This window comes from Macrobrachium rosenbergii, chromosome 32 (genome assembly GCF_040412425.1).
Source record: "Macrobrachium rosenbergii isolate ZJJX-2024 chromosome 32, ASM4041242v1, whole genome shotgun sequence".
NCBI lineage: Eukaryota > Metazoa > Arthropoda > Malacostraca > Decapoda > Palaemonidae > Macrobrachium > Macrobrachium rosenbergii.
The window spans coordinates 12,816,770-12,936,518 of NC_089772.1; the positions used below are offsets into that span (position 1 = coordinate 12,816,770).

The 119,749-nt window shown below is 39.8% G+C and overlaps 3 protein-coding genes across 8 annotated transcripts; 2 read left to right on the top strand and 1 right to left on the bottom strand.

The window, feature by feature from the left end:
* Positions 1-2,355: 2,355 nt before the first annotated feature.
* On the top strand, positions 2,356-71,615 carry LOC136855706 (uncharacterized). Of its 4 annotated transcripts, none has more exons than XM_067133025.1 (3): positions 2,356-2,492; positions 59,368-59,533; positions 68,770-71,615. In XM_067133025.1, exons 2-3 carry the CDS (start codon positions 59,415-59,417, stop codon positions 69,698-69,700), a joined length of 1,050 nt encoding a protein of 349 aa, XP_066989126.1. In that variant the 5' UTR covers positions 2,356-2,492; positions 59,368-59,414; the 3' UTR covers positions 69,701-71,615. The 4 variants fall into 4 exon arrangements, with proteins under 4 accessions (XP_066989126.1, XP_066989128.1, XP_066989127.1 ...); XM_067133024.1 differs by lacking the exon at positions 2,356-2,492 and adding an exon at positions 4,745-4,883; XM_067133027.1 differs by lacking the exon at positions 59,368-59,533 and having other exon boundaries at positions 2,362-2,492; positions 68,770-69,832.
* ND-ACP (NADH dehydrogenase (ubiquinone) acyl carrier protein) lies at positions 4,532-94,614 on the top strand. 2 transcript variants are annotated; one of them, XM_067133028.1, is made up of 5 exons: positions 4,532-4,581; positions 82,094-82,327; positions 86,268-86,378; positions 86,540-86,627; positions 94,079-94,614. In XM_067133028.1, exons 2-5 carry the CDS (start codon positions 82,169-82,171, stop codon positions 94,168-94,170), a joined length of 450 nt encoding a protein of 149 aa, XP_066989129.1. In that variant the 5' UTR covers positions 4,532-4,581; positions 82,094-82,168; the 3' UTR covers positions 94,171-94,614. The 2 variants fall into 2 exon arrangements, 1 of the variants encoding a protein (XP_066989129.1); XR_010858107.1 differs by lacking the exons at positions 4,532-4,581; positions 94,079-94,614 and adding an exon at positions 88,638-89,581 and having other exon boundaries at positions 82,125-82,327; positions 86,540-88,397.
* Positions 94,615-95,828: 1,214 nt separating this feature from the next.
* On the bottom strand, positions 95,829-119,138 carry LOC136855705 (E3 ubiquitin-protein ligase rfwd3.L-like). Of its 2 annotated transcripts, XM_067133022.1 has the most exons (6): positions 118,927-119,138; positions 112,373-112,550; positions 108,537-108,574; positions 105,703-105,870; positions 101,094-101,636; positions 95,829-98,769 (listed from the first exon to the last, which is right to left on the bottom strand). In XM_067133022.1, the coding sequence occupies exons 2-6, from the start codon at positions 112,485-112,487 to the stop codon at positions 98,764-98,766; spliced, it is 870 nt and encodes a 289-aa protein (XP_066989123.1). In that variant the 5' UTR covers positions 112,488-112,550; positions 118,927-119,138; the 3' UTR covers positions 95,829-98,763. The 2 variants fall into 2 exon arrangements, with proteins under 2 accessions (XP_066989123.1, XP_066989122.1); XM_067133021.1 differs by lacking the exons at positions 105,703-105,870; positions 108,537-108,574; positions 112,373-112,550; positions 118,927-119,138.
* Positions 119,139-119,749: the final 611 nt, after the last annotated feature.

Genomic DNA, 119,749 nt, shown 5'->3' on the forward strand with positions numbered 1-119,749 from the left:
ACTGAAGTTACGACGCAGTCTTTATCAAAAGGCTTGGCACCTAGGTGTTCCATCGTGCAATTTTCGTTTAAGCTGGTTTTCGAGAGTTTCGTCATCCTAAAATGATTATGTCTATCAGCAAAAGAATCTTTGACATACAGTTCAGGGAATTCCCCCTCGTGAATTTGAATATAAAGTAAATTTAACCAGACCACTGAGCTGATTACCACATGATTAGACTTAAGTTTACAGCTAAGAACCAATTGGTTACTAGCAACGGGACCTACAGCTTATTGTGGAATCCGAACCACAGTATACCAGAAGCCAATTCATCACCAGAAATGATTCTTCATTGGCCGGCCGGAGATCGAACTCGGGCCCTGCAGAAAGTTACCAGTCCAACGAGGAACTAAGTAAGTTAGGAGCTACATGCTCTAAATAAATATTACTCACAAACAGTCTAATTCATTGATAAGGATCTGTAAAAGTTACAGTATACAATAAGCAGAATAAATAATCACGACGCTTTTGATATTAAGCAGTTAAAATTTTCACCGACTGAAAATCCGTGCTTAAAAATCTTTAGGACAGCAGTCTTATGTGGATTCCACATAGGTTAGTGGAACATGGTTAGAGCCATGTGACTGTGTACACGAAATATATTGTTTCAGTAACTCCCCACAGAAATGACCAATATAGTTAATATCTTACAAAAAAGGCTGGATAAAAATCCGGTCATGCATTGGTCATATCGTTTTCAACTATCAGGAAAATCTGGCGAGCTACCCTAAAGTTATACAGACGAATTGTTTTATTTTTCAGTTTTAAACCTTCGTCATACACTTATCCCCACATGGGCAGAACTGAGAATTTTTAGTAATGTTTATTTCAAATAAGAAGTCATGAATGATTTTACTTACGCTTCAAGAAACTTCAACCAGCAAATGGCACCTGCACATTTATGTAATCTGGCAAAATTTGTAGTCTATACAAGCACTCGAGGTTGTCTCTCCTTCAGACAGACGAACATGAACTAAACTGTTAGACCTCACTAAAGCTAGGTGTACACGACGCTTTTAAACTCGAATATCGAATCGAACAAATTCCATCATATTGGTTATTTCTCGCACAAGGTCAAGCTCCAGAGTTCAGTCAAGCAGTGTTGCAGAAACGTAGAAATGTGTACCAAGTGTGGAAAAAACTTCCGCACTCTTTCTAGGGGTTTATTGTCATTAGATATATTATTTTCTTATATTATGTGATTCATTGACCTATATTCTCGGCCATTTGCCTACTTATATATATGTTTATATAATAACTACTGAACAAAGAACCACCAAAGAAAGGTTGTTTACGCGCCAATTTGTGAAGCAGAAGTCAATCAGCCCTCAGTGATAGTTTGACGGTTACGTGTGAAGGGTGTTAATAGCCTACGCTCTCATTTAGTTGAATACTGCGATGTCTACATACATTCTCGCATGCTATTTATGATACCGTTTGCACACCAAATTCTCGCATGTGATGCCCTGCGTACGATTCTCATACGTGATGGCATTCGAAGAATAGCTCGAGAAATAGCATCGTGTACACCAAGCTTTAGTGAGTGCGAACCAGAATGGCCTCCATGGGAAGTTAGGAACTCCGTCTCTCTTATTATAATATCGCAGCAATTCTCGTCCCCCTTGCATACAAAAGTAGCTTCAGTCTTAATCTATAGGCTTGCTAAATTCTTGAACAGCATTAATAAACTGCTTTACAAGAAAGTTCTTCGGGAAATAAAACCAGAGGAAATAACTTCCTGTGCCTTAGACCGGGATTTCAAGCCTGACGAATGTTAGCAACACAAAAGTTGAATGAGAGGCTTTTTGCATCTTCTTGGGCTATTTCGTAAGAAGACAAAATGAAAATGACTTGAAGAACAGTTCCGGCATACAGAGAAACGCTGTATAATTTTTAGCTGATACATTATAAAAAAAAAGGGCCACTTTCCTCTCTGTAGTGCCTTACTCTGAGCAGAGGAGGTTAAGTATATCTCAGTGCCTGAAAGGTTCGTGTCAACTTGGTACGGCAACAGTATCGGTTATTGGCGATGGTAAGAACTGATCCTTAGCAAATTCATCCTTAACAATATGTCTGCAACACTGTATTGATAACTAGGCCAACTTGCCTACATAGACAATTTGTTTACCGCATTTAGTCTACATGTAGAGTTTATTTTCAAAAATAATTTCCTTACTAGATAAAAGAAATTGAAAATCCAATGAATTATGCTGTATTTAGTTTAGGTACTGGGGAAAAACATTATGGAATAATTTATTATTGTGAATTACTGTGGGCGAACCAAGAATATAATCCATGATATTCTTGGATTACTAATAACAGGATATGAACCCGGAAACCGCGGAAGTTAAACAAGTGCTTAGTGTCTCTTGCGTTCTTTTTCATCCTTTACCTTCATAATGCAGAAATGCGAATAGGAATCCTGCAGGAGGAAATGGAATAACACTTCACAGGTAAGCAAAGTTTACTTAGTTTTATTTGCCAATGGTTTTGAGGTAGTCGGTAATGTTTTGTCAGTAGCAGATGCATTCATGTGTATACATGTCATCATGTAACCTTGGTACTTGAGTGCATTGGCGACTTCCGTTTTGAAATCAGGACATCATCAATCTTATATATACCTCTTAATATGAAGTAAAAAAGATCTTGCTCGTTAATCAAGATGCTTAGTAGCAAGTAGGTTCTAGGCCTACAGTATAGGTTACCGGTTGTGTCGTTAAGTCTCGTCCTCAGTGCATAAACGACTCCTGGTGTATTTTGTCAGTCATAAGGATTCTTTGCATAGGTAGGCCTGTAGGATACTGTCTATATCATCAGTTTTTCTGTAGGATACTGTCTATATCATCAACTTTAAAGTATTAAGACATGTAAAGGCAGCGTTAAAGTTGCTTAACAAAATGCAGTTTACCAAACGTGGTTTCAATTCAAATTCCAAAACGACACACTTGGTGAGAGTATTGCAGGACGCCGTAAGCAAACCGAAGTTAACGACTTCCATTATTCGATTCAGAGTAAAAATAGTTATGTTTTTATAGGTGCAACAAATCCTCGTTGAATTTATGCGTTCACCAAATGATATGTCTCATATGTTGGTAATAGCAAGAAAATGAAGTTTGGTATCCTAAGCTAGACTTATGCTTTCAACCTACTTATTTGGTAAGATGCTGTAACATTTAAACTTTATTCTAAGTACAACTTGATTTCGAATATACATAGAAAATAATTTCTCGGTGCTAAAAGTTATCGATTCATGTCCAAGAAAAAATAGCCTTTAAGAACGGTACTGTTCAACAACAAGAATCTTGTCCAGGTAAACGCTAGTCCCACACCCATTGATTCGGCTGTTATTTTTATTATTTTGTCCTTCTTTTCAGAACAGTTTTATTGCACATAAGTCGAAATCACTTTCTTATGGTAGAGCCAGCAATTAACAATATTCTCTAAGTATCGTTCCTAACCCTTACAGTGATGCTAATTCTTGTTTGCCGTATATATATATATATATATATATATATATATATATATATATATATATATATATATATATATATATATTGCTGTTTGAAGCCATACGAAAATTTAACAGGTATTGACAATTCTTTAACCTCCAGATTCATTTCCTTTATCTGACAGGCCAGTTGTTCTGTTTAATTGGTTGCACCAATACTCTAGGTGCATACGTATGTAGGTTCGTATATATATATATATATATATATATATATATATATATATATATATATATATATATATATATATATATATATATGTATAAAGGATAGCCACTAACCTACTACTTAAAGATTAACGTTAAGCTTCATGTCAAAAAAATTATATGACTATGCAACAATTAGGCCAAAGTCAGATATGTATATCAAGGAAATTAATGTAGCTTCCTTTTATGTTCCCCTTTATTCCATCTCTGATTCGACAGAATGGGCGAAGGCGTCATCCAAACCTCTTTTTAAGGGCTTGTTCCTTAACGTAATGCACATACACATATAAATGTGTGTGTATATTCGTGTGTGTGAGTTTCAGACAGCCTCTCTAGCAATGACCATTCTCACATTCACAATTTTGCCATTGAATCTTGGATGAAACCTATGCAAAATCAAAGGCAGTAAATTATGTGTGTATTTCGTTACCCATGCTTAGAATTTAAACGTTTTCTCTTATGGAAACACCATCGTTTTCTGTGGTCCATTTTCTACGACGGCAGATATCACACTTGAACATTGATTTGCCTCCGTGTGAAGTTGCCTGTTTTTGTTTAAATCTTGCGCCATGTCAGGCCTTATGCCTCGACAGCGAATTTGAAAGGAGATGAAAATGAACGGGCGCATTTTAAAGTCGATATTTCTTCAAAATAAATCCCCGCGGGAGGATGCAGGAAGGCTGCAAAGTTACACGACGAGATACGTATATAAAAGAGAACTACATCCGCAACCGGCATCGGGGTGACCAGTAGCAGCACCACCGCAATCCGCGGGTGATCATAACAAAACGTGCACTGCTCGAGCAAACTCCTGACACTCTACCTGTCAGGTACGCTACACCTGTCGATCGAGAATCTATATCTAGACGACTGATAGCGGGATTTTGATGAGAGGGTTACACGACGCAGACACCTCGCCGTTGCTCTGAATGGTGGTGGAAGATGTTCTAGTGTTGCCGCGAGTTGGTTTGGGTGGTGAGAAAAGCAAAACATGAAGGTCTCTGACAAATCGGGTCACTGGAAGGAGATGGTGAGGTGATACTTGTTTGTTTCCCTCGAGAGTGGTTCGCGAAGAAGAGAGTTATGGGTAATATGTTACCCTCGTAGTGTCGGTCTCAGTTCAAAAGATGAAGTAAGTATATAGTCACGTTCTGTATTGCTGTATTGCTGTGAGACACCCTTATGTAATGAATTAGAGTTTGCCGTACAATAATTTTCATTTTTTATTTATCAAGTAGAAATAGTGAAAAAGGTATCACGAATTTTTTTTTCAAGATCAAATGATAATTAGTTGTCTTTCACAGACCTTTCACTTATGATTAGTTTATTGTCGTTTCACATTAATTTTTCAACGCTAGTAATGTATATGTAATATTAGTACTAGTTTTAGTAACAAAATATGCAATATGAAAAAAAAATATACGTACAACAATTATCGATATAGGCTTTGTAGTTGCCATTCTTTTTTTATAAGACAGCTTTCCTTAGATGGAATAAAAAGATCAGCCTCTCCTTAACAGCTGTGACTAATTTTTTTCTTCACATCAGAAGGAAAATACCAAATCTTTATAAAACAAAAAAACACTTCTCGAAGACACCTTAATTGGTCTACTATCGTAACAAGATGTCCTGGCGATGGAAAATAGAAATGTTGGTCACGTAGTCCCATGTATACAAAAACTAATTAGCTATGCGTTAAACCAATTTGCATTTGGCGTGATTATAGAACATAGGCGCGCATACATGCATGTAAGTATGTGTGTGTGAGAGAGAGAGAGAGAGAGAGAGAGAGAGAGAGAGAGAGAGAGAGAGAGAGAGAGAGAGAGAGAGGAATCATAACATTGACCGTTCACTCCGAACTGTGACCAGCACGCATGACTAAAAGGCTTTGGCATGATCTACGTTGCTCCCTGAACAAATTGTCTGATAGTGTCACGCAAGCTTCCTTTGCCAGGAATGCTTTAATTGGCCCTTTTTCCCTTTCAGATTTAATTTGTTATGGCAGTACGTGAAAATTCAACCATAATAAAGTCTTTTGGTTATCAAAAAAAACATATTAATCCGAACAAAAATATTACGCGGGAGGAACTACTGTGTAATAGAGTCTTAGATGTTTGTCTTTATTGCATACTTACGTTATGTTAACATTTCCTTAAGAGCTTACACATAGAAATCATTTAGCAATGTGTACCCAAGAAAGTCGTATCTGTTCGTGGGAGGGTCAGTTTATGGGAGTGCCAATATGGCCTATGCCTTGTTCGCCAACCTGTTATATTCTTATTACAACTCCCCACTCTGTTGGAGTTTCATTGCTATTGAACGCAATCTTATAATTCTACGGACTTTGACCTCGAGTCATTGCGGACAACTTTGAAGATAAAGGGTCGAAAGATTAATGAAAGTTCCGAAGTGCCACCTATGTCACGGGAACATGGTGTTGAAAAAATAAAAAAAAAATTACTTTCTTTTGAATAATCTGTTCTTGAGCAAGTACCCCAGCTAGGTTTGTAGATTTCAAAAGTGTGCTAGAATCGATGAAAATAAAGTGCAATCCTGTCAAGGATACTTGTGATGAAATCAAGAAATCACGAGGCTATTATAACGTAAATTTACTTTAAAGGAAAGCGATAGAAACAAAGTATTTAGTTTCTGAAACGATATATATAGAAATCATAGTTAGGGACAGACCGAAATGCCAACGTTGAAAGTATTACAGGAGCTGAAAAAGTTCTTAATTCCATTACGATCGAAGTTGGAATGACTGGAAAATCTGATGCAATAAAGCGGTCAACAAACTTGAAGATCTATTTATAGATGGCATCGTTCCAGAATATCCAGAGCTGAACAAACATGTTCAGAGATACTCTATCTGGAAAATTCAACATCGGGCAGTTATCAAAATAGCCTCACGCACACGGAAAAATATATATGTGTGTGTGTCTGTGTAGAAGCTCTGGGGACGGATGAAAGAATTTTAAAGTAATAGTTTAAGGACCAGTATGAGTAACATTGGGTCCAGCGAGAGAGAAAGCTCTAATAGTAACTGTATATAGTTCACGAATGGAAAAGAATGAAGCTGAATGAGAAGCTCTTTGAGAGAACCTCTATCAGTTTCTACCTGGGCGATTATGCTAGAAGGCGGAGAGAGAGAGAGAGAAATGGTGTTGGTATGCACCGAGCCTCTAGAGCAACTGAGAAGGAAGTGCTGTGTGGAAATGGGACTAGAGTTTGCTAGATCATGTGTTTAGTGTAACGTAAATGAAAGAACAAGCTGGTGTTAGAAAGGGGAGAAGAAGAGTGGCTGGACGTATACCTGATCATTATTTGGTTGAACTGAAAGTCAAGAGAAGTATAGATTCAGGTTAGGGTGGAAGGGGTGAAAAATGTGGCTGTTAATGTCAAGACAAGAGAGTGGCAAGATGAATGTGAGAAAAAGCATTTACGAAGGAAATGAATGAAATATGTGCTAGAGTAAAGTCCATCGAGGTGGAAGGAGTAGATAAATAATATCTCATAGTTTTCCTTAGCAGGTTTATAGGGGCAGCAGAGACTTTTTTGGTATAGGAGCGCAAGGTGATGGAATGAAAGAAAAAAGTAAGTTTGTAATGTGCACACGAGGATGGATGTGCCAGCCAATTAGAAAATAAGAGAGAGAAGATAGTCCAAGAAATAAGTAGAGGGGGGTAAGTTGTTATACAGAGAAATAAATAGTGAGAGAAAGGTTAATGAAGAAATAATTTCAAAATAAAAGAGTGAGCTCAGTCCCAAGTTCAGAAGAGTATTCGAAGATAGGGGAACGGTAGAGCTGGATCATTCAAGAGCGGAAAGGGGCCAGTGTAAGTCTGAATGACTGTTGAGGACATGAGGCGCAATTGGAGTGAAAAGATACCAGAAGTTGATGTGACTACAAGTGTGATGCAGCAATACGGTGGTGATTGGGTGGTGAAGTGGCATCGCAGGGTTTGCAACGTATGTCTGGATGAGAGCTCAAATCCAGAGGAATGGATAAGATAAATATTTGCTCGACTGCAGGAATTATAAAGGCACAACATTACTAAGTATAGCGAGGAAGATGTATGGTAGGATGTTGCTTCACAAAATAAGATAGATTACAGAAGGACTAAAAGAGGGAGAACACTGTGGATTACAAACGAGGAAGAGAGTAGTGGACCAAGCATTTGTTACGCAACACGAATGTGAGAAACTTGAATGTAGAAGGAAAAAGCTGTATATGTCAAACATGGGCCTAGAAGAATCTTAGGACAGAATCAAGGGAGATTCAGTGTTGGGCTGTAAGATATAAAAGCTAAGTTTAATGAGCTCTTATGAAAATTTTGATGACGGAGAGGAGGCATGTGTTGGAATATAAAGACGAGAAATTAACTGACATGGCTTATACTAAGTGGACCTCGGACAAGATTAAGTTATAACGGCTGCAAGAGGTCAGAGGAAGTTGCAAGCTTATAGGATAAAGAATAGTAATTGTTTGCAGATGAAAAAGCACTGATTGGGAATGACCAAGAGAACTGCAAAACTGTTGAGTGCGATCGTGAATTGCAAGACGAGAACGTTGAGAGTAAAACTGGGCAAGAGAAAGGTTATCAGGGTAAATGAGTAGGAAAATGGACCAGTGAATGTTGATATGGATGATAGAATACGAATTCAGTTGATCTATATAGGGATTTGGGGTATATAAAATGAATGATAGTGGGATGAGATAAGAGGTGAATCACAAATAGGTGACGCTAGGAAGATAACAGGGCGTATGTGAAAAAGTGAGAAAGATTTCAAATGCCTTTTGCCAAGCCAGGCCAGGACTGCATAAAGATTCTTGAGACTACTCTCCTCCGTGGAAGTGAAATCCGTGATGTTGAATGCAAATGAAAGAAACGTGAAAGACGCTGTTGAGATTAATTTTTATTTTTCCGTCAAAGAAAAGTATTGAGATGGCTATTTGTCTGTCCGTCTGCACTTTTTCCTGTTCGCCCTCAGATCTTAAAAACTACTGAGGCTAGAGGGCTGCAAATTGGTTTGTTGATCATCCACCCTCCAATCATCAAACATACCAAATTGCAGCCCTCTAGCCTCAGTAGTTTTCATTTTTTTAAGGTTAAAGTTAGCCATGATTGTGTGTCTGGCACTGCTATAGGTGACAACAACACAGGCCACCACCGGGCCATGGCTGAAAGTTTAATGAGCCGCGGCTGAAAGTTTCATGAGCCGTGGCTAAGCATTTCATACAGAATTATACACTGTACAGAAAACTCGATTGCACCAAAGAAACTTCGGCGCATTTTGTACTTGTTTTATGCATACGTGGTGTGAGAAGAATGGAAGGGGTGAGACACGTGAAGCATTGGTAAAAAGGCTAAACTTGGTAAATAGAGATGGTTTGGCCATGTGGAAAGAATGAAGATGATGCACTCGTGAAAAGAGCATTTATTTTGGAAAACCTAGAAAGTGTTGGATAGATGGCACTGAAAGGGTAGTGGGAGATTGCACTCAGGGCAAAAGTGAATGACACAACGAGTGTCGGATAATGGTTTGAAGCGCTGCTGATGAGACCCCCGTATGTAATCACGAAGGTGCTAATGTTGTGCATATAAAAGTTCATATGAGGTTCATTCGTGATTCAGCAATTAAAGTATGAATACGGGAGTGTCTTTTGTTTTTCTTTGGAGCCACCCCCTTTTAGATGAAATATCATAAAGTGTTAAAAAAATTACAACATATACATATATATATATATATATATATATATATATATATATATATATATATATATATATATATATGTGTGTGTGTGTGTGTGTGTGTACGAGTATATGTGTGTATGTGCTTCACAAAGTTTATGATTTGATCTCACTCTTCCCACTAGTCAACCCCGTCTAGAGTGAATACCGGCGCTTTGTTTCCATCCATACACGTTTTAGTGTGATGTTTATAGTTTAATTTTACTGAGACTTCTCCCACAAAGAATTCCCACAAACAAGCAAAATTCCCCCCCCAAAATTCAAACAAAACTCATTCAAAAATGATCCTCCCACAAAAGGCCATTTCTCCCACAGATTTGTGGGAAATTCCCACAAAGTGGCAACTGCCTGTTAGTTGGGAGCTGAAGAGGAGAGCATGGGCTTAGGATAGCACGAAGACCACCCTAGAGAGGTCTTGATAGCACCCTAATTCCAGAACGCTCTGCCAAAAAACCGAAAGAAGAACGCCTATATGTATAAAAGTCCCGACAGCTGAGCGCTAAGGTACTCTGGCCCGAGGCCAAGAGAAAGAGAAGGTCTGCTCACTTCCCCCAAAATCCCCATGTAGGCGGAGCTTTGTCTACCCCCTTATTGCGTCAGCAGGCGAATTGCCGTAATGAGCAGGTACCTCTAAGATACGTCATCGCCTACGTAGTTGCCCCAGCTGGGTAGACCTTGTCTCCCTTGGCCTACCTCTGTCGAGTTGCCGGAAACCCCAAGGTATGAGGCCTAAGACAAGACGCTGAAGTAGGCTGTTCTGAACTCTTGTACGAACACTTCTCTTCACACGAACCCAGTTTTGTCATTACTCTTTCCACGAAGCTTAGTCATGTACATAACAAGGCATAAATGATTGATTGAACGGCGTAGCAACCAGGAAACCTTTAAGTTGCTCAAATTTTATCTAATGGTTGATCATTTCTTTCCCTCTCAATGTAGTTATCCGGACCGGTTGCAGTTGACTGGATTTTTTTTTCTTTACAAATAAATGAATGGAATGTAATTTCATTAACCACTGTTTTATCGAAAATCTATTCTACAATCTTTTCTCTTACGACCAGCGAGATAAGCTTGTCACTTCCAGTCTCTGTCGATGTTGAGAGAGGGAGAGAGAAATGTTTCCAGCTCGATCTTGTGTTACATATTCCTTATGCGAGTCATCTTTTCTTCTTCAGACAGACTTCACTGAAAGTTTTAAAGACCTATTCTCGTTATAGCATTTTATGATGACAGAAAAATGGCGCTGTAGTCTGACAGTAAGGTACTTTATTATATATACATATACGAACTTTATGGCGCGCGCTGGAACACGGGGCTGCTGTCTCCCCTACCTTCCCGAGCCCCTACCAAGCCCGACCCCACCTGGGGTGGACAAACCGGTTTGCAGGGGGTGGGTGGCTGTGTCACGTCTCCCCTACTATATATATATATATATATATATATATATATATATATATATATGTGTGTGTGTGTGTGTGTGTGTGTGTATGTATGTATTTATGTGTGTTTATATCCGAAGTCCTTGAAGGGAACTTGTAAAAGTTCTTTGTTGCTCTATTCGAAATTACAACGACCATTATTTTGAAATCTGTCATAAAAACATTAATGAAGTCCATAAAATTGTGCACAAAAAGTTAATTAAAAAATAAGATAGCCTAATTTCTCAAACACTTGGATAATGTTCCTTCCTTTAAAAATTTCGAGAAACCTTGAAAAGATCTATATGGACCCGTATACCAGAATGCAAAAACTGAGAAAACATCAGGCTGCTAATGGTTGGTTTGCCTCCCAAAACCGAATGGCATTAGGACCAATTATCTGCCTGAGAAGATGACTCTGTAACAAGCAAGGCTTCTTAAGAAAACCTTTCGCCGAGTGGCAGAAAATAGATGATTTATAAAAAGAAAACTATAAGATGCCCTTTTGGTAAGACTCTCGATGGTTCTGCAACCCGGGACTCTCTCTCTCTCTCTCTCTCTCTCTCTCTCTCATGCATATCTTAAATAAATTCCAGTATAATAAGCGTTAATGTAGGAAATCTCTTGTAAGTCAAAAATCAAAGTCGGTTAGTCAAAATCTCTCTCTCTCTCTCTCTCTCTCTCTCTCTCTCTCTCTCTCTCTCTCTCTCTGTGTGTGTGTGTGTATGTGTGTCATGCATATCTTAAATAAATTCCAATATAATGACAAATCTTTCGTATAACCAAATTAGTTGATCAAAGTCTCTCTCTCTCTCTCTCTCTCTCTCTCTCTCTCTCTCTCTCTCTCTCTCTCTCTCTCTCTCTGACCTAAATAGATTGCTCTGTAATCTGCGTCAATACCTGAAGGTTTTTGCTTATCGAAAACCAAAATAAAAACGGGAAACAATTTCAAAAACAATTTTTCTCGTCCATCGAGCACTCGCAGTGTACCTGCAGTCTCTCTCTCTCTCTCTCTCTCTCTCTCTCTCTCTCTCTCTCTCTCTCTCTCTCTCTCTCTCTCTCATTCGTCTCCTTTTCCTCATCATCTCCCCCCGCCCTCTTTTAATTTTCTGTAAAAGAAAACTATTGAGATGGCTTTGTCTGTCCGTCCGCACTTTATTCTGTCCGCACTTTTCCTGTCCGCCCTCAGATCTTAAAAACCACTGAGGCTAGAGGGCTGCAAATTGGTATGTTGACCATCCACCCTCCAGTCATCAAACATACCAAATTGCGGCCCCCTAACCTCAGTAGTTTTTTTTTATTTAAGGTTAAAGTTAGCCATGATCATGCGTCTGGCAACGCTACAGGACAGCCACCACCGAGCCGTGGCTGAAAGTTTCATGGGCCGCAGCTCATACAGCATTATACGCTGCACAGAAACCTCGATTGCGCCGAAGAAACTTCGGCGCACGTCTTACTTGTTTGTATCAGTGACGTTCACGTCCTACTTCTCGTCGCCTGGCGCGCGAGAGAGAGAGAGAGATTCTCTGGCGTGAGCGATGATTCATCAGCTTTAGTTTCCCGGTCAGCCCTTTTCATCCCATAGAACATGTAAATCTCGATGATTCTAATAATTGCAGGATTTTTTCCTTTTCTTTTTCTTTTTCTTTTTAATAGCGTCCTGCTATACACGGCTCGACGCCGTGTCTTCCTTCCGGAGCAGTTTTTATTGTCTCGGTGAAGTCGTTGAATATTGACTTTTAGAGAAAAAGAATTATTATTGTGATGTATGAAACGACGTAGTCCAGGATTTCTCTGTCTAGTTACAGTACTGTGAATGTGTGAGATGGTTTATGGAATGTAATATTCATCTCATTATGAAGTTGTTTGACTTCAAATATTCCAATGTATATATATATATATATATATATATATATATATATATATATATATATATATATATATATTATAAATATTTATAAATTATATATATAGATATATATATACTGTACAGTATATAAGTACATATGGTATATGTATAAATATTGGAATATTTGAAGTCAGCCAATATATATATATATATATATATATATATATATATATATATATATATATATATATATATATATATATATATATATATATATATATATATGATGATGAAATCATGTCAAGATTATTTCAGTTTGTAAAAAAGAATCTTTAAGAAGAATATTAGGATACACATGAGAGGGAAATTTTGGAAGTTTCGTAAGTAGATGAGATAGTAAGCTTAAGAAATTCCAACAGATAGATGTTGTATGCGACCTTCTAGAAGTCAGCCTTCAGCTACAGTCAGGGCAAACACTTAAGTTGATTAAACAGACCGCATTCGGAACGATCGTGCCGAGGAGTGTAGCGAACTACCAAGTTCTCTTGTTTGAAAACATTAATTCAAGTGTTTGATTAGAAGGATGAAATCATTTCTTAGCGTGTTCCTGCGAGATATTTGGAAGCTTCTTCCATGACTGAAACACTAACAGGCACAAATACTCAATTGTTTTCAAATTAAATAAAGGTATCTAATGAAGAATTACATAAAATAATTTTAGATTAGTCTAGTTGGCCATGAACGTTACCTCGCATCATGTCACGCTGTCTATATGCATCAATAACTTCAGAAAACAAAACAAACGTGGTAATGGTACGCATACAATTAAAATCTATGAAGATAAAAGATGAGGGCTCATGAAGTGGTAAATGATCGCCAAGCGTGTCAAGGTAAGAAAACGAGGTCACAGAAAAGAAATAGGTCAACGCAAGAGAACGTAATAGAGACTAGAGCATCGACTAGCAATGAGAAGGATTTCCATGAATGTAGGTTTGCGTTTAGGAGCACACATCGTCATGAACGCAACCTGTTATTTTTTTATTGTTATCATTTTTTAATATTTTTACTATATTATTCTCAGTGTTAGTGCTACCATTCAAACCCAGCCAACTATTGTTCCCTTGTGTCAGTTTCTTGATGGCTGAAACATCCCAGCCATCTTCACAACTCAGTTTCTCAAACTTCCTGAACTAAAATCTCGTCTTTTGAGCCATCGCTCTGACTCTAATAATAAGGCAGTGTCTGTTGGAGACCCTTCCTGCATATTGATGATTCGTCATCCTCACAGCAGGACTTAGGAAAACGCCTTTTTAATATTTCTTTGTTTAATCTCTGAACTATTAGACAGTGACCAACACGAAGGTTCTGTAGGTCAGATTGTCTACTTTTTGCTTTAACTCTAATGTGCATTTTAGTCTATCATCTAAGTCCATAATGTTTCCCATTCTTATGTGACAACAGTTCCTCACGTTCCAGTTTTTATTGGTGTTCCTCAGAGTTCCGTCTCCTCAACAAGTCTTTGCTTCATTCTAATGAATAATCTCCCTCAGTCTCTACCCCTTCTCTGATGCATGCTTGTAACTTAGCATCAACATTTTGAAACTTCTGCCGCCAGTGCTAATACCGCGCGTGTATCTTCTTCATCTGATTTGAGTTAATCTGATTTGTCTGGGGGAGAACGCATAATGCGAATGATTGATTGATTTTTCGTTATCTGGCATCGTGACTGCTGGGGTCATTGGCGCCTTAATTCGAATCATGGTGACTCCTAGTCCATAGTGTTCTTGTTTCGATACCGCATGTTGTTTCGCTTCTTAACCATTACTAAAAATTGATGTTGGTTTTAGATCTCCCTAGTTGTTGGTTACTCTGTTTTTCGCTATTCACCCCTAGTCGATGTAGATAAAAGACAAGTAAAAAAAATGCGCCGAAGTTTCTTCGGCGCAGTCGAGTTTTCTGTACAGCATATAATCAAGGCCACCGAAAATAGATGTACTTTTCGGTGGTCTCGCTATAATGATGTATGAGCCGTGGCCCATGAAACTTTAACCACGGCCTGGTGGTGGCCTGTCCTATATCGTTGCCAGACGAACGATTATGGCTAACTTTAACCTTAAATACAATAAAAACTACTGAGGCTAGAGGGCTGCAATTTGGTATGTTTGATGATTGGAGGGTGGATGATCAACGGACCAATTTCCAGCCCTCTAGCCTCGGTAGATTTTAAGATCTGAGGGCGGACAGAAAAAGTGCGAACGGACAGACAAAGCCGTCACAACAGTTTTCTTTTACAGAAAACTAAAAAAGGATTCCCTAATTGCTGGGTTTGGCCTGAACAAATAATGATCTATTTACCCCACCATAGCACTCACCCAGCCCTATTTTAATATCCGTCAGGCTTTCATGTCCTCACGAACGTGTATTATACTGACATTTGCAAGTCCAATAGTACGGATATTTACTCACCCTTTGACTGCGCTGTACATACAGTCGTTGAGATTAGCATTACATAACCTTTTGAAATTGAAATTCATGATCCTGGTCGATCCGATGTGAAACTGGCCGTTTTTAATGAAATTCGTATATGGTGGATTATTATAACAGTAGGGTTTGGACGCTGATGTGCTTAACTTCGAAAGAGAAAAGAGAGCAGGTTTCATAAACTTATTCCTTCTAATCCCTCTGTTTTTTGGAGAAGATTAAGTTGTTTGGTCCTTTATATTTTATTTTTACTGTAGTACTGAATCATAAAAGGTTTTAAGAGGCATCTGTTAAGCCAACTGTCTAATTCTACATCGTCAGATTATTTCTTATTAGTATTAAGACTTGTGTTCGTCTATATCTAATTGCATATGATATTTGATGTTAATTTACTGCTTATATACTTGAGGTGGTTTTATACTTTGTAGTGTTTGAAAACGGGCGTTTTTCCTTTTCGAAACTGACTGATAGTCAGCCAGTGATCTGTTCAGAACATTTCGTGTGCATTTTAGTTTTTCATGCTTTTCGCTTTGCGTTCGTTTCTTAGGCAGACGCGCCTTGAAGGAGGCACGGAAATAAGGGCTCCGGGTCTTCTTTCATTCTTGCACCTTATGTAAACAACCTTTTACCTCTTAATTGGCAACTGTTGTGTCCTGTTTGCTTTTTCACTATGTCTACATTAGGTTATGCCTAATTTAAAAACATTCACTTTGCTCCTTTCTCAAACTAATTTCTTGACCTTATCAACTAATTCCTAGTAGTTAGAGAGAATACTTGAGAAAAAAACTTAAGTATACCTTAGTTTAACCAGACCCCTGAGCTGATTAACAGCTCTCCTAGGGCTGGCCCGAAGAATTAGATTTATTTTACGTGGCTAAGAGCCAATTGGTTACCTAGCAACGGGAACCACAGCTTATTGTGGAATCCGAACCATTTTATGACGAGAAATGAGTTTCTGTCACCAGAAATAAATTCCTCTAATTCTTCATTGCCTGGTCGGAGACTCGAACGCTGCGCCAGCAGAGTGCTAGCCGAGGACGATAACCACCCGTCCAATGAGGAACTAGAATACCTGAGAGACAAACAATTGTCAGAGGACGATGTGTTTGACCGAGCCAGGTGAAGGAGGAAAGATGTCAGAAACATCGACCCCCACATAGGAGTGGGGAAAGATGCAGAGGAAGAAGAAGAAGAAGAAGAAGAAGAAGAAGAAGAAGAAGAAGATCAACTAATCCCCAGTTCAAAACTTGGTAAACAAGAGATGCATCATTTTGGGTCCAGGTTTAATCTGTTCTGATTCCATTCGAAGTGAGGAGGACCTCGAGGGCACTCGAGGGCACCTCGTGAGAGGAAGGAAATGGGCTTAACTCTCCATCTTCTCCTTCGAACAGGAAGATGCCACTTAACAAAGGAGTTTTATTCGTAGGAAGCCGATTCTGTTGTTTCTTCTCTCTCTCTCTCTCTCTCTCTCTCTCTCTCTCTCTCCTGGGTTAATCTGAAATGAATTTTCAAGTCGTTGGCACCGCCAATGTTATTGCTGTGATAAGTCTTCATCTGCTAATTCTGTCGTTTCTGTTTGATGCTCAGCTGATAGCGTGGCATACTGAGGGTGTTGCTGATCTCCTTGTCATGCCCAGTCAGCAATAATATCAGTCTTCTCGCTGTTTCCATATAATTATAAACCCTAGTCACATCCTTAACATTGCACTGAATATAGCTCCGATGGTTGAAGGGAGAGAGAGCTATTTTGTTAGATCGAAAATTAATCCAGTGTAGATGTCAGTCCTGGATTCTGATCTGATCGTCACCGAAAAAAAGAAATTCGTCTCGTGTAAGACGGATATATCCCGTACAGTCCAGCTTCTCTGAAAATTGTCTTTGGCCAGGTCTCCGATAAGATCATTTCCAACTGCTGCTATACGCTCGCCGTTTTGTCGGGTTTCAACATCGTCAAGGCTTGCGGTCATTTCTGATTTGGGGAAGGTCAGGAACGCCGTTAGAACGGGAGCGTTCCCCTTTAACGTCAGATTCTGTCAGCATTGCCTGTTCCGATCAGAGAAATATATATCAAACCCTCTTTCAATAAAGATTGAAGGCTTCCTCTACGAGAAACGTAACGAGGAAAGATGAAACTATCAGGAAAATAGACTCGGCAGAATATGACAACGATGAATATGCATGCACCAGAAGAAAAGAAAAATAAGTGAGGTGCGAAGAGTTGAAAGCACAACTGACAGTAGAGACAAAAGTTCCAAAGAAAAATTGGGGACTCTTTTATAGAGAGGGAAAGAGAAAGCCCCTTGCAAGGGGTGCAGTTGTCACAGACCCAATTGAAATTTAGAATGTTAACCGGGCCATGATTGTCCCAATCAGAGTTGTGCATATCATACTTTCTGAGTCATAATTCTTATTGTTTATGTATTTCGTATGGAAAAACCTGATGAAGTAATTCGATAATCAGAATTTCCAGTCTATGGCAATGATCCATCGATGCGAAAGACCGCAAAGAAATGGTTGGTTTGTTTGTTTATATTAGGTTGGCGTATGCCAGCTCAAGCCCTTGCCGTTGTGAGCTAAAATGTGAAAAGATGAGGAGGGCTGGTATTGACTTCCGGACTAACCCTACCAACGGGGACAGAACAGAGATAGAATAAACGTACCGAGCTCTCCGTCCTCGGGCGAGGGTCGCCTACCCACCGGCAAGCTCCCAGCGGATATGGTAGATGCAACCATTTGGTGAACGTTAGGCCTAACGGCAGCCTTCGGAGAGCTCGGGGAGAAATTATTTTACGGTTTTCCTATTGGAGCAGGATTTCAGCTGGCCGCTGTTGTTCGTTTGTTCTGTTTGTTGGCCTCTCCGTTTGCATTTACTCGTCTCATCACTCCTTCGAATTTTTTTGTGATTTTATGACCCGTTGTTCGGTAAATGAATCTACGCGCCGAGTCGGTGATGTCGTACGCAGTTGATGAAATAAGACGTCCGGGATATTTCGTTAAAGACTAAAAGCCAACCGTTGACTTGCAAATGGGAAGATTAGCATTAATACCCAAGACATTGTCGCAATAATAGATAAGGGAAAGAAACAGAGACAATCCGGGTGGATTTACAAAGCGACTCGGTAACACCTGCATAGAATAGGTTGGGCCCAACAATTTAGGATGAGCAGATAAATTCTTAGATCTAAATGTCTGAGCATATTACTTGTGCTTGCGAACCTTTCCTTAATAACCTGTATCTTAGGTTGATTAAATAATATGACCAGATAAATTCCAAGTCTGATGAGTGATGGTAATTAGAATTGACGCCTCTTTTACCGTGTATGGTTTAGATTTAATGGAATCGTTTTTGGTGAGACTTGAACGAGGTGAAGCTGTCAGAATTCCGGGTGTAAATAAGCTAAGATAATTAAAGAGTATTGAATAAACAATAAACAATTAAAAAAAAGATAGCAATTTTTGATCAGTTACGTTTCCTTCTTATCTGTCGATCTATCTATCTCTGTCTATATATCTAGCTGTCTAGCTATCTATCTATGTCTGTCTATCTCTATATAGATAGAAAGATGTCTATCTATCTATCTATCTATATATCTATCTATCTATATCTCTGTCAATATATATGTCTATATATCTATCTGTCTATCTATAAATCTATCTATCTATATACCTATATCTGTCTATCTATATATCTATCTATCTATATCTCTATCAATATGTATGTCTATATATCTATCTGTCTATCTATAAATGTATCTATCTATATACCTATATCTGTCTATATATGTCTATGTATCTATCTGTCTGTCTGTGTATATCTATCTATCTATATATTTATAGATAGATACATAGATAGAAAGATGTCTGCCTATATATCTATCTATCTATCTATCTATCTGTCTATCTATGTATCTATCATCTATCTATCTATACTGTCTGTCTGTCAATATATCTATCTGTCTATCTTTATATCTATCTTTCTATCTCTCTATCTAATGTCTATATATCTATGTCTATCTATATATATGTCTTTATATCTATATGTCTATCTATATATCTATCTATCTATATCTATAGATACATATATAGACAGATGTCTCTCTACATACCTCTCTATCTACATTACATATCTATCTATCTTTCTGTCTATCTATCTATCTATCTATCTATCTATCTATATCTGTCTATCTAGCTATCTGTCTATATATGTATCTTTCCATCTGCTATCTGTCTATCTATATGGCTGTCTTTCTATCAGTCTGTGCGTCTTTCTCTTCAGTTCATCTATGTCACCGTGAAGTCTCTTGATTAAATCACTGACAATGGGGAGTGTGCAGTACTTGATTGCTTGAGGCAGGATAACACCTGGTCCGTAATTGGATTCGGTCCGAAATACGGCTCAAAGTTATGCGAATTATTCCTTATCCTTTATCCTACCTTTCATGTATATCCTATAATGAAGGCTATGTTGTTATAGGAACTATATGCAAGCTTCTCAGGTGTGTTGTCACAAACACACACACACACACTATAAATATATAATATATATATATATATATATATATATATATATATATATATGTGTGTGTGTGTGTGTGTGTGTGTGTGTGTGTGTGTGTGTACATCTACCCAGTACAATTATATATTGAAATTATATTGTACTCTATAAACAGAATGATTCAAACTGACTGAGATATCAACCTCCAGATCCCTAATTTACTGCATATAGGTCAACGAAAGCTCAAAGCAACTTCCAGGAAAGAGGTCAAATTCTTTCTTGAAGCAATGCCAAGGAATCTCATAGCTTTTTTGCACTTCCTCCGTAAAAAAAAGAATAAAACCTCGGCTTTGATACTTTTTCCTTCGCTCGTGTAGACGCAACATCTACTTCTATTTCTGACAGACCTGTTTTTCAGACTATCTCAGACTTGTGATATTTGCTTGATGGTGGTTAATGATGGTATGGCACCTTTTTCCTTCATTTACGAGTTTCTTAATGACAGTAAATTTTCTTTTTCTTCTTTTTTTTAAGCAATGTGGCTAATCTGACCTCTTTTGTGTATAAAGTTTAACTTGGCAGTTTCTTACGAAGTTTAATAAGACGGTTTATCTGGTCTCATTGAGACCCATAGCCGATCACGCCAGGCTTCTAAAATCTGTTGGTTTGAGGTGGGGTTGTTACACATATGCCGTCGGTGCACCTCACGTGGTGCGCTGTAGGCATTACTGAAGGGTCTTTGCAGCGTCCCTTCGGCCCCTAGCTGCAACCTCTTTCATTCCTTTTACTGTACCTCTATTTATATTCTCTCTCTTCATCTGACTTTCCACCCTCCCCTAACAGTTGTTTCATAGTGCAACTGCTTTGAGGTTTTCCTCCTGTTGCAGCTTTCAAACCTTCTGTCAATTTCCCTTTCAGCGCTGAAGGACCTCTTAGGTCCCAGCGCTTGGCCTTTGGTCTAAACTCTGTATTCCATTCTATTCCTTTATAAGAAATACAAGTAACTGAATAATCCTCCCGCATTTGTCAGCATTCTGGGCATCAACAACGTGCCAAGCCAAACACTCTGATGAAAACAGGAAATTCTCCATTTAGCAGCGTAAACACCCAACTTGAATACCCCCATTCATTCAACGGCTGAACGACCCGGCCTCCAGCAAGTATTTGAAACTTTCCCATCAAAAGGATGACGGTGGTCCGTTCTTGTTCTCTCTCAAAGAGATTAATCAAATGGATTATGCTGCGTTTTCACTGTATCGCTATGTAAAATCTCCATTCAGGCCTGGCACGAGATGGCCTCTCGTTCCCTTTCCAAGAAAATGTTTTATACAAAGCTGTATGCGAACCATTGTTTAAGACTGCCTCGGTTCATGTGCAGTACGTTTGATCGTTCTGCCGGCTTCAGTAAGAAAAACAACTCTGCTTTCATTTGTCCTTCAAGAGTCCACTTGCTCAAATATTTACAAGCGACTTTAGTTTTCCGTAAAAGAAAACTATTGAGATGGCCCTTTTTCTATCCGCCCTCAGATCTTAAAAGCTACTGAGGCTAGAGGGCTGCAAACTGGTATGTTGATAATACGCCCTCCAATCATCAAACATACCAAATTGCAGTCCTCATGCCTCAGTAGTTTTTATTTTATTTAAGGTTAATCATGATCGTGCGTCTGGCAGCGCTTTCCGGAGGCGTGCGACGCGCCCTCACTGGACTACATCTGGGGAGTAACTGAGCGTTGAGAGGCCTTAGCTGATAGTTTCATACAGCATTACACGCTGTACAGAAAACTCGATAGATTAATTTTGCTTGTTTCGTCTTATGAGCAAAATTAATTTTTTTTTCCTTTTCCCACGGTAGACCATGACTTGGACTGTGTGTACTGACACCACACGGACACATTTTTTTATATATATATATATAGATATATATATGAGTGTGTGTGTGTGTGAGTTTTTAAAACCATCAGACACGTTCATAATAGACTGTAACGACGAGCAATAATTTTGTCATGAATAACCTTTCCAGCGCCTACGAACTTCCAGAGTCATAAGCATTTTGAAGATCAAACATGAGCTTTGAAAAAATGGCATTAATTGAATCCCCCAAATCAATCAGTCTCTGTGTTTTTATTGTATAAGTCTTGCATAAAAGAGAAAGACAAGAGAGATAAAATACTGAGAAACGACTGTGGTATTGTTTCCGTGCTTTAGTTTTCTGAAAAGAAAACTATTGTGCCGGCTTTGTCTGTCCGTCCGCACTTTATTCTGTCCGCCCTCAGATCTTCAAAACTACTAAGGCTAGAGGGCTGCAAATTGGTATGTTGGTCATCCATCCTTCTATCATCAAACATACCATATTGCAGCTCTATAGCCTCAGTAGTTTTTATTTTATTTAAGGTTAAAGTTAGCCATAATCGTGCTTCAGGCAACGCAACAACACAGGCCGCCACGGCCACCTGAGAGTTTCGTGGACCGCGGCTCATATAGCAACCATCTAAAAATAGATCATTTTTTGGTGGCCTTGGTTATGTTTTGAAGTGGTCACACAAGACTCACGATTATTCCGAGGGGGTTAATAATACCCGTAGGTGTGACTAAACGTCAAAAACCAGCGCTTTCATGACGGCTTGTCTTTGCTCGCATTTATCAACCCGCCAACGCTCACGCGTATGGAAGGGCGCCAGAATAGACGATTCCACCAGACATCTATTCATGATCATCTAGCGGCCGCTGACGCTTTGGTAAACACTCTCACTTGAATCTTTAAAACCGATTTCATTCCGTGCCTCCTCTCATTCTCGTATCCCCTGATCTTTTCATTCACTTTCAGCTATTATTACCGCTGCCATTGTCTCTATTTTACCAAAAAATAATGATAGCCTTTCATCAGCTCGTTACCGTTCATGTTACGGCATCCTTTGAAAACCCCTGGAGTCCCTATTATCGTACTCTCTGTAGAGCGACGAATCATATGAGTTGTAACATCAATCAATTGCTAAAAATCATTAGCTGGTTGTTGACAGCTGGTTACTCATGTGGAGTTCTCGTGTTCCGCAGCGCGCTTTACTGCTCTTGACGTCAGTGCAGTTTCTGCAGGTGACTGTGTGGCTGACAAAAATCATTTTATTACTCCAGTTTATCCTTGAATATCTGAGATATCACTGATATAGGTTGGAGAATATCAGGTGCAGTTTTCTTGTCTGTGAGTGAGTAGTTGAGATTAGGACATTTTTGAAAAATACACCAATCACTCTAAAACTGTTACTAGACTTTTTGAGGCGGATCATGAAATAAACAACAGTAATCCTCAGAGCGGAATACCTCCTTGACACAAGTGATAAAAACAGAATATTTCAAGAGACTTTTACGTCTACTCAGAAACGCCATGAAAAGAGATATTGCACCGTGCATCAAAACAAGTTATGGCAGACTGTCTGTTGAGTCAGTATCAACACCCCACTTTCACAGGTATCCTCTCTCTCTCTCTCTCTCTCTCTCTCTCTCTCTCTCTCTCTCTCTCATTCATATAAGACGAGTTTCTAAACATCATCAAAACTGTTTAGTGCATTCAGACTGAAAAAGAAGTAAATATTTAATTATTGCATTCATTGGTGAATAAAGTTTAGTAATCATCCCTTAAATATATGTATAGGTTTGAATTTGAATAAAACAGAAACGACTGCCTGACTGAGACAGAAGCACACCAGGCTAACAGAAAGGAAAGCAAAGAGAAAAAAGTAAGTGGTTGAACGGTAGAGAAACGAATAAACCCACTTTTTTAGTTTTCTCTTTGTCCGCCCTCAGATCTTGAAAACTACTGAGGATAGACGGCTGCAAATTGGTGTGTTGATCATCCACCCTCCAACCATCAAACATACCAAATTGCAGCCCTCTAGCCTCAGTAGTTTTTATTTTATTTAAGGTTAAAGTTAGCCATGATCGTGCGTCTGGGCCACGGCCATAGGTGCTTACAACACATGCCACCACCGGGCCGTGGCTGAGATTTTCTTGAGCCGTGGCTGAGAGTTTCATACAGCATTGTTTTATTATTTAGCATGCGAACGTTACACAAAATGATAACAGCTAGTTTCTTTAACATTGTGAAATTCGTCGTACATAAGTCAGAGGACTTCCTCGCTGTTCCATCTCCTTTGTTGGGAAAGAGGCTTCCACGTGGCTTCGTTACCTTCCCCCGTGAAAAATTCATAAATTCATGACCAGTTTGAATTGACACAGCACCTGGCATGTACTGCATCACCCGGTCGCGGTAGCCTGTTACCCGAACAAGCGCTGCTCTGTCAAGAGCAATTTGTTGTTTTGCCTCGAAAAATCTTTTGCTTCTCTTCTGACGCTGTGAGCAAAATTTCACGGTTACGGTTGTTCTATTCATTTCCTGACGGGCGGACATGAATAGAACCGGTTTCCCAAGGGAATTAAGTAAAACAGGTCTTGATGTGACAGGGGAAAAGAAAAGATGACGCATTACTTGCGTAGAGAAAGCGTAAGATAGACGTTCAGTTTTGTAGCTCAAAGAGATTAGTGCTGTCATTTAACTGCTCATTGCTTAATGCGCTTGTAAGTAGCTCTTCTAGGATTGTTTACCTACGGAACCTACGTATTACCAAGGAATCCTAACCACATCCTCTCCAAGAAGACTAATTGACGCGATTGTAAACACCAGAGCAGATCTCCTTTTGCGCTCTTTATTCACTAGGCTTACAGTACAGGGGCTATTGTGCACAAGGCTTACAGTACAGGGTCTGTTGTGCACAAGGCTTACAGTACAGGGTCTGTTGTGCACTAGGCTTACAGTACAGGGTCTGTTGTGCACTAGGGTCTGTTGTGCACTAGGCTTACAAGGCTTACAGTACAGGGTCTGTTGTGTACAAGGCTTACAGTACAGGGTCTGTTGTACAGGGTACAAGGCTTACAGTACAGGGTCTGTTGTGTGTACACAGGCTTACAGTACAGTACAGGGTCTGTTGTGCAATAGGCTTACAGTACACAGGGTACAGTACAGGGTCTGTTGTTGTGCAAGTACAGGGTCTGTTGTGCAATAGGCTTACAGTACACTTACAGTACAGGGGCTTACAGTACAGGGTCTGTTGTGTAGGGCAGTACAGGGTCTGTTGTGCACAAGGCTTACTACAGGGTCTTGTACAGGGTCTGTTGTGCACTAGGCTTACAGTACAGGGGTCTAGGCTTGTACAGGGTCTGTTGTGCACTAGGCTTACAGTACAGGGTCTGTTGTTTGGCTTACAGTACAGGGTCTGTTGTGCACTAGGCTTACAGTACAGGGTTTGTTGTGCACTAGGCTTACAGTACAGGGTCTGTTGTGCACAGGCTTACAGTACAGGGTCTGTTGTGCAGTTGGCTTACAGTACAGGGTCTGTTGTGCAGTAGGCTTACAGTACAGGGTCTGTTGTGCACTGTTGTGCAGGCTTACAGTACAGGGTCTGTTGTGCAGTTAGGCTTACAGTACAGGGTTTGTTGTGCACTAGGCTTACAGTACAGGGTCTGTTGTGCAGTTGGCTTACAGTACAGGCTTACAGTACAGGGTGTTTGTTGTGCAGGGTCTGTTGTGCAGTTGGCTTACAGTACAGGGTCTGTTGTGCAATAGGCTTACAGTACAGGGTTTGTTGTGCACTAGGCTTACAGTACAGGGTCTGTTGTGCAGTTGGCTTACAGTACAGGGTCTGTTGTGCAATAGGCTTACAGTACAGGGTCTGTTGTGCACTAGGCTTACAGTACAGGGTCTGTTGTGCAGTTGGCTTACAGTACAGGGTCTGTTGTGCAATAGGCTTACAGTACAGGGTCTGTTGTGCACTAGGCTTACAGTACAGGGTCTGTTGTGCACTAGGCTTACAGTACAGGGTCTGTTGTGCAATAGGCTTACAGTACACTACACAGGGTCTGTTTACTAGGCTTACAGTACAGGGTCTGTTGTGCACTAGGCTTACAGTACAGGGTCTGTTGTGCAATAGGCAGTACAGTACAGGGTCTGTTGTGCAATAGGCTTACAGTACAGGGTCTGTTGCTTACAGTACAGGGTCTGTTGTGCATAGGCTTACAGTACAGGGTCTGTTGTTACAGTACAGGGCTGTTTACAGGCTTACAGTACAGGTACAGTACAGGGTCTGCTTACAGTACACTAGGCTTACAGTACAGGGTTTGTTGTGCAATAGGCTTACAGTACAGGGTCTGTTGTGCAGTTGGGGTCTGTTGTGCACTAGGCTTACAGTACAGGGTCTGTTGTGCACTAGGCTTACAGTACAGGGTCTGTTCTACACTAGGCTCTTATGTTTAATATCAGATTTCAGTTATTTCTTTAGAATTGAGAAACAACTCGGTATACCTCTTAGGAAGAGATTCATTACCACTTTTCTTTGCTGGAATAAAAAAAAATTAGTCGTTTCGTTTTTCTGAAGACTCCACCCTGTATACGATGTGTGTTTCTTCATATTCGATTAGAATTTGCTGGAGAGCGCATTGAACCAGGCGTAGGCAGTCATTATCGCAAGAGCCATAAAGATTTACACAGATCAATACTTCAGCCTTGTTTCTTGATGAAAGCGGCTTCTCATTCTTTATATCGATTGGGGACAGACACGGGGCCTAACAAAAAAAAAAAAAAAATAAAAAAGCTGTTGAGTAAAGCGCCATCTGAGCACGTAGGCAGGAAGGCGGGGGGGTATTTTTGGAAGAGATCTATTGTGAGAATAAAACTGTTTATCCTTTTAGACGAGATCATCAAGGGAAGGCTCTCCCCGCCACGCCACAACAGCGTCACAAAAGGGCTTCAGTATGATGGAGGTATTTCGGTGCCACGTCCCACGCTTTGTAACCGCTTTCTGAGAGGCGACGCTGCATGCGTAAAACGGCGCGTTTCTCGATGTTCATTTTTTTTTTATCATTATAATGCCAGCTTTTGTTAATGCTATGCACATTTTTTTATTCAGAAAAACAATATTGCGCACGCTTTTAATTAGTTCCCACCACCTCCATTGTTAAGGCTCACGTAAAATCCAGTCGTATTTTTTCTTCTTTGTCCTACGCTGATGCTAAAATGCCTATTCTCATCCACATTCGTAATTATTTTGCTTTATTTCAGTAGAGTTAGTTTGCTTATGAGATTTTATTTTTTGAGTTTAGTATGCAACACATAATGCACATTTCCATTTTTTTTTCAAGCAATTTGAATGTTATTTCTGCTCTTTAATTCTCTCTAACAATACCTGTGAATAAAAGTATTTCTTCCAGACCATTGGTATGTAGTCTCTCTCTCTCTCTCTCTCTCTCTCTCTCTCTCTCTCTCTCTCTCTCTCTCCAGAAACTAAGATAACATATATTACCCAGACTTTAACTAGAAGTGTATCACCAGTGTATCCTTCTGTTAAAACTGACAATAGTGCAAAAGTGTCGAAACGTTAAGCCTATCCTAGATGCCTTCGTTCTGAATGCTTCTATAGGAGGCAGTGATGGGAGAGGCTGATTACAAACTTGGATGTATGGATACATTGCAGTACATCTGAATTACTTTTATTTTTTCAGATGTTATCCTTTACGCGATTAGACGTATAATTATCCCCCACCCCCACCCCCCCTATCCCCAACCCCCTCACTTCTGTCTCGTGAACAATCCTGCCTGAATTAATATTTGGTTTAGGCTTCCATTTGTGCAATTTCTTCACGATTATCTGGACTTTTTTTTGCTGGTCTTCATCCTGCCATTCCCATCCCTATTACTTTTCAAACTCAGCTCTTCTCTTCACAGGTCCAGACCACCTTGTTCTCTGAGATCTTAGTTTATTTTCTAATGACTCTTAACATTCTGTAGTCAAGCCTCTTCAAATATTCCCCATTTATTAGCCGGTGGCCATGACTCTCACGCAGACGAAAACTCAGTTCTTCTCTTCACAGGTCCAGACCACCTTGTTCTCTGAGATCTTAGTTTATTTTCCAATGACTCTTAACATTCTGTAGTCAAGCCTCTTCAATTATTCCCCCATTTACTAGCCGGTGGCCATGACTCTCACGCAAAGGAAAACTCAGTTCTCTTCACAGGTCCAGACCACTTTGTTCCCTGAGATCTTAGTTTATTTTCCAATGACTCTTAACATTCTGTAGTCAAGCCTCTTCAAATATTTCCCATTTATTAGCTGGTGGCCACGACTCTAACGCAAACGAAAAAAAAGTTCAGATCATAGACTTGAATAGAGTAGAGACGACAGACACTCCTGTGCTTGGGGATCATGACAGACGCCATCGTAAATAACTACGTCAATGATTGGCGGATTTCATGGAGATGTCTAGTCTATATAAACATCACTCGTCGTAATCAGCTATAAATGGGAGAGTATACATTGTATAAAGCAATAATACAGGTGCGTAGCAACAATATATATATATATATATATATATATATATATATATATATATATATATATATATATATATATATTATATATATATATATATGTATGTGTGTGTACAGATATATAATATATATGTGTGTGGGTGGGTTGGTGCGAGCGCGCATGCTTTAGTGAGACAGGATAACAATACTGGACCACAGAAATAGCTAAGAAATTATATCAGATCATTAGTGTTGTTATTCTGTGACTGTTACACTCTCAGTTCTCTTAGAAATGTTCTTCCCGTAGTGCCGTCAGTGCACCTCATGCGGTACACTGTAGGCAGTACTTAAGGTTCTTTGCAGCGTGCCCTCGGCCCCTAGCTGCACCTCTTTCGTTCCTTTTACTGTACATCCTTTCATATTCTCCTTCTTTCATCTTTCTTTCCACCCTCTCCCAACGATTGATTCATAGTGCAAATGCGAGGTGTTCCTCCTGTTACACCTCTCAGACCTTTTACTGTCAATTTCCGCTTCAGCGCTGAAAGACTTCATAGGTCGCAGTGCTTGGCCTTTGAACCAGGAACAGACGAGTAGTATTTCTCTTCAGTCAGAAGCCGCTGCACAGGAGAAAGTGCTTGGGAAGACGCATGACGGAAAGTCACCCAGCGGTCATTACTCTGTCCAACTGACCTTGAAGGAAATGGCGAAAGTGACTCATGAAACGTTAAAGATATTTGTCTTAGATACATCTCTGCCTCGGCAGCCACGTGTCCACTCTCCCTTCTGTCATTTTCCTGAGCTTCTTACCCGGCCACCATAATCTTCGTTTTTTGCGGACATTGATTTCCTGTCCTGGCCTCTCCGTTCCATTTTATCGTCTCTGAAGCTCTCCCGCTACTTATCCCTTCGATTCGGACTGCCAGCACGGGGTCTTCTCTCTCTCTCTCTCTCTCTCTCTCTCTCTCTCTCTCTCTCTCTCTCTCTCCGCTTTGGGGGTGTTATGGTTTATCTATAATGAAACTGCAGTCGGCTCGATTAAAAGGAAATCACCGCAGTGTTGTACTCAAAACTGCTCAGCTTCGAACAATGCTTTTCAGGAGAAGGAAATATTCACGCGAGATATTAAGATCTTGGCCGGACACTCACAAATGGCGCCTTTGCAATATAGTTCAGTGATGATTCTATAACTGAGACTATGCTTCAAAAAATTTAGATATAGTATATATGTATATATATGCACATTTTATATATATATATATTAAAATTGAGCTGTTTCCCTTAACACTAGTCTCACTTCATACACCAGCAACACGTCGAACCCCTTGAACAATGTGCATTCACCTCTATCTAATACGTAGTCTCTCGCTTCATGGATGTTGAGGTAGCCCTTTCACTAACTAATATATATATATATATATATATATATATATATATATATATATATATATATATATATATATATATATATATATATATATATATGTGTGTGTGTGTGTGTGTGTGTGTGTGTGTGTGTGTAAGGATGGTGGTGAACCTCTCGCTCGCGCTGTTCCACACAAACTCCACGCGCACGGGAGACCAAGCATGGTTTTTGCAACTATCACGAAAGACCAATTTAACAACACAGTTTATACTAAAGATGGTACAGAGGTCGCTGTAACATGACCATAAGATATTTAATATAAAAACATTCAGTATTTTTCAGCATATCAAACAGAGTATTATACGTGGCAACGCATTTTACACGTGTTTCCTCACATGTTACTTCTTTGCCAGAAGGACAGACCGAGTAACACTCTTGAAAATTGCCTGTGAGATTACCTGAGAGTCCTCCAACTGTGGACCCGGCCAAACACAAGAGGTTTTACGCGATTACTTTTCACTGCCTTTACAGAAAAGAGCCTTATGCCATATTTCGTCATAACAATTCTTTCAACTTTACAAGACAAAGCTCGTCATGTTATACAGTCCGCCATAGGTATATCCACAGAAAAATAAATTTAAATAATTATACATTACTAATATGCCACAACATTACAAATATATATATATATATATATATATATATATATATATATATATATATATATATATATATATATATATTACTAACAGGACCTCATACCTCATACTCCATTAGATAGGTACGGGTACTTGATAATGAGGACTGTTTGTCGAAGAAAGCTTGTAACTTTTTCTGAACAAATACTCCATGAGATACTATCCAGTTTGAATGAGGTCCTAAGTTCCTCATTGGACGGGTGAGTACCGTTCTCAGCTAGCACTCTGCTGGCCCCGCGTCCGATTCTCCGACCGGCCAATGAAGAATTAGAGGAATTTATTTCTGGTGATAGCAATTCATTTCTCGCTATAATGTGGTTCGGATTCTACAGTATGCTGTAGGTCCCGTTGCCAGGAAACCAATTGGTTCTTAGCCTCGTAAAATAAATCTAATCCTTCGGGCCAGCCCTCTCTAGGAGAGCTGTTAATCAGCTCAGTGGTCTGGTTAAAATAAGGTATATTTAAATTGAATGAGGTCCTGTTAGTAATTCTGCTAATGCGCAGAACAGTTGTGGATGTGATAAAATATATATATATATATATATATATATATATATATATATATATATATATATATATATATATGTGTGTGTGTGTGTGTGTGTGTGTGTGTGTGTGTGTGTGTGTGCGCGTGTGTGAAAACTTGAAATCCCCCCAGAAATATGTAAAATAAACTTGGTAGACTGTAGATGCTGCATACTTTTATGCACTGGAAGATGAAAAGGAATCAATTCATTGTATATAAAATAAAAAAAAAAAAAAAAAAAAAAAAAAAAACAGTGCTTTAGGATCGAATGGAGACCTTCAAGCAGGGAGACTGTCTACAGCGGACAGTTTTAACTGCATCAGGATCAAACAACGACTCTGGGCAACAACGAGAAATCAATAGGTCTTTTGTGTTGAGGTGCTGTCTTTCTCCTCCGACAAGTATTAGTTGTTGGGTACTCTTTCTTTCTTTCTTTCTTTCTTTCTTTCAACCCTGGGGTTTTCACTTGCTTCTCTTGAACTGAATTGAATATAGAATTTAGCCCAGAGGCCAAGCACTTGGACCTATGAGGTCATTCAGTGCTGAAACGGAAATTGACAGTGAAAACGTTTGAAAGGGGCAACACTATGAATCAGTTGCTAGAGAATGGAAAATAAGATGGAAGAAAGAGAATATGAAAGGAGGTACAATAAAGGAACGAAAAGGGTTGCTTGTTTCTCGTGGTTTCATACCAGCTTATGTCCTTCACTTCTTGTAACTGAACTCATTTTTTTCTAAGCTAAGATATTTTCATTTATTACACGTTTTGATTTTAAAAGCAAGCTGGTGTAGTTGCTAGAATGATGGTGTCTTCGTCTCTTCGTGTTTTCTCTCGGATTTTGATGAAAGTTTGGAAGGAGGTACCCTTGAATTAAAAACTTTCTCCACATGACTTTCTCTCTTGGTTTGTTCTTCAGGTAACGGATGAAGATAGAGGTTAAGACGTAATATTTTTTTTCTTCTCCATCTCAGAAACTTTGGCCTTCAGAATTCGACAAATTTGCTCAAGTCGAAAGGCCTGGCACCACTCCGTCGCTTCTCTTTCCTTCGTGGCATTGCCTTTTTATATATATATATATATATATATATATATATATATATATATATATATATATATATATATATATTTATATATATATATATATATATATATATATATATATATATATATATATATATATGAGAGAGATGAAAGTAACAGGAGAATATTCCCGATACTGTTGTCACCTTCGAGAAGACAGCTCAATACACCTCTAGGACAAACTCTCCGGCGATAGAAACTTTTCTTCTTTGAAGTTGCTCACTTTTGTGTACTTTTATACACTCAGTAAAGTCACGCCTATTGGACTGACAGCTCTCGCGCATGCTCCTGACGTCATTCGGTGACCAAACACACTTTCTCTCTGATTTTATATTATGTCAGCGGCGTTATTTACCCATTAACAAACGCATCCACAAGTTGTGTCAGTGGAATGTCGAGCGTGCATCACTCACGCTCGGGGCGCCCAAAGTCCTGGTTTATAATCGTTGAAGATTCCATTTGGAAAGCACGTAGGGGGTTAGTGCGGTCAGTAACACCTCATGCGGTGCACTGTAGGCATTACTTAAGGTTCTTTGCTGCAACCCCTTTCGTTCCTTTTACTCTACCTCCTTTCATATTCTTTCTTCCATCTTATTTTCCACCCTCTCCTAACAGTTGATTCATAGTGCAACTGCTTTGAGGTTTTCCTCCTGTTACACCTTTCAGACATTTTTACTGTCAATTTCCGTTTCAGCACTGAATGACCTCTTAGGTTCCAGTGCTTGGCCTTTGGCCTAAATTCTTTATTCAGTTCAATTCAATTCATTTAGAATGCGCCAAATCGCAAAACTGTTGAACCCCCAAAACATTCACGCTCAGAGGCAGTGGAGAAAGGTAATCCTACGTGAATTTACAGTTTTGGCACCTCGAAGAAAACCTATAATTAAAAAGTTGTATTATATCAACGCCACGTCTACAGTAACAGGTAAAAAATGCGCCGAAGTTTCTTCGTCGCAATCGAGTTTTCTGTATGAAAATCTCAGCCACGGCCCGTGAAACTTTCAGCCAAGGCTCGGTGGTGGCCTGTGTTGTTGGCACCTATAGCGGTACCAGACGCACGATCATGACTAACTTTAACCTTAAATAAAATAAAAAACTACTGAGACTACAGAGCCGCAATTTGGTATGTTTGATGATTGGAGGGTGGATGATCAACATACCAATTTGCAGCCCTCGAGCCTCAGCAGTCTTTAAGATCTGAGGGCGGACAGAAAAAGCGCGGACGGACAGAAAACTAAAAAAAAGCTACAAACAGACGAATGCGGAAAGAGCATTGAGGTCAGGCGAAAGGAAAATTATTCATGACATCAGAGACGCACAAGGTTATTGAAAACTCGGCTCCCGCGCGTGGCTGCGGGAACAGGTGCTTTATGGAGCAATGAAACCGCGAATATAAATGCAAATACTTACTCATCAGGGGCACTCCCGACATGTGGCTGGCTCTCTGAACCTTGTCTCTCGCTCTGCCGTAAAAGCGGACGCCCTTGCTTTTATTGGTTTGTCCTTCCCTTTCCAATCCGTGCAATTGCCTGCGATGCTTTCAGATCAATATGTGCCAAGCAGTCGACGCTTGAATGTTCTGTCAGCTAAGTTAACTAGCTCTTGGTGAGAGCGCATCAACTGTCGAGGGAATCGCTGACGATTAAGGGAACAAAATGACATCATATGAGTCTTTTATGGCTCATTTATCCCTCTTTCCTCCAGAGTGAATGATTAAAGCTAATTAAAGACCTCATGGCATCTTTACGCCAAAGCTGGTTCTTAATTCGTTGCATAATTAATCACTTTCAGAAGTTTTTCATCCGAAGGTGACCGTTTCTTAACCCGTAAGGGGGTTAGTGCCGCCATTGCACCTTATGCGGTGCACTGTAGGCATTACTTAAAGTTCCTTGCAGCGTCCCCTTGGCCCCTAGCTGCATCCCCTTTCGTTCCTTTTACTGAACCTCCTTTCATATTCTCTTTCTTCCGTCTTACTTTCCACCCTCTCCTAATAATAGATTCATAGTGCAACTGTGAGGCTTACCTCCTGTTACACCTTTCAAACCTTTTACTGACAATTTCCGTTTCAGCTCTGAATGACCTCATAGGTCCCAGTGCCTAAATTCTATATTCAATATTCAGTTCTATATTTACCGGCGAAATCTATCAACTGTGATAATTACTCGATGATATCAAGGGCGAAGTTCATTTCAATAAAGTACATTCATTTTTTTTTTTTCGAAACCTGAAATAACCAATTATCATGGCCTTTTGTCTGACTAAATCAGAATGAAGTCTTAAAAATATGTTTTTTTAATATTACCGTCATTATCAATAGCAGTAGTGGAAGTCTAGAAAACCTGTTTATCCACTCAATAAAAAAGGATTATTTCAGGCACGTAATGCCGTTGTTGCGTAACAACAGCAAAAACTATTTATGTCTGTTATGAAAGACAAAACGCAGCCCAGAGCTGGTCTCAAGCATAAAGATTTGCAGCCAGGTTTATACTGCATCATTAGGCGCCGCTGCTATTCGTTTCGAAACAAACCGATCATTAAGAGATGAGTGATTATAAAAGGATTCGCTGAATGCAAATGAATATCTCTTAACATCACTCTTTGCATGCAAGTTTAGACAGTCATCCGCTTGAATTATAATTGTATGATAGATTGGTCCTTTTGATCTTCAATTAAGTACAATCAGTGTATTTGTCGTGTTTTGTGTCAGATAAATGTTTTGAAGCAAAATTCCATAGCCGTGGGACCCCCACCATAATCATACTCTAGCCCAGTGTAATACACTACGATGACAGCAAAATCTAATCCTGGTGAGGCATTACTTTCTCTCGAGTTTTTCATGCTGGAGAAGACATAGCAAACCTCCTTTGGATCTCATTTCTATCCTCACTTTTTTCTGTCCGCCCTCAGATTTTAAAAACTACTGACGCTGGAGGGCTGCAAATTGATATGTTGATCATCCGCCCTCCAGTCATCAAACATACCTAATTGCAGCCCTCTAGCCTCAGTAGTTTTTATTTTATTTAAGGTTAAAGGTAGCTATGATCGTGCTTCTGGCAACGCAGCAATATAGGCCACCACGGCCGGCTGAGAAATTTATGGGCCGCGACTCATACAGCATTATACCAAGACCACCGAAAGATAGATCTGTTTTCGGTGGCCTTGATTATGCGCTTTACAGAAAACTCGATTGCGCCGAGGACACTTCGGCGCATTTTTTACTTGTTTATTTGTCTGCCAGTGGAACTACTTCAAACTATTCTCGGACAGTCCAGTTATCCAAGTCCACAGAATGCTCATATCACTGACGATAAATAAGACGTTTTGATCCTGTGCCATCTGGCCTGTATTAACAATTTATATTTTCTACCCTCCTGAGCATTACATTAGTAACTAAAACTTGATTCATCTGAAATGACTTATATGAACGATATTTCTATTTCTTTTATTCTTTGTTATCGAGAATTAAGGAGGGCCACTCAGTTTTGATATGAGTTAATTGTTGACATCAACGTAGTAAACCTTTTTTTGCTAGTCTTTCACATTCTGAATCAGTAACTTATCAGTTCCCCTGCAGGCATTACTCAAGGTTCTTGCAGCGTGCCTTCGGCCCCTAGCTGCAACCCCTTTCGTTCCTCTTATTGTACCTCCTTTCATATTCGCTTTCTCCCATCTTACTGTCCACCCTCTCCTGGCAATTGATTCATAGTGCAACTGCTTTGAGGTTTTCCCCCTGTTACGCCTTTCAAACCTTTTCACTGTCAATTGCCGTTTCAGCGCTGAATGACATCGCAGGTCCCAGTGCTTTGTCTGTGGCCTGAACTCTATATTCAGTTCAATCTAAACCGTTAAATGGTAACGTATATGGCAGGACCAGAATTGCGGAGCTTGTGCAGGCACCGCTGGTCCAGATGACAAACTGCCAAGCAGAGAATGTGAAATCGTCGACGCCTCGTCATTTTCTGGCGATTAATGTTATCTCTGTCAGAACTTCGGCAACAGACCCTCGGCTGAGACGCGCCTGGGGATTAGCCAACCCCCCCGCGCAGCTCTCAGAGAGATACATTGAACTTGCGGGAATTTTTTTACTGCCAGGCTGATTATTTATGAGCTGCAGTGACACTCCTTCAGTTATTTTTTTAGTTTTCCGTAAAGGAAAACTATTTCGCCGGCTTTGTCTGTCCGTCCGCTTATTTCTGTCCGCACTTTTTCTGTCCGCCCTCAGGTCTTAAAAACTGCTGAGGCTAGAGGGCTGGAAATTGGTATGTTGATCATCCACCCTCCAGTCATCAAACATACCAAATTTTAGCCCTCTAGCCTCACTAGTTTTTATTTTATTTAAGGTTAAAGTTAGCCATAATCGTGCTTCTGGCAACGATATAGGATAGGCCACCACCGGGCTTTGGTTAAAATTTTATGGGCCGCGGCTCATGCAGCATTATACCGAGACCACCGAAGGATAGATCTATTCTCGGTGGCCTTGATTATACGCTGTACAGAACTCTCGATTGCGCCGAAGAAACTTCGGCGCAATTTTTCACTTGTCTAGTCTGGACGCTGGAGTTACGGGAGATTATATTTCCAGTATTTGGATTCAATTCCTGGTTCACAGTAAGTAGCATTGCGTGATGCCGACGAGGTAACTAAACCCGTACCATCTTCCTCTTCACAGTCATGACATTTCAAGTAGCGTTGCCCTTTTGTTGCCTGTGCAGGAAGCCACACAGCGCTTTTTTTCACTGACGCAGCCACAGCATTTGGGAGGCAGTCCGTCTTAGGAATATTTGACAGTCATTGCCCTGCCAATTTATTACCAGAAGTCAGCCAGTATAGTTTTCAGATTTGAAGTAATTCAGATACAAATGCCACACAGAATTGTAGGGTCTGAGCGTCGAACTTCTCAGCTCCAGAGGTCCAGTTCCAGAGGTCCTTCGTTCCTCCTTGGACTGTGGAACAGCCTCCAAGAGGTTGTCTTGCAATTGGAACTTCTTCAGAAGTTCCAGCGAAGGTGCAATGCATTGCTACCCTGATCCTATTCTCCTTGCATTTCAATATATTTTTTTTCTATTTGTTAATTTGTTTATTTTTTCTCTTTGTAATCAGTGAGTGAGATCTCTTTCTGTATGACCCTTTATTTCCTCTCAGTACTTCCTGATGAACACCTTAATATTCTCTGGAAGCTTGAATTTCAAGTCAGTGGCCCCTTTGGTATAGGCTTGTTCCGTATGAGTAGGTTTCATCTTCTGAACAATAATAATAACAACAATGATAATGATAATGGGAAAGTTTGGGTTAGTTACTACCTTGGTATATTGTCGAGAAAGCTTCTACGTTCCACGAGAATTGTCGGGGGGGGGGGGGACCGTACAAAGAAAATCAATTGTATTCACCCGAGCGGGAAACAAATAAAGAAAAAGTCGCCCTCCGAGGCTAGAATCGAACTCATTTACAAAAGGACCGGAGAGGACTCACTAACACTCTTTCCTTCTTCGTTGAACTAGTAGAATATATATATGTATATATATATATATATATGATAATTTGTTAATTTCACATGCATCATTTTTCACACATTTAAATATTAACCAGAGAAAATAAGCCCTTGGTTTCGAATTCATCATACGGGGGGATTAACTTCCTCCCAAAGGGAACAATTACGATAAGCACGTCCAACCTGACCAGGATTCGAATCCAGGTTTAAGGCAAGTGTTTGTTTATGCGTGACAGACATTTGCCTTGACCTTGATACGTTCGAATCCAGGTTAAGGCAAATGTATCAGTCATGCATAATTACCTTTGGGTGTGATCTACTCCCTAGGTAAAGAGAATTCGATATTCACGGGATATTTTTGTCGTAATATTCTGTATTATATGCATTTATGTATGTACGTATATACATAGCTGCTATCCATCTCACAAACAAACATAATACAACATACATATATGCCAATAACAGTTAAACTAATAAGTATTTATAGCAGAAGAACAACATAATGATTGAGGAGTTGAGAAAATATTTATCAATATTAAGAAAAAATTATGCACATGTGTATATATTTATGTATATATTTACGAGTATATATAATATATATATATATATATATACAGTATATATTTACATATACACATCGTCAAGGCTTCCATCCAAATGAAAATTCTTAATTTTTTACGACAAAATGAAAATTTTTTTTTTTTTTTTTTTGTAAATATTTTTCCCTGGTGTTTATCAGCGTAATATTATTTGCTTGCCTTCTCTCTCTCTCTCTCTCTCTCTCTCTCTCTCTCTCTCTCTCTCTCTCTCTCTCTCTCTCTCTCTGTGTATCTTCTCCTCACTTGAATACTCTCGAAGGTTACCAAACACTTTTCCACTTCGTGCTATGTAGAGCTATGCTCTTTAAACGTCCCTTTAGTGTGTTGGGCGTATAGCCGGTTTCCTTGCATTGTACGTGTGTATGCTTACGTACGTATAGTATACATATGTATATATTTATATATATATATAATATATGTGTATATATATATGTTATGTATATACATTTTATTTGTATTTAAATATATATTTATTTAAGTATACATTTATATTATATATATGAATTTCTAAATCACATCAGGACCGAACCCAGGTCTTCCAATTGAAAGACGAGACCGCTGCCAACCAAGCCACACATGTCATAAAAGAAGTTGGAACTGTACTTCAGGCTTTACCTGGGCAGGCTAACTGCTTGCGGACCAGAGCGTTTTCCCCAACCTGAGTCAGGAATTTATTTCTGTTCCACAAGTGATTGTGTGTTGATTATTTCTAGCATATTTCTATTATATATACAGTGTTATGTATATATACTGTATGTGTGTGTATGTGTGTATATATATATATATATATATATATATACACACACACATCCACTTTTTAGTATACATATATACGAATTCACTAGCAGCAGAGAAATTTTAGTATGAAAATTAGGACAGCTGCGAATTTCGGAACCGCCCTCCCGGCAGGAATAGCGTCAAGAATTTCGAGGAAGAGTTGGACAACAATAATGATGATAATGATAACACGCTGGCGGTTGCATTAGCAAATGCTATTCTAGTGACGCAAGCAAATTGCGGGAGGCTTTTGCTGAAACACACCGCCATGTCTTCCTCTTCATTTCAGTGGTGCAAAGTAGATTCGAATTTGTTTTCGCTTCGTGACTGTAAAGACGTTAGTTTCGCATCAGAGAGCTGCAGAATTATTTTTTAAAGTGACTGTTATTGTGGCTAATGCTTGAAGTGTTCCTATTATAGCAGTGACACACACACTGACATAAACGTGCTCGCGTGCACACTTACAAACATAAACACATAAATATATGAAAAGAAAGAATATATATATACATTATATATATAAATATTTATATATATATATATATCTCGAAAGAAAGAATCGGTGGATAACATTCATTAGATGATTGGATTCGCTTGGCTGTCGGGAACTTTTGACGATTTTATTTATTAATTTTTTTGGGGGCCCAAAGAAACCATGTCAAAGGTTTATTGACTTGTAACGAAACTTTATTATCTAGATAAAGTCACTCAGTGATATTATTATTATTATTTTTTTTCCATCTCAGTCATCCTACTCGACTGGGTGGTTTTTATAGTGTTGGGGTTCCGGGTTGCATCCTGCCTCCTTAGGAGTCCATCACTTTTCTCAGTAGCTATGTGCGCTGTTTCTAATAGCACGCTCTTCTGCGTGAGTCCTAGAGAGCTACTTCGGCATCTAGTTTTTCCAGGTTCCTTTTCGGGGATCTTGGGAACGTGCCTAGTATTCCGATGATTATGGGTATACAATTTCCACTGGCATATCCCATATCCTTCTTATTTCAATTTTCAGGTCTTGATATTTATCAATTTTTTCTCTTGCTTTTTCATCTGCTCTGGTGTCCCGTGCTATTGCGACATCAAAAAGAAACTTTCTTCTTGATTTTGTCAGTCAGCGTCAAGACTGTTCTGTTGGCACGTATACGCTCTCTGTTCTGATACCAGAGTCCCAGAGGATCTTTGCCTGATTGTTATCTATCACTACCTCAGGTTGGTGTTCGTACCACTTATTATTATTATTATTATTATTATTATTATTATTATTATTATTATTATTATTATTATTATTCGAAATGAACACAAATGAAATAATAAATTACATATTCCTCGTATGGCTGGACTTTCTAATCTACTTCACGAATACCTCTGCTAATTTCTCTGCTTCATGACACCGCTCAAGGACGATACAACTGTCATGTCCTGGCCGCTTATTCCCGAGACGTAACCGAGTACCGGGACCTTTCCCCGAAAAAAGCGGGACGCCCTATCTTAAAAACTAACCATAGGATTATCTTGAAAATAATCTCATTTTGTTTCCAACACCCAAAGTAATGACTTCAGTGGTATTAATCTAACTTAACCTAACCCAACCTAACCTAACCTAGCGGCATGGCAAAAAAACCAGGGCTGGTGCAATACCAACATACATCTCAGGAATTTGCGGGCGGGCCTAGGCTAAAGGTCGAGCGGAATAATTAGGTTAATTTCACCCTCTTCTAGTTCCATAGCAGCTCCGATATTTCTCGCCGGACTTTGAAAATTCATTGGTACAATTTAGAAAGTCGACACACATATCTGTCAAAAGTGCCTGAGCTTGCTTTTCACTCAGTCTTCTCTCTAAAGGTGGAATGTTTATCCAATTTGTTTTTTTTTTATAATTATGTAAAAGGCCCCCGTTAATAAATAATTAATGTGCTTGGTTCGTAAATCATCTTAATTATAATGCAGACAAGTAAAAAATGCGCCGAAGTTACTTCGGCGCAATCGAGTTTTTTGTTTGGCGTATAATGCTGTATGAAAATCTCAGCAACAGCCCATGAAACTCTCAGCCGCGGCCCATGAATCTTTCAGCCACGGCCTGGTGGTGACCTGTGTTGTTTGGCACCTATAGCGGTGCCATACGCACGATCATGGCTAACTTTAACCTTGAATCAAATAAAAACTACAGAGGCTACAGGGCTACAATTTGGTATGTTCGATGATTGGGGGGTGGATGATCAAAATACCAATTTGCAGCCCTCTAGCCTAAGTAGTTTTTTTTAAGATCCGAGGGCGGACAGAAAAACAGAAATCTCAATAGTTTTCTTTCACAGAAAACTAAAACGTCAGTGACAGCGGTAACAGGAGAACGTGAAGGAAAATTTGCATCATTCAAACGAAGTTTTCAAGTTACGAGCTTTGCCACCGAATCATAGGGTATCAGTTCAAGTTATGAAGCTGCATTGCTGGCAAACATGCCCAGCAAAGAAGGACAGGGAAGAATCAATGAACTACAAAAAAAAAGAAAATTTGAATAAATCATTGCGCCTCTTGAAGGTCACCGCTGGAATTTTATGGATTCCCCATTTCAAATACCTTGACGTGGGATGTCATTGATTCGTTCAGCTCAGATTAGCTTGTGCTACCCATTATGCACCGACAACAGCAACGCGGCTCAAGTTGAAGGTTGAATTAGACCTTAAACAGAGAGAGGTATACAGCGTTTTTCATAGATCTTCTTCAGTGCACTTTTCTACTGCAATCAGCTTATAATTGTCCATATATTTACTAACGTTCAGTATGTGTATATGCACTGAGAGAGAGAGAGAGAGAGAGAGAGAGAGAGAGAGAGAGAGATGGTGGACAATTATTTCACCTTTCCATTTCCATTTTTCTCCATATTTCACTCAGAAATCCATTAAAACTGACAGCACTCAGCATTGGGTCTACAGTTATACGTTTCAATTGCTTTTGCGATCAAAACGCGTTTTCAAATGTTGGCCCCTGACTCAGTTCGCTGGAATCTTTGCTAGTGCTATCAGACTTCATCACAATGGTGAAATAGATTATTATTATTATTATTATTATTATTATTATTATTATTATTATTATTATTATTATTATTATGAGCTCCATGGGTGGGGGTGGGGTGGGTAGGGAGACATCCACCCTCCTCCTGCAAACCTATTTTTCCGCCACGGGTGGGGGCGGGGTAGGTAGGGGAATGGGAGGGTAGGGGAGACATCCACCTTCCTCCTGCAAACATTGTTTGTCCGGCCTGGGTGTGGGTGGGTAGGGGAGACATCCACCCTCCTCCTGCAAACCTGTTTGTCCGCTCTGGGTGGGGGTGGGGTGGGTAGGGGAGACATGCAAACCTGTTTGTCCGCCCTGGATGGGGGTGGGTAGGGGAGACATCCACCCTCCTCCTGCAAACCTGTTTGTCCGCCCCAGGCTGGGGCGGAGTCGATAGGGGATAGGAAGAGTTGGGGGAGACAGCATCCCCAGGTTCCAGCGCTCGTAGCGCGCACCAACAAACTCGTAAAAAAAAAAAAAAAAAAAGCTAAGAAAGAGAAGGAAACTGTGTCAACACTGAGAGGCCTTGAAAGCCATTCCGACGAGTCTCATAGCCGGATGAGGGAGCGTTTCATTAGGATTTGCGAGGCAGGACGGCAAAAGATTCTGAGCACAGCTGCTTTAAAGGGGGAGGAGCTGTTCCAGATAACAGCAGGGGGTCCTTTCATGGAAAACACTCATCTAGAAAAACGAGTCTACGACCTCTTGATTCCGATAAGAAATGCAGCCTTCAGCAGCTCATTTTAGTTCCCGTGAAGTAATCTCTGCTCTCTCTCTCTCCCTCTCTCTCTGCTTGCAAGTGGTAAACAATGTTTGTTCAAACATGTGCTGATTGTAAGCCTTTAATTGCGTAGCCAAGATGTTGATAAGGAAAATTTAAGTTAATGAATTCAAAGACAGAAAGGTGGAGACGTAACTTAAGAGAACCCAATTAGCACTTGCCTGGAAGTCAAGGAAAGTAATTGAAAAGAAGAAATAACTCCTGAGAGAGAGAGAGAGAGAGAGAGAGAGAGAGAGAGAGAGAGAGAGAGAGAGATTCAGTTTTTCTCCAGGGAAAAGAAGCAGGAGGTCTCTCGGGTTAGTTCCCAAATCTTCAAGCACAATCGTTCACTTGCTCATCAGTGTGGATCTCTTTTTTAGTTTTCTGTAAAAGAAAGCTACTGAGATGGCTATTTGTCTGTCCGCACTCAGCTCTTAAAAGCTACTGAGGCTAGAGGGCTGATCATCCACTCTTGAACCACCAAACATACCAAATTGCAGCCCTCTAGCCTCCTCAGTAGTTTTTATTTTATTCAAGGTTAAAGTTAGCCATGATCGTGCTTCGGGCAACGATATACGACAGGAAAATAACATTCTGTTCCAGCAGAATACTTACGCTGCTCTGCTCTTGCGATGTTTTCACCTAACTGTCATCAAATAAAGGTAGAATTTTATAAGCAATATTCGACTTCATTAGAAGTCACTTCCCATTACATACTTTTATTGCATCGAGTTATCTGGACAGCCGCTGCATCGTATAATCAAGGCCACCGAAAATAGGTCTATCTTTCGGTGGTCTCGGTATAATGCTGGATGAGCGGCGACTCACGAAACTGTAACTACCGCCCAGTGGTGGCATAGCCTATATCGTTGCCAGAAGCACGATTATGGCTAACTTTAACCTTAAATAAAATAAAAACTAGTGAGGCTAGAGGGCTGCAATTTGGTATGTTAGATGGTTGGAGGGTGGATGATCACCATACCAATTTCCAGCCCTCTAGCCACATTAGCTTTTAAGATATGAGGGCGGACAGAAAAAAGTGCGGACGGACAGACAAATAGCCATCTCAGTAGTTTTCTTTTCAGAAAACAAAACTAAACAGCAAAGTAAATTTCTCTGCCATCAGAAGTTTGTCTGCCAGAATCACCCTACTAATTCGCATTATCCTATGCCCCTTACTTTATTCAATCCTCTACATGAGTATCTTTCGCTACTTTGAAGCAAAAGCCTACTAGATATAGGCTACGTGTATGTGCATGAATTCAGCATAAACTACAGAGGTAGATGACATAGACATTGTATTACTAAATAGCCCAGCCAAGTCGGCTTGTAGTCATAACCAAGGTCTACAGAATCTCTAGACCTTGGTGATAACCAATGCCAAGAGAAAGTGAAGGTCTGCTCACTTCCCCCCAAATCCCCCCCATGCAGGCGGAGCTTTGTCTACCTCCTTATTGCGTCAGCAGGTGAATTGCCCTAATGAGCAGGTACCTCCGAGATACGTCATCGCCTGCGTAGTCACCCCAGGGGGAAGGCGACTCCATCCAGTTGGGCAGACCTTTCTCTCTTGGCCTTGGTCATAACGGCATCGATCTATGCTCTATGACTACTGCGTTCACGCAGTACCTCTCAATCAATGTGCAATGCTCAAACGGTGAACACACTCACCTACCGATTACAAGATGTTCCATTCCATTCCAGTAACGATAAACGACTATACTTTGTTTCATGGCCATATAGATCCTACATATACAGAATGGCGACAAGATGGAAACGGTACACCGTGCACTAGCAAGATGAATAAGAATCTGTAACAGTTGCATCACTGAAAAGAATAATGACCTCAGAGCATGATCAATGGTAGCCAACGTTACAGAATACGAACCACACTGAGAGGGACTTTCCAAAAGGTATAGAACCGGACGGATTACAGATATAGTCATCATCATCGTTACTGTCATCATCATCATGGAGATAGTAGCTATAATCTCAAGGCAAGACAAAAGCACAGGAACGGACGTAGCAATGACGACGGCTAAGTGACGAATAGCTGGGGCGTCTTTATATTCTCCAGTTTCATTTTCAAGTCCAGCAGATTATGTCGCGGAATTTTCCTGGATAATGACCCCCAAGGGTTTTAACCCGGCATGTATCCACCTTTGCGGCGTGTTTAGCACAAGCCCCTTGGGGATGACCGTCAAAACATAAACAAAAGACTGTAAATATCATAAAAATAATGACCCCCAAGAAATATTAGTCCTAGATAACGACCCCCGAACCTTGTTGGGGGGTCACTATATAGGAAAGATCCTGTATCGCTAGTAAAATCAGGAAATAAGTCCCAAGATGCAACTCGATTGAACAACCTGGTATGATAGTTCCAGTCTTACTGAAAACACCATTAACAATAACTATCCGCTGCCGATCACTTGACTATCCAAGAGTGAGATCGACCCCACAGCCTCCAGCTCTCAAGTCTATAGGAAACGGAAGGTGACGCTAAAATTAATCTTACCAGGTCTAAATTCATCGAGAGTCAAGGTTATCTTTGAGAAAACTGGCTCCGTAAGGATACCACAAGTCTCTAGCATCTTACCATAAGCATTCTTTGACGATTTAGAGACTCATTTTGCGCTGGTGCAGATTTTGACAGCTTTAGTTATCTGTACAAGAAAACTATTGCGATGGCCGTTTGTCCGTCCGTCCGCACTTTTTCTGTCCGCCCTCAGATCTTGAAAACTACTGAGGCTAGAGGGCTACAAATTGGTATGTTGATCATCCACCCTCCAGTCATCAAACATATCAAATTGCAGCCCTCTAGCCTCGTTAGTTTTTATTTTATTTAAGGTTACATTTAGCCATCATCAAACATACCAAATTGCAGCCCTGTAGCCTCAGTAGTTTTCATTTTATTTGATGTTAAAGTTAGCCATGGTCGTGCGTATGACACCGCTACAGGTGCCAACAACACATGCCACCACCGGGCGTGGCTGAAAGTTTCATGGGCCATGGCTGAGTTTCATGGGCCGTGGCTGGGAGTTTCATGCAGCATTATACGCTATACAGAAAACTCGATTACGCCGAAGAAACCTCTCCGCATTTTCACTTATTTAAAAGAAATATTAGATTCAAAGAAACACAAAATGAACAGCTTACACTGCGGGAATAGTTTCTGTTAACTGTAAGAGTTCACTTGATTTTATGAAAGTCATTATTCAAATACAGTTAAGTAATTCACAAACAAATTATGCCTAAAATTTCACTAGTAAACATTATTTCAGCATTGGAAATTAAAAGGCTTATCTAGTAAATATTCTGTATAATATATATATATATATATATATATATATATATATATATATATATATATATATATATATGTGTGTGTGTGTGTGTGTGTGTGTGTGTGTATACATATATATGTTTATATTTATACATGCAAAAAGAACGAACGGATCTCACAAAAACTTAAACAAGATTCTTAAAGTATATTTCTCTGGCACCGCAAAGAATAAGATTAGGTGAAAATGGCTGACCATTATCTTAAAGACATTGAACTGAGTTTCCTCGTGTTGTGACACCTCAGCCGCAGGGGACAATCATTTTACCGAGTTAGCCTTGTCACGTATCATTCCTTCTCTCTTTGGATAAAGAAATTACATTTTTTTTACATGAAATTGTACTTCTTGCTGCCTGGACGACTGGGCCACTTGTATCTTTTATTCGTCTACGATCAAGGAAATTATATTTTCGACATTAAATTGTTGGCTAGCATGATTGAGTCTTTTGTATTTTTGTTGCTAGGAAGATTTAGTGCGCCCTGCATGACGCTTCATACATTCTGTCATGCACGCCATGAATTTTTTACATATTCATTCTCAAAGCACACACACTGAATGCCGTCTGTGTATACGATTATATATTTTTCAAAATTCAGAATAGGAGACACGAAAGGCGCTCAGTAATTCAAGATAATACAGGTAAAACGAGACCTACATGTACTGAACCGAAAACTGCGTCAGATGTTGAGGCCGACAGTAACGCTCAATTATACCTGCGCAGTTATGCCTGCGCCTGTGCAGGCAAAACTGAACGTCAGTGGTTCAGTTTTGCCTGCACAGTCGGCATAACTGTGCAGGTGTACCTGAACGTTAGTGGCGGCCTTTACGAGTGGATTCACAGGAAAATTTGCCCCGATGTTATAGCTCTCGCGACTGGAATTAAGTGGGTTTGATTCTGGTATAGATCCGCGTCTGGATATTGAACTCTCTGGGGAAGGGATAGCTTGCTAAGTTTTAGCGGAGGTTTGCGGTCACTGGACTCTCCTGTTTTGCGAAAATTTTTGAGTAAGCCAAGTGGAATACTGAAAGTGGTTAACGTACACGTTTATGGAGTGAAAGTTATGGATTAGATCAGACTAAGAAAAGCATCAACAAAGAAAGCATGAAAGTATCTCAGCAGAATTTCGAGCAGGGGGAGTTCTGAAGAAGCAAAAGTTGAATGCGGAGCGGATTCACTGGTCCAAGTAGTAGTAGTAGTGCAAGTTCATGAAACGAAAGTGGAAGTTGTAAGAACGAACTAGTTGTAAAGTTAATGAAAATGCAAAATTGTGTCGACTAGGATTTTAGCTTTGACAAAACAAATTACATCAACTTCATACTGTCCAGGAAGAAAAGTGACAAGGAAATGAGACCTTGTGAAAAAAATATATGTCGTTCAAAACCGTTGAGAGACAGGAGAAGTAAGCCAAATATTGATAGTCCAGCGGAGAGCAAATTCAACAGAAAAATAAGGCCTTTAATATTAAGAACTCAGAAGACACTAGAACGATTTCAGTGCAGATGAGTGGCGCAGTATATACGTAGAGCCTGTTATTGATTAGTCTTCTTCTGCTTAATGTAGGTGAGGAAAGTAGCGTGAAGAATAAGCATTTTTTTTTAACGAAGGGGTTTCATCCTCGATTCAGTAATTAGAGGACGATTAGGGCAATTACTGCAGTCTCTCTCTCTCTCTCTCTCTCTCTCTCTCTCTCTCTCTCTCTCTCTCTCTCTCTCTCTCTCTCTTTATTTATCCTCAGCACGCCACTTCTTACAGGGAACTGCTTTTCGCTTGGAAAAGATTGGTACTTGACCTACTTAGGTAAAGATCTGGGATACTCTTTATTTTCAATCGAGCATTGTTGCAAACGTGGGAGTGAGTCGGCTACTTGTTTGGAATTATCTATTTTTACAAGATGCCACCAGCTCGGTCTTTGAAAAAAATATATGTTTACGTTCCTTCTCTGATGCCATATCTTCGAAAAATACTATGGTACTAATTGAATTCGTGGAAGCTGAATTTTTTGCAGATACAGGAAAGTGTACAAAAACACAAGAATAAGCAAAATGAATACTGCGCATTAACTGTGCAGAGACAAGTGGGACCAATCAATCAATCACGGATATTTTATATGTATATATATACATATATATGTGTATGTATATATATATATATATGTATGTATACGAGTTTGATAGCACATGCTACGCTGCACTGGAACCCGGCGCTGTCCGTCATGTCTCCCCTGCCCTCCCGATCCCCTACCTACCCTGCCCCCAACCTGGGTGAACAAACAGGTTTGCAGGAGGAGGGTGGATTTGTCATGTCTCCCCTACCCTCCCGATCCTCTACCTAGCCCGCCACCTACCGGGGCGGACAAACAAGAAAGATCTACTTGAATTTTAATATTATAGATATATATATGTGTGTATGTTTATCTTCACTTGCAGTTTCATTAAGTAATCTTTATGTTGTCAATTCAGTGTTTTAATTATCAGAGGTAAACCTCACCTTACCGCTGCGTTCATCCACGAACTCAGAGAAACGTTTCCTACACCAAATATTCAGTAACGCACGAATGAATCCCGAGTCATATCTGTGCTCTAAATATAATTTCGTTTATCTTTTGCTACAAATCCTTTGGTTAACTTTCTTGCGTTGGGTGCTGAATTAACGAATCTATGGATTGAAAGTCCACTGCGATTTCCAGTACAGGAAATTAGTGATTAGGATTTTTGTTTAGCAGATATATTCAGGCAGTGTTTTAGTTCTCTGTAAATGAAATCTATTATGCAGGCTCGGTCTCTCCGTCCGCACTTTTTTCTGTCCGCACTTTTTCTGTCCGCCCTCAGATCTTAAAACCTATTGAGGCTAGAGGGCTGCAAATTGGTATGTTGATCATCCACCCTCCAATCATCAAACATACCAAATTGCATCCCATTACCCTCAGTAGTTTTTATTTTATTTAAGGCTAAAGTTAACCATAATTGTGCTTCTGGCAACGCTATAGGATAGGCCACCACCGGGCCGTGGTTAAAGTTTCATTGGCCGCTGGTCATACAGCATTATACCGAGACCACCGAAAGATAGATCTGTTTTCGGTGGCCTTGCTTATATGCTGTACAGAAAACTCGATTGCGCTGAAGAAACTTCGGCGCATTATTTACTCGTTTGTGCTTACCATAAATTTTTGTTTGTTTATCTATATCCCCTTTGTCGTGTTTTTATTTACAGCCTTTTATTTACATGAATCATTGTTAGTTGCTATAATGCAGTTTTATGTGGACCTCAGATTACAATGTATCGATTGCATATTTTCACCACCATACTTTTCGTCATATAATGATTTCACCTCGCCCAAATTTTATAGGGGTGAGTGGTGCCTCTTGCGCCCCGCCCCCACCTCCTCTGGCCCCAGCTGATGCCCATATACGTGTTGATGAAAATGCCTTCGAAGCACCCGAGGGCATTTTCTTGGGATGTTGTTGCGGAAAGCTGATGGATGCTAATTACCGGGATAATAACTGGAGGAGGAGGCTCCCTAAGCTATTAAAAACTCTGGTTACGTGATCTCGCATTTATGAGAGAGAGAGAGAGTTGGGGGAGGGAGGGAGAGAGAGAGAGAGATTGGGGGAGAGAGAGAGAGATTAAGGGGGAGAAAGAGGGAGAGATCGAGAGATAGAGAAAGAGATTTAGGGAGGGAGAGAGAGAGACATTGAGGGAGAGAGAGAGAGGAAGATTAAGTGAGAGAGAGATTGAGGGAGATTGAGGAGAGAAAGAGAGAGAGAGAGAGAGAGTGAGAGAAAGAGAGAGAGATAGGATAAACTGATAGCGCATGATCTTACTTTACAGACGCAAGAAAATCATAAAAAACTTATTATTTTTATATGATTAAGTTTCTTGGAAAAAAAGGAGATCAGATAACTATCAAATAAGGCTTAACAGTTCAGTTATTCATCATAATTACTCTGCATTGCGTCATGAGCTAGAGTTCACACAAGAAGAGCAGTTAGTTGGAGTAGTATTAGTATTAGTAGTAATAGTTATAATAGCAGAAGCTATTTCACGAGAAAATACGTATATGTTATAACATAGGCAGATAGCGAAATGCACTTAGGGACATTTGATCACCCCGGGGACTAGTACTAAACACGGCGAAGCAGTGAATCACCTACACAGTTTCACCGTGCTTAGTACTAGCACTTGAGGGGCGAATGTATTTCGCCGAGTTTAGTACTAGGCCCTGGGAGATCAAATGTCCCTAAGTCATTTCGTTATCTGCCTGGAATTTCAGGCAGTTCGTGAAATGCCTGTCTTCGTTAGCTGCCTGTAACATATATACACGTTTTAAAATGACACATACATATACTTTCTAAAATGACACAGCCATATTAGCAACTACGCGAAGACATAAATGAAAAAAGAGAAAGGAAATCTACACAAACGAAAAGAATTGAAACGCTTATTCAAAGACACCAAGGAAGAACTCATGAATAAGGTTTAACTCTGGAAGGCGTCGCGCCCCAGGAACTGGGGGGGGGCGGGTTTAGGAGGAGGAGGAAGTGAAATTTATCTTCCTTCTGTTAGAAAGTTTCTAACGAAGAGAAGTTTCTCATTAAAGGAGAATTTTGGTCATATCTTTTACTCTGTCTTGTCTTGTGAAGAAAGAGGCTTTTCGGTAATTTCAGAATGATGATAATCAAACAAATTTAGGTCTTCACATTCTAAGAAAAAAAATGAGAGAGAAGCGAAGGACTTGAATCCAAGTTACAACTATCGAATTCGGTATTCTAATAAATCCAGCAAGGCAAACTGTCATCAGCGTGAAATAGACAAATAAATAAATAAATGAATATATAAAATTCAGCAGATAAAATCGTAGAGATAATCATGGTGACCTGGCACTTTTGGATTCATTCTTAATATGTTTACAAAAATAATCTGTAAATATCGTTCAGTTGTGGGGTGTTTTGGAAACTGACATTGCCCATTTTTAGTTTTCTGTTAATGAAAACTATTGTGCCGGCTTTGTCTGTCCGCCCTCAGATCTTAAAAACTACTGAGGCTAGAGGGCTGCGAATTGGTATGTTGATCATCCACCCTCCAATCATCAAACATACCAAATTGCAGCCCTCTAGCCTCGGTAGTTTTTGTTTTATATAAGGTTAAAGTTAGCCATAATCGTGCATCTGGCAACGATATAGAACATGCCACCACCGGGCCGTGGTTAAAGGTTCATGGGCCGCGGCTCATACACCATTATACCGAGACCACCGAAAGATAGATCTGTTTTCGGTGGCCTTGATTACACGCTGTACAGAAAACCCGATTGCACCGAAGAAACTTCTGCGCATTTTTACTTGTTTTCTTTGTAATGGAAAGTTTGTAAAATGCCTCTAAGAACAAATGCATGATCAAATTCGCTGAGGATAAAGTTGAATTGTGTCAAATTTACTCCCTTATGATTATTTTAACTCTCTCTCTCTCTCTCTCTCTCTCTCTCTCTCTCTCTCTCTCTCTCTCTCTCTCTCTCTCTCTCTCGCATGTAATTGTCTTACATAAAATCAACAGCCTAAGTTCAGTGGCACAATGGAATGCAGTATAAAGATGATTTATCGGTAACCTTATGTCTGTTTCAACATAGCATTCAATTTTCATCTTTAGTTTACGCAAATGTGTAAAATGTGTATGACAGTACGATTATACATAACGATAAGAGATCAGTATCGACCTCTGAGAACGAAAGCATGACTCTCCGAAACTGCATGTGCTCTCGAGTTCCATGACTGTGCATAACATGCATTTTTGCAAGGAAGCCTGTCCATACATTTACAGTTCTTCTGCGCCGGATATAATTTTGCTTTCCACTTCTCTATCTCAGTGTCTCAACAGAAGAATGCAGCGAAGACTACAGTATTTTCGTTCCACGAGTCAGTGAATGAACGAACACGTATATCATCCTACCCTCATTTCTAAATATAAATCAGCTTGCCGCGCAGCTCGTCAAAATTAATAGATAAGTGATACGACATTTTGAAGTCGCGGAAATGAAACAGATTAAGAAGTACCAGTGTAACATTTCCCACCTTCTGGTGAGAGATTTGGCCTTTCTCGTCAGTGAGCGATGTTCTCATGGGGGTTAGTATTCTGTATTCCAGTCCATCCATGATCATCAAAGATTAGTAATTTTCTTGTCTTGGAAAATACTGGAAATCTGGAAATTTTGGAAATTGGTCCTGCATAACTTTTGTTGTACTGGCCATTCGTTGTATTTTTTTTTTTTTTTTGACATTTCCATCAAAGTGTTCTTGGTCACCCCTCCATGGGAATGACGTGGATTGTTTGGGCGCAATTCTATTTATAACCTTAGAGGACAACTTTTTATTTTTATTTCTGTCATTAACAAAATGGTGCTGATTTCTTTAGCAACCGAAGCGGTCTTGTCCCCTTAATAATATGTCGAATTTCATTTCATCTTCATATCTATAAACAAGTTAAAAATACGTCGAAGTTTCTTGGGCACAATCGAGCTTTCTGTACAGCGTATAATGCTGTATGAGCCGCGGCCCACGAAACTTTCAGCCACGGCGCGGTGGCGGCCTGTCCTACAGCGTTGCCAGACGCACGATCATGGCTAACTTTAACCTTCAATAAAATAAAAACTACTGAGGCTAGAGGACTGTAATTTGGTATGTTTGATGACTGGAGGGTGGATGATCAACATACCAATTTGCAGCCCTCTAGCCTCAGTAGTTTTTAAGACCTCAGGGCGGACAGAAAAAGTGCCACCTAACACCAATTTTTCATTCGCATCCCTGCCAGACCTATCTATCCTTTCTCATTACTTCCTAATTTTCTTCAAGGATGTGTTTCAGACCTGCTTTTTGTCCCACCTTTCTCATAAGCGGTTTATCTTTCCAAAATTGTCGCTCTTTCCCCCTCAGCCTACATCATTTTCTTACTTAGTCTGCATTGTCCTTTTAAAAGTTCTAAGTATTTCAAGAAAAGATGGGGACCTCGTCTTTAAGTTCAGTAAAATTTTGAGCCTTGTGATAATTAGTGACATACGCAAAATAAGATGATCACATGCCAGGCTAAAATTGGATCTGTGTTTATCTTCAAATTAACTCTGCCATTTCCAAAGAAAACACGATCTCAGTATGATGTGTTAGGCACTGCTTTGGCTTGTTATCAACACCGATGGGTTAGTACTAAACACGGCGTCCCAAGGAGTTCCGCCATGTTTAGTACTAGTACCTTGGAAGTGAACGCGAAAACATGAACAGCTTGCTGCCCCTAACTTTAACGGGGTTCGTTCAGAAGTTTCAGCTTCATCAACGACAATCTCCCGCACTCCCCCAAAGAATCGAACCGTCCACCTCAGTTCCAGACTAACTGGGACATTGCTTAACCAGAATAATCCCCCTCTACTGCAAAATGCTAATCGGATAACCTGGACTGACGTGCCACGCAATTTGATTTAGTCCTCCACCTCCGTGCGTCTGAAATATAGTTCTCGGAAAGTGGGTCGATTAATCTGCCTTGGTTTCAGAAGCAGGTCCGTCATCACATAATGAGGAGAGTCAAATGGAACTTGAGTGTATCCAGCTTTCATCTCTGCTTATTTCGACTGAATGAGGTCGATTCGACTGGTATGTTTGTTTCCGTTGCGCTACGTTTCCGTGAAAAAAACTGTGGTAACTCAAGATAGGTTCCGATTTCTGTCGTACTAAATGTATTTGACCCTGAATTTCTCATTACAGAATATGACGGAAAATATGTTACCCGCAGTTTATTTCTAGAATTGAATGTGGAATTTAGGCCAAAGGCCAAGCACTGGAACCTATGGGGTCATTCAGCGCTGAAACGGAAATTGGCAATAGTAAGTTTTTTTGGCCTTAAAAATTTGCAACACCAGCGAAAAACTTGGCTAGTTCACCATGGAAAATGATGGATGTATTTTGACTGAGAAACTAGGACAAAAGGCGGAAGTACAGGAAGGTAAAGAACATGATGGGTTTAGACAGAAAGAGACTGTGTATCAACTGATTGTTGTGAAACAGTCACGTGAGGAGTTTGAAAGTAAAACAGAAATTATACCAGGTGGTGACATGCGATGATGTCTTGTAGGAGAAGGCTGAAGATTGCAGGGATGGAGAAATAAATATCCAGAGTCATAGGTTGCTTTATTCCATACAGCAAACAGGCGTATGCTGAGAGACTCTGCAAGGCGTACAACTCGCGCCAAGAGGAACAGGGAGAATAGTCATGCGCATGTGCAGAGTGCAGACTCATGCGCATGCGTTAGGCTCTGGCCTGGGGGATTAACGTGAAATGGCGTACCAGGCTAGACCATAGGCCAAGCACCGGGACTAATGATGAATGAAAAAAGGGTGCGTTATGTCTCCTTGGCTTTTATCTTTATGAATGGAGTGATGCGGAAAGTCCAAGTGAAGAGAAACTACATAAACCACAGAAAGAGTTTGAAAGGGTCTACAAGAAGGGAAAGGTGAAACTCAATGTTAGCAAGATTAAGGTTATGAAAAACAAGTAAAAAATGCGCCGAAGTTTCCTCGGCGCAATCGATATTTCTGTACAGGGTATAATGCTGTATGAGCCGCGGCCCGTGAAACTTTCAGCCACGGCCCGGTGGTGGCATGTCCTGTGGCGTTGCCAGACGGACGATCATGGCTAACTTTAACCTTAAATATAATAAAAACTACTGATGCTAGAGGGCTGCAATTTGGTATGTTTGATGACTGGATGGTGGATGATCAACACACCAATTTGCAGCCCTATAGCCTCCGTAGTCTTTTTAAGATCTGAGGGCGACAAAAAAAAGTGCGGACGGACAGACAAAGCTATCTCAATAGTTTTCTTTTACAGAAAACTAAAACTGAAACCAGAAAAATGGAATACTGAATGTTAATATGGACGGTAGAAGAATGGAAGTTAGTTCGCACAGGTGTTTTGGAGTAATGTAATCGATGATTACAATTACTCCAAATGAACCCCAGAATGGGTGACTCAAAGAAGGAACAAGGTACTTGCTAACCATGTGAATAAGAAACAAATTGTCCACGGAATCCAGGGATGCAAGGAACTGCTTAGCTAACTTTGATTCATAGAAGTGAAGTGTGGATTTAGAATGCGAATAACAAAAACAAAGCTGCAACTGTTGAAATCAGTTTTTTTTTTTTTGTAGTATATGTGGATTAACAAGGACTTAAAGGAAAGGAAGTGTGGAAATAAGGAAAGAAAGTTAACTTAGGTGATGAGATTGAGGTAGACCAGTCATATAAAAAGAAAGGGGATAATAGGCTGGTTAAGATGTAATACTCTAAGTGTTCAGAGGAGGAGAGGGTGACCTGGAAAGTGCCGGATAGATGGAGGGAAGAGGTTTTAGAATTGAGGGACCATAAGCCTTCTTGGTATGTAGATGGAGTAGCCAGTGTTGTGGAACTTTTCCCACTAAACGGCAATATGATTGTGGCTGTGAAAATTCCTTTTTCTCCTGAGAGAAACAGCTTAATGGTGAAAGAGCAAATGACAGCATTTTTTGATGTGTATCTGTGTATACATATATAAGTACCTACATGCCTTCATAGGCTTGCTTTTGTTTCCTTAATGTTTTAACAAATACCAATATTCCTGGAGACCTCCAGTCTTACTTTAAATGTGAACTGGGGCCTTCAGCTATGAAACTCGAGTCACTCACTCCCTGCCGAGGGTTTTATTGTGTAGGGTTCATAGCCCCCTGTGCGGAGGAGTTCTGAAACGGTCCACCTACAGCTTAATCCCTCCTCCCTTCCCCCACCCCCAAAACCCACCCGTTACCCCTTCCACATACGCACACACTCACACCCTCCCTCTCTTTCTCTCTAAGAATGCCAAGATCAATAAGTGACTAGAGTGTTACTTGAGCACTCTCAAGGAACGACTCGAACGAAGATTAACAAAACAACGGAGCTCGCCTTCGAGGATCTGAAAGAGAGTACCGAAGCGAGAGCGATTCGGTTTCTGGTGACATTGCATTCTTCTGCTGAGGGGGGAGAAGAAGAAAGAAGAAGAAGAAGAACCTCGCTAAAGGGGAGATACCCCGCGTAAAAGGTGCATGAGCAAGCTTTTTTTGTTCCACAATGTCCAATAAATGAATAAAGGCGAACGTCTACTTTTTTGCTCTCAGTATCCGACAGACGAATCACGGTGAATTTTATCGATGATTCACCCGATTCACGATTCACTTTCAGCTCCTCGCTGGAATGATGTTGTCCTAGTTGAAAGCGTCTGTGTCTGCGTTCATGCTTTTGTTGTTGCGTCTGCTACTCAGCCACGCCTGTCATATCGCTTGATCAAGCAGTCCCTCCCTGTCCGCTGCTGCTGCTGCAGCCGCCTTTATCAACAAACGAATGCTGGAACAGGCGTCGTCGAGTCATCGTTTATATCTGGAACTGGAACTTGAGATTCTTTCTCCCTTTTCATTCCCTACCGCCTCAAAATCTTGTGATGTTTTTGACGAAGGTGGTGAGGGCGGTAGCGCCAATTCCGCCCTAAAATGGGAAACTGCAGTATCCGGAAAAATTTTTCGAAGTTGAGATATGCCACCTGTTGGTCTCGTGAAACACTAATTACACAAGTTACAGAATGATTCTTCAGTGCTTGCCACGAGTATTTAAGGGGGTTCCTATTTGCAGTATCTGCAAAATCAGTCGTAAGGCCAGGGAAAACAGCAGGATCTACCATTTTCCAGTTTTGTATTTTTGCAGATACTGCAGTCTTCCATTATTATTACCATTATTATCCATACCATGACTGATTGTATCTTCGTCGTCGAAGATGTTATTCGAAATGCCGTAGTCTCTGATTTGCACCGAAAATCACCAAGGAAAGAGAAAAGCCGCTAGTATTTCCAGGCAGCGCTGAAATATGCCTACGAGCATGCCTATACGCCAACAGGAGCCGGAAATTGAGAGGCGGGAGGGAAATTGTTTCCTGTTTCAGCGTCTCTTGCAAGTTACACTAAAGGGGCGTGTTTTATTGCCATGGCTGCTAACCCTTAAGATAGATGGCCACTGCCCTGAATTCTTTTTTTTTTTTTTTTTTTTTATTCCACTTAATCCTCAAAGATAAAAACGACTTCACAAAGTTTTGATAATATTTTACAATTCCTGACTTTTTTTTTTTTTACCGCTGTCCCTGACATTTTCAAGTTTCCAATTTGTGTGGAAACTTCACCCTCTTTATAGAAAAGAACGAGCTTTTGAAAGGTTTGACAAATACAGTAATTATGTAACACGCGCACGCGCACATAAGTACACACACGCACACACACACACATATATATATGTGTGTGTGTGTATGTATGTATATACAGTATGTGTATATTATATATGTATATGTATATATATATATATGTATATATTTGTATTAACAAAGGGAATTTTTTTTTATTTTCATTGTATAAATTCAGCTGAGCTTAAAGAGTAATATTTTAAAAGGATGAGTTACAATGCAACCCTCCCCTTTCGCATTGTCCAGAGTTTTGAAGCATGTTTGACCATCAGGCATCCATGAAAGTCAGCATCAGAAGAAAAAAAAATCGTATATTTTTGTCATTCTTAGACATCCTGAAATTTGAAACTCCTGTTGAAATGGAAAAGAACAGAGGCATTATCTTCCAAACTTCCAACACTACCTGATGCAACCATACGAAAGCCTTTCCACAGGGGTGTCAGTCTGGCAATCTCACACTTCTGTACATCTCTTCTGTGCACGTCAAGGCATCTGTGTTAGCAGTCCTTGTCCAGTAGGTCACTTTGCTCGATTCCAATGGAAGCACCCATGAAGCAGAAAGTGTGGGGATCGTCCATTATGTAGACATTTTTTATGTTACTTTGCTCCTTAACTGATTCTTGCCTCTGTTCCTGCAGAGAATCGTAATCAGTTCAAAGCACATTTTCAGTTTTACAGTACAGGTATCATTAATTTCAATGGACCTTGAGGCCCTCTCCTGCCTCTTCATAATCTTCATTCATCCCTCTTTGGAAGATATAATGTTTCTCTAATTATTATCCTACAACAGAAATATTATGATGGGGACCAGTGTTAAAGGTCATTGACTGGTGGGAACTATTCAGGCGTACATGATTTGGCGTATAAGTAAGCTGGCTTCACAACAGAAAATTCATATAAAATTCTAATGATTAATGAATTTTCATATCATCACTCCGAATTTTTTTGTTTTCATTTTGTAACAGGAGTTCGCTTCGAAATTCACAGCAGCGCACATTTTGGGAAACTCTTGGTCTGTTATGCAATATTGTTAACAACAAAAATTCGAGTTTTTCTGACATTTGTTTTTGTGTCTTTCATTCACATCGTAGAGCAGCTTTTTAGGATACTTCAAATGCCAGTGCAATATTCCTGTTGGTAGTAGTTATTCGTTTTATTTCCTTGGAAGGTGAACAGCATTTCTTTTGCAAAATAATGGGGATGCAATTATGATACCGCGTACAGTGCCCAAAAGCTAATGAGAATGAATATGAAGAAGATAGCTGCTTTGTTGGTCCTCAGAGTCTATAGTTTATATATATATATATATATATATATATATATATATATATATATATATATATATATATATATATATATATATATATATATATATATATATATATATATATATGAAACTTTGCTCTGATATGTTAAGTCATACCCGTGAAATATGACTCAGTTTTAGGTTTAATCATTTTTATAATCATCGATGTTTTCTGTACAGTGAATTCTAATTTTCCCTATCCTGTTCTATCAGTGGAATTATTGTTTTATTAATATGAATTTAAATTCTACGATAAATTTCTTACAATATCTTGAAAGAATTTTTGTTTGCACCGTAGATATATTTTTTTTACTTCATTTTTAATTACTCAAAATCCAGTTAATGTACATAATATATTCCGTCACATGTTTTATCCTGAATAAAAAAAAACTATCTCTATATGCATAAATCCAACTGTTATAATTAATTTTGAAAATAACAGTCTGACGACATCAAAAATGAAACATTCCAACGCCTGCCCTGCTCACGTTTGTTAACAGTAGAACTGCCTCGACAACTGGCGGCCTCCAGTACAGGATTTATTGATTAAGGATTTAGGCACCAGACAACAGGTTTTTGTTACGTGTCGTTTCTTTTTCGAAATAAGGTTTACGTCCAGACTGAGCCTTTAAGAAGCAGGAAGAGTAGACTTCCGAACAGCGGGTCTCCAACTGAAAAGCAAAACGTACACGTGGAATCAGCAACGCTATTGCCGAATTTGTTGGTTCCTCTTCATTTTGACGTTTCTGACTAAATTCTTCAGTCAAACTGGAAAAACAACCGACCAATCGTCACCTTCATTTTAGTTACACTTTCACATGTGGCGCTCCATTTCGGGGGGGGTATCAACCCCGCTGAAATGGTACCTAACGTGAAAAGATAAGCATTTGTTTGAAGCCCAAAGAGGCTGTGGTAGGTGTTGATGTTGACAAAAAAAAAAAAAAATTAAGGTAAATGGAAGAGCCTCTTGCCAATCACAAGCACTGATGCCATTTTACAATACTGTTCAAACAGGAGTATGACCATCTCATCGGTACTGTAGTGCTCCGAAGTCCGACGCCATGCATTTCTGGATCGACAAACGCAACGTCTGTGGCCAGCGTCGCCTGTCTCATCTCTGGCCCCCTCCGCCTTACATGCCAAAACCTCGCCACACCCCTATGGTCACCCCTGTCCACAGGTAGTAGAAGGGACCACGATTTTTTTTTTTTTCTCTGAGAAAAAAACAAGTGCACATCTTCCTCCTTGCATGGTGGAGGTCACTCTTTTCCTTCAGCACTACATATCCTTTGAACACTTGACTGTACTGACCTGTGTGTTGTGTTCTTTTGGCTCCTGTTAGGAACGTCGCGAATGTTTCCTCGTGTTTGTCTCTCTCTCTCTCTCTCTCTCTCTCTCTCTCTCTCTCTCTCTCTCTCTGTTCTGTTCTGTTCTGCTACGTAGCTTCCTCAAGGCTACTTCCTTGTGCCTTTATGTTTACCGTTCCAAAGCGTCCCTTGGCGCTCCGTTCGACTTCTTGCACGCTCTCTGAATTTTTGTGTATGAATCTCTAAAAGTCTGTCTTGTGCTTTTTTTTTCTCTCCATCTCTCTCTCTCTCTCTCTCTGGTAGCTTTGGACTCATGTGGCGCTTTTTGTACTTTCTCTCAGCCTTTGTAAATAGCGTCTCCTGCTGCAGTGTCCACTGTCAACTTCTTTATGCTGCCGTGACTCACGTTTTTCTCGCATTATCGCTGTTCCCCTAATTAAGGGTTAGTTCACTGGCCCTCTCACCCCCTCTACTAGTTCCTCCGCCCATCTACAGCCTCGAATGTTCATGCTTCGTTCTTCTTGCCTTTATGTCTTTTTTTTTTATTGTCAGATAAGGGATAGCCGAGTCCCGTAGCACGTGCTCTTCGTAATTTTGGGTTTTATTCTGCTCCATATCAGTATTGCTCATCAAATGAATGTTTATGGCTCCTAATTCAATATTGACATGCATCTCTTTCAAATGTTCGGTGCTGCTCTTCCAAGCTTTCGTAAGTTACCCCTTTGCACAGAGTTCTTCCAGATATCTCTTCAGATGTTCTGAAAAAATTATTTGCATTTGTTAGAAGTCTAGATATTTTTCTAGAATTCTCAGGTACTTCATTCTTATTCGCAAAAACAAATTGCTTCTGAATATGCAGTAGTTTTCTCGTAACTATTTAAAGCTGTACATATCTTGCTTTATCTATTATCTTATCGTGATACTCCTCAATTATTTTTACTTATTTGTCATTGTGCTTGCGAGCGATCCTCGAAAGTGCTTTCGTCTCTAAGAAAGGAAGAGGGACGACCAGCTGAGGTGAGATCAAAGTCAACTTCGGAAAATGTGAGTGGGTACAAATCTGCCATAAATAAAACGCCAGATTCTTCAGGCATTGTTCTTATGTACTTCTAATCTGCATGCTGGTAAACCTTTGCTTACTTTCTCTGTGGAAAAGTATGCAAAGACTCAACGTTTTCCTTTTGGATGTCAAGCATGCGTACTTTCATATTTTTTTTTTCTACATGGTACTGCTCTCGAATATTGCACTGCTACTAAGTATTTCAAGAAGTTTGAGTCATTGTATTTTTTTGGCAATATCTTTCAAACCAATCGAGTGATTGGTATGGTGCTTTGAAACAGTTTCTCACTCCCACCTCTAATTTTTGATTAAAAAAAAATCCATGTCCAAATACAGATTTTAAAGGTACTTTACTCTTGAATTTTAGGACATAGCCAAACCTAGCCAGTCAAGATTTATGAATTCATTTGGATAAGCGCTCACCGACCCTTCCTCATTCTTTAAACCTCACTTCCCAGTCTGTCTTTTCCTTCATTCCCCCTCTCTCTCTCTCTCTCTCTCTCTCTCTCTCTCTCTCTCTCTCTCTCTCTCTCTCTCTCTCTCTCTCTTCACAATACTTATTATGTAATGGAATGTTTTTCAACTGAGCAATGCAGGATGAACGGAGCTAACGACCTACATGGGTATACTGAATTTACAGGTTTCCGAAATCTCTGTAGTTGATGAATGAAATGTTGGGTAAACGACAGGTTAATCACTTGTGCATCCAGTAACTACAGAGAAGGCTGTCTCGTCGCTGTTCAGAGTTATGGCGTGCATGTTGAAATGTCCCCGTGGATGCAGAAATGCATTTGCTACACGTCTCCTTGAAGCTTACAGCCGGGCGAAAGCTGCCCAAAAATTAAGAATAAAGAAAGTAACATACGCTACGCGATGTAACGACGGAGAAGCTCAGTGGTGGAGCCGAAGAGGAAAGTTGGGGGTAGTGAGGAATTTACTACAAGTAGATACTCAGTTCAGTAGTACCCAAGTTCGTATGTCTGAAAGCGTTAATCGGTTTGCTGGTTACCCCCATCAAATTCAAGAGTAAAGTGCCTGAAAATGCTGAATTTGGAAATTGAATTTATTGCCAAAAATTAGGGGAGGGTGTGAAACACACTGTTGCAAAGTATAACACCAATCCATCAATTCATTTGAAAGATATAGGGCAAAAGACGATGACTCAAACTTCCTGAAATACGGAGTACCGTAGGCAGAGAGAAAAGACGCCTAAAAAAAAATCAAGTGGAAGAGAAGTATCACCGTTAAGAGCTGACTCAACCGTCTTGGTAGTTTAACTTTAAGCGCTGGGACACTCTGGAAGCTTACAACAATTGCAGAATTCAAACAGCGAACTGCCCATCAATCACTTGGGCAACAAAGCCAAAATTAGCAAAGAAAGATTCAACATAAATCTGGTAAAATAAGACGATCGGTATAATACCTGCACGTCTGTTTGAGAGCTCAGATTTCAATCTTGATCAGTAGCATACAACAGGATTTTTAGTTAGATATATCAGAATAATCTTGATAAACTGGTAAATCAAGAGTGCCTAAAAATAAATTCTGTGAATGTCATTAAAGAATGTTTTACATGTTGAGTAAAAATAGCTGAATTAGTCTTATAAGATCTCGTAAGTATGTAGCAAGATGTGAAGTCTTTATATATGAAATCAGGGATTTCACGAAATCCCAAGGGAATTTGTGAAATGACCAATTCCCTTAGGAGCATTTGATCCCCGAGGACTAGTACTAAACACGGCGAAACAGTGATTCATCTACACTGTTTCGCCGTGTTAGTACTAGCCCTTGGGGGAGTCAAATGAGTTTCACCATGTTTAGTACTAGGGCCCTGGGGGATCATATACACTTGGGGACATTTAATCCCCCCAGGGGTTAGTACTAAACACGGCGAAATACATTTAACCCCAGGGCTAGTACTAAACAGGGCGAAACATTGTAGATGAATCTGTTCTTCGTGTCTAGTACTAGCTCTCAGGAATCAAATGTGTTCGTAAGCGAGTTGCTCATTTCACAAATTTCCTAGGGGATTTCGTAATCCCTGGATTTCACACATTCCCTGCAGCGTTAGTATAGGTGAGCAGTTAACTCCTTCAGCTAAAGGTGCCTGCAACTCAAATAGAAGAAAATTATTCTTTATTCATAGATTACAGCACATGAAACCTAACTGTGGACTTTTAATATCAAGATTGTTGTATCTTGCATCGTGTGCTACATATTCAAATTAGACACCGTTACTCTCATATCTTATGGGTCTTCCTCAACATTCTAAGGATTTATACCATGGAATAAATAAGCAATGAGAATACTGTTTAAAAAAAATAAAAGGACAAATGGTGCGCAGAGCTCAGTAAGAAGAAATACTGTAAATCTTTTGATATAATTTCAGGCTCATCTTCGGTATGGGGCGACGTCAAGTTGACAGTTCAGCCATTACATTGAAAGGCTCTGTCCTACGATGGTTGTTGAGACAAACAGGTTTTATTTCTTTACTCTTTTAAACGCTATCTATTATGTCTTACGTAAGCGCACGGTAGGCGGAATAAGGATTGAGACATAGCGTCTTTAATCGTGAGTGTCATGAATGGTATCGATAAAATCAAAATGACTCCAGAAGAAAATAAGAACCAACAAAAATATACTCAAAAAACTGCCTTAAGTCATTGTGCGCAATTGAAGCAGAGCTTGTCCTTCGAAGAAAGCAAGCTAACTTGTGTGATTTATGTGGAGTGTTTGAGGATGTGTCCAAATGTCCAAACAGCTTTCCATTAGGGTAAATGACGTCTGCGACACATCTAAATATTCCCCTTGAATAGTGTGTGTGTGTGTGTGTGTGTGTGACGCATCACAACGAGGGAGAACGTAGGCTTAAGCGTTACGGCATCAGATGTTGTTGTTTGTCAATTGTTGAGACCTCCGTCGAGGGGGTAGTGCCGTCACTGCACCTCATGCGGTGCACTGTAGGCATTACTTGAGGTTCTTTGCAGCGTGCCTTCGGCCAATAGCTGCAACCCCTTTCGTTCCTTTTACTGTACCTCCTCTCATATTCTCTTTCATCCGTCATACTCTCCACCCTTCCCTAACAATTGATTCATAGTGCAACTGCTTTGAGGTTTTCCTCCTGTTACGCCTCTCAAACCTTTTACTGTCAGTTTCCGTTTCAGCGCTGAATGACCGCACAGGTCGCAGTGCTTGGCCTTTGGCCTAAATCCTATATTCAATTCAATTCAAGCCAATTGTTGAGTTGATGTGACGTGACTTTACTCTTTGTGACTGAGTCTCATTGCGTTCTTCTTCTTCCTCCTGCTTTGATCTAGTTACTTCCAGACTCCTCAGAGTCCTTGTTTCTATTTTTAGTTTTCTATACAGAAAAATATTGTGCCGGCTTTGTCTGTCCGTGCGCGCATTATCGTGCTTCCCTCAGATCTTAAAAACTACTGCGGCTAGAGGGCTACAAATTGGTATGTTGATCATCCACCCTCCAGTCATCAAACATACCAAATTGCAGCCCTCTAGCCCCGGTAGTTTTTATTTCATTTGAGGTTAAAGTTAGCCATAATCATGCGTCTGGTAACGCTATAGGACAGGCCACCACCGGACCGTTGCTATAGTTTCACGGGCCGCGGATCATACAGCATTATACCGAGACCACCAAAAGATAGATCTATTTTCAGTGGCCTTGATTTATACGCTGTACAGAAAACTCCATTGCGCCGAAGTTGGCGCATTTTTAACTTGTTTTTTGCGTGGTGACAATATGAGAACAATTCTTTGTTTAATGAAGGACTTGAAAAAATGAAACACAAGCAACATTCTCAATTCACTCGCTCCAGTCGATGCTCATCTTAGCAGGAGACAGATTCAGACTGTACAGAATTGTGACACAAGCAAAACTTCAGTTGCTTTTGACAAGCAAGGCGCCATCTCGATTATTATAACTTTTTTTTTTAAATTAGTTTGCTCCTCAATTCTTATTTTATCTGTTTGTCGTCAAGACTGATTTTGTGTATCGTCAAAATTTCGAGAGGGTTTTTCTGCTATTGAACCTAAAGTATTCGATCGTCTAAAGCGATTAAAAAGAAACACTTCGTTGTTCAAACTTAATATAAACAGGCCATAACATCGGCAATCTCTTCTTATTTTCAACAATCGTACAATAATCTCCAGATAACTATCAGATAAACCAAACAGATCTATTAGCCATTATTATTGTTATATTATTTCAGTAGATCCCCGTAGGGGGTTAGTGCCGTCAGTGCACCTCATGTGGTGCACTGTAGGCGTCACTTAAGGTTCTTTGCAGCGTGCCTTCCTTAGGCCCCTAGCTGCAACCCCTTTCGTTCCTTTCACTGTACCTCCTTTCATATTCTCTTTCTTCCGTCTTACTTTCCACCTTCTCCTAACAATTGATTCATAGTGCAACTGCTTTGAGGTTTTCCTCCTGTTACACCTTTCAAACCTTTGACTGTCAATTTCCATTTCAGCGGTGAATGACCTCATAGGTCCCAGTGCTTGGCCTTTGGCCTAAATTCTCTATTCAGTTCAATTCAATTCGATTTCAGTAGATGAAACCTATTCACATGGAACAAGCACAAGCACACCAAAGGGGCCACTGACTTGAAATTCAACCGTCCAAAGAATGTTGGTTTCAAACCTCCCACCGCAGCAGACGCCCCCACACTGCAGCAGTAACTGATCATGATGCAGAGCCAGTGATTTTTCATCGCCCTGGGGGAGACGCGAACACCCCGCGACATCTGAGTGGCATGCCACGACACTTAACCACTATACCAGCGGAATGTTAGAATCTGTAGAGGAGATGACAAAAGCGATAAGAGTCTCTTAACGATAAACAAAGAGCGGCTTTTGTAACTGAATATCGAAACAGACTTACAGTTTTGGAAACCATATCTGGGGAGAGGCAGAGAATGAGTGAGGATTGGGTTTAGCTGGTCCGCTTGTATAGTGGTTAGTGTCGTGGTGTGCCACCCAGATGTCGTTGGTTCGCGTCTCCCCCAGGCCGATGAAAAAAATCACAGGCTCTGTATCATGATCAGTTACTGCCGCAGTGGTTGGGGTGGGGAGGTTTCTGCGGTGGGAGGTTGAAACCAACATTCTCCGGAAGCTTGAATATCAAGTCAGTGGTAGTGAATAGGTTTCATGTACTGAAATAATGATAATAATAATATTTTTTGGAAGCTTAAGTTTCAAGTTAATGGCCCCTTTGGTGCCCTTGTTCCATGTGAATAGGTTTCACCTACTGAAATATTAATAATAATCAGGCATCTATATCAATCTGCTGGAAAAGGCGTGTTTATTGTATATCGGATGGGACCTGGGAGAGGATAAAGGGTAGACTAAAGAAACTACAATTGTAGAAGATTCGAGAGAGGAGACAAATAACTCAAAGTAGGACGTGCTAAGGACTCAATCTTGATAACGAAAGCGCAAGGAGAGATAAGAGAGAATACCTGGAAACGAGGCTAAAGCTGACAAAGCCATGTGTTCATGAAGTGGCTTTGAAGTAAGGGCACCCCGCAGGATTATGAACGAAATAAATCCGTGGGAGAAAAGAAAGGGTGGAAAATATTTATCGAAACGAGGGATGGATCAATGATAACGTCGGAGGAGGAGGGACAAAATTGGGCGAAAAATTTGAGAGGGGATAATTCGGTAGACTTACCAGAAATTTGAGAGGGGATAATTTGGTAAGACTTACCAGAAACTGAAGAAGACCTGAATGTAGTTTTGAATTAATCTGCGGTTTTTAAGTGGAGTTAGCAATGCAGAAACTTGAGGGATGGAAGAGACTGGGCTCTGGTGAAATCACTGCAGAAGTGTCTTAGCTGAATTAATGACGCCTCGAATACTAACTAGGCTGTTTGGCTGAATATGAAATGAAGAAACATAACAGTATGATTGGGAGTGAGGAGCAATAGCATAAGTACTAAAGACATATAATATAACCTGGCTGGATGTGGTAACTATACCGCCCTAAAATGGAAGACTGCAGTATCTGCAAAAATACAGAACTGAGAAAAATGGCAGATACCCCTTGCCTTACTACTGATTTTGCAGATACTGCAAATGGGACCCCTCGTGGAAAGCATTGAAGAATCATTCTGAAACTGCAGTACCTTGTGTAATTTGTGTTTCACGAACCCAATATGTGGCATATCTCAATTCCGAAAATTTGCAAATACTGCAGTTTTCCATTTTAGGGCAGTGTAGAGGCACAACGTTCATGCCACTTGTGATGAAAATGTCCAGTGTACTCACCTCCACTATGCTGGAACAAAAAAAAATTTATTTTAGAAAGGCCGCGGGCCGTGGCTGAAAGTTTCATGGGCCGCGGCTGAGAGATTCATGGGCCGCGGCTGAGAGGTTCATGGGCCGTGGCTGAGGGTTTCATACAGCGTTATACGCTGTACAGAAAACTCGATTGCGCCGAAGAAACTTCGGTGAACTGTTATCAACGAAAGTTTTGAGTTTTAGGACTTATTGTTCGTCCGAAAGTCGAGTAGGACTGAGTGACGATCTCAGCTGGCTTGTCCCCTCAAGCTCTCTCTCTCTCTCTCTCTCTCTCTCTCTCTCTCTCTCTCTCTCTCTCTCTCTCTCTCTAAGGTTTCAACAAAACACGCTATACCCAAAATAATTCATTCTCTAAAGAAAAACTTAACAAGATGAACTGGCAAGATTTACGTGTGACACTTTGGTAAGTCACCAACAACTAACTAGCAGTGATGATTCCCAAATATTCCAAATGTCCTAACTTAAGAAAACCAAGTCACAATTCAATGGTACACCCGGGTCATAAATTCAAGCCAAAGTCAGTTAGATATACTGATTACAATCATGACCTCTATACATGTCGAAACATCTGAGAAACCCAAATAAATTCTCTCATTAATTTCTACAACATAAAAATTCAAAAATAGTGCGAATTCTTCCCACGTTACTCAAAGCCCAAAAAATATATAAAATAAGGGAGTAAGCAAAAATATATAAAATCAAGAAACAGATGGGACCTTTTGATTCCCCCATTTCGCCCCATCACTGCTTGGGACCACGTTTCAGTATAGTACGTACAAACATACATCACCCAGTGATATCCGGATTTTTAACCGGATAAAGCTTCTAGAAATTTCTTTTGCTGATTTTGCAATCACGCACACGTGTGCTGTAACCAAAAGGGGGTTTTTGAGGGGACGGACACTGCTGAATTCGAAAAAACACACTTAAGCATTCGCTACATGACTTGTTCAGTCACCCGATCACGCGCCTTCGAAAAATGCTGTCATTCTCACTCGTGGGTGGTTGCTATGCACTTTTGTCCATCGTTTCAGATATATATGTATACATATACATATATGTGTGTGTGTATGTATACATACATACATACATACACACACACATATATGTATGGGTATGAGTTACCACCTGATAGGATCTTCCCATACTAGGTGTTATGTTTTGGGTGCCATTATTTCTGAGCAAGCAGGAACGTTTCATGCATGTACACTTTGAGCCTCTTTTGACCCATGCAGTGAATTAGTAGCTAGAGAAGGGCATGGGGGCCAGTGGACCTCATGCGAAAAGAAAAACTTGCCGTTTCAAACCACTCTTAAAGGGGGAAAGAGCATATGTTACATATTTACGATATCTACATATATATAAATGTGTGTGTGTGTGCAAGAGTGTATGAATGTTTATGTGTATATATCTTTACTTAACTAAAAAATAAACCAGGTTGTCAAAAAATACAGATGTCGACTCTCATTCTAGGATCGTTTCTGATGGTCAAAGAGAGATTTCAGTAGTGAGAGAGAGATCCAAATGGTCTGTATATACCAAAAACAAAGTATTATTCATGAGTCCCTTATCTTCCTATATTTGTGCATCTCTTGAAAAGCCAGAATGTTTTTTTTTTTTATACTCCAGTTGCTGTACATAAGTCATACATGAATACACACGCCCCCAAAATACACACTTAAATTCAATCCAAGTTATTTTTAGGATGAAGTTGTTAAAACGAAATATTTCTTTCAGGTTTCAGCGCATCGAGTCGATGCAGTTCGACAATCGCCGTCGATCTGAAGGAGGGCGCGGCCGTTGCAACCGTACTCGACGTCTCGGCTCCGTCACAAGATCGACGCCCGACAGCGAAGACGAGAACATCAGGACCTACCTGGCGGACTCGGTTCCACAGACGGCAGCCTCCGGAGAAGAGGTCTGTCTCGCCCGCTTAAATGGCGCCTCTCCCGCCAGTCGGTCCTCTCGCCGAGTGTCAATCTCGGACATCGATCCGAGCGAGGTTTATGATTACACCAACACGCAACAGAACTTCAACCTTTTCCACATGGGAAGCGTTAACTGGTGCGTCTGGGCAGTGTTCATCCTGGTCACCATGCTTCTGGTGCCAGCCCACCTCTACCTGAAGAATTTCGACTACAGAGGGGAGCTTCTGGGCATATTCTTCGTGATCATCCTTCTCTTCCTCGTCTGTTTCTCGGTGTCGCTCTTTCACACCAAGACCAGGGCTATCCTCCTGCACCGACTCAATCTCGAGGACGATGCCCGGATAGGGTGTCACGAGGACGCCGAGAGGGGGTCCCCGTCACGCAGGCGGCCCCTGTTCCCAGCGAGCGCGCTGGCCAGCAACAGAAGATCGCGCCAGCAGGCTTATCCACCCGTCCGTGTTTCCATGTCGACGCCGAACCTCATAGTCAATGGACAGTCGGCGAACTTTCACCCGAGGGACCGAGTCTCGAGGTCCCACTCCCAGGCTTCTCGGGGAATCTTCAACGCCACTGCAGACTCCTACGATCAAGGAGACCTCAGATCAGAGGCCTCTCCCTCCAGAGAGGCCAGCAGAGATCCGCCGCCCTATCACGTGGCTATCCTTCTTCCCGCCCCCACGCACAACCCCACGGTCAGAAACTGTGAGACGCCCCCTCCTGCGTATGAAATTGTTCAGTGATATTTTGACAGCATTTGCTCCGTATATAACTCTAAGATGACGTACTTTCTTCAAGACGGCCGAGATAAGATAACATTGTTACGTAGGAAGCTTTTCTCATAGTTCTTAAACTTAGCATTCAAAACATTATACCTTCAGTAATTTGGTGAGCATAATGAGGCTATAACGGGCGAACCTGTCACGAGATAGCAAAGACTTTCCAAATTTTTTTGAGTAATGCCACAGATTTTTCAGTGGAATTATTGAACAGCAGATATGCTGCATGACATGAATATCCTCCGTGTTACTTTACTGACGTAAAATTGGCAAATTCGTTTGCTTTTCCTGCTATGGATTATCTTGTCATTACACTTAGACTTAGCGAAAGAGAATGATGCCGTGACGTGAAGATGTGTTGTGTTGAAAAGAGAGTAGAGATTTTCATATCTTCGTAATTTTTCCCCTTGTTTGTTTGTGTAAGGCAAGTAAAACTAAATGTACTGAATTTTTACAAAAATCTAAAATCATCTAAAATAAACTAAATGTGCCGGGTTTTTAAAAAAAAATTAAAATCATCTAAAGTAAATGCATTGATAATGATTATGATTTTGCTCACTGGAAGGCTTATCAATTATCAAGGGGAATTCCCTTTGAATACATTAGATAAAGGGTAAACTGTTATGTACAATCGAAATTTTTTCTTATGTTAATTTTCCCTTCAGTCAGCAATGAGATGAATATGGAAATCTTTACGTAGCTAGGCTATGATATGCATTCTGTTACTGAACTTTTTTTATATATATAAAATATCACATGTAAGTAGGACAAAAACACTAGATTTTCAGAAATTTATAGGGCCAAACGAAGCTTATCAGATTTGTCTAACACTTAAATGAAATAGGATATTCTAATGATATCCTATATACGCTACTTGACGAGAAAAGGGAGCTTGCAAAATGATAGTAACGTTATACAGACGACTATACCAAAACGAGGTGTCATCTTGCTGGGGATTCAGGCTGCTGGCCTCTCACAGCAGTTGGCCACATTGGCAGTCTGAAGACCTGCAGAAATATCTTTTGTCGAGCTTCTCTGAACCACTTTTCGTGCCCTTTTTACATAATCACAGGAGGTTATTTACGAAACACTTCATTTTTTATTGATAAAAGCAGTTTGAGGAGTGGTTTGGGAGGTAATGATTCAGCGATTTGAATGAGGGTCCAAATATCTGAAACGGATCAGATGTTTGCCGCCAAAATTTGAGTGAAAACATGACACGGCGAATTAAAACGTATGGAATGGGAAACCAAGCATTGATCAGAAGCGGATGCTGAAGTTAACCCATTGCAAATCAGCAAAATCACCAGTCAGACATTCAGAGTGCCACGCTTTCTGTGTACCTCAGGCACCAGGTGGGTTGCTCCAAGAAATTTGTTGAACGTCAGCAAATTGAAAGGACTCGTACGTAGATAATCATTGCTCTCTTCGGTCATAAATCTGTTGCTTTTGTTAAAAACCTAAATCTTATTCCTGCGTCCTATCTCATTATTAGGTTTTAGTCATTTTATTTCGTTTTGTAAAAGAACTCGCACTTATGTAGAACGAAAACAGGAAAATGGGTTTCCCATAACTGCATATTCTTCCCACTTACTTACGTCAGTCCCTGATTTTTTTTTCCTTGAAAACTGAAGACGCATTATACTACAAGCATTGTCTCTGTTTATTTAATGAAGACGGCAATTTTTCGACATTTATCACTGAATATTCTATTTTGCGTCAGTTTCTCGCATTCAGCATTGTTTGAACTTGGTAATGTTATCCTTACGTTCAACAAACGTCCTGCAGGGCAAGTCATTATATATTCCAGTAATTTTTGAGGGACCTATTTACGTAGCGGAACTGATATACGAAGCCCCAGTGACCAAAAAAAAAGAAAGTTTCCTATTCTTGGAAGGCGTCTTTGAGGCGTTGTGGAACAGCCTTATATTACTCTTCCGAGTGACAGCCCAAGGCCCCATTGTTAACCTGTTCTAAGAACCAATCCCCTATCGTCCATCTCCACTTCTTGTGGTTGCTCAGCGAGAAATAAGTAAATAAATGAATAGATAAATCAATAAAGTGTAGATAACTTCAAAGGCGTCTACCACGTAAATATGTCTTCGGATAAAAGTATAGGATGAGAAATGTTGTGAACGACATGGAACATAGTCTTTCAACTTTACAATCTATTTGCATATTCACCTGTTTATTGTAGGCTCCAATAAAAATACTAATTGCTATTTACATCTTGTTGGCACTGCGTTAAACAATGAATCCACGAAAACGTCGGTGAATAACGTGAAATTAAGATGTAGCTTACTATTTCTCCACTGAAAAAACCTTGAAAAAATGTCCGCAGTGGCTGTATATAAACAAAACAGTATTTGACAAGGTAATTCTTGATGCGGTTGGTATTTCCATGGAAGTCTATCAAGTAAAGCCACATTGGCCACTTTATGTAAATGTATAAACGTACATTTTTGTTTTACCAAACCTCTTGTACTGTGGAATATTCTTCATTTGGGAAAGACATATACCACTTCGCTGGTCCTCAATAAACTGAGTACAAATTCTTTAATTTCCATCTCATTCTTGCGCTCCTTTATCGTCGTAACTTTTGTGACACCGCTGCTCAGTTGTTTCGTGATAGGCAACACTTTTCTTATGGTTCCTAGCCATGCATTCAAACTTGATTACTTGATTAAGAAAAGAGGACAAATGACGCAGGTCTGCAGCACAATCAAAACCAAAGTAAGCCTAATTTGTACTCTAGTTATTGAGACATGTATAAGTATCTCATTTTCAAATTAAGAATACCTGCATATATGTATGTATATAAGTATGTCTTTATTAATATGCGCATACATATTGATATATGTAAGAAGGAATATGTATATATATATACTTACATAAGTATGTATACATGGGTTCATTGTGTATACATGTACACACAATTTTGCTACATAATGTCTGTGGTTTTCGATTGCAAAACTAGATTTGCTCACACAATGCTTAGAGTTTCTAAATCCAGTTATAGCTCTTTCCTCCAACTAGAAGGCAGAATTCCAATGCAGATTTCTTTACATATAGGTAGGTAAGCTGCTTCCTTTTAATGGGCGTCAATAGAAATTTTTAAAAATAATCAATCTAGGGAGTTCGAAACGTCAATCCAGCGGGTGCTTAGTGGAGTAGTCTGGTCACTTCAAATCTTGATCCTTTTTTTAAACATTCTTTGGTAAAGTAGGAAAATAAGTCCACTTACAAGAGACAATAATTGCTCTCGGAGAGTCGTTGTCTTTAAAAAATATTCTCAGTTACTTAAAGAGACCGTGATTAAGATATCTAACTTCTTTTCTTATAAAGTTTCTGTTAGAATACTTTTGCATTAGTTTCCTCCGCCTACATACTGTCTTTTTATCTTGATCTTACTTCAGCTCAGCTGAAGTTTGACTGAAGACGTTCCTTTGAGGAAATTATTGTAGAGGGAATATCTTTTCAAATTATTGTAGAGGGAGTATCTTTCAAAACTCTCTGGTAAAATCGTGAGATGATCTACTTTTTCAGCTCTAAACCCTAAAGACTTGTTACATGAAGGCAGGTTGTTTAGGGTAATTTGGCTAGATTTTTCAGTCGGCAAAAATGTATAAACAACACAAACCGTTTTGCTCAATTGTAGTTTATTGCTTTAACCGCCCAGGGCAGATGCAGATAAGACGAAGACCCACAGACACAGACACACACACACACACACAAACTCACAGTCTTCTCTATCACTTTTACCATTATAAAGTGGAACAATCATTCCCCCACCCATTTCCCTGCCCCCCCACCCATTCCTTTGGAACCTTCCCTCCAATCACACGTACCTTATGTGCCCTGGTCAGCCATCAAATCTCACTTTCACCAACGTACCACAACATCTCAATTCAAATCCCAATTAATCCTGATTTCTTCCCCATTTTTCTGCCTCTTCGTTGCACTCTTTACATCTTCAGAAGTCTCACAAGCAGTTCAAGCCTGTCCCAACCGTTTGAAGAGTGCCTGCCTCTCTTCTGTCCTCCACAAGTCGTCAAAATACTTTAGACAGCATCATTTCATTCACATCTTTTTTTTTCTGAAATCCTTCAGCTCATTAACCCTTTCCTGTACATTCACCTCCTTGTAGGACAATTTCTTATTCTCCCTTGCTCACTTTTTAACCCTTTATTTCATCACGTACCTTCTTTTTCTCTCTCACTGTCTTCGTGCTCACCTCATCCATCTTCCTGTGCTCCTGCACACTAATAAATCTATCTGTCTTTCAGTTGCACCTTTCATCATCTTTTTTCGTCACTACACCTCACAGTTCCTCATCCCACTACTCGCTGGTTGATTTCTCTATCTCTCTCTTCCCCTCTTCCTAAACCTTGTATCTTTAAAGCTAGCGTATTCGTCGTCCTTTTTCTCTCTTTATGCTCTCATTACTTCCATCTCATCAAACTCACTTGTCTTTATTTCATCCTTAAAGCTATACTCTTACCCATCCCTCTCTCCTGAACCTCCATCTATTTTCTTGAATAACATATATATTCATCCTTCTTTTCAGGGAAGTTATGCCATTCTTCCTTCCGATATCGTTTCACAATGATCAGATATATCTCCAGCCACTCCTCTTCTCACCGTTGCATCCATCAGCTCGCTTTCCCACCAACTCAAACTAATTCATAATCAAACAAACTGTCTTGACATTTTTTCTTCCCCCAGTTTACTTGTGCACGCTTTTCTTTGAAGTCCATGTATTTATAGTCATCGAACCCCTTCCCAGACACATATCCATAAGGCTTTCTCCATTTCCATTTATTCCCTGAGCACCATAGCTACCCATGTTGCCACTTCTTTCCTCCATCACTTACTTTTGCGTACAGATCACCTAGCACAGCATAAGTTTGTGTGCATTATTTTATGGGCTGCCTGAGGTAAACTGCCTACACTTTACAGGAAACTCTCTCTCTCTCTCTCTCTCTCTCTCTCTCTCTCTCTCTCTCTCTCTCTCTCTCTCTCTCTCTCTCATATTAATAAATTTGACTTCATAAAATGTCTTAATTGTACGTTCACTGTCTGCTAATCCGATCTCCACCTGCATCATTGATAAAAGAATTTTATTTCGGCAATAAACTGAAATTAAATGTCATCAGATCTGTTACCAAAGAGGTATCATCAGCAAATTTGTCTATTCTAATACACTGATACAACAAGCTGTGTGAAATATATATTCAAGTTTGGTCTAGTTTGCTTCGGTCGTGAGCGAGGAAGTGCACCTTTAGTAAGATGTCAGCATTTTCGATAACTGTTTGAAAACTAAAAGCCGTGCATACCAGAGGCTCAGTGCCATTGTCGCCAATTTGGAAGAAGGACAGTAATCACCATTCGATCTTGCTGAGGAGACCAAGGCCCACCTCACTCACTCAGTAGTCCTCGATGGAGATGACCAGTTGTTCCTCGTGCAGAGAATGTTGACGACTTTCGTTCTGTATTTTTTTAAAGGTCTTCTGAAAATCCCTTCTGTTGCAGTTAAGCTACGTCATGAGCCGCTGCCAAAGTTCCATGCAATGCGTACATATTATGTGGAACTTTCCGATGAGTTCACGACAGTCTAAACAATAATTTAGAACCATTAATCATTATCCAGTCTTGGTCATATTCTCGCCTGAAAGGCCATCTAGGAAACTACAAAAAACAAACACCTTGCCCATTTCAACGATTTTGGAAGTTGTTTAATAGATTTTAAACATTTCTTGTTAATAACATTTCTATTCAAGCGGTCCAAGACACGGCAGTTTTTCAGCTAATTGCGGAAACTATGGGACGACCACATGGACGGGAAGGAGAAAGTTGAATTTAGAAACATTGTCGAGAAGCTTAATGACAAAAGGTCAGGAATCTCCTCACAACAGATCGGAATACATTTCCTTATTGAAGAGGAATGCCTTGTCCCTTCAAAGCGAAGAAGTTCATCAATTCCTACCAGATTTAAAAGAATCACCAGCAAGATGGCCTCTATAACCAATTACAGCAGATCAGTCCTTAGGAACCGCTCCCAGTACCTTGGCAGACATTGGGTGGTTCCTGAGACAGAAGAAATTATTTTACAGTCCTTGAAATGAAAATATGAAGAATATGAGATGTCGTTACGTTAGCAACACCAAAGGCATAGATCTCAGTATCTCCACGTCCTTGTGCTGAAGGCGGAATACCCACTGAAGCCTCCATGTGGATGACTTTGACATACAAGTGAGAAAATAACAGAAACTTATCGTGAAATGTAATTGAATTGGAGAAAGAAACTAATCTTTTGTGAAAAGGAGATGCAATGGGAGAAAGGTGCTGTGTGTAGGCTTAAGCGCTGTTGTGAGGCGCAAAGTAGCATCGCCACACGCGTCATTGTCTTGCAAACCTGTGTGCTAAGTATGTGTACACTGTTGGCTCTGAAACATCCTTGTTGTTTTGCATCGCCTCAGTCTCAGGAAATTAAAAAAAAAAGTATCATAGAAATAGTGTGTGCAACTGAAGTAGAAGTTTACCCTGATAGCTCTTTTAAAGCATTTCTTCCAGAATTCTGCTTGCATCAAGATATAGAGCGTTAAGAACATTAATGAATAGCATGCTTGATATCTGGTACACGGTCGAATTAATCAAAATTCTCTTTCTGATGACGTTGCGAATCGCCAAATATCAAACGTGACATTCAGCCAACGATTAGTGGAATGATTCTGTCCATAGAGCATAAACGTGAGTTTGGAACGGGAAAATCAGTTACGTTCTTTATGATTGTATAATGGAAGGCATCCTGGCCAATAAATGAAGACTACAGCAAGTTTTGAAGTTTTACTGTAAACAATGATGCTTACAGAATCATTGACGTATTGTTGCACCGACTGAACAAAACGGTTTCTGGGGGAACAAGTTATTAGTTTCGCGTAGAGTTGCATTTGTTCAGTTTTGTCTTTACGCATGCCACCCCATCCACACACACACCCCCCATCCCTCAGCCCACTAATCCATTTTTCCCTTCCTCTTTGGAGAGACAATTATCCATGCTCTGTAAGGCGAAGGAGACACTTGTACATGATACTTCTTATTTCATTTTGACTGCCCATAATGAGGAACGATTTTGAAAGCAGATTACTAGGGTGTGACCGAAGCCAGTTAGTGCAACAGTAACTGTACAGTTCTAACAAACTCTGAGAAGGTTTTGTCCTGCAGAAAGCACAGTTGAACTCTCTTGGGCGTCTTGTTTTAATCACGACGTCAAGCAACAACGACACGCAACGAACAGAGAGTGAGTTGCACTGATAAAAGGAGTAGAGGCAAGGAAAGGAAGATATATAGGCTTTGACGAAACGTTCTCCTTAAATTAGATTAGGTTCCGTTAGCGTCTGATGTATGAATGCTGAATCACTATATAAAAACTGAAGCCACTCACTTTAGGTTTGAAAAATACTAGACTAAGGCTTCCAGTAAATATATTATATAAAAATTGCAATACCTCCCTGGTAATTTTACAGTTCACCTGTTTTGCCCAAGAATATTGTATCTTGATAAAGACTGTTAAAGTAGGATTTTCTCTCGCAAGGCTTATGCAACGAACCTGATATAATTTCCCATAATGCTGTGCTTCATGATGTTTGCATCCGTTCACGAAATAAAATCATTTTTTATACACCACATTTCATTTATATCAGCTTCATACCATTGCTGCTATTCTGCTGATTGTTGGCTTCGACATGTGACTAGCAGGCCCAGTAGTTTTGTACAGATTCAATCTTCGAGGAAATGATAAAATTTGTGATATTTTGGGTTGGACAAAAATCCACCTCGTGTCTCCTATTCTTGACTACTGACAGTTCAGATCCTCAGTTCTTCTTCTTCTTCTTCTTCTTCTTCTTCTTCTTCTTCTTCTTCTTCTTCTTCTTCTTCTTCTTCATTTGGTTTATTTCAGGTAGCGATTGTGGATCAAAAAACCTTATACGGACTTTGTTAAGGTCGTGCTGGTAGCGACCTGTAAATATAATTACTGTTATTGAGATTGAAACGAAGGTATTAACACAGGAGAGAAGCAACTTCTGATAGACTTAAGCTTTTAAGATAGCGAGAAAATGTGCGTTCATCTTTCCTTAGATGTTGAAATAAAACTTTTTTATGCCAACTGTTTTTTTCAACCTCTCTTCGATAAAGGATATGTCTAACTCTTGGGACTGTGGAGGGCCAGTGGCCGTTAAGAAAATTCAGACCTGACTGGAGGCACTGTTTCGGACACAAAGATCTCGTAAGATAATCGAAACTATATTCCAATGTGTAGTTTGGCCGGTGGTGGCTTGTCCTACAGCGTTCCCAGACACACGATCATGGCTAACTTTAACCTTAAATCAAATAAAAACTAACGAGGCTAGAGGGCTGCAATTTGGTATGTTTGGTGATTGGAGGGTGGATGATCAACATGCCAATTTGCAGCCCTCTATCCTCAGTGGTTTTTAATATCTGGGGGCAGACAGAAAAAGTGAGGACGGACAGACAAATAGCCATCTCAGTAGTTTTCTCTTAAAGAAAACTAAAAATAAAGTACTTACTCTAGTTACTCTAAGGAAATGACTCTAAATCAGATGAAGTCACTCATGTACGATTTCGCACGGTTAGTAATAAGGGAAGAATTGATAACATTATTATAATAAATATCTTTACTCAAACATGCAAGAGAACATAAAGTTTTCCATTGTCACTATTTTAACATTCATATCATCAGAATATAACAAATAGAGTGGTCTAAATTGCATCTGGGCGGCGCATACTAGAGGTACCCATTGAGAGAACCTTCAATGATGTTCATCGCTAGACCAAAAAGTTACAAGTGTTAGTGAGAACCTCTTTAGATCTTTCGTGAGACCCCTACAAGGTCTTTGCCAGTAATGTATAGATATAGTGACCCCCAAGGGTTTTCGGGGGTCATTATCTAAGACTAATATTTCTTGGGGGTCATTATCTTTATGATATTTTAAGTCTTTTGTTTATGTTTTTACGGTCATCCCCAACGGGCTTGTACTAAACACGCCGCAAAGGTGGATACATACCGGGTTAATATTTTCCCTTGGGGGTCACTATCTAGGAAAGATTCTTGAAACGTGCCACCTGAACACTTACAATGCATAAATGCTAACAATATCTGCTAGCAGCATTAGGCTTAACATTAACACGTAAGACAGTACACAGGGATTTGGAAGCTATTTTTTGTAGAAATATAATGGCATGCAAAATGAAAACCTACACATTTAAGCGGTTCCCAGAGAAAAAATAATGTAATTGATAACTAGGTTCACTTTACTTGAATTTAAATTAATATAGAATTTAGGCCAAAGGTCAAGCACTGGGACCTATGAGGTCATTCAGCGCTGAAACGGAAATTGACAGTAAAAGGTCTGAAAGGTGTAACAGGCGGAAAACCTCAAAGCAGTTGCACTAGGAATCAGTGGTCAGGAGAGGGTGGAAAGTAAGATGGAAGAAAGAGAATATGAAAGGAGTTGCTACTAGGGACAGAAGGCACGCTGCAAAGAAACTTAAGTAATGCCTACAGTGCACCGCATGAGGTGCACTGACGTCACTACCCTCCTACGGGGAAAAAACCCTATTAGATAATAGCAAGGAGTAACTCATACAAGCTAATAACAATAAGCAGGCAATCTCTCTTGAAAAATAGACGATCAAGACAAGCCTCCAATTTGGGGCTGAACACGCTGCCTTGTGATTAGGCCGATATAGTGCCTGAGTGGATATAACGCTGGCTAATCGAGGTTTGTTATTATCATCTATTTCCAGGCGAGATTGCCCGTTTACTGCGCATAGTTCACCTCATTGCCTCTGAGGAAGCGACTTAATGCTGACTTCTGGTAGAACTGGGAGTAGGTAAAACCATAAATATGGATACAGTGGGCCTGTTTTGATTCCAAAGCGGTCGGTGACTGAGTGAATAGAGTATTTAAATCCCAAGAGAGGTTTTCTCTTATGAGTGATAATAATAATGATAAAGAGGTAGTTCTGGAATGGATATCGAGACATGTAGGAATAAATGGAAGAGAAATGCTGAAAAAGCCTTTGGTAATAACAGACAAAAAATAATAAGTTCTTATCAAGAATCAAGACATGGGAGACGATTTACTAAATCACCAGTGATGTGGATTCACCTCGGTTTATTTTTCCAAGCTGAGAGAATAACTAACTCACATTTTCTTTTGTACTTAGACCTGGCTGTATGAATATGAATAAAATTCAGTTTCTTTATAAACAGAAATATTGATTTATGGTATACGAGACCTCAGTGCAGTTAATGCCTCGATTTCTTTAAGAAAAACTGATATAGTTTTCTGTAATAGGCTATTTTAGAAAATGCATGTTGTAATCTTACTAATCAACTACGGCAACGGTCTCCGACCACCTGCTAAATCCTCATTTGATCGTCTTTATCAAATGTCAAATGGAATCCTTGCAACCCACTTCCCAAACCCCTGGTGAAATTTTAATCATCTTTTGGGATTGCTCTAAGTTTGTGGAATTTACTGAAGATGTGCAACTTTCAGTAGTTGTAAGAATTGTTTCTAAAGTAACTCGCAGATACTGGGTGAATTGCATCCATAAAAGTAAGAAAGTTGTCAAAATGCAAGGAATGAAATATGATATGGCAGATGTTTGGCGAAAACCGCCTAAGTTTAAATGTGTACAGACGACAAAACGAGATCTCAGTGATGCAAGAGGAAAGGGGAACGGTCGGAATGGAACACATCTCCCTTCCGAGCCTTGCAGTGTTCGACAAACCAATTACGTAATAGTATGTTTTCAAAAATAATTTATTAAAATCATTTATTAAAACTTGTTGGGCAGAGCTCCTTCAGTTATCTAACATAAAGATTCATTGTCGTCAAACTCCAAAATGAAAAGATTGTCTCAAACAAATTAGTAATGTTCCTCGTGTTTCTTAAACAAACACACACACGCACAAAGGACGCTATTTATTTCTAGTTGCAACAAATACTACATAAAAATGGAAATTTTGTGCTGTAAAGAAACCAGTTTAATGGCAACATTTTTGTGAGGACTGAAAAATATGTAGGAATAGGCAACTTGAACGAAGGAACGACGGAACGGTTGTTGCCACTGCAAACCTCAGCTCAGCTGAGAGATATAAACATTAGTAGTTCGGAACGTTCGGAAATTCACAGACTCCCAATCGCTGAAGAAACACAGCATAACATGTTACTCAGCGAAAATTAGCAGATAAACTGCATTATTTTATTGCTTTAGATCACTAACTACAAATTTTATAGTCTAACACGGGAGACGCTGCCCATAGGCCTACATTGCAATGCGCAAAAATTGAACAAGATTTCAGTATAGATTTGACTGATAGGAGATAAATAACTTGCTTGTTTGGTATACTCATAATCAGCAGAAAGTATGCTTTTCTTCTTCTTCTTCTTCTTCTTCTTCTTCTTCTTCTTCTTCTTCTTCTTCTTCTTCTTCTTCTTCTTCTTCTTCGAGACATTTTAATATCACTTGAATATGACCTCCATTACTACTGCTAATGCAATGACCGATGACAATTAAAGCATTTTTTTTTCTTTTACAATTTGCTTCGATATACGAATGTACCGATGACTTTCTTCTTTCAAAGGAGAGTTAATATTTAGACATGCAAAGAGACATTGTGTAAACATCACATACTCATTACAACTTCCGAAATTTTGACATTCTGGGAAAATTAAACTTTCATACTTCTTTCTTGGACCAGTCTTGCACTATGCTGCAAGTGTTTTTAACATCTACGAAGAAAGCCACCATTTTATGACAATAGGATAGGTCTCAGTCTCTGTCTTTCAAAATAATTTGCTAGTTCACCTTCAGGTGTCATTCAAATGCGTGGCACATTGATTAGATTCATTAAAGTAGTTTCCTAAACTATAACTAATAAGAATAGTTTTAAAATATTTTACTGTTATTACCGTTTGCCTTTATTCTTTAATGGTTTAGAGTATCTGCTGATTCATTACTCTACTTTGTAAAATTTGTATTGGGTGGTTTACATAGCATTATTATTCATGTTTTATCCAGGATTCATTTATCTTAACTCCGTGTCCTGGTTAAACTACTTTATTATAATGTATTTGTTCTTAACAGGTTTAATCATTCAACAATTTTAGACGATTTTATTTGTACCAACAACTAAAATATCATTTAAACCCACTCTACTTCCAGCAACCTACATTCTTTACAAAGACATATGAAACGGAGATCGAAATTAACACGAAATTGATTACTTTTAATGAAAGTTCTTTCATTATTAATGAATTATAGTTGTCTGTAGATACCCTGGACGGCGGAACGCCGAACGAAACAGACCAGTACACCGACCAGAGAACGCAGACGAAGATGGCCACTCTAGCTCGGTCCTTGCGATGTGTTGCGTATTTTAAGCCATCCACACTCAGTGCTTTAACACCCCGTGTATTCTCAGCAGGCTGCTTGCACACGCTTGACACCAGACAGCTCAGAAGCAACGGCGACTCTCTGAAAGCGATAAAGAGCAAGGTGAGTATTTGGATGGCCCCTGCCTGAGGACGTTCTCACACCGGCGTTTTTCTGTGATTTTTACCCGTAGGTGACCATGTCCCGATTTTAGTAATTGATTCGTTTATATGGTGGGATTTGTGTGCTTGCAGGCAAGGTTTCTGTTTTAGGGATTGTTTGTGGGCCAAATTGGACGGCTGACACGGAAAGCAGCCAAGAGTAATGCCTTCAGATGCCTGCTGGACTGGACGGTTTCGTCATTGAGCTGTTCTAATTTGGGCTCCATGCCCCCCACCCCCTCCTTATAACATTTTACTCGAGGGTGACCTTATTTCGGCATCTAGTAGTACCTGTTGGGGTGTAGGCCAGGTAGGTTGGTGGCTGAGGCCGGACCCAGGCCTTGTCAGCTTAACTAAAGCCTCTAGGCTAGAAGATGGTCCACCGAGATCGGTCAAATTTAATGATTTTCCTTTTCTGATAAACTGCAAGTTCAGATACTGCTTGTTTAGGAGCGAAAATTAAATGGACAAATATTAAAAATTTACTGTTGATTCTCTCTCTCTCTCTCTCTCTCTCTCTCTCTCTCTCTCTCTCTCTCTCTCTCTCTCTCTCTCTCTCTTTAAGGATTGAAAATAATGTCATATAAATTTATTTTGGGCTTTTTTTTTTACATGTTTATATTTTCGTTAATTGTAAGGCTCGTTTATATTATCTAAGAATTTACATTTTTTTGGCTTTTCTTATATTTTATGTATTGCCAAGGTTCATCATGACTGACTGCCTGACTATAAATTACAGAGGTCCTAAAATGAAAAAGATTGACCCAGAGATACTGACCCAAAACTAGAATCGTTTCCTCCTCTCCATCCCCTCAGGGTAAACGCAGATTTGGCGACACACGAGGAAAGCACTGTAACATTGTCTCAGTTAATATTTACTTATGCTGTTTTTATCGGTAATTACAGTAATCCATGAATTATAAATCGACAAGTTTCATAAATGAAGTTTTAAAGAATCGTAAGTAATTCTGTACTTGCCAATTTCCATAATGAGAAAAGTATCTGCGACATTGCTGCTTCAACACCGCCCCATGACACAGACACACCCTCTTTTGACCAAATATGCCCCACGGACTATAGCCGTCTTGCCAAGCCAAGTGTAGGCTTGGGTATCGCTAATCGTATCGTGAAGGATACACCGAGCCAAGTCCATATTTATATGATTTTTCGCAAACAAATGGGCGTCGTCGTAGATTTTTTTGGGTGGTGGGAGGGGGGGGGGGCATCATCAATGGTAGTTTGTATGTGGGGCCGCTTAGAGTCCGTGTAATCACAACTTAGAGACTGAATCCAATCATAATATAATTGAAGAAAGTTTTGTTCTGTGATTGCCGGCTCACCTTGAAAATAATTGTTAGGCTAATGCTCCTAAGAAGTGACGAGTTACATTTACCATTTTTCCGGAATGAAATCATTGCATTGTTTTTTGGAAAAAGGAATCTGACTTGATCTGTAGTGCAGCCTGAGGTTTTATCTCCAGATCACAACACATTTTTCATTTCTGTATCGCAAACCGCTCTTTTATACTTATTTCATCCTTATTAGGTTAGCATTATACAGTAAGTGTTGTAGGTGTTTTCACAAACTTTTGAATGTCTTCACTGCAATTCAGGAACCATATAAAAAATCCACATTACTGGCTCCTCATAAAGAGGCAACAGTCAAAAAATGTTCTTTGCATTATTAGGTGAAAGGCTTTGTAAATTAAAATCAGACAAATGAAATTTAGTTTAAGAAAAATCTTTGTTTTTATATATGTATATATATATATATATATATATAAATTCCTAAAATATGTAAATGTACGCAGATGTGGTAAAACCTATATGAATGCGGTTACAAAAGAACAGTAATTTCTGAAATCGTCGTATAAAGTTTAGGTGCTGAATAGGTAGTTTTAGGGTTATGAATAAAACCAAAATGGCCTTATGAAAGTGTCATGACAGAGATTTATTTACACTAGATATAGTTCAGTACATAGGACACAGCTCCATTATAAAGACATATTTTCTGCCAGTATACAGTTAAAGAAAAAATATACGTTTATCACACTTTTGGGTATGTAGTATGGTCGATGCCCGTTAATGTATCATTGTTTATATTCTGCCATCAGCTTAACAGTAGAGTAATTGTTTCTAGGGTAAAGTAGAGAATTACCATTATCGTCATTACTTGTCTTTGAGAATCAGTAGTGGAGACGACAGAAGGAGGCTAATTGGACTCGGGGAAACTAAAATGGATTAACCAAGGAATTGTTTTTCCCTCTACCGTCCACTTTTCTAAGAAGTTTAAATAATGTGATAGGTATCAGACAGTGATAATGTTTATTGGATAGTACGATACTGATTTTAGATTTAATAATTATCATACAAGTGTGTCACAATGAAGTCAAATTACCGCCGTATTTGGCTGCAATGCTTAGACACCAGTGTGCATGGAAGGTTCTTATAATTATATCCAGTTGTTATTGAACACTGATGAAAGCTACAAAGTAAAATGGTTAAACCCAGTTTATACCCAATAAAATGGTCCTCAGGGTGCCTCCCTGATTTAGTGAATGACCCATTTGATGGATTAGTTCACCAGTTAAGGATTCACTGTTAGGTACTTAGCTATGGGTGTTTTGACAAACTAAATCTAGACTTGGGTCAAGAGACTACCCCCTACCTAATGTTTTATGTTCCTACTTTTACTGGACCTAAGTTTTGATGGTTAAGCATGACTGAGTCTATTTTTTCTTGCACATTAGCCAAAAATTAACCCAACCACTGAGTGCCAGTTAATCTGTCAAGCGTGGATTATTTGTAAGTTACAAATTTGTTTGTCAAGAAATTGTGGTCTCAGATAGCCCATGTTAACCAATGCCAAAACCTGGGCTAAGTTTATTTTATGATTTAACCAGGTGATTAAATATTTATCACTAAATACAAAGCCCACATAAATTCCTGACCTTTGTGTTTTATGCATTTTTTTAACATTACCATTTGTGTAATGGCTGCATCTTGAAGGGGTAACCAGCTGTGGTAGTTGCGCATGTTAATTTCTCATCTAATACATAAATCTCAAAATTTTCTGACTGCCTATGCAATCTTTTTTATCAATATTGTCGGTGCAAACCAATTTTTTGAGCGTCGCACTCGTCCTTATGTCCGAGAATTAAGGAGGGGCCACAGAAGGAAATAGGAGGTCAACAGTAAGTCATTAGTAAACCCTTGATACAGTAAAATAATTCCAATATATATAATACCAAATAAAATACTACATACTAGCATCCCAGCCTGTCTTTTGTTTTGAAAGTGCCCTTCTAGAGGCAGTGTGATATACTGAACTTGTAATCCAAGACAAACCAACCACGTTGATAAATGAGTCAGTGAGGGTCTAGGTGTATGAACTGTTGTAGTTTAATAACTAAGATAAGGTTGCTTTATTGGTTACTGTTAAATGATTATGAAGTATACTGTTACAATAGTAGATTATCATATCAAAATTTCAAGGCCTAAATAGTTGTGTACTAGCCTCACAGTAAGTAATCCTGCCTGATTTTTTTTTTTTTCTTTTTACAGAAAAAAGATAGAGTTAAATTACTTTACCAGGCTACAGGAAAGTGGAGAAGTACATCCACTTCCCCATATGTACTGTATATGATGCCTTAGAGTTACAGGACAAGTTTCAGTAACATATATATTCTTAGGTCATTTTGTAAATGGCATTTCAACTGGGTATTTTACTGTTGAAGAAAACATTTTAACAAAAGGCTTGACTTACAAAGGGCAGGTTTGAAGGATGTGACCACTGAAGCTTAAGCTTTTATCATAGCTCTGTAAATTTATGGAAGGTATTCGTAGTGCAATCTATTATATCACTGTTTCTTCAGGTTCTTAATTTAATTTTATTTCTTTCAGCCATACAAATTTGTGCGTAACTACAGTGCCAAGCAGCCTTTGACGCTTGATCTTATTGAGCAGAGAGTTTTATTAGTTTTGAGACTGTATGACAAAATCAACCCGGATAAGGTATGTCACACTATCTAGAAATATCATTTAAAATATGTAATGGTAATTAACTTGTGTTATATAATGACTTTTTATGGTTCAAAATGTGACTATATATACAAGCGCACATGATGTGAGAACCATAGATATTGGATTAAGTATTATTCATCTTGTGTCAACAGTTGAAAGTGGAGTCACACTTCATGCAAGATCTGGGTTTGGACTCTTTAGACCATGTGGAAGTTATTATGGCAATGGAGGATGAGTTTGGTGAGTCTTGCTCTAATTTTTCTTAGACTGACACGAATGCATTCTAGGTCAAGTAGACTATTAGCTGTGTTATGCCAGATCCTTGGTGCTTTGTCCCAAAAGTATGATATACTCGTGTAAAGGAAATGAGGCAGCAGCCAAAATTAGGTTCAAGCACGAAAATTTTATTTTAGTTCAGTACGTCTGTTGTAGGAAAATATGATTGCATGCTGCTGTTGATTTGAAGAATTTATGAAACAGGTTTTTTTTATTGTGACTCCATCAGCGAGGGTTATGTTTGTTTGTTCTTCAGGAATACAAACCATTGTCTTTTTTATTTTTATGTGGGAGTTGTGACAGTCATTGAACTTACTAACAAGTTAACTATTGGTTACGAGGGATGAGTGTCCCTCACTGACTCTGCTTCACCGAGCTCTTTTTCTTCAGCCACCTTTCTTCACTCCACCAGGTTGCTGTTAAACTTGAGTATTCTCTCTTTTCTAGTAGAGTTGCTGGTTCATATGTGTATTGTATAGTTTAATTGGAGGAAAACGAACACAAAGACATGATGAGGGGCATTAATGACTGTGTGGATGCTTCCTGTCTCCTATAGGTACTAACCCACTTAAGTATTGTGCTTCCTGTAGGACCAAGACTTGTTCTCACCTGCCCCCTTGTAAGGAGCGTGTTGATTGATCTCCGTCAGTGGAAGAGGTTTAGTAGAAGGAAGAAAAAGGGTAGGAAACATTGCCAGTCTCCTGGCGAGTGAACGCTGCCCTGGTGACTCCTTGAAGACCAAGTTTTTTTTTTTTTTTTTTTTTCCAGTTCCTCTCTATTCTCTCTTCTCTCCTCTCTCTTCTTCATTTATTGTTCCCCTGTGGGCCAGGGGGCCAATTGTGTGTGTAAGGAAGGGGACCTGCCATATCTTCTCCTCAAATGACAAGTCTGGTGCCCAAGTCAAACTCTCCCCTGGTAGACCTGGACCCATGCACTGCCCTCACATCCCTGCAAAACTTGTAGCTTCCTCTGAACATCCTTGGAAGTCCATCTTTCACTGCATTCCTCAGCCATTCAGCCTTATGAAGAAAGAGGATTCTGCTGCTGGTGCTGTATTTACCACTTCTAAGGAGGTTTACCATCCAGTATTGGTAGTAATTCCTCTAGCTAGGAAGAGATAGAAATGCAAGCAATGTCCTTCCATTACCACCACTTGATTCTCATCCTCCTCTTCACCTTCCACTTCAGAAAGAAGGGGAAGGGCAAGAAGGCCTCACACAAGAAGCCCTTAAGGCCATTGAGTGAGTGCTCTTCCCATTCTCTTGGGGACTGGTGGCTCTTGGACACCTACGGGGGACAGATTAGCAAGTGGTCAGGCAGGCACAGGCCTCATTTAACATGTTCAGTACCCCTTCATGGCCTGCTCCATCATGGGCAGAAGGCCCCTGCCCGCTCGGCTCAGCCCATTTCTCCGGAATAGGACCACTAAGCTAGCAGGTTTACTTGCAATAGGTGTCCTCCCAATACAAGCCATTATTGGGTTTACCCACCCACCTGCAATCATGCTGCATACCACTTGGCCCAGGGTGATGCTCATGCATGCTCACCTGTACCCACTTCTAATTCAGTTATTAACAGTTGGAAGGATTTGGTGGTGGTATGGCCAAAGATCAGTACATGATTCCAGGTTAAGAATCTTCAGTGTCCCATGGTATTCCCCTGGAATCCCTGTACTGGATTGCACACCACAGTCCAGGGAGTGGGCAGAACAGGCAGTTGTTAGAGGCTCTTTTTGTGTTATTGAGGCTCAGATGGATTGAACAGCCCCTTGCCTTCAAACCTCAACAAGTAGGAGCAGCACTTTCAAGATTATACTCATGTTAATCATTCCACAGCTCCACACCTAGTTCCTATCTCATTAATCGAGCTCACCCTCAGCTGCGCTCATGAAGTGAGACCGTTGGTCAGGTTACTATGGTCTCAGCAGATCAGACAAGCTCCTACTCCCCTACAGTTGGACTCTTCAGTCTGCAGACTGACAAACGACATTTCCTGTAGAGAGACTGTTATGAAGGTTCTTCCTTCAGAGTCAAAACTATGGAGTCCATTGCCGTTACCTCTTTCCAGGCTGCTTTGTGGCTCAAATTGTGGTTGAACATGTTGGCAGACTTCACTATTACAAATGTCTGATCTTATAGATGAGAGGGTGGAGTTTAGCTTGTTGCTAGTGTCCGGAGGAAAGGCACTTACTCTACTCTTGTCTACTCTTGCAACAGTGCCAATCTTTGGGCAGATTTTGTCCTCAGGATGAGAGGTTTGGTCTCTGGTTTTGAGGTAAGTTTTGGCAGAGGCAAGTCGCTCTTCGGTACAGTCTGGTGCTATGCACATCATTCCTCTTTGGTTCTTTGATCCACTGGGCAGTTACCTTGAAAACCCCCCAGGGTGGCAAGGGTGAATTTGGCAAACCCTGGGATGCAGCCAGACCTTCAGGGTCTCCTTTTAAACCAGACCAGTTGCCCTATCTTCTTCCTTTGCTTATGCCTTCTTCTCTCAGCCACAACTAAGAGAGGAGGGAAGGGGGAGAAAAAAGGAGGAAGCTGAGACTAGCAATTCTCCTCCTCAGCTCCCACAAGTAGCAGGATGCCTGTCAAGCCATTGGCCAGTGTGGCAGTAACAGGCTGGAATCCAAGGCAGTTGTAGTTCAGTTCTTGGCAATGGCTGATATAAGGTTGATCAACTCCAATGTTACAAATTCTTTTGCCATTGAAGTACAGTTATTACAGGAGTACAGAAGAAATGTCTTACAGCTTATTTGCTGGCTTCAGGCTAGGCATTAACCCATACAGTCCGGGCTAAATATATATTATGCACACCCCTAGATCGGTCTAAATTTAAGGATGGCCAATTAAAAAAAAAAATTGTTAATGGAAAGACAAAAACATGCAAAAGCACTTAGTATAAGAAAAAGATTAAAAAAATTTTCCATACCTTCCAGGGGAAGGTGAAAGTGTATATTTCCAACCCAGTGTGGGGCCTATTTTCCAAAAGACAGTCTTCAAAATATGCTAATTTACCAAGTTATAAGGGTTTTTTCTAATATTTTGTAAAATTATAATTACAGCTCACACAATATCATAATAGATAGAGCTAAAAGCAGTAACAAATTCTGAGCATATTTATTTGTAAAGTATTTAGGAGATGCCATTGGATGGGAATTTTAGACAACATTCCCCTACGACATCTCAAGGCAAACTGATCCCTCTCTGCTGTACCGACTAGCAATTAGAGTTGGGGTAAGAGTTGCCAGGATTCATTTATGTCCCATTGAACTGATCTCAGCACATTTCCTGCAAAATTCATTCAAATTGTCTGTTGCAAAATCTTGAACATAAATGTGTTTCCCAGACTCCACCACAAGGCTAGATGTAACCATATATTTATGTTGCCCATCCACAAGGGGTTAATGGGGAATTCCCAAAACTATGGTTGGACATAGATACTAGAGAAGAACACAGTAAGGAAAGGTACATACACTTGAAACTCAGGATATGATTCGAAGATTGTGAGGATGATTCTATATTGGCCAATCCTGCCATATAGGTATCGCTAACCATTGCCTTTTATTGTTTCGTTGCATAATGAATTTTCAGCAGTTTTTTCCTCTCATCTAAGACTAGTCACTATTTTACATTTGGGAAACTTTGTGGGTTACGCAGCTAGTATCTAGGGATGGCTGCTCTGACCTCTCATTTATTCAGTTGCTTTTAACTCCCATGACCTTAAACTATATCTTTCATGCTTGTGGATAAAGCATCTTTTTCATCATCAGCATGGACCCCTTCCTAATGGAGCAGGTTCACTATTTTCAGTGTGCATTGCTTATCAATCAAGGTACCAAAGTTTCGGATCATGTCAAGGTTAGCGAACCCACTCGCAGCAGGGTTCGCTATTCTTTACAAGAAGATTGTTGGCTTCTTTATTCTTTATATGGAAATAATCGGGTTCGCTGTCCTAGACATGATGACTTCGGTACCAGACACTTGATCCCCCAGGGGCTAGCACTGAACACGGCAAAACAGTGTAGATGAATCACTGTTTTGCCGTGCTTAGTACTAGCCCTCATGAGGAATTGAAGTTCGGACCAGAAAGGGTTGGCCATTCTTTACATGGGAGATCATTGGGTTCGCTAGTCTTGACATGATCCAAAGTTTCTTTTCATCGTCCCTAGACCTTGGATGCATTACGTTTCACTTTCATTCTGTACTTTTATTCCCATCCCTTATGATCTCTTCCCGACTTAACTTTTCAACTTCTTTTGTTTATACTTATCTCCTATGTAAACATTGTTAAAGAACAGATCCCTTGGGCAAGCATTATGAGTCTTGAAACTTGATAATATGGTCCAATTGAACTGCTCTGCAGTAATAGTATAGAAGTATCAAATATCTAGCAATTGGTCATTACAGTAGATTCAATATGTGTAGATTATGTTTTGTGCTGTATTCCTTGTTGTCTACTCATGAAATTCCCATCTAGTTTGAGTTGTTATATGGCTCATTTCATTTTTCTCTAACCGAGGGCCTTCCACCAACCACCATTATACCTAGGTTGATTGCCACATCCTCTGTTTTTTCACCATTGGTATGATCTTTCCAGTTCATTCCAGCCGAGAATCTGAGGACAATGTGGTACTTTTCACTGTCCCCTAGACTGTTTTCTTTGTAATTTCCATTTTTCTGCTGCACATTGAAACAGAGTTCTTAGAGAGAAATCTGTCCCATATCTGGATAAATACATCAAGGCCTTGCTGGACAATAGAAATTTCCAGATATGTTGAGAAAACACATTTTATGGATGTAAAATGCAGTTTTCTACCCTATTTCTTGTTTGTCATTACACAGTACTGTAGTGTACACACTACAGTACTGTACCTAGAATAAAAACCACTTGTGCTCTATAAATGTTAAAAAAAAATTAACATTCTCTCGCAGTGCCAAAACTGTGGACCAGACTTTAAAAATTTTCTTTTTATGAGGGGTAATCCAGAGAGAGAAAAGGAAAGGAGACATGCAGCAACATGCTGCAGAACATTTACTACTTAGCTCTCTGCTTCGCGCTGCTGCTGCCAAGGAGGGCCTGCGGATCTTCTTGTGAGGAGGGGCCACAGTCATTCTTCCTCCAATGCCTATGTGGGATAGAACAAATAGGCAACGGAAGAAGAGGAATAAGAAGACAGCGACGAGGAAGACTTAGATCTACGATGTCTCTCCTTAGATTTCTTTGTATTGGAGTGGCCGAACTTATGAAGAAGAGCACCATCAACTCTCAATCAGGGCTTGAACAAGGGAGTTGGGAGAAGACATAGAAGGCCCAGAAACGGAAACTGATGGTAGGGGCATAGCCGATGAAGGAATGGCATAGGCCGAGGAAGTCACAGACACCGTAGCTGTAGACTGACATGGCGGCAGACACTGGGAGAAGTGAAGACAAGAGGTGGGACAGTAGGCCTCCAAGGTGGGCCCCCCTGGTAGGCTTTGGGGGGAGCCCCCTCCCCCCAAAAGAATAGAGGCAGCTAAACCAGTCACAAGATCTCCCGGACCCTTCCTCAAACGATCTAGAGACAAAGCAGTAGAAGAACAATAAGTAAAATCTTCCTGAGAAGATGCAACAAGAGGCAAATCTAGTGAAGTAGAGAAAGAACAAGGAATGGCAGCATCCAATGCCATTGGAGGCATAAAGCCATGACAGAATATCCAATTTCCTCTTGTATTTATTGTTCTTACCAAATTGCTTCCATTGCTCCAGAAACCAATCATGACACTCTGAACAGGGGTTAATTACATTGCAATAAATTGATCTGCATCTGCTACAGGTTGAATGAGGATCAGTATCAAGAGAGACTAGATAATGAAAGCATGGGTTGTTACTTACCCCAGGACATTTCCTCAAAGGCAAAGCCTTAGATGGTTCATGGGTTTGCATCACGAATGCAAATACACACTGATAATCACAGAATAACACAGACAAAAACAGAATGAAAAAACCAGAATGCCAAAGTGAAGAAAGAACGGAAAATGCGTAAAAAACTTGCCTCTGTGCTAGAAAGGGCAGCGCACGTCTTGCTTGAAGGCAGTGCGAGAGATATCTGGCGAGTCATGACGTATGCAAAGGGAAGAAGAGGTCAGGCTCTGTCTACTCTCTCTCTCTCTCCCCCCCATTGGCTGATTCACTCATGCCACCAAACCTTGTTCTGTTTCAGATGGTACTTGGTAAAGGAGCATCTTATCCAGGTCACCATCTCAGTCTTACCTGGAGGGGATCAAGAAGCTCAAACACTCTTACCCTTTAGCCAAGGCCAAAAGCTAATTGAAAGTGAGTCTTGAACATAAGGTTTCTATCCATAGCATGAGACAGAGAGTAGAAGGGTGCCCTGGGAAGGCTCTGAAAAACTGTGGATACATCCCTCTCAGGAGACTGGAGTCCCCAAGGAGGAAAAGACTGTTCAGAACTTCTCATTAGCTTATTCAGCCAAAGTGGAGAGCTGTAGGATCTTCAGCTTTGAAAACCTGCAAGGAAGTCTAATATCCATTGAATAGAAGTTCCAACCAGAGGGTTACCCCTGACATCTGATGCAAGGCCTTTAGACTCTCCACCCTTCTTCCACCCATGCAGTGGAAGAGTCTGAGGCTAAGGAGGAGGAAGACAAGTCTGATGATGACAGGTAGGAGCACTGAGAGCACTTTTCTTCCACTTTGCTGGTCCTACTTTCCTTAGGCACTGAAAGGCTGGTCAAGGCCAGAACTGAAGACAGTCACTTTTAATGGAGAATCTGCTACAGGAAGGTTTACTGCAACAGGAGGATCCCACTCCCTTGTAGCTGGGCTAGCTGTAGACACATCAGCTACTACCTTAGGTTAAGAGGTCTCAACCTTCTGACAGCACAGCAAGAATAAGGATAAGTTATGGGCAACATAAACCACCCACTTGCTTCACAACAAACACAATTCATATGGTTCAAAACAACCAAGTAGGTACAAAGAGCCCCCGAAAGAAAAGTAAGTGTGGCAGTTTGTGAGGGAGGGATATTCCCCACTCCAACCCCCCTTCTCCATGTATTAACCACCTCGTTTCCAATTTTCCAGTGGCCTTTTTCCTTCGCACACTGAAATGTGCTTATATATAAAAGGCAGTGGTTTGTATTTATGTAGGAATAAATAGGGCTTCATGCATTTTCTTTAAGAAATGCATTGCAGCATGACAAGTACCCATGACCATAGAAAACCAAAACACTTGAACATTATAATAGTCTGTTGGTTTCTGTGATATTAATTTAGACTTGCAGAAAGATGGGTTTAGAGGTCATATATTATTAATGTTGTTCAGTAAGATTTATTGTCTAGATCAGACCAAATTATTTTATAAATCCAGCAAAAATATTCACGTGTAGAAATGTACCACAATTTTTTCTCTCGCAGGTTTTGAAATTCCTGATGGTGATGCAGAGAAGCTTTTGCGGCCGACTGATATCATCCGATACGTAGCGGACAAAGAAGATATTTACGAGTAGGACATAGAAATCTGAATGTTATAATTTACTCAAGGGTAGGAAGAGATCAGTGATCTTTCAAACCCCTAATGTTTGTTTGGTGACTATGTTGTGAGGGGGTATGTATGAAGTTGTAAATATTTGAAGATTATGTCTACACATAAACTTATAGTGTAATAGAAGCCTGATTCATGATTGGCTTTAAAAACTTCTTTAATAAAGTGGTTGTACTTTTTACTTGGTTTTGAGACCTGTAATTATTTCAGTGTATATTCCACTTTTATTTGATTTTAGAATTGAAATTAATTTAGTTATCCAAAGGTCATTGAATTTTATTACTCAAAAAGCAAATCTTTTGAGAAATGGGCCATCTCCTCAACACCTTAGACCAAACTTTTCCCCACACCTATGAAATGTAATTATTAGTATGTACAGATTGAATATTAAAGTTCACATTATTTAATAGTGTCATCTTTCACTAACCAGATAGAATCTGAAAAAAAACTAGCAATAATTTATTAGACAAATATAGATCCAATTCACATTTGGATCAAATGAAGGGCAAGTGTTCTACAAACTGACCAAGGAAGTTGAAACCTAAGTACTTGTGTATTGGAGGCATTACCTGAGCAGGTTACTACCTGCATACCAGTGAGTTTCACCAATTTCCTAACCCACCAGTGACCCAACTGATAGCATTTTATTTGAATTACCTCTTCACCGAGTGAATATGATGTAAATTCTAACTCACAGGATTCTCAAATGAAAGGCAAGGGTGCTATCAATTGACACAAAAAGATACAAAAGTTAGAATATGATGTATATTCTAACTCACAGGGGATTCAAAACCAGGATTCTCAAATGAGGGCAAGGGTGCTATCAAATGACCCACAACGACATGAAAGAAGTTAGAATCCAAAGACTTCTGTACCCGAGGCATTGACCTAGGCAGGTTACTACCTCATACCAGTCAGTTTTATCGAACTGAAAGCATTTCATTTGAATGAGGTGAAGATAGCCTTCTCTCATGACCTGAAAAACCAAAACTTTTTATAAAAGTTAGGAGCTTGACTTTTTACCTCGCTTCGTGAGCTCTACATAGCGCAAGGAAAAGTCTCAAAGGGCACCCTGGTAAGGCTCTACAGAATTGTGGACATTTCCCTGATTCTTTGGAGCAGGAGTTCTTGAGGAAGACAAGGCTGCTTTAAACTTCTCTTCAACGTAGGCAACACCGAAGTGGAGAGGTCTAGCTCCTTCAGCCCAAAACCTATGATAAGGCTGAGCGATGGCCTTTTACTGCAGAGATTGAGAGGTGTCTCAGTAAAAGTGGATGCGGAAGTCTGAGAGCCACTACAGATGCTATGCCCAAAATACCACTTCTAAGGCACCAACCACAAAAGATGGCATACTTTTCTTGGTACCTATTCTCAGGGTACCCCAACACCTCCCTTGCAGCCCTGCAAATTGCCAACAATAAATTAACAATACTAATACTTCAAAACAGATTCATTCACCAATCATAAAATAGCAAAGCAGTTCATCACACAATTCAAATACTTTCCTAATTTTCAACCCTTATATTATCAAATGAAGTGGCTGATTTGACTCACTGAAACATAGAAACGATAACCTTTAGCAACGAATAAAGCTACTGGCTTGGGAGGCAAATATACTAAACAGAAAAAATTCACATTTACTACAAAACACAAAAAGGTATTATAAGGAATGTAAGAAAATATAAATGGCACACACAACAGAAATTGGTATTCCTGGAAGAACAGCTTAGAATACATCTGCACACAACAGTCAAGTGGAAAAGTGAGATTCACGGGATGGAGGAACATGGTCTGGCCAGCACAAAGAGGTGTCTATCTCTTCTATATAAAAGATTTTGGCTTCTACGACTATGAAAAATTCAAATCACCAGTCAAATTTGGTACTTTCATGAGTTTTCTTTTTGTGTAGATAATATTCCAAGCTTTCTTTACTGCACAATTTATAAACCAAGGTGAATATGTCAAACTGGTATCGCAATTTGCTGAACTGATTTCAAGATCCAGATAATTAGGGTTACATGTCCTAAAAGATCTCTCAAATGAACCCATATTTCCTTTCAATTATATCACAGTATTATAAAATCAAATAAGACCCTTTTCTTGAACTTCATTCTTGATATATTGTTAAAGATACACTATAAATCTTTAAGCTGTACAAGAACTACTCTCCTCATGGTCAAGAAAAGGGTCTCATTTTACCCTCACCTTTAAAGAATGAGGCAGTTCTTTATTTTCTTCATTATTATGAAAAGAAAAATATGATACAATTAGGTATGGTTACATTCTAACCTTCTATATATCCCTTCATAGAATTTATGAGAGATGAGGCAATAAAAAAATAATGTCTTTTCAACATCAATACAAATTACTGCACCTGTTAGTGAAAACAAGATTTTTAAAAAAAGGTATACCCAACTTTATTTCTGTAAGAAAATATTACTTTTTAAAACTTTACATTGTACTTATCACAATTATATTAAGAGTACTTCAGGCTGTCAAGCTAAACAATGCAAGTGAAAGCCACTGTCAATTGGCAAAACATAAGATAAAAAAAGTTGCTTAAAAATGCTACCAGCAGATTTTTGGCATAAATAAATGTTATTATTCTCCCACTTGCACAGAAGTTCTAACCAATATAAAACTTCCAGCTATACTGGAACTATACACATGATTCTTAAGAAATTATTAAACTTACTGGTACCATACTTGTTTAAACATCACATTCATTCCTTAATACAGTATACTGTACAAGCTCATACTTCAGTACCAAGGCGTTCTACAAACACATCTTTCATTCACACTTTTAAGTGTTCAGTGACCTTTACTAAAGGGCTAGAAAAAAAAAAATTTAACGTAAACACACACCTACAAACGAGGAATCCAAAAGATCAAGGTATTCTTTGTAAAAGATCTATGTACTTATGTTTTTTGACAAACTGATCCATAAAACATCAACTGTTGCGTTAATTAACAAGAATAAAATTTACTATTACTTTACCACAAAATTTATTACATTATGAGCACTATTCCATTTACTTAAAAAAATAAAAAAATGCTGGCTAACTTAATAATTCTACCCATTTGTAAAATTTGACAGATTTATCAGTCAACAGTGCCAAAAACGCACTCTGATTACTTTTCAAGAGCAAGATATCAATTACAGTCTCTCTGCACTTTACCACCTGGACACATGCTCCTGAAGACACATCCCACAAGCAAGTGCTCTGTGTTGATTCATCACTTGCACAAGCCAATATAGAACCAGCTTGTAACGGATGTGCAACAAGAGAGGAACGTGAGAGTACCTTTTGTGTTGTGCCCCCTTTAAATGTCTGGATGATATTTGCTGTGACAATCTTACTGTTGGTTGCTGCACTGGAGCCAATATCAACATTTTGAAGTTCACACACTAAGTGTCGCGCATGCGGATATTTCTGACTAGGTCGACATGATACCATAAAATGTCGGGTGGATTTTTCATAGGACAGCGAGGTAAAGGGACCTTCCAATAATAAAGCATTATCTTCAATTTCATTTTCTTTGACGAACACAAACGAACATGAGGATAACCTTGCTACAAGGAGTCCTCCGGTGCAAGAATTTTCAGCAGCTTCATATGGAATGTAACACATAGACACTACTGGCCCTGAACCTGTAACTCTGATGGTCTTGATAGGACCGTCTGTATTTCGAGTGTCATACATTAATACTAATCCAGTTGCAGAGCCCACAAAAAACTGATTAGCGTGATCAGCATTCCAGCAACAACTCCAAAGAGGGCTCTCCGCTGTAAAAGACCCAACAGGAGCATTGTTGCAAACATTTGTCAACTTAATAAGCTTGTCCATCCCAACTGTAAGAAGTAAATCATTTTTAACAGGATTAAATGCCATGTCTCTTATCTGTTTCGAATGAACTGGAATATATCTCTCACTTTTTATATCAAGCATATTTATTTTCTTGACTCCACAACCTGGAAACATGCTCACATGACTGGGCATAGACACTACCACCATATTTAACCACTCGTTATAAGCCATAACACGACAACCACCATCTTTTGCAATGTCCAGTGCTGAGTGTATTATTAATTTATTCTTATTTTCGGTAGAAATTCCTTGAGACATTCCTAATTCTGGAGCTGAAACATTACTGTTTGCAGTGGCATTCTTCAACATTTTCAGTTCATTCTGTAATTTTGCCACTAACTGTGATTTAAGTTCATACTGAAGCCTTGTTTGGGCATGTTCCAATTCAAGTTTTCGTCGAGCTTCCCTTTCCTTTTCAAGCTCTCGTATAACACGGTCTCTTTCAGAAGTATCGATAACCTTCAGTGATTTAGCATAAAGTACTCTTATGTCTTTCCTAGTTGCTTTAGCATTGCACTGAGGACATTTTCCTCCTTGACCTTTCAACCAGCGCTCAATACAGGAATTCCCAAAAATATGTCCACACTTCAAAGATGCCAGACGATGAGCTCCAGAATTAGCCCAGGGTTCAAAGCATATGGAACATATCTGTCCTTCATCATCAGATTCAGGCGATGATGGATCCTTCACTAAACCTGCAACGAAAAAATAGTTAGGAAAAAAGATTTACTCATCAAACCTATTAATTTTATTTCCAATAAGCCTGATAAAGACAGTACTGTGCATAGAATGCCGTAATAACATATGTTAAAACAATCTGTATTTTTCCTCAGTATATAAAACTGAGCCTTTTATATGAGTAATCTTCAGTGCAAACTGGATCGGTTGTTGAAACTTGTTGACAGGGTAGTTAATCGGTTGGTTGAGTGGGGGGAATACCCCTCACTCACCTTCCATCACTACTAACTTTTCTTCAGCTGCAGGGACTGAGCAGGGCAGCTGAGTGAGTTGAAGTATGTAATAGGCTCTGGTTGTGTAAAATGGCTCTGGTTTGTATACTTTGGAAAAAGAAAACTTACTTTAAAATTTGTTATTTGTCCCTACAGAAATACAGTGCACTTCACTTTGCAATGCATATGTGTATCTATACACATGCAAGCTAGGCTCGCACATCGACTTTCATAACAAAACATAATCATATGCACTTTACTGAAATAAAATCCTGGAAAATCTTATTCTAATACACAAACTTTTAACTAATTTTGTCTATTTATCCGTTTTTTTTTTTTTCATTTTGTTTACAAACAAAACACTCATACATTCATTGTTACCACTGGAGTTATCCATAAGAGGCAGAGATGGAGGGGGGGGGTGCTATAAAGTGTTTTCTACTATACCTCAGCTGCTTTTGTAAATTACAGCAGAATTCTTATTAAGGAATTTTTTTTTTCTGCTGAAATCGTTGCATGTTTTGGCCAAGTTTATTTCTGCCAAACTGTAGGTATATTTACATCTTACAAATTTACAAGGAGTGTACAATTTAGTGATTTTGTATTTAATTTTCATTCTCAAATGTATAAGCTAGCCATTGTTCAAAATGAAAAAAGCTTGATCTCTGTAATGGACAGGTAATATATATTGTAAGATATTTTTTAAAACGATACATTTCTACTGGTACGTAATTTCTTCCTCCCTGAATGCATAACAGTCATACTATAGATATTGCAATGAAGCATGACAGCTGATGAATCATAAACAATGGAACTTCATGATGCATGTCCATGATTTGAAACAATATTATACCATACATCAGCAGGATACTTCCAAATGTGGTTCATGAGTACAATACACTGTTTATTAGTAGATATGTATTTCATTTTCCTTCCTTAAGAGAATATTGAATATTATGGACTAGTTTAGCCTATCAAAGTGTAACTACACTAACCTACCAAAGCCTTGCTGACCTAGTGTATTTAACTTCCTACGTGCATTATAAAAATTTGATCTAACTAAAGACTACAATTTGGTTTTGCAAACTATTTAGCCTATCCTGTGATATAGTAGTTATGAAATTCCATGGTGGCCATAAGAAATAGGTGTATTTTCAGGTATTTCTTTATGCTTCAAGGCTAACCTCAATTACTGGAATTTACATACTGCCATACCACAAGACTTCCACATAACAAGGACTTTAAGTTCTGTTATTCGTTATTCTGAAAATTCAAGTTTAGCAACTAGAATTTGTCTTTCAAGTTCTGTTATTCATCATTCTAAAAATTCAGTTTAACGACTAAAATTTGTTTGTGTAAATTTATCGTACTTTACTCTGTTATTAAGAATGTAAGCTGTGGTTCCAAATAACCTTTTGGATATGGTGGATGCATACAGTCCACCCCCTGTGCTATCCATATACAAAAAATCTACATCAGGACATGCGATTTTATTAAAAAAATCAGATTTAAAAAATTATTAACTAATGTCAGAAATTTTTAAAAATCACAACAAATTTTTTAACACTACAATAAAGTTATAAAAATAATACAGGGTATAAGTAACAGATCAAAGGAATGTGATTGTATCATCTTCATTATTCTCAATCAACAATATTCGTCAGTTGATCACTGATATTTCTATCCTTTGTAGGATTTCATATCTAATCCCCTTGTTTAAATTGTAGTTTCCTGTTTGTCATAAAATCTCCGCTTTATCTTTCCAAAAATGCAATCAATTTCCAGATACTTGGGTAGCACTTTAATGAGGTGAAAACTGAAGCATGGTAGAGCTAAGGAATGCTGTTCCAATCATTAACTACTAAACAGAGTACTAACTGAATGACATTTTTTAACTAAGGGAGTAATAACATGGACCACACTTGAAAATATAAACCAAAACTCTTTCATAAAATGCCTTGCAAAGCTAGAACTTAAAAGCTTTTTCATAGCTCCATACAATACACTAAAATGAACACCCATTTCTCTGAAAAAAGCAGCAGTATCTTAAAGCACATATTTCTTCTTACCTGACTCAGCCTTTTTAGGGGTTGTCTCATTAACTTCTTTAGAAATTTTTGACTGAGGCTGACTTGATTCATCAGATCCACGATTTGAAGGGCCAGCAACTGATAACGACAGGTCATACTGCTGTGAAGGATTTGTAGATGAGCTTTGTTCTGGATGAAAGGGCTCTGTAATGTCTGAGGATTCGAGCTATTGTCTGGGTTTTCTGACACCGTGTGTCCCAACTGAGGAGGTCCACTATCAGAAACTTGCTGCTCTACCAATGAAGAGGAGGATGCAGGGTTTAAAACAAGCGGAGGATTATCGTTTGAATTCCTCTGATCTACTGGCACTCTAACATGAGATGCAGAGGATTCCGTTGAAGTAATCTGTCTATTTAACGATGCCGAAGGATGAGCCACCTCTCCACGGGAACTCTCTGCTGGAAATGATATTTCTTCAGTGGATGAATCTGATGAATCTAGTAATGGGGGATGTGACAGTGGTGACTGTGCCATGTGCTGCCTTCCTCTCTGCATTACAATTACGTCAGGGCTATCACTTTCCTGTAAATAAAGCTGATTAATGTACATCCTGAAAATGTTGCAAACCAAGAGCCTTAAAGTCATCTGAAAACTTGAATTAACCATATATATGATTTGATGCAACTAAAATTTTCACGCGCATAAATATCATCCAGAATTCTGCAAATTACGCAAAACCTGAAGCAAAACAGATAGTATTGTAAAAGGAAAAAAAAAAAATATGGAGAGTATAAATAGTTTTCACTGTAAAAAATGCAAGATAATTACTAATTTAATCAGAAAGAGTAAATGGCTGTGTTCCTACTCAAAATGTACAACAGTTTTAGGTGATTGCTACTTCGTCTCAAACCACTTCAATTATGACTAGATGATTGGTTACAAAGAGGAAACAGCTGTTAAAATCAAGCAAGTAATATTAGATGATAGGCAAGACATTCAATATTAAAGGAGGAACCACACTGAATGTTCTTGCTTTTTGAGAGTCAACATAAAAAATACTCTTATTATATTTGGAGAGATGGGAGACAAGCACTCATAATAAAAGTAAGATGTTAATATCTAAAGAAATATCCAAGTTATTTCAAGTTTTGCATAATCGTTCAAACACACGTATCATGCAACTTGAAATTTTGTTCCCTAAACATGATTTCACAGTATATCTCATGTATCATGTGAGTTGCATTTTTGATGGCCCAGATAACATTAAGCTAACCTCTTTCCCTCAGTAATCCCATTTTCTTATTAACAAATGAAATTAAAAAAATAATCTTTACTTACTGAACAAATTTCATTTTCAGTACATTACACTGTACTAGATTATGCTTGTGGAGAGAATTTAATTTTCGGTAGATTGTACTAGGCTAAGCTTTCAAACAAGAATCCCAAACTTATAGCTCACATAAAAATTCGTGACCATCTCTTATAACTAACAACCACTTATTATATTGCATGACCACCACTTATCACTGACATAAACAAATGAATCGGGAAACAGTTGTTTTGTAATTTTGAGGATTTTTCTTATAACATAAACTATGATAGTTTACCTTTTATACCCATTTTACATTTATGTACCAAAAACTAAAAATCATAATTCCAGTAATAATTTGTTTCTTTTAGCAACTAAAAAATTATTATCCTCATTACTTCGGTAGTAGCCCTCAATCAGCTGATTCCAAGATCATGAACATTAGCCTAGCCTACTTAAATGCTTATGGCAGACGATCAGTTTTTTTATATTATGACGATGATATAACATGTTAATAATACATTATAAATGGATTCAGTAAGTCAGATATCAGTTTCATTACCATTACCTTTATCTTAAATACAGCTGTAACAGCCTGTTTGACTTATGCAAATGGATACTGCAAGTGCAACACCTAGCCTACGCCAATAGCCCACACACATTTTGCATCTTGTGTATGGTAACACAATATGGTAACAACTGATAAAGTTGCTGTATAGAAATACATTACTGGTGATAAAATCATGGTAGGCTGTGAGTACACAAAAGTAGGCTACTTACCTACCACTGCATGTCATCTACGAATGTGAAAAAAAAGGAGTTGCACTTTTTTAAACTGTATTTACACATTATATTTTGTTACAAATATGAGGAAAAGGGTAGGTAACTGCCTTTTGCATAAAGTTTTTAATTTAAAGTATGATGCTTATTGTTTATATGCATATCTAGTGACTATGGTTATGCGGTATTGACAACGTAAGGTGAGGAAGGGTACAGAGTTGCCCTTGAACACCTACAGACTTTTTTAATAGCCCTTATCTGACAGGGCCTTAGCTCTATTAATTCAGATAATCAAGGGATTACTTATTACCAACTGCTGACTTAACTGTTATACAGTTTTCTTTTATAACAAAAGATTTTTAAGCACACAATCACATATATATACCGAACATTTTATTCCAAAATAACAGGTTCACCAGGATTGTATGTGAAGACAGAGGGGTATATGCATAGCCATCAGTCAGAAAAAGGAATGGAATCTATGTCCACTTCTGGTGGAACTGTATGTGAAGTGAGATTGAGGGGATGGGAGGACACTCACTATATGATATATAGTTCTGTACGAAAACAAAAAAACCTGTTTAGTATTGTAAAATCCTAGTTTATTTCCCCACAACTCCATTCATCATAAGCATGCCTGAACTGTTATTTGGGGAGGTTGAGAATGTGATTGCCCCAGAGTTGTAAGAGCAAGATTACAAGAGACTTGACAGAGAACTTTGTTCATCAGAACTCCCAAATGCAGGTTTCTGTAGTCTAATCACCAAGTGAGATACTTCCTCACTCCCTTATTCACCAAAACTGGAAGTGTTGAAGGACTGATGATTAATAACCAGTGTTGCTTCGGGTGCCACAGAAGCGTTCCTAGGAGGAAAAAGCATGTAGCACAGGTTTCTCTATAGACAAAAGGTGACAGAGAAGGATTTATCAAAGCTGGGCTGGTTTGTTGCTGCTGGGACAGGAACTACGTTGATCTGATACCTCCACAAATCTGCTGATCTAAATTTCTGTGATGCAGACTTTTGCCACTACTATATCGATCAACATGCCCAGATACAGCATCTGCTGCTTGGGTAGGTTACTGGTCTCAGTTTATTATGATCCCAGATCATGACGAAAGGACAGAAGTCAACCCTGATCCAGGAGCTCTGCATCTCACAGGGCACCAGGATCAACCAATCACGAAAAACAGATCCAAAGCAAATGGGCCCAAACTGACACCATTGTGAACACTTGCAAAAACATTTGCCACTAGGCCAGTTGACTTTACAAAGCAAAGTGCTTTGAACTGGTAAGACTATCCCACAGCAGATATCTTACTGATGGATGGGCATCAGAAAGTACACAACTTTCAGATCTATTAAAAGCATGAAGTTGCTCTCTTGGAATAGGAGCCAACACAGAAAGTGGGGTTTCCATCATGAGTGGAGTTTGACAGACAAACCTGATATGAGGAGAAAGATCAATGATTGCTCTCCAGGCCCCACTTGCCTTTTCCACCAGGAACAGATGACTGTAGAAGCCTGGAGAGTAGTTATCTACAACTTCTAGTACATTCTTCTCAAGCAGTGTCCTTACCTCCATCCATGGCACAAGAAATTTGGACAATCCTGGAGAGTATATAGGAAACGGGATCAGTTTGTGAGAAAGGGGAGGGCATTGGTCCTTTGAGGAAGTTTGTTATCATCTTGAAGGACAGACTACCCAAGGCTCCACCCACTGTCACTGCCCAATGGCATGACAGGCATTCCCCACCTCATAGCAGTGGAAGAGGGGGACTACCAACTTTGGCATACGCCTCCCTTCTTTTTCCCCCAACCTCCCTCCAGATTGAAGCCTGGCCAGAACACTCCTGACCCTCTCCAAAGGAAGAAGAATCAGACCTTGGAAGACAGATGGCCTTTCCAAAAGCCCAATGTTAATGACATAGGCAACCCCAAAGGAGAAACCAAAACTCATCCATCCCTATGCACAAGCCCTCTCCTGGTCATAACTCCCGTTGCTCTTTTTCACTGCCAGGTTTGCCCACAGGTTTGCCAAGAGACATAATCCACACATTTCAAAGAAAAGGTACACTCCTGACCTCTGCAAGCTTTACATAAAAGAATAATGGTCAGTTGTCATAGGTGACATAAACCTAGCAAACTCATTTGTGCCCAGGACCTCTTTGCTGATCATTCTTTCTAATTTATCTGTAAATTCATTCATTACATCCAGCAATCAACAATTAGTTATGTAATAGTGTACATTTTCTAACAAAATCTCCATTTTCTTTGCATCCCCAACACCTATCTGCTCACATTCTAGCACTTCTTCATAAGTGCAAGAATACTCTTGGTAAAGAAATCTAGGCCTTTCTCAGTAACAGGTGGTTCCTACTTGTCATCCTGTTCGTTGACTCACTACTATACCATCCAACACTATTCGTTCCCCTGTGACAGGAGTTCCTGGATCATTTATCTGTAAAACCTTTCATTATATTCTGCAGTGAGTGATAAGAATGTAAGGGCTTTGCCTTTCAAAAAAACTCCCCATTTTTTTTGTACCCCCAAAACCTACCTCCTCAGATTCTAACTCTTCTTCATGAGCACGAGCATCTTCTTGATATGGAAACCTTGGCCTTTCTTCATATCCAGGGGTTCTTACTCGTTCTCCTGTTCGCTGACTCAATACTACACCATCCAGCACTATTCGTTCCCCTATGACGGGACTTCCTGGTTCATTTATCTGTAAAATGCAATTTTCAAATCATTGCCTGAACTAAGTCTGGGACAAGCTCTGATATCCAACAACATATGCACTATAAATCTAAAAAATCTTTAGGTTGGTAGCAAGGCACAAAGCTTTGGAATTTTCTTACCACCATTTTCCTTGACTATTTATATGTGCTCCAAAGCAAGGTTAAAAAATAATACAGAACATGATTAAAAGATGCAAAAATGCCATACTCAACAAACCAAGCATACCTTAAGCTGTAGTAAAATCCAAAATCTGAACACACTATCAAAATGACTGATACAAAGAATGACATAGCTGTATGGTATAACTCAGCACATAAAATCTGGAAAAACTATTTTGATCCCGTAATTCTCATTAAACTACAAGCAAAAAACATTAATGTAAAAGTAATAATTGGACTTCAAGGCCTCCAAAAAGTAATTTTAACATATCAAGCTTCCACAGCAGAGAATATGTGCGTGAGAAAACAAAGAAGGAATTACCACTAGAGTCAAGTCCAGACCACGAGATCTGTCCCAAGAGTTATTAAGTCAAATTGAGTTGTCTCATTCTTAGACAGGCCATGTGACAAACTTCTCTAAAGAGGCCATGTGAAAATGCCCCCCCACCCCCAACCAAAAAAAAGACAAGTCACTTCTTGGCCAGAGGCTTTCTAAGGGTTAAAATTTTCTCAGTAGTGATATAACATTGTCTACCCATCTCTGTCAGAAAAACCCAAAAAGCAAGAGTGGATCTTCATCCCTAGATAAAAAATTGACTAAGTAGGAAGAAACACAGGACTTGTCGACAGATCAGAATGTCCAACACCAAGGCCAGACTCAGAAGACATTCCAACACCACCTGGTACGAAACAGGTGGCTATAGACAGTCCAACTGGGTCAGCCAAGCATTATTCATTTATTCTGAATGCCAATTGCACTTAACAGCACAAAGATGAAAGCTAGCTTTAACAATAGGTAAGATTCATCCTATATAATTGTTTCTATTAACTTTCCTGGGCTTTGTCTCCCATAAAATTCCCTCACCTCCAGACTTTCCATAGTTCCCATCCAAGCACATCTGGGCTTTCCAACTATTCTGGTACTGAAGGAGCCCAGGTGACACTAACACGTACTATTCTCCCACGTCCAAACCATCTCCCCCCCCTTCATCATTATCTCATTTTCATATGGAACTCTTAAAATTACTTCTCATTCTATCCTGCAATCCTAACATCCTTCATAAAGCTTTAGTCTCAGGCTGGTAACATATTTGATAGTTTTGACATTTTTGTCCATATAACAAAACAGATTGAACTACCGCTACGTATATTCTTATTTTTCTAAGCAATTTCACTCTACCTGATTTCCAAATCTTATTCCGCATGTCCACTGATTTGCCTTTATTTAGTCTTTTACCAAGTTCCAACCCTAAAAACAATATAATATTTGAGATTCCGTCTTATTGACCCTTTCTCAATCTAATATTGTTTCATCCCTTTGTGCAAACTCTTTCCTCATTACTTGTGTTTTTCTTGAATTTGTTTTAAGTCCCATCTTTCTAGATATATGATGCATTCTATTAAACATGCTTTGTAAATCTTGTAGTATTTTGCCTATTTAAACAGCATCATCTGCATATTCCAAGTTGTCAACTTTCAATCATTAATCAAATGTAAAGACCATCCATAATATTGATCTGTGGATGATGTCATTTTCCTTCTCATAATCAACAACGGCCTTCAAAAGGGGATTTATATTTCCATACAGAGCTGCACCACGTGTCTTAATACTAATACTTGATATGTCTTCTCTAAAACCAGCTTGTTCACCTCTAAGCTTTTTATCTATTTCACTCTTCAGCCTATAGAGAATATGTTTCATGAATATTTTCATTACAACTGACTTAAGTGCAATGCATCTATTGTTACTACATTCAGTCAGGTACCAGTCTCTGGAACCTTTGCCATGACTTCCAATTCCCAATCATCAGGCTTTGTTTACTCATTTCATACTCTACAAGACAGTCTAGTTAATATACAAGGGGTTGTTCCAGTTAAAATGTTATCTTCAGTAATTCCATCATAACCTGGTGTCTTCCAATGACTAAGTTTCTTTATTGTTGATTCCATCTTAAAAACTGTAACTTAATTCACAGGGGGATTCAGATCGTCTTCCGCCTCTGGTATATCGCCAATTTCCCTCCTCATATCATATTCATGACTTTGCAAACATGCTCTGCCCAGCATCATCTTTTGTCTTCTTTTTGCAATATGTCTGCCTCTTCAGATATGGTTCCTGTAACAGCAGATTATTTCAACATTCAACTGCAAAAGTCTTCCAATGTTCATCTGGTTTTAAAAATGCACCCTATTTTCCTTTTCAGTCTCTCCTAGGACCCCCTTGCCCATTACATCCTCCATGCCTTCATTGTCCCTACGAACTTCTGTATTCATATCATCAACAAAATTCTTGCATCTCTCTCTTGGGTTTTTCATCTATAATATTCTGCAGTTTTATAAAGAATTTGTCTCCTATTTCTGCAAAGGCATCAAACTGCACTGTTTTGATTTAAATCTTATATACTCCTTTACCAATTCCATCTGTTCTTCCTGAATAAGTAACCACTTTACCCCATGTAAAATGTATGATCAAAAGTTATTCAACAGCACTCACCTCATTTTCTCCGTCTACCTCTTCTTCATTCACTGACCCTGTTGAAAGTAAGTCAGGTTAATTATACGATGGAACTCATTCAACAATCAAAAGCATTTGAAAAAGGTACTTAAAATACTTATTAAAAGATCCTTGATCATTAGTGGAGTTTGAAATATAGTAAACTGAAATTAACAAATTGAAATTAAGAGAGTTGAATATCACCAGGTAAGTTGTCATTACCCCTACAACCTGGTGAATCCCTTAAATACCAAATTTTAAAGTAATCTGTGTTTGTCCTGGATATACAAACCTGTCTTGAAGTAGGAGCATGATTCAACACGAGCAGAAAACAGTTTATCAAACCCAGTAACAAGGTGGTTAATTGGAGGCAGTCACATGAATGGGCGACAACCCCTACTCATCTTAAGCAAGCACTTTTTCCTTCACCATCAGAAATTATGTAGGGTGGCTGAGGTAGAATTTCTTAAAGGCTCGAGTTTGTGTAACTATAAAAAATACAAATTACTTTATATTCCTAAAGAAATACAAGCCACTGTCTTTTACTGGGGATATTCATTCCTTCGGTGATAAGATAGGCTCTCGACTCACTGGAAAGTTGAATTTTCACCTGGAAATACCATATTCCTGGTCATGAATATGAGCAAGGGACCAATGACTTCTATAATCTACACTATCTGGCATAGGGATGTAAGACTAAGAAAACTTAGGAGTATAAAGTCCCACTCTAAAGATAGGGTAGCACAAGTCAGAGGGCAGCTAGTCCCTGGCTCAACCATAAATTGATGTGTTCAGATGTTAGCTTTTAAATTACCACACACTAACCCACACATTGCTAAAATGGAAAACAGGAGTCCCACCTTATAAGCAGAAGCTCAAAGATAGGATGCCTACTTGTTAAGTTCACAAGCCTCATGGCCTGTCCAGCATGTACTGCATGATCCCTGCCTTACAGAGAACAGAAGAGAGAGAGAGAGAGAGAGAGAGAGAGAGAGAGAGAGAGAGAGAGAGAGAGAGAGAGAGTGAGAGAGAGAGAGAGAGAGAGCCAATCACTCATCCATTCAACCTCCAGCCTTCTGCCATCCAAGTACCTTAGGCACAATGCTCTTTTGTCGTAAAGGGTCTAGAAGACTACATAAACTGTTAAGCAGTGACCACAGGTCCTAAAGAAAAGTTCCATGGAATCATAGGTAATGTCCTTATGGTAAAAGGAGGCAGGTTTTTGGCATAGACATCTGCCCTCATTACCTGTGAAGCTAAAAAGTTTCTTTGAATGGATGGGATAAGCCAATGGTCCCGGCTTCATAATTTTCACCCTCTGAGTGCTAGGCACAACATAAAAGTCTGAGCAAATTGCCATCATGTTGTGACAGGACTCAAGCTACCATGACAGGTCTTGAGGGCTTTTTGGCACCTGAGTTGGGTTGCGGTGGATGAGTCACATCCCATTCGGAGGATAACTCTGTTGAAGACGAGAGGTTTATGCCCATCAGTCAGAAGACTTAGCTCAAGGCAGAACAAGATTTCACTGCAAGGACTGAGAACTTATCTCAATGAAGGTGGGCGAAGTCTGCAATTTGTGTCTGTTTATCCATTTCCCATAAAATTTGCCACCACATGAGTTAATTATCTAGTAATAAAATCTGATTTTAGTGTGTTTTGGCTATTTTCATATAGTATATTTAAATAATTTGTTCTAAGTGATCAATTCTTTTCTTTGCTAGACGATTTTATGCCATTCATTCTTTAACTAGTCACTTATGCTTCTTCCTTGTAAGAATTCTTTTTGATGTTGTTTCAGGTTGCCTACTATCACTGATGACATGTTAGTTATTAAGTGTTATTGTAATACTGTTTTTTATTTCCATAAGTATTGCTTATGTAGCAATTTCATGAGTATGTATTTCTGTCTAGTTCATTCACAGTGCAAAGTGACGATTTTCCTCGATATACGAACCCTATGTTGCTTACATGGGTACACATTCAGGGAAAGCTGGTCCTCACTTTCACTAGCAACAGAGGCAAGAGCAGGGTTACTTCAAGGTGGGATTATGATAAAATACTTCAGGTTTTTATATCTAGGAAAAATACAAATTTTAATTTGCAATTTCTTCTTAAGAGGACACAACAATTTGTCTCTTATACAGAGGCTCACTCCGCAGGTGAAGATACTGCCCAAAGAACATGACTGATTATGTTTTTCCCACCTAAAAATGTGAGCTCCCTGGACATATGTGAGATGGGGAAGGATGACACTATAGCCTGGTATACATGATGTTGAGGCTGATGGGATCCTGTGCCACAGTTTGGCTTTCTCGTAGTCTTGCCCAAAGCAATGTATAAAAACCCAGTTATTCCATTGAGAAAGGGAATACCATTTCAGGTAGTAGTAGTATCATAATTTAACACAGTTAATACATAATGTTAAAGGGAGACAGAACAACACACCTATCAACCACAACTACACGACCAATGTCTGATGGATGAATAGACAGAGAGAAAGAGAGAGAATAATCGAGCTATCCTTCATACATCCCACTTTAGGCCCTCCATGAACCTTAAGCAAGATGCCTTCTGGTCCAACAGAGCTTGGGTTGCAACACAAGCCGCTGGCAGCCAGCAAAGGTCAACCTAAGAAGAGGTCAACTGAGATATAAATTGTTACTGGTGACCTGGCAGCAAGAGCCACCTGCCCTAAGTGCCTATCCCACCGAATAGTTACCATGAACGCTAGAGATGAGAAAATGCTGGATCATCTCATGAAGCCAGAACGAAATGTGCCTGCCAGTACAAACAAAACCATCAAAATTTAAGCCTAAGATGGAGAATACTGTGTACAGAGTGCAGCAAAACTCTTAAGGGGCAAATAAGAATCTTGTTTCAATCATCATCAACAAAGCTCCAGAGGGAGATGATTAGAAAAACTTTAGAACGTCTCTCTTGTCAGGAGCATACAGGTTTTGAGTTTTTGCGACCAACCCAGAAGTGTACAACAGTAAGAGATATCAACCTTCCATATGCCAAACTAAGTACAAGGGGCCCAAGAAACTCTCCAACTTTCTTTCCTGATGCTCAAGCAAGTATGAAGACAACCCTGAGCATGACACTATTATCCAAGACTCCCTCAGGCTGCCTGGGTGAAACTACAAAGCATGAGTCACAGCCCAATCTGAAGGACTGAGTTTGTGGGTTGGGCAGACTGTTTGAAGCTCCTCATGAGCATGGAAACCTAACCGAGGTAGAGTTCCATAACCTTTGGCAAGAACACCTGGGGCCTTTTCTCCACAGAGGCAGACACAGAGAAGAAAATGCATTCTGCTGAATGGTGGCACCAACTGGAGCAGCACCCCTCTCATAACACCAGCAAAAGATGGCCTGCCTGTTACCACTAGGTCATCAGCATATGGTACCCTTGACCTCCCTTTCTGCACTCTTACTCCATACAGTTTCCTCCATTACCATGTAAAACAATAAAGGACTATCTGATGATCCTACGTTGTGATACAGTAACATCACCAAATTAAGACTACAGTATATGAATCTTTAAGATACGCTCTGCCTTTGTAATGTCCAATGGTTGGATTGGTATCCTGTAAAATTAAACCACTAATAATTTGAGCTTCCATGCATAGTTTCCTAGGTCACTGGTGAGTTTAAACATACTGCTTAAGCGAGGGTAAAAGGTACTGTAAATTGCTGGAAGATTCTTCACTTTCTGCACTCAAGCACTACCTGTCAGCGAATACACTAACTCACCACTTAGTGTTGTACTTTGCAGCTTTGTATTTGCATATTTAAGTAATTTAAATTTAAACATACACAGTTAGAATAATTACCTTGACTGCCCATGGAAACAGACATATTTGTAGAGTCTGAATCATAGTCAATGTCCTCCATCTCCTCAGTGTCAGAGAGGTGGGGTGGTGTTCTTTCTTCAACTACACTAGCCATAATAACACTTCAGATAAAAGGTCCTTCTCCCAGCTTTACTTGCCATTATTCACGACGAAAATTCTGCAAACAAATACAACACAAAGATAATATTTTACTTGGCAAATTCATGTGACTTAACTAGGGATTTGGTTATTTGAAAGTCAAACACTTGTTAAATGGTTTAATGTTAGCTACTGAGCTACTGATACAAAATCCCATTCCACCTGAGCTTGTATATACTGTATGTAGTCTCATTTCCTACCTACTCCCTCAATCAGATTATGGGAAAAATACTACACTTTGGCAATACCAAATTTTTTTATACAAACCTACTACTGTAATCGTATTTATAACTATTGTTAAAAGCACATTTTTTCCTGGATCTCTGGTCCTTTGTTAAACAGAAAACAAATGAAGGAGAATAGCCAAAGGAGTGTCTTCTGGAGCTATAGCCAAGAATTACCTAGTAACCTCACTTAGAGAAATAATTTATAAGGCAGTGAACTGTCCAGCAGGTGATGGCTTGCCACCTCTTTGTCTAAGACAGGGACGGGTAAAAGAGAGACGGGAGGATACCAGCCACTCGTACCCTTTCTGTCCCGCTTACCAAACACCTTAGACGAGAAGCACGTGTCCTCTAAGGCCCGGGTAGGAAGCCTACTGGGGCCGGTACTGGTACACCACAGCTCAAAAGAATCTTGGGTAGTGGCTGCACCCATGTGCTCGGCAATGGGAGGAGCAGTACTGAAGGCCTAGGTAGGAAGCCTACCGAGGCTGGTACGCCTGAGGTCCGAAGAACCCCGAGCAGCGATTGCACCAGTGCAATCAGCAACAGGAGCAGCATTACTGAAGGCTGGGTAGGAAGCCTACCTTGGCCATTGCCAGTACCACGGGGGCCTAAAGAACCCCAGGTAGAGGCTGCACCAATGTGCTCGGTAACGGGAGCAGCAGTACTGGAGGCCCAGGTAGGGAGCCTACCAGGGCCAGTGCCAGTACAACGGGGGTCCAAAGAACTCCAGGTAGTGGCTGCACCCATGCGCTCAGCAACGGGAGCAGAGGTACTGCTCATGAGAGACTAGGCCTGGTGCCAGTAGACCGGTACCAGGGCCAGCACTGGCATCCTGGTAGGTGGGCTACTTGTCAGTACCGGTATACCGGGGTTCCAGAGAACCCCAGGTAGCTGTTGCATCCGTGTGCACGGCAACAGGAGCAGAGGTACCAGGGTACCACTAACGAGGCACCAGGCCTGGCACTGGGGCCGGCACCGGTGGTCTGGGTAGACAAACTACTGGGGTCGGTACTGGAATACCGGGGTTCTGGAGAACCCGGGTAGCAGTTGCACCTGTGCGCATGGCAACAGGAGCACGAGGCAACCTTCCTCTTCTGCTTGCAAGCTTGGAAGAAGAACGGGGAGGAGGCGACAGCACTCCACGACGAAGACGAAAAACAAAGACAACGATGACGACTTCTTTCTCCTCTTCTTGAATTTGCCGAGCATGCCTTTGGCAGCAGCGTGTAGAGGAGAACATCACTTACAGATGATGTTTACGGCAGAACCTGGGAACTCAATCCCGATACTGCATGAAGGGTTACCGAGGGAGTGGGAGCAGTCCTACAGCTAGCAGACATCGTGGGCAGTTGCTGGCATGCCCCTCGAGCCTAAATGATTATTAGGTTCAAAGGACACTCAGCTCTCCCGAGAGGCCTGGAGAGGTACATAGCTCTCTAAGGCCCTCGGCCTCCACAACACACGAAAAAAGAAGTCGGGTTAGATTGTTCATTATACTCATGTCATGGTGTGACATACAATAATAAATAAATTATAATATTGTAAATGAGGTTCAACCTCAAGAAAGAGAGAAACCGAATACACAGTCTGTCCTTCCCTGGACAGCACCTAACCCAGCGGTTTCCTCTTCAAAATGCTAAAGTGACTGAGGGGCTTGTGTATAATTATATAACAAATAGAAATCACTCAAAAATATATCGACAAAAAACAAAAGAAAGCAAAGAAGCGCAGAGACGTCTTCACATGACGGGAGCCAAAAGCGAAGTGGAGTGCAGACCGACGAGTGGGCAGGGCTTCCCCCTTACCATCGGTAGCCACTGACCTTGTTTGGAAGTTAACAGCCATTCCACATCCTGTTTGCAAGCAAAATCCCTATGTAAAGACCAAAGGTTTGTATTTGTGCAAGGACAATTACAAACTAGTTAAAAAATTTGTGATCTGTTCCTACAGAAATCCAAACAATGACCTGTGAAGGAGATTCCTGCCTTACTTGGGAGGTTATCTCTGTCAACTGACTGGAAATTGAAAACCCATCCAAAAATATCACAAACCCAGTCACGAATAAGGATACCAGAATGGTTGGGCCCTGTGCCTGGGCGAGGGGAGTCACAGTGAGGAGAGCTGCTCGGCTCACCTGTCCACCACGATCATCCAACCATGCATGGACCAAGAGAGCAATATACCCTGTTGCTAGAGGCAAACCCTATCCACATACCAGCACGTGACTAGTGAACTGCACAATTCTGAAGAGCCATGGTGGGAGGGGGATTAATCGTGCACCAGGTGCAGGAGCCAACCATCCTTAACTCGATGTGGGCCCAAGAATTCACCGAAAGGCAAGACAGGAGCAGACCTCTAATCTAAACAGGCTGGCAACATGGTGCCAACCCTACCTGAGGAGAGCTGATCACCACCAGTGACCAGGCACCCCCACCCTACCTATGGGGGGAAGGTACGAGTAGTGCACAAAAGACTTCTTACATAAGTACTAGACTTCCCCTTTCTAAATGGCCACCTGTCCAGGGAAAGGCAGCAGGTTCAAGGTGGATGTACACAATGAAGTAGAAGACGAAGATGAAGAGGAAAATCGCCAACGGCTACCCAACTCTTCCCTCTAGAGTCGCTCCTTGCCTTGCCTTGCAGAGCTGGTTGAGTCAGGAACTGAGGACTAAGTCAAAATCATCAGAGGAATCTCTCCAGGAAGGACTACTGAAACCAGAAACCCCTTTTCCAATGCAGCAATCAAAACAGCCGATCCCACCAGTAACTACCTCAGAAGACTGTGAAGCCCTTCTCCCTTCTTCCTCAGCCAGGTAAAATTAGGAAGGCTACAACAGGACTGCCTAATTCTTGGTAGACTAAACTCCTACGAGAACTCCCATAACGACTAAGTCTTAAGGATACCTAAAAGTCAATATTATTAGTACATAAGTCAGCGGACGACACTGCTGCTGATGAGCCTTTCATTAGACACTGCTACATTCCAGGCAAAACCCAGACAACTTTTAGCAATTGTCATCAGTCAAGTTTATTATGCAAACTCTTGATGCGACTTGTAGCATACATGTAAAGTATAACTCCATCTTCTGCACTCTTCTTTACCTGACCACCCATTTCTGCTCACAACACTAGGCAGGTTGCTGCAGCAAACAGTATGTCTTTTCTAGTATCAGGTTTAATATACTTGGTTTCCTAAGAGTTTTATCTTGGCTACAATTAAAATATGGAATAGTTTACCTAGTGCAGCTGTGGAACATTCTGATCTCCAAAAGTTTATACGAGGAGCAAATTCATTCCTGCTTACTCCTGACATCTGAATTCAGGTGTATTTGTTTGATTTTCTGTTCCCTCTTATTCAATTATATCATCTTTCCCTATAAACTCCCTTTCTGCAGGCTGATTTCCCTTTGGAGCCCTCTTTGGTTTATAGTCTGTTGGCCCTGTCCATGAGAGTTTTCAGATGAAGCTTTACACAAAGAAAGAAGTCTATAACAGGAAATTCCTTTGCAACAAAGTTAATTAGAGAAGTCAAGATATTACCACCACCAACAAAGGTGGTCATGTTTCAGTAACAATGGCATTAAGTTTCCATTCAATGAGAATAAAATGTGGGAACCCAAAATAAATGTAGTAATTAAACAAAAGAGAACAGTAATGAGAGAATACCCATCCAAGATCTAAATTCTCAACCGGCAGTCAGGACAGCAATGAGTAACACATCTGTCCTTTACCACAGCCAAAAGAAACGTGAGTGCCACAGTCAGCGAGTGAGGGTACTCTCCAACTCACCTCACACCAATCTCCCCTGTTAACCACTGGCTGACCACCTTGTTATCAAGTTTCGATTGGTTTTCAGCTCATGCTGAAAGATACACAATATAAAAGTGATAGTTTGCATTCCCTTAGGAACAAATGAGTGAAATTCCATGATAGCCTAGCCTATTTCTACAAATTCTAATTGTGATTGAGGTAAGGTTTATTAGGCATTTGGTCCTTTCATAAATTTTACTGAGTGCATTTTGAATGTTTCTGACAGTCACTGCAGTAGCAAATTAGTAATCTAGTTCTAGTTTTAGAAATACTGGACCCCACCCATATCGTGCAATTATAAGGATCACAGTCAGAAACAGGGAAATTTGGGTGGGGCAAATATAAGAGTAACATGGATATACTCTAACATCCCCATGATACATCTGCAAGTTCTGATTATGAATAAGGTAAGGTTCACTGAAGGATTTTAAAGTGACATCACACATTAGGTAGGGACCTGGTAACCAAGGGTATATTAGTGGGGGCTAGGAAAGGACCCAGTACCCTTGGTTAGGTTATGTGTAGTTAGCTTGGGTCACAACACCATTTTTTTTAATTAGTGCCCTAGGACTAGGTAAGATTAGACTGAGGGTCCAGGAGGGACAAAACCCCATACCCCTGACCAGTTAATTACCCAGCGTCCTAGGTTACATTAGGTTGATTACATCCCTGTGTCTCATCCACCGACATAAACCCTTCCACACACAGCACCTCACTAACACAGTTCTTACGGTGGCCATAGCTCCTAAGGTTGTGGCAGTATGGTATCCCAACCAGTTGCAGAAACTTTAAACCCCTCCAATCATATTCCTGGTCACCCCAGGTCATGCCTAGGCTCATCTGATTTAATAAATCTAGCCTATCAGAAAGAATCTAATCGACATGAATCATCTGCCTACATTGTGACCTATATTCACTTGTTCTATCCTGTTTCCACCATGAAAATGGAAGGTTGTGACACTAATGTTTTCCATGAACCTGCAACATCTTGACAAGTTCAACTCTGTTGATCAAATATCGCAAGGCCACCTGTTTCAATTTTTGGAAAACCTCAACATCATAAACGGCTGTACCAAGGGGATTACTTGGAAATTTCTCTAGCCTTTGTGACGGCTGAAAAGCTGGAAAAACAAAATTTGTAGTACCAGCACCCAAACCAGTCAGCTTATGTACACTTGGAGATGTAATGATTATGACGGTCAAACGAAGGTATATCAATTCAGCAAGAGTCTTTCTTTGAGGGATCAAAATTGTCTCAGTCATAATAACTCTGATATTATGATTTGCAAAGTAATTCCAGCAATTCCTACTGAAAACTGTATTCATCAACCTCACACCACACTCAATGGTGGACTGGTACAATTTCTGTCGGGAAGTGTGTTGCAAGATCTTGCTGGCTGATGAAAAAAAAAAAAAAAAACAGTGATCCCGAGCATGTTGTTGAGATCAAACAGGATCAAGTTCTGCAAAAGGCACTTCATGGTCTGTGGATGTTGGGTATTCAGTGGCACTGACCACCAGACATGAGATTTTGGTAGAGCTATATAGTAGCTCCGCAGCAGCGACTGCCTTCTAACTTAAATTTTCTATAATTTTTTGGTTGCTAATTATTAATTTACCTTTAATTTTTGGCGCTCGAGTGGAATGAACCTGTAATTAACCCCTGAAGTTCATCCAACAAGGGGTTTCCATACGCGATCTTCACAAGACACAGCACGGGTATATACGTCTGTTTCGAATGGTTCATATCCAGTCCGGCAAGTGCAATAAATTGTTAACGTATGGGTACCCAACCCCCGGGCCAGTACTAAACACGGCGAAGGGACATTCCATTTGGCCGACAACAAACAGATGCACCGCCAGTATCAGAACCCCTAAAAGCGTAGAAAGGACCAGCTATAAGGTAAAAACAGGCGCGGAGCTAATATACAGAATTCCCGAGATTCTCTCTGTGCCTATTACAGAAATGATTAAGCCAACAGTAGCCATGACCCCTCAACCTGTATTTGCTCAAAAATTTATCCAAATGGCAGTTAGCCGGGCTTGGTATTCGATGGAGAAGAAAGTTAAAAGCTTCTTGGATACGTCAAGGTGAAGCTTACTCAGCTTCAACCAAGGAGCCAGTTAAGAACGACAGCCGAAAGTTATTGACGGAAAAATTTAACCTTTACGACAGCGTCGGGAGAATGCGAAGGAGACAGCTGATATAGTTTATTAATATATTTCGACTTAAGACAGAAGAGTTTTGACCTAAAAATTACACCTTTTTTAAATATATCTTCGTGCAGGTAAGGAAGATGGCCTCGCCTACATACGCAGACAAAGCAAAAAAATCTTAACTATTTTAGCATTATTTACCGTATTTCGTAAAGGAACCGCGACAGTCACTTAAAGAATTCGTCAACGGTAAGCTGGACGTCATGTCAACGCAAGGATTTTCTCATTTCGATCTCATTTCATCGCGTGAGAGGGGAAAGACGTGAATGGAATATGTAACTTCATTACAAGACTCTTCCCGCGACCGGTTTGTTTACGTCCTTCGAACTTGGAAGATGGACGATGTTCCTCTCGGTGTTGTTATGTAACCGCATCGTCGGTTCCTGATGTTCAGAATGTTTAAGCTGTTAAATTTATATATATATAACATCTTCTTATTTCTTGTGTTGGGATGAGAAGGTTCCCAAGAAGTGGGATAATAGATGTGCCGGCCGTTTAGATTAGTTTGTACATTACTGAACCCCAGATGGGTATTATGGGAAGGAGGGTAACTCACACATCCTCACGTGCATGTGTTTCTGGGAGACAATAGTTCTAAGAAGGCCAAAATACTTTTATTACCTCTTATATTTATACATGATTTATCAAGCTGTGCTGCAATATTCATCAGGGGCTCTTTACTTAACTTTTCATAGGTCTCTTCGCCATTCATGTACAAACTGTCTCAATGGCTGGCATTGTTATCCACCTTAAGAGGAACCTTCTCGTCTTACCATATAAAACCCTTCTTAAATTTTATGTACAAATTTAACAGCTTAAACATTCCTTCGATCAACGTCAAAATGCCTACTCTAGTCGTAGAATTACTATTTACTAAAGTCAAGATTGGCTTTGATAACACTTTATAATTAGTTAGCCCCTGTCTAACCAACAATACATTTTTTACTGGTAACTTTTATCACAA

Excerpts from the sequence above, each read along its gene's own strand:
- LOC136855705 (XM_067133021.1), bottom strand. The coding sequence starts at position 98,383 with ATGTTGAAGAATGCCACTGCAAACAGTAATGTTTCAGCTCCAGAATTA.
- ND-ACP (XM_067133028.1), top strand. The coding sequence starts at position 82,169 with ATGGCCACTCTAGCTCGGTCCTTGCGATGTGTTGCGTATTTTAAGCCA. Across the intron at positions 86,379-86,539 it reads ACAAAATCAACCCGGATAAG|TTGAAAGTGGAGTCACACTT; the intron begins GTATGTCACACT and ends TTGTGTCAACAG. Across the intron at positions 86,628-94,078 it reads GGCAATGGAGGATGAGTTTG|GTTTTGAAATTCCTGATGGT; the intron begins GTGAGTCTTGCT and ends TTTCTCTCGCAG.
- LOC136855706 (XM_067133025.1), top strand. The coding sequence starts at position 59,415 with ATGCATTTCTGGATCGACAAACGCAACGTCTGTGGCCAGCGTCGCCTG. Across the intron at positions 59,534-68,769 it reads ATGGTCACCCCTGTCCACAG|GTTTCAGCGCATCGAGTCGA; the intron begins GTAGTAGAAGGG and ends TATTTCTTTCAG.